This window comes from Aethalodelphis obliquidens, unplaced genomic scaffold, assembly GCF_003676395.1.
Source record: "Aethalodelphis obliquidens isolate GAN/ISIS:26980383/991018 unplaced genomic scaffold, ASM367639v1 scaffold23, whole genome shotgun sequence".
NCBI classification, from domain to species: domain Eukaryota; kingdom Metazoa; phylum Chordata; class Mammalia; order Artiodactyla; family Delphinidae; genus Aethalodelphis; species Aethalodelphis obliquidens.
Window position 1 is genome coordinate 20,109,285 of NW_020837967.1, and position 144,179 is coordinate 20,253,463.

General features: G+C 44.4%; 4 protein-coding genes and 1 long non-coding RNA gene across 10 annotated transcripts in view; 1 reads left to right on the top strand and 4 right to left on the bottom strand.

Moving 5' to 3' along the window:
• Positions 1–11,739: 11,739 nt before the first annotated feature.
• On the bottom strand, positions 11,740–14,721 carry ACBD7 (acyl-CoA binding domain containing 7). The gene is made up of 4 exons (XM_027121496.1): positions 14,698–14,721; positions 12,069–12,186; positions 11,901–11,961; positions 11,740–11,815 (listed from the first exon to the last, which is right to left on the bottom strand). The coding sequence occupies exons 1-4, from the start codon at positions 14,719–14,721 to the stop codon at positions 11,740–11,742; spliced, it is 279 nt and encodes a 92-aa protein (XP_026977297.1).
• An 8,676-nt stretch (positions 14,722–23,397) lies between these two features.
• Positions 23,398–30,409, bottom strand: LOC113628374 (uncharacterized). The gene is made up of 3 exons (XR_003436030.1): positions 30,170–30,409; positions 28,900–29,227; positions 23,398–25,736 (listed from the first exon to the last, which is right to left on the bottom strand). It is a non-coding gene; the product is annotated as an uncharacterized LOC113628374 (long non-coding RNA).
• On the top strand, positions 29,525–33,991 carry RPP38 (ribonuclease P/MRP subunit p38). 5 transcript variants are annotated; one of them, XM_027121950.1, is made up of 3 exons: positions 29,525–29,725; positions 31,040–31,083; positions 33,043–33,991. In XM_027121950.1, exon 3 carries the CDS (start codon positions 33,053–33,055, stop codon positions 33,899–33,901), a length of 849 nt encoding a protein of 282 aa, XP_026977751.1. In that variant the 5' UTR covers positions 29,525–29,725; positions 31,040–31,083; positions 33,043–33,052; the 3' UTR covers positions 33,902–33,991. The 5 variants fall into 5 exon arrangements, with proteins under 5 accessions (XP_026977751.1, XP_026977749.1, XP_026977747.1 ...); XM_027121948.1 differs by having other exon boundaries at positions 29,525–29,651; XM_027121946.1 differs by having other exon boundaries at positions 29,658–29,860; positions 30,954–31,083.
• Positions 33,992–35,695: 1,704 nt separating this feature from the next.
• Positions 35,696–91,787, bottom strand: NMT2 (N-myristoyltransferase 2). Of its 2 annotated transcripts, XM_027121941.1 has the most exons (12): positions 91,612–91,748; positions 64,019–64,154; positions 58,703–58,847; positions 55,850–55,968; positions 55,662–55,753; positions 55,422–55,538; positions 54,011–54,181; positions 52,774–52,882; positions 44,876–45,046; positions 39,651–39,818; positions 37,347–37,484; positions 35,696–37,161 (listed from the first exon to the last, which is right to left on the bottom strand). In XM_027121941.1, exons 1-12 carry the CDS (start codon positions 91,719–91,721, stop codon positions 37,141–37,143), a joined length of 1,497 nt encoding a protein of 498 aa, XP_026977742.1. In that variant the 5' UTR covers positions 91,722–91,748; the 3' UTR covers positions 35,696–37,140. The 2 variants fall into 2 exon arrangements, with proteins under 2 accessions (XP_026977742.1, XP_026977743.1); XM_027121942.1 differs by lacking the exon at positions 35,696–37,161 and having other exon boundaries at positions 37,372–37,484; positions 39,651–39,763; positions 91,612–91,787.
• A 34,637-nt stretch (positions 91,788–126,424) lies between these two features.
• FAM171A1 (family with sequence similarity 171 member A1) overlaps positions 126,425–144,179 on the bottom strand; it is a 124,699-nt gene continuing 106,944 nt past the window's right edge. The window contains exons 6-8 of the mRNA XM_027121952.1: positions 133,141–133,257; positions 129,935–130,049; positions 126,425–129,396 (exon numbers count right to left, since the gene is read on the bottom strand). Coding sequence (XP_026977753.1) covers positions 127,689–129,396; positions 129,935–130,049; positions 133,141–133,257 — 1,940 coding nt within the window. The 3' untranslated portion in view covers positions 126,425–127,688. The remainder of the gene's footprint in view (positions 129,397–129,934; positions 130,050–133,140; positions 133,258–144,179) is intronic.

The window sequence follows — 144,179 nt, forward strand, 5'->3', positions numbered from 1 at the left end:
CACTCCTGTGGATTTTGTTGATGACAAGGCATTTTTACAACCATTTCCCAAACTGGTGACAGATAGTCCCATTGTTAGTAATTCCATGTAAGTAATCGAGACAAGTATTTTTCTGATATATAATTATCTATGGAAGAGGCAGGTTGGCGGTTCTCTGGGGCTGCTTATCCAGGAAGGCAGTTTGACTTCCTTCCCTTTGAGGCCCACCTGTAATATTTTTGCTGCCTTAGAATGGAGCTGGGCCTGGAAATTACATCAATCAAGGATGAATAGAGCATCTTTTTCTTCAAAAAAAATATGGTTCAATATGTATGTTTTATCACATAAATATTTGCTGAATAAATTACTAATGCCAAAGGATTCTCATCTTAGGGGGTCAGCAAAAGGGGATCCCCACTAATTAAGTGTGGAGGTGACCCAGGACCGGGGAGTGGTTTGCTTTTCTGGGAATTTTGTTCCAGAGCTCAATTGGCTCCATGGTACATGACCATTCCTCTGTCTCCTGAGATGTCTCATTGACACTTGACTCTTCTAACAGGACTGACATCCTAACATTCCAGATGCTGGCCCCAATAATCGGAACCTACAAACGGTTCTTCCTACTCTAACTTCCCCACGGCAGGCCCTATGGGGCTAGCATGCGGCCCTTGGTCACCATTATCTACCGTCATGCATTTCTTCTAGTTTGTCTGGGCTTTGTCTCCTCTGTGGAGGAGGTAGATGCTTGGGCCTGTGTTTATTTCCACCAAAAAAGCCTGGAACTGGGCCTAGCGCCACCTTGGGCACTGCCTGTGACTAGAAGTTTACACAAATAGCTTTAAAAAAAAAAAAAAGTGGAGCAGATTTGAAGCACCTTGAGAACAGAGACAATCGCGTTCATCACATCCCGCATTCACCCTAATGCCCACCTCTACTCTATCACTAGGTCCGCCATCTGTCTCCCAGCTGCCCCAAGTCTGACCATCGCTCTCCATTTCTACCCCATCTAAGCAAACGTGGTCCTCACAGGGCTGAGCTGTCTGTGTTCCTGGCTTAGCACAGAGTCAGAATCCAAGAAACACCCGTCCGGCCACGGACCTGTGACCGTGGCAGAAGCCCAGAAATCAGAAGGGGCGGGCCAGGGTCTTGCTGGATCCTCTTGTTAAGATGCTACTGAGCATTTTTATCCAAGGATGGTCTCCCAACAACTGCGTCCCTCACAGCAGCCCGAGTGGAATTACCAGTGTGAGAAGTGGCCTGCTCTAACGCATACGCTGTACCAGAATCAATAGCACCGCCCAGCTCACGATACTGACCAGAGTACCTGATGTATCCCGGGTGAGAAGTGCTCTTAACAGCAGTCCAACCGTACAGCTGAACAGCTAAGCCACCACCTAAAGACCAATAAAGCCAGTGAGGCCTGAGGCTATGTACAAAGCCACAGTGCCTGTGAAGGGCACTGCATTTGGAAGGTGCTGAAGCCATCCTTGCTACCCTTGTGCTTTGCAGAAGTTCTCAGAGTTCCTTGATCTCCTCCTCCAGCTCCCGCTGGTAACGAAGGCAAAATCCAAACCCCCGTGGGCATTCACTGAAGTGATACCGTAGGCAAAGCTGCTTTTTAATAATTAAGCCTCGCACAAGCATGCCGTCTGTAGAGTCTGCTTCCCAGGATCCACACCCTTGGCTTAGTAGCTGTGAGATTCACAGCAAGGGCCTCATCTGATGAGAGTAACTCTCTCCAGGTGTGGTGGTGGGGATTCAAGGGGACCGTGTTTAGGACACAGCACGGCACCTAACAAACCTCATGCAATTTTAAAAACCAAACACAACAAAACAATTCACTACCAAAGGCTCTTGTGACTTTGTTGAATTAACATTTGTTAAGAAGAACCCTGGGTGTTGGAAAGGGAGCAGAAGTTCAATAACAGACCCCAAGAGAAAGTGAAATAGAGAAGCTCACAACTCAGGTCCTGGAGGATGTCCACGGCACAACGGGAGGGGCCACACAGGGAGGTCAAGGCGGGCTGCAGGCAGAGAGGTGGCAGGACCTGAAGGACATGCCCTTATTAGGGGGTGCTTTATGCATGGGTGGAGGGCTTTGGGGTTCCCGGGCTATAGGCCAAACTGGTCAATTCAAACCCCAAAGAGCAGGTTTTGGTAAACTTCACGGGAGAGTTTTCTAAAAGGCACACGAGGGAAGGCTCTGGGAAGCCAGAAGAAACCTATCACAAAAGCTGTTGGGAGGGTCCTACGAGGAACTCACTTTTTTTTTGCCAAGCTGCACGGCTTGTGGGATCTCAGTTCCCCAACCAGAGATCGAACTCGGACCCTCGGCACCGAGAGCGCAGAGTCCTAGTCACTGGACCGCCAGGCAATTCCCAGGAACTGACCCTTATTTGTGACGCTACGTGTGCCCACAGGAAGGGCTAGTGTCGTGCAAAGCTCCCACAGGCCACTTGGCCACGCAGCGTGGATGCCGAGGCAGCAGTATTATAAAGTACTTCTGCTAAATTCCCAAGAGCTCTCAAAAGAAACCTCCTCCAAACCAAAAATAAGACAGATCACTCACAGGGATATTCCACTCAGAGAACAAAAAAAACCAACAAAAACTCTGCAACATTCTCCCCCTCTCCCCAGAGAATCAAATCACAGTAGCTACTCACAACGCTTCGCGTCCTCTCCCCAAATCCCAAACGTTCTCCCCAGGCCTGCTCATTGCAGTCTTCTCTTTTCACTCCTGCCCCTTCCCCTTGCTCAGTCTGTTCTGTTCTCTCTGCCTCGCTGTAGCTCTCAGGTTTTTCCAATAGAAATGAAATCAGAATGTCTCTCAGCTCTTTCCCATCACCCAACCCCAAGGCTCAGAGCCTGGTGGCCAAAATGCAAATCTGTGACAGGTGGGAAAGCTTTGTCAGCTCCCACCTCACTTAAGCCGTCCTCCTGCCCTACCTGGCCTAAGGTGCTGCTCTCTTCTCCGTCTGGGACCCTGACGACACCACATGTCAGGCTGTCTGATATTGTCCCAGGGCTCTCAGATGTTCTCTTTTTTTAACTCTTTTCTCCTGTATGTTTCAGTTTGGGTAATTGCTATTAACCATCTTCAGGTTCACTGATTCTTTCCTCAGCTGTGTCAGGTCTCCTGATGAGCTTCACAAAGGAATGCCTCCTTGCTGTGGCTGCTTCTTTCTAGAATTTCTTTGGGGCTCTCACAGCCTTCATCTCTCTAATGAACTTCCCCGTTTGTTCATGCATGCCTACCTTTTCCATGAAATGCTTTGACATCTGAACCATAGGTCGTGTAAAGCCTGTGTCTGATAGTTCTGACATCTGGGTCGTATCTGAGTCTGATTCCTTGGATTGCTTTGGCCCTTGACAATGGAATTATTTTTTGCCTTCTTTTGTGTCTGATCAATTTTTTGGATTGAAAGCTAGATATCATGCACGAAACTGACATAAGTATTTTTTACACTTGGATTTGAGCACATCCCCTCTTCTGTCAGGCCATTAATGTGGGGAGTTGGGTCAATCCAGACTGGAGATGAGCTGTGTTTGGATTTTGTTGTTACTATGGTTACTCCAGGACAACACTGCTCCCAAGTTACTGTGTGCGTACTGTGGAGTCTGGGCTGCTGGAGAATTTTTCTCAATTTTCCCGTCTTCTCTATGCCTCATAGCACAGTCTCTCCCCAGGCTCGCGCCACTGACAGACAGCTGTTGCTTGGTACCCTATGTGAGGTGCTAGCCTCTGGGGTAACATGGGGAGTTCTTGGACATCCTAGCCAGTTTTCTTGGTTTTTGTATACAACTGTGGCCCCGGGGACTTCCTGGCAGTCCAGTGGTTAAGACTCTGTGCTTTCAATGCAAGGGGCACAGGTTCGATCCCTGGTCGGCGAACTAAGATCCCACGTGCCACATGGCATGCCTGAAAAAAAAAAAGAGAGCAAAAAGAAAAAAAAGAAAATGGAGCAAGAGAGAACTTCTATGGGAAACTGGTATTTAAAGGGAATTAGATGTGTAGTTGTGTTTCTCAAGCATATCCAATAAAAATGACTCATGATCTGTCACCTTTATTTAAACAAAGAAAAAGAACTGTAGCCCCAAGACCCTTTCCCACTCCTTCCCCAAGGGTAGAGGGTTAATGCTTCCATCCCCTACATCTATGGGTCTCCTCCTGCGCCTGGGGGTGGAAGTGTTTGATGCCCCGCCTCCAGCAGCTGAGGCCTGCTTAGTAGGAGGGGAAGACTTGGGCAGGGGGCAGGGTTAGTGCCCAGTTCATGGTCACATCCACTTTCCTGCTGCCCACCTGCCCCGCAGAGAAGGCTCTTTCTGGCCTCTCGCCTTGTTCCCAGTCTTTCTCGTGACACCCCTAGTGGGGGCCCATGGACGGGAGCCTGTGAGTCAGTGTGAACTGCATCTGACACACCACCCCACGCTTGGTCTCCAGCACTTGCACATTTTAGCGGATTTCTTCTTACCCACATGGACAGCAGGCACCCCTTCCTCCATGCTTTGCCCATGTGAGCCAGTCCACATGTACCACCTCTGCTTAGAGGGGCCTGACCTTCCCTGGAGTTCGGTTTCTAGTTTGCCTTGCAAACGCAGCTCTCTGATGGGCTCGAGAGAAGTTACGATGTTGCAGTCTGTTGGGCTTTTGTTCCTCCTTAGGCTACGAGTCATGTTCCTAGTTTTCTACATTCTGAGCAGAAGTGGGAATTCTTGCCTGGACGATTGAAACAACCCTTTGCCCCTTTCAGTCCCACATTACAATGTGTCCCTCACATTATACCCAGAGGGATAACAGTCAAGTTTGGTCATGATTTGCCTCCCTTAAATCCTCTTGGGGGCTTCCTGGCTGTCTTATGACCGAAGTCCTTCATGAGGCCTACACTTGGCCCTTGCTTGCTTTTTCTACCTCAGTTTGTCCCAATTCCCCATTCGCTCTTGGAACAATAGCCATTGGTTTGTGCTCATCTGTTCCCTCTTCCCCTGCTGCCTCTCTCCCCTTTGCCAAGTTTTTCCTATTTATTCAGATCTCAGGTCCATTTCCCAGGGAGTCCCTGCTTGATGACACCCTACCCCCACCTGTCAAGAGCTCACAGATGACCCTGAACTTGGTGACACATTTCTCCAGTCGTCCGATGATTTAATTAATGTCTGTCTCCCCAGCCAGTCTCTAAACTGCAGGAGGAAAGGGACTGTGCTTATTTATTCGAGTGTCCCTAGGGGCTAACACAGCACCCAGCACCGAGCTCAGTCAATATTTCCTGCTGTTGTGATTAAACTGAGAATTGGTAGAACCAACTCAGGGGCCCTGCTTCCATAAACCTGCTTCTCTTCTGTACACAGCAACCCTCTGCCGGACAACGGAGGGCTGGGGAATAGAGAGGTGGTCATTTGGGGGGAATGACGCTTAAAGATACTATATAACCAGCCTCACCCTGAGCTGGACTGGGTGCCCAGGTGCCATCCTGCTGCCACTGGCATTGTTCTAGAAGCCAGATGATCTTGGAAAATAGCCTGGACCACAGTGACTCTCAGACAGGTGCTGACAGGTAAGAACCATGGATAAAAAAATGTTTGTATTGCTGTAAATAGCAAAAGGGAAAGAAGTGAGGACACGCCATGTTTGATTTAAATGAAGTTATTAGGGCTTCCCTGGTGGCGCAGTGGTTGAGAGTCCGCCTGCCGATGCAGGGGACACGGGTTTGAGCCCTGGTCCGGGAAGATCCCACATGCCACGGAACAACTAAGCCAGGGTGCCACAACTACTGAGCTCTCATTCCACAACTACTGAAGACCGTGTGTCTAGAGCCCGTGCTCCGCAACAAGAGAAGTCACCGCAGTGAGAAGCCCGTGCACCGCCACTAAGACCCAACGCAGCCAAAAATATAAATAAATAAATTTTTTAATAAATAAATGAAGTTATTAATAGGAAAAGGTTCTGGGCATGTCTATTGTGAAAAGTTCCCACCCAGCTCTTCTATGTTTGCAGCTTTGATACACCCTCTGAGGCTGTTCTTTCTTGTGAGTTAACATGGCTCAACATGCATTACTGTATCTGAAGATACACCAGCGGATTTGGAAGGTGAAATTATTTTGATGGTTTGAGGTATTTTATTGAGATATCTGATGATTTTTCAGCTAATGTCAACTAGCGTTTACATGGAGTAGAAAATTGGCCCAAGTTTTATTTAGTGTAAATGGAGAGATGTTGGTTGTGTATGAAATGAGAGAAGGCAGGTAATACTGCTGTATACTGATAGGTCTCTGAGAAATTAAAAATACAGGATAGGGCTTCCCTGGTGGTGCAGTGGTTGAGAGTCCGCCTGCCGATGCAGGGGACACGGGTTCGTGCCCCGGTCCGGGAAGATTCCACATGCTGCGGAGTGGCTGGGCCCATGAGCCATGGCCACTGAGCCTGTGCGTCCAGAGCCTGTGCTCCGCAACGTGAGAGGCCACAATAGTGAGAGGCCCGCCTACCACAAAAAAAAAAAAAAAAATACAGGATATATGGAACCTGAGACCTTGGAAGTAACTCTATCACTGGTGGCAGCTCTTAGAAATGTAACATCTGGAAGTAAATCTTCTGTTGTTGGTGGTGCCATTTGTTGTTGAATATAATTCTGTTTCTTTTTAGCCTGGGAAGATGTAACCAGTGGAAGTTTTGATATTCGTGCGCTTCCAGGACGCCACTTTTACCTTTTGGAACCTTCCAACGAGATCTTCATCAAGAATTACATAACCAAGTCTCTAGAAGTATCAATGCTTCACTGTTGTTGGATATTTTCCCTCTAGGTCTTAAAATAGTCCAAATGATTATCCGATACTCCTCTTCAGTTTTCAGAGTAGCTTATGAGTTTGATTCAGAGATTGGAAAAAGATACATTTGCTACTGTCAGGGTGATTTGTTACCTACAAATGTATTTCCCCACAGAGCATTTAAGTATCTGGGGGATGAAAGACAAACCAGTCGAGAATACTTCTGGGAGGGTCTTTCTTCTTCATATTAGAATCTCATTTGAGTCTCATCTGTGGAAGCTCTGTCAATGAAGTTCCTGCTTGGTCAGTGATCCATTTCTTCCCTTCAGTTATTTTGACAGTGAAAATGATAGACAGGGGAAGTGCTTGAAATGAAATGATTGTTTCATAAACACACTGTGGCTCAAAGCCTGATCTCATCTTTTGAAATATAGGGTCATCCCATTCAATGAGGAAAAGCAGCCTACTGCTTTGTTAAAATAAGACAGTCCCGGGCTTCCCTGGTGGCACAGTGGTTTAGAGTCCACCTGCCGATGCAGGGGATACGGTTCGTGCACCGGTCCGGGAGGATCCCACATGCCACGGAGCGGCTGGGCCCGTGAGCCATGGCCGCTGAGCCTGTGCGTCCGGAGCCTGTGCTCCGCAACGGGAGAGGCCACAACAGTGAGAGGCCCGCGTACCACACACAAAAAAATTTTTTTAAAAATAAGACAGTCCCGACTAATCATTGCTGCCTGTCCTGGCAAGTCCTCGGAATGCCCATAGCCCTGGTTCTCCTCTAAGGGGTTCCTCCGATCTGGACTGCCCGTTGTCTCTGTGTGGTCCTGCTGTTGCTCTGGCAGTGACAGACGGGGACCCAGGGCGAGCCTACCATGGACAGCCCTTGGCGTACAGAGGGTCAAGCACACCCAACAGGCTGCCTCAGATGTAGGGAGAAAGCGCAACAGTTGGAAACAGGCAAGAATAAAAAGGGAAATACGGAAAATTATCTGAGACGGAGCAATGGCAGAACACTACAGACAGAATTCACAGGGAATGAAGAGGCGCCATATACCCAGAGCTGCGTGCATCCTGCGATCTCCAGCAATTCCCAAACCGTGTTCGTCTCTTGGAATCCCGGCTGTCCAATCGGTATCTTGATTTGTTATCTCCCACTGATCTTCGCAATAAACCCCCCTACTTCATGCAACCGATGTCTCTTCCTTATGGCTTAAACTGCTTGACACAGCATTATACACTAAAATGTCACCTTTTAAAGCATGGATATATTTAGGATCACATAATATGGGTTCATGTTTTTGTTATGATTTAAAAATAGTATATAGAGAGTCTTAGTACATAAGATTAAAGTGCACACAGGAGGTATTTTTTAGAATGTATCATTCCTTTTTAACCAAGTGCAAATAATATACATTTCATTATGGGGGCAGTTTTGGGTTTTGAGTTAGAATTCATGTAATAAAGTTGAGCTAAAAATAACCTCAAGTGAGATTACTACAAGCAACTATATGCCAATAAAATGGACAAACTAGAAGAAATGGCCAAATTCTTAGAAATGCACAACCTTCTGAGACTGAACCAGGAAGAAATAGAAAATACGAACAGACCAATCACAAGCACTGAAATTGAAACTGTGATTTAAAGTCTCCCAACAAACAAAAGCCCAGGACCAGATGGCTTCACAGGCGAATTCCATCAAACATTTAGAGAAGAGCTAACACCTATCCTTCTCAAACTCTTCCAAAATATAGCAGAGCGAGGAACACTCCCAAACTCATTCTATGAGGCCACCATCATCCTGATACCAAAACCAGACAAAGATGTCACAAAGAAAGAAAACTACAAGCCAATATCTCTGATGAACATAGATGCAAAAATCCTCAACAAAATACTAGCAAACAGAATCCAACAGCACATTAAAAGGATTATACACCATGACCAAGTGGGGTTTATTCCAGGAATGCAAGGATTCTTCAATATATGCAAAACAATCAATGTGATACACCATATTAACAACCTGAAGAATAAAAACCATATGATCATCTCAACAGATGCAGAAAAAGCTTTTGACAACATTCAACACCCATTTATGATAAAAGCTCTCCAGAGAGTAGGCATAGAGGGAACTTACCGCAACAGAATAAAGGCCATATATGACAAACACGGCCAACATCGTCCGCAATGGTGAAAAACTGAAACCATTTCCACTAAGATCAGGAACAAGACAAGGTTGCCCACTCTCACCACTCTTATTCAACATAGTTTTGGAAGTTTTAGCTACAGCAATCAGAGAAGAAAAAGAAATAAAAGGAATCCAAATCAGAAAAGAAGAAGTAAAGCTGTCACTGTTTGCAGATGACATGACACTATACTATAGAGAATCCTAAAGATGCTACCAGAAAACTACTAGAGTTAATCAATGAATTTGGGAAAGTAGCAGGATACAAAGTTAATGCACAGAAATCTCTTGCGTTCCTATACACTAATGATGAAGAATCTGCAAGTGAAATTAATAAAACACTCCCATTTACCATTGCAACAAAAAGAATAAAATATCTAGGAATAAACCTACCTAAGGAGACAAAAGACCTGTATGCAGAAAACTATAAGACACCGATGAAAGAAATTAAAGATGATACAAACAAATGGAGAGATATACCATGTTCTTGGATTGGAAGAATCAACATTGTGAAAATGACTCTACTACCCAAAGCAATCTACAGATTCAATGCAATCCCTATCAAACTACCACTGTCATTTTTCACAGAACTAGAACAAAAAATTTCACAATTTGTATGGAAACACAAAAGACCCCGAATAGGCAAAGCAATGTTGAGAAAGAAAAATGGAGCTGGAGGAATCAGGCTCCCTGACTTCAGACTATACTACAAAGCTACAGTAATCAAGACAGTATGGTACCAGCACAAAAACAGAAAGAGAGATCAATGGAACAGGATAGAAAGCCCAGAGATAAACCCACACACATGTGGTCACCTTATCTTTGATAAAGGAGGCAAGAATATACAGTGGAGAAAAGAGAGCCTCTTGAATAAGTGGTGCTAGGAAAACTGGACAGCTACATGTAAAAGAATGAAATTAGAACACTCCCCAACAGCATACACAAAAATAAACTCAAAATGGATTAAAGACCTAAATGTAAGGCCAGAGACTATCAAACTCTTAGAGGAAAACACAGGTAGAACACTCTATGATGTAAATCACAGCAAGATCCTTTTTGACCCACCGCCTAGAGAAATAGAAATAAAAACAAAAATAAACAAATGGGACCTAATGAAACTCAAAAGCTTTTGCGCAGCAAAGGAAACCATAAACAAGACGAAAAGACAACCCTCAGAATGGGAGAAAATATTTGCAAATGAAGCAACTGACAAAGGATTAACCTCCAAAATTTACAAGCAGCTCATGAAGCTCAATATCAAAAAAACAAACAACCCAATCCAAAAATGGGCAGAAGACCTAAATAGACCTAAATTTCTCCAAAGAAGATACACAGATTGCCAACAAACACATGAAAGCATGCTCAACATCATTAATCATTAGTGAAATGCAAATCAAAACTACAATGAGGTACCACCACACACTGGTCAGAATGGCCATCATTAAAAAATCTAGAAACAATAAATGCTGGAGAGGGTGCGGAGAAAAGGAAACACTCTTGTACTGTTGGTGGGAATGTAAATTGATACAGCCACTATGGAGAACAGTATGGAGGTTCCTCAAAAAAACTAAAAATAGAACTATCATACGACCCAGCAATCCCACTACTGTGCATATACCCTGAGAAAACCATAATTCAAAAAGAGTCATGTACCACAATGTTCATTGCAGCTCTATTTACAATAGCCAGGACATGGAAGCAACCTAAGTGTCCAACGACAGATGAATGGATAAAGAAGATGTGGCACATATATACAATGGAATATTACTCAGCCATGAAAAGAAACGAAATTGAGTTATTTGTAGTGAGGTGAATGGACCTAGAGTCTGTTATACAGAGTGAAGTAAGTCAGAAAGAGAAAAACAAATACCGTATGCTAACACATATATATGGAATCTAAAAAACAAAACAAAAAAAATTGTCATGAAGACCATTACTGTCAGCTTTTATACAGTATATGCTTTAAAATGGACGTAGGGTAACTACAGTTACCTCATTCAGTTCTTACACCCCTGTGAGACTGACATTTTCCCCCTACTCCACAGATGAGCTTAGCAAGCTTCGGTAACTTGCCTCAGGTTACCTAGTAAATAAGTCACCGAACGGGGACTGGAACCAGGTGTGCCTGTGACTGCCAAAGCCCTGTGTAAGTGTGAACCCCAGAGCTACACAGTGAAACAAAGAGTCTTGTGATTAGTTCTTAATAAACTGTTCTGATTATACCAGTAAGACCACCTCACTGCAGAAAAAAACAGAAGCCAAAAGAACAGCTGTTAATGTCTTTAGGCAAAACTTAGTAAGTTAAGTCCCCCACATACGAACGAGTTCCATTCTGACAGTGCGTCCGTAAGTCCAATTTGGTCATAAGTCCAACAACGTACCACCAGAACAACACTTTTTTAAGAAGAACTTTTAAAAATCACCTGAAAGGGCTTCCCTGGTGGCGCAGTGGTTGAGAGTCCGCCTGCCGATGCAGGGGACACGGGTTTGTGCCCTGGTCCGGGAAGATCCCACATGCTGCGGAGCGGCTGGGCCCGTGAGCCATAGCCGCTGAGCCTGCGCGTCTGGAGCCTGTGCTCGGCAACGGGAGAGGCCACAGTAGTGAGAGGCCCGCGTACCGTAAAAAAAAAAAAAAATCACCTGAAAATTAAAAAATTTCATTAAATATGTAGTTTCAGCATACCTCTAAATAAGAATTACAATTCATGTTACTAGCAAAAATATGGATGATACATAAAGAGTTAACCGTGCATTTCTCCCCAAAATATTAGGTCATGGTACCATTATGAAGTCTTCAAAAGGAAAATTTTCTCACATACTGAATTCTATATTCCATATTTTTCTATTAGCTCTTTTGCTTTAGAAATACAGGCACTCATGGCATCTGCCTTTGATAATCCTAGAAAGATACAAACAGATTGACTCACTGACCGATGTTATTGGGAAATTAAGAAGGTTTGTTTCACTTATTTAAAAATTAACCACCTTGTTGAGGTTCCAAGCTTCCCACTTAGCCTTGCCTTTTAGATTTAACAGTCCTGGACACTCTGCCAAAAGGAGGACAGATATATTTTCAGGGTTACTTTTTACTCTATGCTTCTAGAAATACTGTTCAGTGAAACGTATTGTTATTTTTTTAATGACAACCCAGTACCAGTATCTACATCTCCAATTACAGATTGTTTGTAGAGCCCATAGGGTTCTTTTAGTTCCTCACCATCTGGCCTGGTTTTCAGCTTCCTCATGTCTTTGGCCGCCTTTTCAAAATCAGCCTAAAGCAAAAAGGCACAAAGTGTGCATTTGCTAACTTTCGGCAGGTCCATTTGCTTTGGGGAAACGTAAAGAGGAGGAGGGAGCTTTCAAACAGAAATGAACTATTACTGCTCTGGTTCCACCAGAATTATCCTAACCTATTTTAATTCGTGGACACTTCCCCTGGTCCTTACCTGCTACATAGACAATGTACCCACGTATTAGATACGGAGAAATAAATAAAATTCTTAACACATTACTGACCACAGACGTATTAACACATCTTTTGTTACCCGAATGTTATTGACCAGAGACATTTCAATATTCATTTACATAACAAATCGCTGGCCACAGGCGTTAGTTTCTGCAAAAATCTCCTGGTCAGCAATGAGTTAATATTTAAAATGTTTAATTTATCTATGTTTAAAAACTGAAGAAGACATGAATAAATGGAAAGATATTCCATGTGCATGGATAGGAAGAAATAATAGTAGTAAAATGTTCATCCTACCCAAAGTCATCTATCAATACAAATTCAACTCAATCCCTATCAAAATTCCAATGGCATTTTTCACAGAAATAGAAAAAGCAATCCTAAAATGTGTATGGAGTCATAAAAGCCAAAGCAATCTTGAGAAAGAAGAACAAAGTTGGAGGCATCATAATTCCTGATTTCAAACAATATTACAAGCTATAGTAAGCAAAACAGTATGGTATTGGCATTAAAAACAGACACATAGATCAATGAAACAGAATCAAGAGCCCAGAAATAAACCCTTTGTAATTTATGACAAAGGAGCCAAGAATATACAATGGGGAAAGGACAGTGTCTTCAATTAACGGTGCTGAGAAAACTGAAGAGAACATGCAAAAAAAATGAAACTGGACCCACCCCAACTTACACCATATACAAAAAACAACTCAAAACGAATTAAAAATTTGAATGTAAGGCTTAAAACTGTAAAACAACTAGAAAAAGACAGAGAATAAGCTCCTTGACATCAATCTTAATGCTTTATTTTGGATTTGACACCAAGAGTAAAACTAGCTAAAGCAAAAATAAACAAAAGGGACTACATCGAACAAAAAAAGCTTCTGCACAGCAAAGGAAACCATAAACAAAATGAAAAGGCTGAGTGGGACAAAATATTTGCAAATCATATGTCTAAGGGGCCTTTGAATATATATATTCAAAATATATAAAGAACTCATATGACTCAAAAGCAAAAAAAAAAAGCAAAAGAAAACAATTTGATTTAAAAATAGCCAGGAGATTTTTCCACAGAAGACATACAGGTGGCCACATCATTAACCAACAGGGAAATGTAAAGCAAAACAACAGTGAGAGGGCTTCCCTGGTGGCGCAGTGGTTGGGAGTCCGCCTGCCGTTGCGGGGGACGCGCGTTCGTGCCCCGGTCCGGGGGGATCCCGCGTGCCGCGGAGCGGGTGGGCCCGTGGGCCATGGCCGCTGGGCCTGCGCGTCCGGGGCCTGTGCTCCGCGGCGGGAGAGGCCACAGCAGTGAGAGGCCCGCGTAACGCAAAAAAAAAAAAAAACAACAGTGAGATATCACGTCATACCTGTCAGAATGGCTATCATCTAAGAGACAAGAAATAACAAACGTTGAGGAGGGTGTGGAGAAAAGGAAACCCTATACGCTGTTGGTGGGACTGTAAATTGGTGCAGGCACTGTGGAAAACAGTATGAAGTTTCCTCAAAAAATTTAAAAAATAACTACCATACGATCCAGCAATCCCACTTCTGGGTATTTATCTAAAGGAAATGAAATCACTATCTCAAAGGGATATCTGCACCCACTGTGTACACTGCAGCTGTATTTACAATAGCCAAGACGTGGAAGCAACCTAAGTATCCATTGATGGATGAATGGATAAAGAATGTGTTATATATATATATACATATATACATATATACATATATATATATATACATATGTATATATATAATATTCCATTATATAGATATAACAGAATATTAATCAACCATGAAAAAGAAGGAGATATCGGGCTTCCCTGATGGTGCAGTGGTTGGGAGTCCACCTGCCGATGCAGGGGACGTGGATTAGTGCCCCGGCCCGGGAAGATCCCACATGCCGCGGAGCGGCTGGGCCCATGAGCCATGGCCACTGAGCCTGTGCTCCGCAACGGGAGAGGCCCCAACAGTGAGAGGCCCATGTACCACAAAAAAAAAAAAAAAAAAGAAGGAGCTATCGACATTTGCAACAATATGGATGGACTTGGAGGACATTATGCTAAGTGAAATAAGTCAGACGCAGAAAGATAAATACTGTATGATCTCACTTATATGTGGAATCTAAAAATAAAAAGAAATTAATAGAAACAGAGAGCAAATCGGTAGTTGCCAGAGGTGGGGGGAAGAATGGTTGAAGATGGTGAAAAGGTAAAAGAAAAACATGCAAAAAAATTATATGAGAAATTCCAACGCAAAGTTTTTCTCATAAGTTAGAAGTATATAAATACAAGTTTCTATTAATTTTTTTAGATGGCATTACCTTCACTTTCTCGATCACCCTCATGAGCACGTCCTCCTCTTCTTCCAAAATCTACACTTTGCTGTATGCAATAGCTTTGCTGCCAATGAATATCTTTGTCCAGGGCATTCATCTCCCAGTGCCTCTCTGCCCACATGCTTCAACAGCAGTTTTATTTATACCTATTGAGTGGGCTAGCTAGTTTCTGAGGGCAGTACTTCTGATTGCGCTGAGTTGCCTGTATAGATTCCTTTAAAAATTGAGACCAAAACTTCTAAGACTTATTTCAATTGATTTCCAGAAAAGAGAAGTTGTTCAGTCAACTTAGCTGATTAGTAAAAAGAAACTGACTTCCCGGAAATTCTGTATATAAATATACTGAATAATAAACCTGTCCTCCCCATTCATGACTTACCTCTGAAAACCCTGACCTGCCTAGTTCCCAAGGCGCTAGGATTGGCCCAGCGTTCTCAGCCCGGGGCTCGGCCAGCAGTCATCCCCTTCCCCTGTACTGTTCCACATAGGGATAAGGTGCTCCTAGCAGATTTATTCCTTTCTCCTTTTAACCTCTTAGTTTATATACAAAGGCTTTGCTGATTACTTTGAACAATGGAATTGTTCCATTCTTTTTTTTCTCCATTTTTTCCCATTCTTTTCTTTTTTCCATTCTTGTGTTATTTGTTTGAAATCAGGAGTAAGCGGGAATTGTCAGCAGCCTGGGTATGAAACAAGAGAGGTTCAAAGAAGCATTCTACCCCTACCCACTACTTTCCTTCTCTGAAGCCAGAGCCCCCTTTTGATCCAAAGACCTGGTAGAGAAAGTGGAGAGACCACTGTGACATCAGAATCCCTGTGATCTCAGCAGAGTTGCTGGGTAAAACTTCCATCAAGCCCCAAAGACAGGACAGTAGCACAACTAGAATAGTTGTATTGCGATGAACAAAAATCACTTGTAAGCCAGAGACCAGGGTCTCTACCCTAAATATCCTTGAAAATAGCCCAGCCACCTAATCAATCCTTATGGGGATCTGAGAAGTGTGGGTACATGTGACTAGGATGAAGCACAGACCCCCTGCCTCATCTGAGTTTTTTTCTAGGAAATTGTCAGCTGCTTTATAGATAATATCATGGTTAAGAACACAAGCCCTGGACCTAGACTGCCTTGGTTTGACTCTCAGCTTCAGCACTTAAGAGCTGGGTGGGTGGTGGTCTTGGGCAGGTTACTTAACCTCTGTGTGTCTGTTTCTTCATCTGAAATATGGGACAATATGCTACAATACCACCACCCACCCACTTGTAAAACTTATTTATGAGGATATAAGTTGACAACAACACACGCAAAATATTTTAAATAGTGCCTGGCACATAATGAGTGTTCAATAAAGTACAGCTGCTACAATTTTTATTATAAGGCTTTTTGAAAAAAAAAGTTCTAGAATAAAATGCAAAAAGTACTTGCAATGAAACAAGATGTGAAAAGTGCTTTTTATGATTTAACAAAGGATACAGCATTGTTAGTATACACTCAGCTTTTAGAAAACAATGAATAGAAAATATATACTAAAACGTGTCAATACTAATTGCCTCTGATTATTGGTAAGTTTCCTGTTTGTTTGTTTACTGTCTGTACTCTCTAAATTTCCTATAATGTGCACATATCATGTCTATAACAAGGACAAAGTTAAAATGCTACATTACTGCCCTCAGCTTCCTAAGGGCAGAGCAGGGCTAGGCTGTCCAGAGGCATAGGGATCCTCCCCTGCAGGGTTGGCAGGCATCTCAGGTGTTGTTTGCTGTCAAGTCTCATGCCATTTTCCAATGACAGCAACTCAGTTCCTTTTGGCAAGCTAAGACTCGATTAGAATTCTAAGGCTTCTTAAAAACCATGCTAAGTCCCTGCCTTCCAGGAAGGAGTTTCTGGAAAATTGTGCTTCACGTTTTGAGGGTAGGGAACCATTTGGTGATCCCATGAATGTCTCGGACCCGCTCCACACAAGAATGCAGCCCCTGACAGTTTCCCAGGCAATTTCAGGGGTCCCCTCCCTCCTCCCTCCCCAGGTAGAGAGAAGCCCATTCCAGAGCAGGGCCCAGGACCGCTCTTCCTCTCCAGCATGCCCTTCCCTAGCGTCCCGACTTGATACACTCCTGCTGTACGTGGTAGTTCCAATGTACAGCTCCCCCAGTCCAACCACGACGAGCTGCCGTGGGAAAAACATCGGCCTTGCGTCAGGAACCTGGATTTGAATCTAGCTTTGAGACACACTGCCACGGGACTCTGCACAAGCAATGAAGTTCCTCTGAGATTCAGCTTCGGCCAAAAAAAGGATAATATCAACCTCAGCAGGGAAGTGTGAGGATTAAACAAGATTAATAACGTAGATAGTCTTGATTTCATTCTGTTAACTCTGCCCACCCAGAGCTCATCACTTGTATCGTACTATTCGCCACGCATCGAACACCCCTGATGGGCCAGGCCTTGGTGGAGCACACAGGGGTGAGCAAGGCAGCCGGCTCTCACAGATCTAGGCATCTAGCGGGAGATGAGCAGGTCACAGTGACCTGGGATACCTGCTCTAACGGAGGAGCAGTGGGTGTTCTGGGACCACAGAGGAAGGAGCAGCAGCGGGTGTGGAAGAAGCTTCGCAGAGTAGATGGTGCTTAGCTGAGCCTGGGGGGGTCAGCGCCTGGGGGATGGACAGAGGCAGGGAAGGGTTCCAGGCAGCCCCGGACAGCATTTATTAGGACCTGGCACAAAGTCTGCTGGAAACGTATTTATTTGTTCCCCCACGCAACCATGCTAGAGGACAGGCACAAACATTCATCTTGGTAGCAAGAGCCTTGGCAGGTGGTAGGAACCCATCTGAGCCCTGTGCCTCCTTGTTGAAGGAATGCATGATACGTGAGTGGATATTAGGAGGGCCTGAGAGTTACCATAGGTGAGCAACAGCTTTAGAGGTACAGCTGTTTACATTCGATTCCAAGCATTCTGGGCCAAAGGGAAAGTTTCATGTTCCCGCGCTGCTGTAGAGCTGGGCTCAATGCTTTTGGTGAGCAATTTCAGCCTCCGCTGAGCTGACTCTCCTGGAGCTGGGTCCTCAGCATCCCGGCTGAATGTGCGTGCACTTCATTTCCCCCGCATCTGTACTCGAGGCTCTTCAAAACAACTGCCTGAAGGCCTCTCCTCAGACCTTCTGTTCATGTTTTCAGGTTTCACAAGGCCCCCTGACCCCGCCCCTAATGTAGCAGTGACCCCCGTGTCACCACCGACACTCGCATCGGGTGCATCCTGCCATGCACCCAATGCAGACATTTAAAACATTTTAAAGAATATTTAGTTTTGACAAAACGCTCATAATACAAAAAAAAAAGAGCAAAACTATATAAATAGCAAAATCGGTATGTGTATAAACACGCACATATATATGCACATGCGCACATAGACAGTTAACGTGGTTATCACTTGGGTGAAGGAATACCTGATGGTTTTACCTTATATTTGTGCTTTCCTGAAAATTTCCACACTGAACATTTTTTTCCCAAAGATCATAAAAACAGTATTTTTAGATCGTGGATTTCCAGACTGCACTTGCCTGGGAGAGCCCCTGGACACACCAAGGAACAAGGGGCGCGGGTGAGACCGCAGGCGCCTACACCTTCTTCTCCAGGATGGGAAGAGCCGGAGGATCTTCCCGGAGCAACTCGGCGCCCGCCCTCCCCCTCGGCCCATGCCTATTTTGCGTCTAACCAATCCCCGGGGTTCACAAGAGTTGCCATAGGGAGCTAGGTTCGCCGTCAACAGCTGGCACCGCCGCTGGCTACCGGCAACCACGGGGCGGTCGCGATGGGGTGGGCGTGTCTCGGGGTCCCCGCAGACGGCTTGCGGGGGCGAGAACCCTGGGCGGCCCGAAGCGCCGTGCCATCCGGGGGGTATCACGCCGGCCCCACGCCCCACTCGAGCGCTTCCCTGCAGGAAGCACGCCTCTCCCCACCCCCCGCGGCCGGCGCACCCCCAGCTCACCTGCGGGGATACGGTTGCGCGACGCCCGAACGCTGCGCCACCCCAGGCGCTGGGCTCCCCCGACGCCGTGCCCCGCCGCTCCTTAAACGGCAGCGCGCCTCCGCCCGCCGGTTCCCATTGGCCGTGCTCTCGGGCCCGGCCGTCTCCCATTGGTCGCTGCCCTTGGAGGGCGGGGCTGGGCGGTGAGCGGCGCCCGCCCTGCCCGCGGCGCCTGGCTGGGCAAAGCTAAGGGACAGGAATTCAAATGAGTTCTACTCCGCCTCTGACTCGCTGCCCTGTTCTTTCTCAAGAAGTTGTTTGCAGGAAATCCAGAGAGGTCTGTCTCCCCGGGGCACGGACCTCACTTGGGATTTCTTTTGATATGTATCTCTGTCCTCTGCATGATTCCTAAAAACCTGGAAGGCAGGCGGGTGTTTCTTCAGACCTCTCTGGTCTCCCCACCGGTCTCTACGCACAGCCCATCAGGAATGAAAAAGGCTGGTGGTAGTTTGTCTCTTTTCTCCTCGTTAGGCCACTTAGATTCTGAATACGCGCTGCAAACACCCCGAATTAGGGTAAAAGCACAGGACTCTTCAAGTTGACCCCATTCTCCAGGGGAACAAACCCAGTGTCACTCCAAGTCTGCAGACACAGAATGGGGTTTTGATTCACATTTGATTAAATTTTCAAAGAACTGGAACTGCATTTTGTGGTCTTCCGAGGAGTTCATTTCGGACTCTATATTTACATAGAAGCCTTAGTGGGGCAAAGTGACTGGAAGAAACGGCAAACTTAGTTTTAAGAAAGTTACTGATTTGAAATGTCTAACAATGCAACAACGTATAGCAATTCGAGGCCCCGAAACACCGTAGCTTGTTTTTGCATAAAATTACATTTAAAAATTCTTTGCTATTTTTTCATGTAAATCCCTTGATTTTTTATTTTCTCCTCGAAAATATTTTCATGGTGAAATCAATGAGTTTCCAAATAAAGAACAAAAACAAATTTTAGAAAAATATACTGGGGGGAATTCCCTGGCAGTCCAGTGGTTAGGACTCTGCACTTTCACTGCTGAGGGCCCCATTCGATCCCTGGTGATCCCTGGTTGGGGAACTAAGATCCCACAAGCCTTGTGGCGTGGCCAAAAAAAAAAAAAGAAAAGAAAGAAAAGAAGAGAAAGAAAAATGTACTGGGCAGGATTTTTTTTTTCTTTCTAATTTCCCGACTATGAGAAACACAAAGGCGCAAAGGAAACAGCAGCTTAAGAACAGCGAGCGCTCTTGTCTGCTGGGGAGAGCCCTGTTTATCAGTGTGTCAGCAGGGAAATACTGCAGTGAGGTCCAATATCGGTGTGCATTTGCAGCCGAGATAATTTGGCATTATAGTCATTATAAGAAATCAGAAGAAGAGGAGAGAAAAGATATACTGTGCTCCATTTTATCCTCTAAGTCTAGAAGGTTCTTTTAAGAACTCTTTTCAAAACATGTTCTTCTCTTGAGTTACCATCCTCCGACTGGATGCCAGAGCCATTGATGGCCTGTCTCAAGGAGCAAAAAGAAAGAGACAATGGAAACACTGGTGTCCTCTATTCAGCGATAATAACATACTAGGTATAGTGAAAACTCAGCTTTGTGGAACCCTTAGGGAGTCAGTCAAGTTGGACAATCAAGTTCTTTTTTTTTTTTTTACTATGTAATTAAATATTGATTATAAACCAGTATGCATACATACATAAGTAAAATTTTAAAAATAAAGGGCACATGTATGAACATACCGCCAGTTTAAGAAACAGAACATTCCCTTTACCTTTGTGACTCTCCTCTTTCCAATCCATCCTATCTGCCTTATTCATTCATTCATTCATTCAAATAGTTACTGAGTGCCAACATGAGCCAGGCACCATTCTAGGTTTCTGAGAATCATCAGTCAGCAAAACAAACAAGGATCCCTATCCCTGTGTCACATCCTGGTAGGGGATGACAGATAATAAACACATATAATAAGCAAATTATATAGTCTATTAAAAGATGTTAGGTGATAGGTGTTATTTTTAAAAAGAGCAGAGAAAAGGGATGGAGTATCTTGTGTATGTGGAGTGAGGAGATGACTTGCAACTGTAAATACAGTAATCAGGGTATGCCTCTTGGGAAGATGACATTTGAGTAAAAACTGAAGGAGATGAGGGAGCTGACCTGGAAGATCCCTGGGGAAGTGTTTCCCTTGCAAAAGCAGCGTCCAGTACAAAGTCCCTAAGGAATGAGCTTCCTGGCAGATGTGAGGAACAGCGAGGGGCCGGCGTGGCCAGAGCAGAGGAGCAAGAGAGGAGGTGAGAGCGAAAGAGACGGAGACCAGATCATATGAGACCTTGCACAAAGGCATCTGGCTTCAAGCGGGAGTGAAACAGAACCACTGAATGGTTTTGAGTGAGGACTGACATGATCTGACTTACTTTTTTAAAGGATCACTCCTGTTGCTATGACTACAAAGAACACGGTTGGAAGCAAGATTCTTACTGTAATAATAATCCAGGGGAGAACTTATGGGGGTCTCCAACTCAGGTCGTAGCAGCAGAGGTAGTGAGAAGTCGTTCAGATTCTGGATGTATTTTGAAGGTAGAGTCAACAGGAGTCCCTGAGAGATTCTACGTGCAATGTGAGAAAGAGAGGCGTCAGGATAACTCCAAGATGCTTGCCCTGAGTAACCGGAAGGACCATAGGTGGAGTAGGCTTGGTGGGGTGGCAAAGATCAGAAGTGGAGTTTTGGACATGCTGCGTTTGAGATATCAGACATCCAAGTGGAGACGCCGAATAGGCAGGTAGATATTCAAGTCTCGACTGGGCTGGGTATGTAAATCTGGGACTCATGGTCATAGAGATGGTGTTTAGAACCTGGAGACAGGATGGCCCTAGAAAAGAAATGTGTATAGAGGAGAAAAGGAGAGAGAACTGAGGAGTGAGCCATGGGAAATCCCAACACCAAATGTTTGGGGAGAAGAGGAAGAAGGAGCAAAGGAGGCAGAGAAGTGATCACTCAAGTAAGAGAAAAACCAACAGAATGCGGTGCTGAGAAAGCTTAAGGAGTGAGAAAGTGTGTTAGGCTAGATGAGGACTGAGAATTAACAACGGGATTTAGGTCATTGTCAAGATCACTGATGACCTAAAGGGACGTTGTGATGCAGTCATCGCGGGAGGGGGGCAAGCCTGATTAGAGTGGGTTTAGGAGCAAACATGAGGTGCAACATAGAATAGTTAGAATCGTTTTTTGGCCTCTGCATTTGTTTATCCCTCCACCTACACCACACTGTCTTCTTTTTGGGGGGGTGGGGGGTGCGTTGTGTCTTTGTTTCTGCCACACGGGCTTTCTCTAGTTGCGGCGAGCGGGGGCTACTCTTCCTTGCGGTGCACGGGCTTCTCATTGCAGTGGCTTCTCTTGTTGCGGAGCACAGGCTCTAGGTGAGCGGGCTTCAGTAGTTGTGGTGCACGTGGGATCTTCCCAGACCAGGGACTGAACCTGTGTCCCCTGAATTGGCAGGCGGATTCCTTTTTTTTTTTTTTTTTTAAACACCTTTATTGGAGTATAATTGCTTTACAATGGTGTGTTAGTTTCTGCTGTATAACAAAGCGAATCAGCTATACATATACATACATCCCCATATCCCCTCCCTCTTACGTCTCCCTCCCACCCTCCCTATCCCACCCCTCTAGGTAGTCACAAAGCACTGAGCTGATCTCCCTGTGCTATGCTGCTGCTTCCCACTAGCTAGCTATTTTACGTTTGGTAGTGTGTATATGTCCATGCCTCTCTCTCACTTCGTCTCAGCTTACTCTTCCCCCTCCCTGTGTCCTCAAGTCCATTCTCTACGTCTGCATCTTTATTCCTGTCCTGCCCCTAGGTTCTTCAGAACCCTTTTTTTTTTTTAGATTCCATATATATGTGTTCGCATATGGTATTTGTTTTTCTCTTTCTGACTTACTTCACTCTGTATGACAGACTCTAGGTCCATCCACCTCACTACAAATAACTCAATTTCGTTTCCTTTTATGGCTGAGTAATGTTCCATTGTACATATGTGCCACATCTTCTTTATCCATTCATCTGTCGATGGACACTTAGGTTGCTTCCATGTCCTGGCTATTGTAAATAGAGCTGCAATGAACATTGTGGTACATGACTCTTTTTGAATTATGGTTTTCTCAGGGTATATGCACAGTAGTGGGATTGCTGGGTCGTATGGTAGTTCTATTTTTAGTTTTTTTGAGGAACCTCCATACTGTTCTCCATAGTGGCTGTTATCAATTTACATTCCCATCAACAGTGCAAGAGGGTTCCCTTTTCTCCACACCTTCTCCAGCATTTATTCTTTGTAGATTTTTTGATGACGGCCATTCTGACCAGTGTGAGGTGATACCTCATTGTAGTTTTGATTTGCATTTCACTAATGATTAATGATGTTGAGCATCCTTTCATGTGTTTGTTGGCAATCTGTATGTCTTCTTTGAAGAAATATCTATTTAAGTCTTCTGCCCATTTTTGGATTGGGTTGTTTGTTTTTTTGATATTGAGCTTCATGAGCTGCTTGTAAATTTTGGCGATTAATCCTTTGTCAGTTGCTTCATTTGCAAATATTTTCTCCCATTCTGAGGGTTGTTTATGGTTTCCTTTGCTGCGCAAAAGCTTTTGAGTTTCATTAGGTCCCCTTTGTTTATTTTTGGTTTTATTTCCATTTCTCTAGGAGGGGGGTCAGAAAGGATCTTGCTGTGATTTTGTCATAGAGTGTTCTGGTAGGCAGATTCTTAACCACTGCGCCACCAGGGAAGCCCCCATCACACTGTCTTAATCATTAAAGCCTCTCAATTTTGTTCTTCAGGAAGGATTGTCTTTGGCACTTTGCTCTTCTATAGAAATTTTAACATCCATGAGTCAGGTTCCATAGAAGAAAGTTCTGGAATTTTTCTCGGCATTGCACTGAAACTCTAGCACAGAAAACAACTTGGCAAAGCGTGTTCCCATTTTTGTATTCTGGAATTAATCACGTAGAATGCAAAAAATTACGAAGGAGAGGTCACCGAGCAGCCAGTGACATTTGAGCTGACTTTTTTCTTGCTGTCTCCCTCACTTCCAATCCCTGGGGTAAAAGCCCACTTTCGAAACACAAGGAAACTTGGCCGCTTATTCCGTGGCTTCTCCACCCTGCAGCCAGAGTTAGTGTCCTGTCATCCAAAGGGCATCCTGCACCCCTGCTGCCTGCATGTTTCAGGGACCTCCCAGCTCTCTTATGATAAACCCCAAACTCTTTTTGTCATACAGGTGGCTCTAATGCTCGTCAGGCCCTCGGTAAAGCTCACCTATGAGATTTTCCCGGGAAGAACCCCTTCAGGGCTCTGATACAGTGCCACACTGCCATCTCGCCGTACTGGCTCCCTCACCCACAAGCACGGGAGAAGAGCAGGCGAAGGACGAGCAGCAGAGGGAGGCGGCCCCGACGCAAACGGGGCTCCTGGAGCTCGCGTCTCCCTGGAGCCTCCCGGCCACCTTTTGAAGGTGAAGCTGCAGTGAGTTTTGGAGGGAGTGCTTTCCAAGCCCGCGGACGTGTGGCTGTCCACTGAAACGGGACTGCGCTGAGCGATGGCGGTGACCGGCTGGACCCCTGCGCCAGGTCCTCTCGGCCGGGCTGCCCTGCATCCGGAGTAGCGCAGGTTTCCTGTTCAGCCCTCACTGGCCGCTGTTTCCTTCCAGCACCTGGTCGATCTTCTGCACCTTCTCCCTGGGCTCCGTGACGCTCATGATCTTCAAGTGTAGTGAGCGCGGCCTGGTCTCCCCACGTGTTTTCTTTTTCCCTGCCCCTGTTCTCGCTCCACGAGGTGTGAGTGCCTGCCATCGGCCTCTGCTTCAGGTTCCTTCTGACAAACCTGAAAGACGGCTGTTTCAGGACGAACTTGAACTTGAAGCTGGTGAAGAAGCCCCCTGCTGGTCCTTCGGAGGAAAGGCTGGGCTGGCTTATCCTTCGGAGGTTGCCCAGTGGATGGAGTTTCCTTTGGACACAGCCTGGGGCAAATTGGTTCTTTCTGTGGCTCTGCCACTACTTCTGATGTGTGGGTGGAAGAAGTGGCCAAAGGGACACACTTGGGAGTCTGTGCTGGGCTGGGGACACATCCCAGCTTCCCTCTGTGGGGCACAGCCCTGAGGCCTCGGTGAGCTGCACTGCTTGGATCCCCATGCAGGCGTGGATTTGTCAGGGAGACTGGGGTGTGGAGGGGTGCAGAGGCCGTGGAGCCCTTGACCTTGGCACAGTTAGGCCACCACTAAACCGTGAGCTTGAGAGGACAAGCTTGAGGGCCAGTGCCAGAATTCAGAGGATGGCAAAGGGCAAGTACAGAAAGCCCTTGGGATTTTGCTGAATGCTGTATAGGCAAATGAGCCAATCATGGAAAAGATCCAGACTTCAACGACAGATAGTAACTATTGAATAACAACTTTCAGGAGGATGCTTTGTTACCTGCAGACTGAAAAGGTCATTGATTTTGCAGCTCATCACTAAAGTTCTTCTAGTCACTGATTTTAAAATAACTGATTATTGTTTGTATAACAATTGTTATGTATGATATAGTAACCATCACACTGCGATGGTTAATTTTATGTGTCAACTTGACTGGCCCGATTAAACATTATTTCATTATTTCTTTGTGTGTCTCTGGGGGTGTTTCTGGATGTGATTAGCAGTTGAATCAGTGGACTCAGTAAAGTAGATTCCCCCTCCCCAATGCAGGTGGGCATCATCCTATCCACTGAGGGCCTGAATAGAACAAAAGTCAGAGGAAGGAGGAATTTCCCCCCTTGTTTCTTGCTTCCCTGATTGAGCTGGGACATCCCATCTCACCTTCTCCTGCCCTTGGACTGGGATTCACACCATCAGCTCCCCTGATTGTCAGGCCATTGGGTTTAAACTGGAACGACATCACCAGCTTTCCTGGGTTCCCAGCTGGCAGACAGCAGATTGTGGCACATCTCAGGCTCCATAATTCACGTCTGTTATCTCATACTGGTTCTGCTTCTCTGGAGAACTCTAATACACACACACAGAGCAAAGATTAGGATGCCACAGAGGGAAAGAAGAATCTGGTGCTCAATTCTCTTATATTCTTCTATTGACAAACTTTCTTGTTGCTAACTTTCTTTCATCAAAACATTGTGGCTAATGACATAACTTATCACCAAGTTTCTTAAATCATTCTTACATCATGGCAAGCATATAAATCTAACCACAGTCCAATTCTAGAATGAATATAAAAATAACGTTTTATATTCAAAGATCAAGTTGAGGTTCTACACGGTAAAATAATGGTAACAGCTACTATTAAAAAGTAAACTGATTAGAATAGGATACCAAATATGAGTTAAAGTGATAACTTGAAGACTATGCTTGGGAAATATGGGAAAAAATGTTATATGGAAAGAAAATGAGAACACAAAATTTAATCTATATTATTTAACAATGTACGTGCACATTTAAATGTGAAACAAATTATAAGGAAACACTGAAAGGAAATGTGTTTTGAAGTAATTGGGTCATGGGACAATTATTTTTCTTTTTGCTTTTTTGTTGCAATGTTTGTGTGATACAAACGGGAGAGAAATCACCTTTGAAATGTAGTCATTCATTTTAGCAAAATTTTTGTGGAAATTATATTGATTAGTCTTAAAATAGAACAGAAGCACTAAAATCATAGAGGCTCAATTTTTTTTTTTTTTTTTCGGTACGCGGCCCTCTCACTGTCGTGGCCTCTCCCGTTGCGGAGCACAGGCTCCGGACGCACAGGCTCAGCAGCCATGGCTCACGGGCCCAGCCGCTCTGCGGCATATGGGATCTTTCCGGACCGGGGAACGAACCCACGTACCCTGCATCGACAGGCGGACGCTCAACCACTGCGCCACCAGGGAAGCCCGAGGCTTAATTTTTATTAACCTAATTCCTAATTCAGATTGTCACTAGATTAATCAATTCCATTTACTAAGCAGTTTGTATGTGCCAGGCACTGTACTAAGCATTTTGAGTAGATTATTTCTTCTAATCCTCACAACAGGTACTATTTTTATCACTTCATAGACAGGGTTAATTAGTTTGCTTTAGGGTCATGTGACTAGTTAGTGATGAACTTAAGACCTCGACCTTAGCTGGTCTTGCTCCAGAGCCATGGGTGTAGTGGCTGCGAATTTTCATAGAGCAAATATAAGCAGAGAAGATGCTCAGGCTACAAGTCTGAAACCTTAGGGGTACAAAAACGTAGACATATTTTTTTCCCATTACTCTAGCATTTCAATCAGATACGTGTTTCTATTTGTCTTACAGCTTAAAAGCTAGATCTGAGAAGACTTTATTATTATTTGTTTAGATTTTAAAATACTTATCAGATTATTTTTAAAACATAAGATTCACAAATAGTTCATTCTTTTAAAATTATAACTACCTTCCACTTTGATTGAATAATTTCTCATCTTTTTATCCAAAAATTTCTACTGAGCTTTAAAACCTTATATTTGGTGGCATTACTTAAAATGTGATTTACGTTCATTATTTATCTTTGAAATGATACTTTATCATTTCTTAAATCAGCATGGGTTCATTGAATGTTTGAGAGGCACTCTGTAGGACTAAGTCATTAGCCTATAATTTTACAGTAGATGAAGTACTATGTTTTCATTACTTTGAAAAAAAAATAATGACTTTGCAGTAGACTCTTACATTTAACATTTTAATCTCAGCTTTGCCACCATTAAGTATAACTGTTTGCACTGACCACATAAGAAACCAAAAAATTACTGGGTCCAAGGTTAATCTAATTCAATTTAAATCTAACAAAGATAACCATAATTATCAATTTACCACAACAAAAGCCAGAGTTATTACTTTCAAAACTGTATCGATTTGGGAGTAATTAGCCTTAAAATTTAAAACATTATTCTGGGGGTGCTGAAGCTCTTTCAAGAGTTTAATAGTTTCAAGGGTTGAGTGATTTATGAAGTCTAAGCTATTACCTAACACAGGTAACACTGTGGTTGGACCTACTGTCTGAATCTTTATAAATAGACATTTTTTTCACTTGATCTGCCTTAGGATCTAGGGTCACAGCCTTTATCAGTGGTAGTATAAAGGCTAGTCCCCACCAAAAATTTTAAGTATTTTTTAAAATAAATTTATTTTATTTATTTTTATTTTTTGGCTGTGTTGGGTCTTCGTTGCTGCACGTGGGCTTTCTCTAATTGCAATGAGTGGGGACTACTCTTTGTTGCGGTGCGCGGGCTTCTCACTGCGGTAGCTTCTCTTGTTGCAGACTACGGGCCCTAGCCATGCAAGCTTCAGTAGTTGCAGCATGCGGGCTCAGTAGTTGTGGCTCGCGGGCTCTAGAGTGCAGGCTCAGTAGTTGTGGCACACGGGCTTAGTTGCTCCATGGCACGTGGGATATTCCCAGACCAGGGCTCGAACCCATGTCCCTTGCATTGGCAGGCAGATTCTTAACCACTGTGCCACAAAGGAAGCCAAAATTTTAAGTATTTATTAAAAAATCACAAGACACGAGTTTCTTGCCTTCCAATGCCCAAAACGCCCATCTTGTTTCTAATGAATAAGGCGACAGGCATGATAGAAACAGGGCAGAGATGAATCAGGACAGTCAGTGACATTTCAAGAACAGAGGAATTCTGTTGGGCAACGAGGTCGGGATGCCCAAAACTGTTTGTGATCTGAGACTAGTTTAGAACTGCATGTTTGCAACTCATCATGACGATTTCTCACTATTCATTTTATGAAACAAAAGCCTGTTGGTACACTCAAACTCGTAAATTCATTCTTTTTAATTTTTCTAATGGTGATTTAAAAAAAAAAATGCTCTTTACCCCGTCTAACCTGTAATACTCTGACCACACGCATAGCTTTCCGTTTTGTTTACGGCCAGTCGGGTACTATGTCGGTGATGAAAACTGAAAACACAGAAACTAGACCAAAGAATGGGAAACAAAACGAGCAGTGAAGAAGAGATTGAGAAAAGGAGGAAGATATTTAGAAGAGGAATAAAAGTGCTAAGTTAGACTGGAAAGGGAAAAGAAAGGGGGTAGGGAGGGAGGAAGCTCACTGGGTCAGAAGCAACCTAAGGTTTCGGTCTTGGTTCTCGACAAGGGTAAATCAACAGATTCAGACCCCTGACCTTGAAAGTGTTCTTCAGCTGACTTACAATTGCCCATGACTTCCCAGCGACTCCATTCGTAACCATTAAAGTCTCCATTGGCTGGAGTAGCCACAGCAGACATCTGGTGGAGTTTTCTGAACCGCTGTCGCAACTCAAGATAACCTTTATTCTCCTCTTTCCGGGGCTCAAGATCTCCTACATTGGTGCCTGTAAACACGTGGTTTCCTCAATCCACCTCCCCATCCCCCATTTATCTTGATTTCCACGGTGCCGGGGATTCGGCAGAGGCTCGGTGATGGGGGAACTGGGTCAGAATTTTGCGTCCCTTAGGCAAGCCAAAAGCAGAAAAGTGAGGGGCTCAGACTGCCAGGCACTGAAAGGTAGAAATTGGGTTAGAAGAGAGCGGCGTCAGGCGGCACCGCCAGGTTCCGGAGTCTAACCGCGGTACAATGCTCCGCAGACAGGGCAACCGGGAGAGCAGGTGGCCGGTTACCAGGCAACGTGAAGTCTCGCGAGACACACAATGCGCCTGCGCACTGCCGCTGGAGGGCCTTATTCAGAGCCTCCGACCCGCTCCTAAACTCAGGGTTTTTAGAGAAACCTTCCGTCGCTCTGTCGCGACGCCCTGGGCCGACTTTCCCGTTTGGAAATGGCCCGATGCAGAAGAATGAAACGTGTTCTCTGAGCCGTTCCTCCTCCCCTTCCCCCGCCCCACCGCGTCGGAAGGCGGGGCCCGGGAAGGCGTGGGCTCTGCGTACGCGCAGCGCGGCCCACGTGGAACCGGAGCAGGGACGACCGTGAGTGGGGGTCTGCGCTGGGGTCTGAGATCCGGAGGGGCCGCTGGTGGGGATCGAGCCTGGGACTGGGCCGGGTGCGCGCAAGGTCTCCCAGGCTCCCCGTCCCTGGGGCCGCCCCCGCCCGTACCGGCGTGTTTTCCTGCGTCCCGGCCTCGGCTCACGCTCCGCTCTCTGCCTGGAGTTGAGCGTCTGTCGGGTACGAGAAATAGGTAAAGCCCCACCCTGGCCCTTCTGTACTCCGCGGTCTAGAAGTGGAGGGGGACCAGAAAATGACTCCAGTCGCGTGTGTTAAGTAGTGCAGTAAGTAGGCACTCGATAGAGAGGTGGCAGGCCATAGGAAGAGAGTAACTCGGGGGTCGGCTACCAGATCCAGAAACTCGGAGTCCTCCCTGAGTCCTTCTGCTTTACCCCGAGTTCATCACTGAGTCGGGCGGATTGCACCTCTTAACTGTTTCAAGTAGCATGCATTTCCGTCCATCCCCTCTGCGGTGACTCTAGCTAAGGCCACCGTCACTTACCAGGACTACTCTGGAGCCTCTTTGCTGCTTCCGGTCGTGGCAAAGGACTCCTCCTGGGCCGAATCCCCAAAGATCTTTCTGTGCCGCCTTTCCAGCCACGCCACTCCTCTGCTTTGAACGTTACAACCGCTTCCCACTGTAGGGTTTGCAAGTGTATTCACCGTCTGGTCCTTCCTCGCCTTTCCCGCTCTCTCCGCTCTCTCTAGCATCTCTGCCCCGGCGACACTGACATCATTTCCTTTAATGCAGTTCCCTGGGCTGCTCTTCCGAATAGGTACTCCCTTTGGTGTCACATGTGGGTTAAAAGGGTCACTTCCTCCGGGAGGCCCTTCCTGACCCCCTCAACTGAGTCAGGCCTCTGCTCAGGATCCTGTAGGACCCTGACCTTAATGTGCATCACATCTTATATTTTACTTGTGGGTAAGTCTCCTACATAGATTCTAAGCCCAATGAGCTCAGTGGCTGTTTTTGCTTTAATTCATCATCTTTCTGGCTTGGTGCATTGTGGATAATCCACAAATACTTGTTCAAGTAAGAAAGGTGGTGGTAGGGCTGAGGGTGGGAATAGTTCCCCAGGCAGAGGGAATGTGCGTAAAGCCATGGAGGGGAGGAACTGGTGACCTCATTAAACAGTATGTGGTTCCATGGTGGGGTGTAAGGAGGTAGGCTGTTGGTGACATGGGGGCCCTTGGATGTCACTCCAGTGAGCGTGCACTTGACCTCATGGGCAGCAGCGGCCTCCAAAGGCACCTCAGCAAGGCCTTCCCCATTTTCTCCTCCAAAGCTGTTACTTGTTCCACTTCGGTTTTGGATTATGTCCCATGAGACTCTACTTATCTGAACCACTTGGCTCTTGTCTCCCTCGCCTAGATTCTGAAGACAGGAGGAGCTGATGCCCAGAGCAGCACGTGACTGTAAGTACTTACTGCCTGTTTGAATGCTGAGGCACATGAACTGCAGTTTGTGGTCTGGCAGAGCTCCGATAGAGCCTCATATTTGCTCCTTGGTCGTTTATTTCCCTTTTCCTGACCATCTTCAACCTGGTGCCAGCCTCTGCCAGTCACTTCCTTGGATTTGGATGAGCTGCCTCCTGCTTCGCACGGGGATGATGGGGATCGGGGGGGGGGGGCTGCACCGGAAGGAAGCAGCTTAGGGGGCAGACGCCGAGTCTCTAGCAGTGGGCAACGCTGACACGAACGAGGTCTGAGCTCACACCCCAGGGAGCTGAGTTTTGGTTTTCCGTAAGAAGGTGATGTAGGAGGAACGTCTGAGGCCGGTGGAGGTCAGGAGACCCTGTCTCAGGCCTTTCTACTGTGGAAAGGGCCCCTGTCCTACACCAATGGTGTCCAATTCCGGTTCTGTATCACATTAAGCTGGGCAGCCTTTTGACAAGTACAGGTGCCCTGCTGTATTCCCCAGGATTCCGATTCAGCAGACCTGGGGTACGGACCAACCATCTCTGTCTTTTGTAAAGTCACAGATTATTTTTTAGGTGCAGCCAGGATTGAAAGAGCATAAAATTTGGATTTGGGAAACCAGCTGTGACTCTGGCATGGTACTTAACCTGAGTCTGTTTCCTCCTCCACACACAGGGCCATCACGCAGGAATCGGGTGAGAACCAAGTAATTCTTGGAGAACGTGCCTTATGACACACTCCACGGGACACCCGCTCCTCAGCAGCAGCAGCCGGGCTCTTAGGAGGGTGTTTGACTGGAGGAGATTTCATTTTTTTTCATCCTGCCAGGGGTGCTTGGGGGAGCAGGGAGCAGGTGTGCGTGGGATGAATGACCTGGAATGAGAAAATCTGGTTACCTGAAAACAGGAACAGTTCCAAAACCAGACTTCTCCAGAGCTGGCTTGTTTAACTTCCTTCAATTCTGCACCTTGGGTCCCTGTGGTTCCCGGCTGAGCCCAGGAAGAAAACTGAGGGAAGAAAGAGGAATATGCAGTTGCCTCTGGGCAGGACAAACAGGACATGCTCCTCTGAACAGTGGTTTATAACATTTCCCCAGCAAGGATCCCTGTTACTATTTTGCCTTAATGGATTAATATCTTTAAATTTCATTACGATATTTCCCTAGATTTCATCACATTGTCAGCCAGAGGAACGGCCAGCTTGGACTTATCAGGGGAAGGGGGAATCTGTGTATCGTGTTTTAGGAAAGACAGACAAGAAACTTAGGGTCCAGGGAGGGAAGGAGACTTACCAAAGGGCACAGAATGAAAGTATCATTTGGATTTTTAGTCATGTGCATACATTATGGTCCCAGTTCTTAAAAACAACCACAGCTGGTTAATTATGAATGGCAGAGGCTTCCAGGGCCCTTAGAGACTGTGTGCTGAGGCAGGCGGACTTGGGGACTCACAGAGGTGGTGGTGGGAACTTGCTCAAGGCTGAAACCCGGTACCTGTGACTCAAGAGTTGGAGGTGCTCAGTGAATATTTGCTGAATGGATGGACGGAAGCCTAAGTAGAGGGCAATACAGAAAATGGTAACAAATCTATCAGACTAATACCAGAGGTCCTGAAGAGGATAAATAATTATGAACAAGTAGCAACATGGAACATTTTAAAGGAAATAAATAGATTTCAGTATGATCACAGTAACGCAAAACATTCATAAATTGCGTGTATATGAATGAAGACCGAATCACAGGAAAAAATGGGGAAAACTTAAGAGAAGTTAGATGTATGGTCACATACGTATATGTACGTGTATATATGTACGTGTATATATGTACGTGTATATATGTCGTATATAAGCAGGCTTGCTTTAGCCTTTCCAAAATCAGAAAGGGCACAGCCAAGATATCCTTAAGGCGTGCATGTCTAGTTAACACGTGTTTTCCTTTGTCGTTTTGCTCCTGTGAAGGGTCTTCAGAATGGCCGCAGCCCCCCAGGCACCAGGGAGGGGCTCTGTGCGGAAGACCAGACCTTTACCTGTGAAGACATCATTGAACAACCCGTATACCATCCGCTGGGGTGCCCTGGACAGGGAGGATATGCACTTCATACTACAGACCCTGGAGGACAGGATTAAATCTCTTGGGCTTCAGAAGACTGAGAACAGGAAGAGAAAGAGAAAGCAGCCCGCTTTGAAAACACAAAGCGGAGACACGTGCAGCATGGATGTGGACACTGGTGAGGGTCTGAAGGAGGAAAAGCCAGAAGGTGAGCCCCAGGCATCAGGGTGGACCCCTGCCGACGTCAGAAAGCAGCTTGCCATCGGCATCAACGAGGTCACCAGAGCCTTGGAGAGGAACGAGCTGCTCTTGGTCTTGGCGTGCAAGTCGGCCAAGCCGGCCATCGTCACGGCGCACCTGGTGCCGCTGAGCGCCAGCAGAGGTGTCCCTGCCTGCCAGGTGCCCCGGCTCAGTGAGAAGCTCGCACCCGCCATGGGCTTGACGTGCGTCCTGGCCTTGGGGTTCAAAAGAAACACCGCTGCCTTTGCGGAGGAAGTGAGGGCCATCATCCCCAGAGTCCCCCGTCTGGACGTGCCGTGGCTCCGAGACACACTTGAAGACCCCGGGGAGAACCCGGAGATGGAGTCTTTGGAAAGCCAAGACGAAGAGATTTTAGACACTTCCTTCGAAGACCTCCCTAAATCCAAGAGAAAGCTTGCTGAGGGTCAGCAGGCTGCAGTGTTACAACCCCTGAAAATAAAGAAACTGATTCCAAACCCCAATAAGATAAGGAAGCCACCCAAAAGTAAAAAAACGGCTTCAAAGTAACCTTGTATAAACCTGTCACTTCATACAGTTGTAAAACGCCACCTCGTAGAGAAGCCGCGAATAAAATGACTTTTACATATATTCTTGGGACACTGTTTAGTATCATTCCTTTCAAATGTGTAAGATTCTCTGACTGTAGAACACAGATAGGCTGAAGCTTAGGGACACTAAGTGCAGAGAATGTTCAGCAGTATGAGTATCAAAACAAAAGTTTATTGAAACTAATGTCCATGCTTGTATAAATTCCCTTTTTAAAAGGCTGGCACGATGCTTGTGAGCAAGGACATCTGTATCCTGCAACACTGGACATCTTTCTGTCCGAACTTGGCAAATAGGCCACACAGCCACGGTTCTAGTTGGCGGGGGAGATGAAGCTGGATGGCAGGTGCACCATCAGTTGTAAAGGAAAGATGGTAAATGCCAAGCAATACACTGTCCTCAGAAACAATACATTATTATTTTTTACTGTCAGTTTGCCTTTCTTTGTAGGCAGGCCTAAGCGTGGGCTTGGGAGAAAGGCTAAACATCTATCAAAATTGCCAGATAAGCTATTCTGACTAGGTAAGAATTCACTCCTTTACACGGTTAACTTACCTCCTTGGGACTTTAGCATGTATCCAAAGTATGATGGTAATTAGGTGAAATAAAGCAGGAAGAGAATAAAAAAATAAGTGGAGGAGCTTGGATGCTCAGAGGTGGGTCTGCCATGACCGGGGTCGCTCGTGTTAGTATATGGAACAGGACCGGTGCTCTATGTTAAAGCATCTGCTGTTTCCAGCATGTGTTTGGAAAAGGTGCTTTCTGTAATTTACGGGAAAGGTACTTGGCTTGCCAAGGTTTATTTTCAGCCTAAATTCTGGTTGATCTGTGGATTATGCCACCTCCGTTTAAATTTACTGAATGCCATCTTGACCAAAAAATGGTGGGGTGTGTGGGCAAGGGTACGTCATGGACCAGAGCATTTCCATTACTGACAAAGGACACGGGGTGGTGTGGGTTTTTTGAATCTGTAAGACACTGTGTATTGCACTGAAATTTAGTTCTAACGGCTACTTTATAAACACAAGCAGCTGTACTGATTTTCTACTTTAAAATGCTCATTGGTAACATGCGTAAATTATAAAGAGGCATTATAAAGCGGCAAATGTGCTAATAATTTATAAATTACTGTATTTAAAAATTACTGAGTAAAAGAACATGAACTCTATTAACTGCAATTATGTAAGTGAACAGAGGAACAATGCCACAGTTTTGTCATGGGGTGAGCCCGTGACACAATTTCTGAGGGACAATCCTGCAATTATTCGAAAACCTACTTCATGTTAAGATTGCCATAAAAATGAGTGGAACGTAATTCCCAACTGGAGCCTCGACTCTGGATTATGTTAAAAATCTTGTTTACTTAATTCTGGTGTTTCAGTGAATTGGTTCACTTTTGCTTCTGCAGGCATCCTCCTCACGTTAGGAAAAGAAAGGTAACGCAATTGGGTTTGAATCATCCTATAGGAGAAGTCTTCTCTCGCGTCTTCGAGAAGGAAAACTGTGGTGTCCTAAATTAAGGACGACTTCGGAGCCCACGCATGCCCCCTAGTGGAGGTCCCAGGGTGCCACAGCTGTGGGGTGGCCTTCAGGATGACGGGAAGCTGCAGAAAGAGGCTTTCTGATTTTTAGAGGAAATCAGAGGCAACAGAACTTTTTCCCTAAATGGCCAGGTTTAGGCCTTTGGGTCCACAGTCTCTGTCGGAACAACTGAACCCTGCCTGCCACGTACAGGCAACACATGAATGAATGAGGCCTTGTTCCCATAAAACTTTATTTATGGATGCTGAAATCTGAATTTCCTGTAATTTTTATGTCACAAAACTTTTTTTTTTTTCCTCCTCAACCATTCAAAAATGTAAACACCATTCTTAGCTCGTGGGCTGTACAAAAACAGGCGCTGTGCTGAGTTTAGCTCATGGGCCACAGTGTGCTAGCTCCTGCCTGTTTTTATAAGGTATGATTGTGTCCTTTGACTACTTGTAACATGAAGGAAGGGCATCCTGTTGTCGAAGGTAATTAGATTTTTCTGGACTGAACGGCCTAGGCACTGGTACATGAAGGCAGGAAGAAGTATCTACTTTGTGGTATTTGAGTTGAGGCCATTTTAGGTGGCCTTGTCCAGCATCTTTTTCCCCTTGGGCTATTGGTGATATATACATTATCTATGTACACCGAGAAACTTGGATTTTCAAATCCTAGATAAAAACACCATCAGTAACAAAACCACAAGACTTATTTACAATTAAGACATCTTCCTAGAGCACGACAGCTTTCATGATAAATTAGAGTCAGGATAAAGAAATATGTGCAATTCTGCATAAGTAATAAAAAACATTCAAATTATCAGTGTCCTGATGGCACTCATGAACGCCACTGGGCATGTCTTCTGACTTGAGGGCTTTGATTCTTCTTTTCCTCACGTATCCTGGCTGTTGCTGAGAAGAAGAGAGTCTCTGCAGGAGCAGAACAGTCTAGTTTGTCAGGGTTGTGTGCTCTTCAGAGAACACAATGTTTGCCCCAAACCTTGCTTTGGAACCAAGCCACGAACCTGCTGAAGATCAAAGTACCCATTTGTGTGTTTATTGATTTGGCAACTTTGCTTCTAGAGAAATAGTCAACCAGTACATTTTTATCTCACTCTTCACTTTAACACCTACCGCTCATCACTGCGTTACAGAAATGCTGGCTCCATAGGTGTCCCCGATGAGATCATGTGCAGTGACATAAGTAAACCCTTTCCAAATGGCTCCCTCATTCTGCTACATGGACCCACAGACCCTCACTTAATAAACAGAAAGGCAGCAGTTTATCTCCACACAATGGCAAAGATTTTCCTACACGATTCTGTGATTTCTGTTCAATCCATAGAAAAGCCGTCCATTTTTCTAGAGAGGGACAAATACCTTCTCTTCATTGAGAGACAGTCAGAAGGTTGAAAATTAGAGGAATGTGCTCTTTGTATCCTCCCTCCATCCCTCCTACAAATGGGTCAACAGCGAAAAAAAGGATGAATGTTAACATTCTAGCTAGAAATGTGTTCTATTGGTCACCAATCGATGTTTTTCCATCTTTTCTGTTACTGACACTTCGATGTCACTTAGGTTGTGCTTTTATTCTTTGGAATGGCAGTTCCAGGAATCATTAACTAGGATATTAACAAATGATGACATCAGAGTTCTAGAAATAGAAATATCCATCTACTGTAATACGAGTCCAACCTAAAGGGAGGGAAGAAACGGAATAGCAAAAACAAGTGAGCAAGAAAAATTATAATGTAGTACAATAGAGCTATATTTTTAAAAAGCTACTAAAGAAAAAACCTCTCAACAATCCGAAGAGAAGCAAATATGGGATTTTCTAGGTAAATTTATCAAGTTTACAAAGGTTTATCAACTTCACTTACCTTTTCGGACTCTGTCCCTGGACACCTCCAGTTGTACAAGTAATACTGTAAATTGCCATCGCCTATGCCAAACTTGAGTTTTTCCAAGAATGTCTTATTTTCCATCAAATCTAGTGCATTGAATACATCAAATCCTTTCTGTCAATGTAAAAAAAATTTAATTTTAAAGTTTCAAAGGATTAGAGTGTTTTGTATATTATGTATTTCAGTATAACATTTCATTCCCCTACTAATAGCTTGAAATGATAATGCATTTATAAGGTTTAATGTCTGCAATATATAGTATGGGTTAGGAATTCAGTTCAAAACTGTCTTATTAAACTAGCAAGCAGTGAATCTGATGGAGTTAGCAAGATTATCCAGAAATGCTGAATCGAAAAGTGCAGTCTGATGGCTGACAAAAAAGAATCTATTAAAATTTCAGGAAATATTTTGTCCCTGTTTTTTTTTTAAATTTATTTTATTTATTTTATTTTTGGCTGCGTTGGGTCTTCATTGCTGTGTGCAGGCTTTGCTCTAGTTGGGTCAAGTGGGGGCTACTCTTTTTTTTTTTTTTTTGTGGTGTGTGGGCCTCTCAGTGTTGTGGCCTCTCCCATTGCGGAGCACAGGCTCTGGACGCGCAGGCTCAGCGGCCATGGCTCACGGGCCCAGCCGCTCCGCGGCATGTGGGATCTTCCCGGACCCGGGCACGAACCCGTGTCCCCTGCATCGGCAGGCGGACTCTCAACCACTGCACCACCAGGGAAGCCCTTGTCCCTGTTTTTGAAGCAAACAGCTGCCTAGATGGCTCTATCACCAGAACTGTTAGTTACTGGCCTTTCTACGTTCTGACTTACCTGAACCTACGCCAAGAAATCAAAGCTGTAAAGACTTTAAATCGTGTATCTGTCTTGGGCTGATAATGGGAAATAAATTTAGTAACATTTCAATAGTAAAAACAGAATTTAAAAAAAAGCTTAGATAATACTATGCAAAATGTGATACAGATGAAGCACCTACATTTCTATTTCTCAGGGGTTTTACCTTAAATAACTTATTACTGGCCTTTTTGGGGAGGTAGTTGAAAATGAGCTACAAGATCAAAGAAGCAAAGAAGAATGCTGATTTGGGGATCCACTTATAATAGATTAAAAAAAATGTTTCCAATGATCAAATACTAGAAGACTACAAGGAAGACACTTTTGAAGGGTTGCTCCCAATTTCTCGTGAACAATATTTATCTTCTCACTCAGCAATTACATCAAAATGTCCCCATCAGCTGATTTCAATTTCTTTTTAAAGAAAAATGTTTATTTGTAGCAACAATTTAACAATTATCCTTACTACCACACTGAGGAAATAGAAAAATAATGCAAATACAGTAAGGAACATTTTGAATTTAATTCTTTTCATTTCAAATCCTTTTAATAATAATAATTCCAATAGTTAAAATTAAATTTCTTTAATTCTAAAATTCACAGACTATTTATTTGAATCAGAAAACCTACTGTTGCCAATTATTCACTGCAATACACTCATATTTTCCCCATACAGACAGACCTTGTTTTATTGAGTTTCACAGATTCTGGGTTTTTTACAAATTGAAGGTCTATGGCAACCTTGCATCGAGCAAGTCTATCAGAGTCGTTTTTCCAATAGCATTTGCTCACTTCGTGTCTCTGTGTTCCACTTTGGTAATTCTTGTAATATTTCAAACTTTTTCATTATTACATTTGTTATGGTGATCTGTGATCTCTGATATGACTACAACTCGCTGAAGGCTCAGATGATGGTTAGCATTTTTTTTTTAGCAATGAAGTATTTTAAATTAAGGTCTGTACATTGTTTAAATATGCTAGTGCACACTTAACAGACTACACTATAGTGTAAAGATAACTTCTATACGCACTGGGAGCCAAAACACTCGTGTGGCTCGCGCTTTATTGTGACGCTTGCTTTACTGCAGTGATCTGGAACCATCTGGAACCAAACCCACAATATCTCCAAGGTATGCCTGTATCATGGGATCACGTTAGTTTTCTTATATTCCTTATATTATGAATTTCGTGTATCTTTATATAAGGGTTACAAGTTTCTAATTTGTACAAAATGTCTTTTTGGTTAAGTTACAACAGAATTAATGATGAAAATAGCCGTTAAATTAAAAAAAAAAACCTCTTATCAAAATTCTTCCTTTGACTGTCAACAGTAAGAAGTATCTCAAACAAATCCCCCCACCGTGTGGAAGAAAATACAAGATGTTTTATATATTCCAATATACGTATTTGGAGACACACACGGGATGACAAGGAGTGAGTTGCATACCAGCTTGGCGATGATGAGCGCATCGTTCATGAGGTCCAGCAGCGGTGTCTCTGTGTGGATATTGTAGAAGGAGTAGGCGGCTTTGAGGCTCTTGTGGGCGGGGTGATGCATGACTGTGGAGGGGAGCGTGTAGAAGCTCAGGAAGTCAGTTAGTTTACCACTGGAGTTCTAAAGAACAAAGGCAATGTCAGGTAAACATCTCCTTGAACAAGTTTCATCCAGGCATCTCAGCTCACGTCTTGATCTCTGACTTGCACCACAGCTTTCCGTTAGAATGAAAAGCAACAGCTCATGCTCCGCTCTCCAGGTCTGATGTGGAGCCCCTTACCATATGCTGGGCAGAGGCCAAGGAAGAGCGTGGAGCTGTGCCTCAGCCTAAGTGCTCGTCAGCAACTGGCATCAAGTTCTTAAGAAGCAGAATGTTCTAAAAGGAACGCTCTCTGGTTGACTAATGAGTCTCTCTAGACTTACGGGACAGTGATAAAAGTAAATTCATTGTTTTTGCAGGAATAAGAGCACCAAGGATTAGAAGGCTACCTTTTCCAACTAAAGGATACTGTATAATAATCTTCTTGGCACAAGGCAGGAATTGTATCAGCTTAAAGTGAAGTTGGATAGGATTTGGAAGCTAGTTTTTTAGAAGCTTGTAAAAAGGCACTGGTACTGCACCAAAATATATGTGTGTGAATAACTGAGAAAATCTGAAGCTATCAAAAATCAAAAGGGATGCAAAAGATGGTGTTTGTTTTGTCATCACTGGTACACTTTCAATACAAGAAATTAGCCAATATTGTTTGCATTGTTTCTATTACCTGCAGTGACCTATGCAAGTCTGCATATAATTCAAACCATGATATATTTGAAGTATACAGCTGCGGAGGCTAGACCACGTATGCCATTGCTAATATCTGTTTTAGCAGAAAATTCCAGAGGATGTATTATCTGGTTTTTGAGTGCTTCTGATTCATTAAACCTTTTTTTCAGACATTATGAAATTAAAGATGTTAAGCAAAAGTGAGAGATGACTTAAAGACCTAAATTTTCAGCTTTATTAAGGATTTTCAACTTGAAAAACACCACAGCAGAAATTAGAGGGAAAAAAAAAATCACTGGATGGGCTCAACAGTAGAGTGGAGATGACAGAGGATAGAATCACTGAACTTGAATTTACCCAATCTGAAACAAGAGAAAAAACAGAATGAAAAAAAAAAAAAGAATTAAGCCTCAGGGATCTGTGGGGCAGTAACAAAAGATTCACCATTCATATCATTGGAGTCCCAGAGGGAAAGAAGAAAATGTGGGGCTGAAAGAGACAATGGCTGAAAACTTCCCAAATTTGGCAAAACGGACATAGTAGATTCAAGAAGCCATGTGAATTCTAACAGGATAAACCCAAAGAAATCCACACCAAGACACATCATAATGAAATTTCCAAAAACTAAAGACAGAGAGAGATCTTGAAAGTAGCCACAGAGAAACAACACATTACCTATGGGGAAATACTAATTCAAATGACAGCAGACTGCTCACCTGAAACCACAGAGGCCAGAAGCAAGTGGCACAAGAGCTGAAAGAAAAGAACCATCCACCATGAATTCTGTATCTGGCAAAACTTTCTTCAGGAAAGAAGGGGAAATAAGGACATTCTCAGACAAATGAAAACTAAAAGAATTTGCTGCTAGCAGACATACCTTTAAGACTGGATGAAGTACATTCTTCAAATAGAAAGGAAATCATAAAAGAAAGCATCATGGAGCATCAGGAAGGAAGGAAGGAAGAAGGAACAGAAATCTGGGTACATACTTTGAGCTATGCTTCTTCTCATGAGTTTTATAAATGACAGGATGATTGAAACAAAAATTATGACACCATCTGATACTCAAGACAGTGATATTTAAACAATGAGACTGTACAGCAGAAACTAACACAACATTGTAAAGCAATTTTACTCTAATAAAGATGTGAAAAAAAATGATGAAAAAGTAAAGAGAAGTAAAGTCACTTGAAGTGGTACAACATGGATACCAGAAGACTGTGATAAGTCACATCTGTATGCTGTAATACCCAGAGCAACCATCATGAGACCTACACAGATATACTCAAATGCACTATAAATAAATCAAGACATCCAAAAATGTTCAAGGAACAGGAAGGCAAGGAAACAGAAACAGAGGGACAGAAACCAGAAGAAACAAACAGAAAACATGTATTATAATATAGAAGACTTAAGCTCTAACATATCAATAATCATCAAATGTCAATGGCCAAAAAACACCAATCAAAAGATTCTGGCAGAGTGGATAAGGAAAAATGGCCCAAATATATACTGTTTACAAGAAATTCACTTCAAATTCAATGACACAGATGGGTTGAAAGTAAAAGGACTGAAACAGATATACCATGCAAACATGAATTTTAAAAAAGTAGGAGTGGCTATACACATATACCTCAGAGATACTGTGGGTTTGGTTCCAGACCCCTCAATAAAGCGAATATTGCAATAAAGTGAGTCACATGAATTTTTTTGTTTTCCCAGTTTATATGAAACTTTTGTTCACACTATACTGTAGTCTGTTAAGTATGCAATAGCATTATGCCTAGAAAACAATGTACATACCTTAATTTAAAAACACTTTATTGCTAAAAAATGCTAACCGTCATTTGAACTTTCAGCGACTAGAAGTAGTAACATCAAAGATCACCATAACAAATCTAACCATAATGAAAAAGTTTGAAATATTGCAAGAATTACCAAAATGTGACACAGAGAAACAAAGTGAGCAAACGCTGTTGGAAAAAATGGCACCAACAGACTTGCTGGACACAGGGTTACCACAAACTTTCGATTTGTAAAAAATGCAGTATCTGCTTAGTACAATAAAGCGACGTGCAATAAAACGAGGTCTGCCTGTATTAATATACAAGGAAGTAGACTTCAGAGCAAAGAGAACTACTGAAGACAAAGAGGGGTATTACATGATGATAAAATGATCAATCCACTAGAAACTCATGCAGGTCCAACATGTATAAGCACCAAACAAGACCCTCCAGAGACATCAAGAAAAACTGACAGAACTGAAGGGGAAAAAGAGAAATCCAGAGTTATAGTTGGGGACTTCCACACCCCTCTCATTAACTGACAGAACTACCAGAATTAAATAAGGGCTATGACTACAGATTCTGTAGCCATTAAAAGGGAATACTATGAACAACTTTATTCTTACAAATTTGACAATTTAGAAGAAGCAGACCAATTCTTCTAAACTGTATTAAAACTCAAACAAGATGAACAGTCCTATAATCATAAAAGAAAGTGAATTCATTATTTCAACACAAAAGAATTCTCTAAGGTCAGATGGTTTCAACTGGAGAATTCTAGCAAACATTTAAGGAATTAACACCAATTCTATATAATTTCTTCTAGAAAACAGAAGAGGAGGTCATACTTCCCAACTCATCTTATGAGGCCAGTAGTATCTTGATACCAAAACCAAACAAAGACAGTACAAAAAAAGAAACTGCAGACCAATATCTCTCATGAACTCAGCAAATACTCAACGAAATATCAGCACTCCAAATCCAACAATGTATAAAAATTATATACCATAACCAAGTGGATAATTTTTCTAGGTATGCAAGGGTGGTCAAACATTTGAAAATCAATAAATGAAAATCAATAAATGAAGAAGAAAAATCATGATTGTATGAATTGAAGCAGAAAAGGCACTGGACAAAATCCAACACTCATTTATAATAAGAACTCTCAACAAGTTGGGAATTTTCTCAAATCAGTAAGGAGCTTCCATGAAAAACCTACAGCTAACATCATGGAATAAGATTCATGGGGTAAGACTGAATGCTTTTCCCCTAATAACAGGAACAAGGCAAGGATGTTGATCTTTACCACTCTTATTCAATAAAGTACTGGAATATCTAGCCCCTGCAATAAGGCAAGAGAAAGGAAGAAAAGGCATACACATGAGAAGGGAAGAAATAAAACTGACCCTATTTGTAGATGACACAATTGTCTATGTGGAAATCCCAAGAAATCTCCAAGTAAATTCCTGGAACTAATAAGTGATTTCAGCAAGCCTGCAGGATACAAGAGCAACAAAGAAAAACCAATTACATTTCTACATACTAAAAATAAACATGTGGAAACCAAAATTAAAAACATAATACCATTTATAATCACTCCAAGGAAATGAAGTATTTAGGTAAACACTTTAAAAAATATATACAGGATCTGGATGCTGAAAATTACAGAATGCTGACAAAATAAATTTTAGAAGACCTAAATAAATGGAGACATACCATGTTCATGGATTGGAAGACTTGTTAATTCTCCCTAAATTAATCTACAGAGTTAATGTAATTCTTATCAAAATCCCAGCAAGGTCTTTTGTAGATAACGACAAGCTTATTCTAAAATTTATATGCAAAGGCAAAGGAACTAGATTAGCTAAAATAATCTTGACAAAGAAGAATAAAGTGGGAGGAATCACTCTACCTGGTATCAAGGCTTACTATACAATTACAGTAATTAAGACAATGTGGTATTGGTGAGGAAACAAGACACAGAGATCAATGGAACAGAATAGAGAACCCAGAAATGGACCACAATACAAAGTATCAGTATTCAGGCTATATAAAACTTTGACAGGGAATTCCCTGGTGGTCCAGTGTTTAAGACCTGGTGCTCTCACTTCCAGGGACCCAGGTTCTAGCCCTGGTTGGGGAACTAAGATCCTGCAAGCTGCACAGCATGGCCAAAAAACAAACAAAAAACCAAAAAAAACCTTTTACAAATCAAGAAGACAAGGGTTGAGTGAAGTGGTTGAATTATGCCATCTTGAACAAAGGCAGTTCAGTTCCAACCAGTTTTGCAAAAGCAAAACAATATTAAACTTTGGGACACATCCTTCTCAGATGAGATCATCCAAACTGGCCTTTTCAAAACTAAGAAAAGCAATTAGTCACACAGACAACAACAGAGCAGATCAGAACCCTGATTCCCCACGATTAAGTAGTAAAAGTGTGCTCTTCTGCCAGGAATGGAAGCTGTAAGAACAGCTGGTTCTGAAAGGGTGAGCAGGAAGCTGGTTCAGAAGCACTGAGTCATGTGGGCAGGAAGGGAATGGACACTCTATGATCCTTCTGGAAAATGGACTCAGTTGCACAGTGTTCTCATACTTCTCCGTACTATCTTATCACCTTCTCTTTACCTCCACTACAAAAGTGTCAATGATGTGCTCCTGGGGGAGGAACCAGTGGGCTACTTCCTCTTCATCCATCACCGGGGCTAGATGAAACTGCTTCAGGTAACTGTTGGTTAGTTCTTGAACAGCTTTGATATCTCTTGGTTCCATTGGCCTCAAGCCTGAAGTTTTTGTAACCTGTTGGAGTGAAAACAAAACCAGTTGGGATGGGCTTCCCTGGTGGCACAGTGGTTAAGAATCCGCCTGCCAATGCAGGGGACACGGGTTCGAGCCCTGGTCCAGGAATATCCCACATGCTGCAGAGCAACTAAGCCCGTACGTCACAACTACTGAGCCTGCGCTCTAGAGCCCGTGAGACACAACTACTGAGCCTGTGCGCCGCAACTACTGAAGTCCACGTGCCTACAGCCTGTGCTCCGCAACAAGAGAAGCCACCACAATGAGAAGCCCGCGCACGGCAACGAAGAGTAGCCCTTGCTCGCCGCCACTAGAGAAAGCCCACTTGCAGCAATGAAGACCCAACACAGCCAAAAAAATAAAATAAAATAAAATAAATAAATTAACACCAAAAAAGTTGGGAGGTTTAAATAAGAGGAGTAAACAAACTTGGCGCCAAAGCATGATCCCCAGACCAGCAATATTAGCATCCCATGGGAGCTTGTCAGAACTGCAGAATCTTGGGCCCACCGCAGACCTACCAAGCCAGGATGTGCAGTTTCACAAGATCCCCTGGTGATTTGTATACACATAAAGCTTGAGAACCACTAGTTTAGAACATAACCTACACGACATGTTCTATCCTATCTTTGTGTGCCAGGTCTTTGGTCAGTATTGTCCATGACCCAGACAAAACCAACGGGAACACTACAAGTTCATCTATATCCCCATGCCAAGAACTTTAACAGCCTACACGATAGGGCAGAACAATCTCAGCATGTGTTCTGGAGGATCACACTTTTAAGACTGCCACGTCTGATATTTTGAAAACACAGTTGAAAATGGCTGAGAAACTTTTTGTCCAATAGCCCATGGAAAAAATGTAGCTCTTCTGTTCTCGTGAGCAATAAAAATGAAAGAAAAGTAAAAATCATATCGGTCAGTATGGGAAGGGAAGCATTTTAATTGCCAAGAATGAATGGCTGGTTGCCAAGTAGTGGCCCTGGTCTCTCATGCCATCTTTTGATTAAAAGGTGATCAGAATAGGCATCTGAATCCATCATTCCAGAACATCAAAATTTTTACATTAGGCCATGGGAATAACAAACCCTCAAGGTCAGGACAAGTCCCCATTTGGATTTGTTCAAGTCTTATCCTTAAAAGAGCTCCAGACAGCAACTATAGGAAGTGTACAGACACCAGGATACTTGACAACAGAAGTGAGAAAGGTCACTACATTTGCTTGTTTGTACAAAGAAAAAACTTAATACAAATACAACTGCATTTTCCCAGTTAACTCGATATTTTTTTTTCTTGAAGAAATATTGGATAAATTTTAAGTGACAAATAACTTGTATATAAATAGTGCTATTCTATCTTTTCTGTCCTAAATTACCACTAAGTACTTTTAGAATTTTTTTTAATTGAAGTATAGTTGATTTATAATGTGCCAATCTCTGTTGTACAGCAAAGTGACTCAGTTATACATACATATACATTCTTTTTTTATATTCTTTTCCATTATGGTTTATCACAGGATATTGAATATAGTTCCCTGTGCTGTACATGAGGACCTTGTTGTTTATCTAAGTACTTTAAAATTAAAAACTGCCTTTAAAATTAGATCATCACAATTCCTGCATGCCCCCAGACTACTGGTAGGGGAGAAGACCAAGGTGGAAAATGGGTTTTCATTTTGAGTGTCAGCTCTGATGGATGTTAGTAGTTGTGCTGAGGTTTCTAACGTTCTGTGACAAGAACCGCTGATTGATTACTGATTCACTTTGGGAGGAGATGGGCTTTGTGTTTACAGACCCAGCAGTCCTTAGCTGAGTATTTACTATGTGCCACTCAGTTATGATTTATGGAATCTACAAAGATGCAGTAATGCAGCTAAAATAGTTTAATATTCTAAACTGAGAGAATTTTAAGTCCTTGACATTTAATAGAGAACTCATACTTTTAGTATTTCTGTGGATCTCAAAGCCAAAGGACCCGAAATCTCCAGGTCCCAGGTTCCACCCAAGGCTTAACCCTTGGTTAATAATGGCCTGAATAGGTGTTGAATGAATGAATGAATTCCTAGGTTTTTAGCACAATCATTTACCCAATAAGGTGAGGTGAAGGCTGCAGACACGGAAAAAAGTCACTGTCAGCTCTGAAGGGATATTTCTACAGCCTGGCATTTAAGTACAAGCCAGGAGTGAAACTGTATTTTTCTTTTGTTTCCCTAAGCCAATTTTAGTTATTCGGAGCATTTCTACACTGCAATTCATGGGAAGAGGAAACCTATGTGATTGCTAAATGGTGTTACATGAAATAAATATACATTTCTAAATGCTGGTAGGAAGACCAAAGCCATACCAAATGTATACTGCAGTCATTTGAAAAGATTATTTTTTACTATGAGGATGACCTTGATACATTTTAAACAGCCTTTCTCAACATCAGATTGTTCTTTCTTTTGTTACTGGTTCAGTAAGAATCAATAATACCAAGCAATGAGATTAACTAATGAAAGCAACAGGATACATCTTCTCTGTTCATAGAGAACATTCAGAAATGAAGACTGAAGCTGGCCAACTCCTTTTTGGAGCAAAATATGCTTCTGCAGCACAGTTCTTATTCACTGAATTTTCATACTGTGTAATCACTAAAATCCACATCCTTTCTGCCCAGAAGACACCCTTAAAGCAGCAGTTCTCAAATATTTTGTTCTGGGACTTTGTTATGCTCTTAAGAATTATTCAGTACTCCCAAAGAGCTCTGCCTACGTGGGTTAGATTTATCCACATTTATCATATTAGAAACTAAATTAGAAATTTTAGAAAAAAGAATATATAAGCTCACATTCCATATAGCCTCTGGAAGACTGCACAGTGCACTTGTAAGACAATGAAATGAAAGATGCAAATTATACTTTTGTATTTTATAAAAAACTGACTTCACAGGCCCCCCAGAGGTTTCTGGGAACTTCAAGGGATCCCTGGACCACACTTTGAGAACTGCTACCTCAGGTCTCTGAAGGTCAGAAAAATGGGTAATAGAATTTAGATAAGGAAGACTCAGTGAAAACAGTATTGTTTGGCAAACCGGCAGGGAGAAAACACATAAACTTGGTAATTTCCAAGCACTTCAAACAAGTTTTTACAGGAGCATTAAAGCAGGAGAGAACATCAGACTATATCCAGCTATAAAAACATATAAGGTCCTAGAAACAGGGGAAGAATATTTACTTTTGTTGATTAACAATGGCTTATGTGTCTCAGAGCCTAAACTTGTTTCTTTCTAACATCAGAAAGTCACATCCTCTCCAAGAAATCTACAGAAACACGAAATAAATTTTAAAATATAAAATTATATTTTAGGGAGTTCCCTGGTGGCCTAGTGGTTAGGATTCCAGGCTTTCACTACTGTGGCCCAGGTTCGATCCCTGGTCAGGGAATTGAGATCCTGAAAGCTGCACAGTGCCGCCAAAAAAAAAAAAGAATCATATTTTATATAATAGCTGTTGTCTTCAGGAAGAGGTGGGGGAAATGCTATACCTAGACAAAAATCTCAGCTTTGGCATAATCTGAAAGAATCAAGTGGCAATGTTTTCTGAGACTTCAATAAAAAGCAGAAAAAACTTCCAGTAACTGAGAAAATCTTAACTTACATAAACAAACTCTATTTCTGAATCAGATACTTTCCCACCATCCAACTAATATGCATTACTTGTTGGACTCTATATGCACTGAAATCTGCGTCAAATCTGCTTGTAAGTACATAAGGAAACAAAGCTCAGAGCCCTATTGAAAAACAGAAGCAGTGCCGTTCTCTGTCAAACTATGTGGTGTGAACTGATTTGGAGCTAAGATTCCACAGTAGAGATGTCGGCAATGATTATGATTATTTATTTGATTTAAGAAGGAGCAGTAGGACGTTAAACACTAAAAAAACATCGACAGTTACTAAATCGAGAACACCTGAGTCTTAGCATGTCTTCCCAGGCGTAAAGTTCTTGCAACACAATGTAAAGACACTGGGAGATTAACCTGACTCCCGCTTTTTATCTGCTTCAAATTCCTTCACCTTGAAGAGCACCGACTAAAAAAAAAAAAAAAAAAACCCAACGTGGTTTGGAAATTCTCAACACCAAATTAAAAACAAACCAACACTGAAAGGGTAGGAAACTGTGTTCCTCTTGGGAAAACCTTAGTCTCGCAGGTAACAGTAGCTAATGGTATGGGCCCCGGGGATGGTTCTGTCCTGATTGGAAGACTCTGGGCAAATCAATCTGGTGTCTCAATGTCCTCTTCTGTGATTGGGGACAGTCACCCGCCCTCTCTGATTGGTGTAGATAATAAATGAGATAATGGATGTTAACTGTCTGGCATAATGCTGGCTGCAATCAATGTTGACTTTTATAGTCAGATGTCCACAGCAAAGATGTAAAGCTGGCACGGTAAGCAGAAACGGGCCTGGCAAATCAGAAAACGAGACAGAATCAAAGAGCAAAAGCTGTATTCAGTAAGGTTCTTGTCTTTACGCTTCACGGTACAAAAATGTTCTTAAATGATGCAGTTGCCAGAGGGGGCATCATCCACCTGGGCCCTCGGGAGAGAAGGAGATGGTCTGGTGTATGCTGCCTCGTCCAGCTTCTAACTCAGGAGCTGACACCATGGTGGCTGCTGGAAGCACCTTCCAATTTTCCAGTGTCTCTACTTGCATCTCTTCTATCTTCTCTCTCTCTCTTTTTTTTTTAATTTACTCTTTAGTTTTCTTTCCTTCCCTATGACTTAAAAGGAGGAAGGGAGGCTGGAACACACCAATGAGAGGTGTTTGGACCTTGACACTCATCCCTTCCTGCCTCAACCTGGTCTCTAATGACGGCACAGTGAGACGTCTGGTTGGACTGGGCCTTGGTGCCCCCAAGGCAGTTGTGTTAGAGGTGAGGGTGGAGGCAAAGGGACCTCACAGGAGAAACACGGACGTCTAGGGCCTGCCTTCCAAGTCCTCCACTTATTAGTGACAGGCCCTGGTCTAAGCATCAACCTTCACAAGCCTCGGTCTTCGCATCTGTACGATGGGGATAAGAATACTGACTTCAAAAGGTGGTTGGAAGAATATACTGAACAATATACGTGACAGCACTTTATAAACTTCAACTTATTAGGGAAGAAAAAAGGCAATCACCATAGCAACATGGCCAGAAGAGGACTGCTCCACCAAGGAAACTAGGTTAACCACAACCAAGATGCCAAGGTCTGGTTTCACCACCAATGCCCGCCCGACCAGCAATTTATCACCAACTTGTCAAAACTTTGTTACCTATGAGTTGATGGATGCTTGTACAAAAATATGGAGGCTGATGGAAAAAGTCAAGTCAAAACTAACTTTCAGTACCTCTGATTCTAATCATCCTGAATAAACCAACGCCAGCTACTAAAATTCCTTATTCTTCAGTCTACGTTAGGCAACTATGTGTAAGGGGGCACTTTCCTTACCCACAACTAGACAGGTTTAGGCTCAAGAAACTTAAATCCGGGGAGGCCAAAGTAGAACAGCATTCGCCCTTAGTGAAAAAAGTAGGCACGCCTCCAGTTCTTATTTCAACTCACATACGGCAAAGTATTTGACAATTTGCAAGGAGGATGCTGAGAATCAATGGTGTCCTGTCTTAGCTGTGCACTGTGCCTCCCTTGTTCCTCTTTATTTCTCATGGCCACTTGTGCCTCTACATGACTCTGTCCCGCTCAGTGGCTCTGGGTCTCGGCCACTGGCAGAAATTATTTCTAGCTGATCCGTAAATTACGATGGTCATGATCATGGTGTGACCCCTCAGAGCAGTTTCCTGCATCTCCATTTCAGTGCACATGTCTCCATACACTTACCTTCAATTCTGTCACCCCAACTTGAGGGGGCCTGGTCCTTCTTCCTCAGGACACGTGGACCCTCCTTCATTTTGTCACCTGTGCTTTTTATTTATCTCTGTTCTGATCTACGTTCCCCCCTCTGTCCTTGACCTCACAGATAGGCAGTGAGTTCATTAGTTCAAGCCCCACTGTCTGCAACTACAGCTTAGGCAGAAGGGAGACAGTGCCTTCCAGGCCCTCTACCAGGTGGCGGAGCCCCGGAATGACGACCCTGACATCTCCAACACCTGGTTTCCTTCACCTCCACTTTTCTCCTTATGAAATTCTGCCTGAGTCAGCAATTAATTGATTCTGGTCAGTCATCAGAAAAAAGACATCAATTCCTGCAGCCGCTGATCACATGCATTTGGTAAACACACAACCAGCCCAAGAAAAAAGGCGCTAGAGTTGGCTGCACCTTCCACAGGTGAAGTCCTCTCCTTCTTTGGGAGGAACATGGCTATATTGCACAAGAATCCCTCAATCGAGTTAAAATATCTACTACAACCCAAAAGAAAGAATAGCTCTGACGAAATCAAAACTTTACACAAAAGATCCCATCTTTGGCGGACAGATTCCACGATGGCCCCAGTGATGCCTGCCCTCCTGGAGTTTATGTCCCCGCCATCCACTTGTCTCGAGTGTGGGTGGGGCCTGTGACTTGCTTCTAACCAATGACATACAGCACCAGTGATTCCACTTTAATTGACTCTGCAGGGTTCGAACTTCCATCTTGCTAGCAGATGCTCTCTGTAGACTCTCCTCGCTGGGTTCGATGAAGCAAGCCGCTGTGCTGTAAGCTAAGCTACAGAGAGCCCCAGCCGACCAGGAGCTGAGGCAGCCTCAGGCCGGCGGCCAGCAAGGAACTGAGGACCCCAGGCCAACTGCCCACAGAGAACTCAAGGCTGCCAACAGCCATGTGAGCTTGGAAGTGGATCCATCCCCAGCCAAGTTTTCAGAGGAGGCCCCGACCCTGGCTGACACCTTAATGACAGCTTCATGAGAAACCCGGAAGCAAAGGCCTCAGCTAAGCAGTGCCTTGATTCCTGACCCACAGAACCCAAGAGATAGCACATGTGTTGGTCTGAACTTCTACGTTTGTGGTAATTTGTTATGAAGCGATAGAGAATTCATTCACCATCTGAGCCCTGAATAAAGCTAAGACTGATAAGCACGTTTAAATTTCCACTTATTTTTTTTTTGTTTTTTTTTTTTTTTTTTTGGTTGCGGGGCTTTTCTCTTTTTTTTTTTTTCCCTTTGCGGAGCACAGGCTCCAGACGCACAGGCTCAGCGGCCATGGCTCACGGGCTTAGCCGCTCCGTTGCATGTGGGATCTTCCCGGACCGGGGCACGAACCCATGTCCCCTGCATCGGCAGGCGGACTCTCAACCACTGCGCCACCAGGGAAGCCCTAAATTTCCACTTATTAAGAGACAATTTTTCACACTGGGAATTTACTAGTTTAAAAATATGCTAATTTAATGAGACATTATTTCCTCTCCCCGGGTTTCTTCTTAAACCTTATTCCTTAGTTCCATGTGTTAAGATATCATCAGAAACCTGAACTTTTCTTTCCTCTTCCTAAACAGAATATAAATACTCAAAATTTCAAAACTTACATGTCTGGAATTCAAGCCTTTCCAACCCCAAGCTGAAGAACTTTAAAAAGCCTTAAAAAAAAAAAACCCACCTCCTTTTTTCTGGCCCCAGAGTTCTATGCAGTCTTTTTAGCTGCATATTCACATCCTCAGACCCATGAGCCAGTTTTTAGCTTCCTGCAAATAATTCTTTTCTACATTAAAAGTTTCAGTTATTAACAGCTTTGAAAAACTGCAAATCATTCTTACTTACATCTGGAAGTCTGTACAGCTTCATTGTTCTCTGCAAAGTCATATTTCTACTCAAGTGAGAAAATTTCACTTCTACCAATTTTCTGGGGTTTAGTGATCGATGCCAGTATCTGGAATACAATACAGATTTTAAGATCTAACTGATTTCTAACTCTCCAAGTTTTTCACCTTTGTCTAAGCTCAGCTGTTATAGAAGCAGTGAATGAACACTTATGTTGGGCCCAGTGCAGTGCTGGGTGCTGGCCCTCTTCCTATGCAATTATTTTATCTGTCATTTTTGACCTCTAAATGATGTGCCAGTTATGTTCCTTTGTTGTTTGTAACCGTCCATCTCTTTCAATAAAGAGAAATCTTAGAATTGCAGAAGGAATATTGATAATGCTTAGTCTGTAAGTATTGAATGAGCATCCCAGATTCTAAGATAGCAAACCAAAAAGTTTAAAAACATGAAAAAACTCTCCTTAAGTTTAGTAGCCTTCACATTTATATAACGCACACCAAACAAGACAACTTTTTGAAAAACAAGCTTGAATTTCTTAAGTGTTTCTAGTTTAGGTACTCGGATGAATGATTATATTAAAATAACACCTGTGAAGTCTTATTTATTCTGTTTATTTATGAATAAGTTAATAGGAGAGAGTCATTTTACAGTTTTGTCTTTTATACTGTTTTCCTGAAGTTTCATCTTATTTGAGTCAATAAAAATAACAGAGGGAGATAAACTCTGAGGCTCTAGGAACAGGTTATTCAAGTGACAATCTGATAAACAATTTTCTTACTAGATTAACCTTTGAAAGCTTGATAAGAGCAGATGAAGAAATAAAAACAGCTTTAGCGGGTTTTTCAGCTGATGTTTATCAAGCTTTCGGAGTAGTTCCTGACAGCACTGGTGTGACAGTGAGTGTTAGAGAAGGAAAGAAAATCGTACTGCAGGGCATCCCGAGATAACTGATGCCCTGGGTTTCCCAAGGCAGAGACTATTCTTTCAAATGGAAGAGACACAGAATGGAGATGTAGCACCATTAGTATACACGTGACTGTGGGGTTTGCTGCGAGAGTACTGGGCTAGTGGTTCTTGGTTCTATCTCCATCTCTGCTACCCACCAACCAAATCATCACGGGTCAGCCAAAGGCCCTCTGGGTTACGCGGGTGGAGAATAATACTTGTAGCAACATGGCAGGGAGGCTCAAAGCGTTAGGTACAGGTGACGTGCAAGATAAAGGTGGGACGCTATTACCTGCATGTGGCCACTGGCTTGGGAAGAACCACTCCAGCAGTATAAACGGCCTGGAAAATCCCTTCCAGGTTCACTCTTCTGGTTATTTCTCGAATCAACACTGGGGCTACCCGTTTGGATCTCAATTTCTTATGAACACAAAGGAAGTTGATTTCGACCATCTTCTTCACGCTAAGAAATAAAGGTGTTGCAAATTAGAGCCACCGTTAAGAGGAAAACATTTTCAAAAAGCAAGACAACACCTATAACATTTCAAAGAATGAGAAACTGAAAGCCCTCCTTTAACACAATATTGAAGAAAAATATTCTATCTTTTAGATATTTCACAGATTTAGCTATTTTCCATACTCCCCCACCAAAATGATCAAAACTCCAGGCTGTGGAGAAGCAAACCCTCTTGTTCTAAATAAATTTGAGAACTTTGGTCTCTTCTGAATTTTCAGTGTAGAAACTGGATCAGCTGTGCCTCGAAGTTTCTATATCTGTTTTTCCTGTAATGTATACAGTTACGACAATAACTGGGTCACCCAGATGCAGAATCTAATAGGACGTTGCTTTGGAGCATAATGCAATACCCAGGATCCCTGGGAAGTGCCTCGATCAGGCCAGAGCTGGTGCTTTTCTGAGCGACCATAAACCTTCTAGAGCTCCAAAGCCCATCCTCTGCTCTGGTTCCAGATACGGAGGCATTTCATTTGGCACAAAATATTCTTTGAGATCAAATGCTTTTTAGCAGTAAATAAGCTCACCCAGCACATTGAAAGGTGAAGAGACCTATTACGTATTAGATCTTCGCGTTTCATAACTGTATCTTTGACTTTCTGGGCTGAAGACCCAGAGCAAAAAGGGAACAGACATATCTGTGGATAGAAAGACTTAAAAAGAATCCCTCGAGTAATTTTTTCCCCAGAAACAAATCTGAAATACCTATTTACAGTTTTGTTTTTTCTGCTACGGACATACATACATATCTGTGTGTGCATGTATGAGACTGCGAAGCAGAGACAGAAAAAGAGATAGAGAAAAATACAGCTCTTTTGTTTTTGGTCACTGTTCACAACCTGCTTTTTATGAATTATTTTTAACTTTATTTTTTAGAGCACTTTTAGGTTCCCAGCAAAACAGAGCAGCAAGTACAGTTTCCATACACCTCTGCCCTCCCCACGCACACAACCTCCCTCAACATCAGCAGCCTGCATTCAGTCATTTCAAAAAGCCTATTCTAGGGGCTTCCCTGGCGGTCCAGTGGTTAGGACTCCGCGCTTCCACTGCAGGGGCCGCGGGTTCCATCCCTGGTTGGGGAGCTAAGATCCCACATGCCGCGCGGCACGGCCAAAACCAAAAAAAAGCCTATTCTAACCACAATTCTTGGAGAAGCAATGTATCAAAACTGACAAGCTTCACTATGTACCTGTCGTAGATCCGAATGTTCGCGGGAATGGCGCTGATGAACCCCACTAGCTTTTTGTTCGAAGATACCCTGACTCCACAGTGCCACTGGAGGAGCCAGCCTGGGGGACGCAGAGCCCTGAAGTCAGTGCAGGCAAGGAAAACAGATGCGGTGAGTGTCCAGGAACACAGGGACAGACAGAGACAGGCCGACCCCCCCTCGCCCTGTCCCCAGCAAGCACACGTGACCGGCGAGACTCACCACAGCAGGAACTCGGGCGAGTAGTCAAAGCGGAACATGTTGTCGTCATCCTCCACGTAATTCTCATTCAGCAGCGTGTACAGCTCCCTGAGCTACGAGACCAAAGAAGCGTCCTGCCTGTGATGCTTGGGACCAGCGCAGAAGCAACCCACGCCAAGTCGGGGAACGAGGTCGAAGGTTTTACTCACCACTTCGGCGTTACCCAAATCTAAAGTGTCCCACATAAAACCCTGCGGCAGGGAATACGGCTCTTGACGCACGTTTTCTTTATCAGCTTCAATTGCGCCATGAGATGTTATTACTTCATCTGGGACGGGGAGGAGGGGAAAAATAAAGACAAAAAGAGAGACGATTCAATTACAGAGTGTCCTGACGATCCAAAATGGTCAGTTACAGGAAACAAAAGCGTGCTTAGGGCTCTTGAGTTCCACATAATCCTTAAAAGTACTGTATCGTTTCAGCTGCTGCCAGTGCGAAGCAGGGTGGTTACGCAAGGTGGAGGGTAACTGCTAGTGGACCAGTTACAGGAGAAATCCTCTGTCATCCACTGGCAAACTGGACATTACGAAACAATGGTGACTTCTCAGTCTGAACTTCTAGATTACAGATTAATCATTCAGCACAACTGCCGGCGACACAGGCTTGATATGACCGCCTTAGAGATGTTTTCTGTTTAACTGCTTTTTCAACCAACGGGGGGCAAGGGCTGCAGTGACCTGACCCCTCCCAGCAAAGTTCAAAATTAATTTCAGGACTGTTTACTTCTGTCTGGGCTGCTGGCAGCACAGTTCAAGCCATCAGTGTCTCCAGCGATTTCCACAAAGGCGCCCTTTCCCACTTCTTCCTCCGGAGCTTCCCAGTGAGGTTGGGATAAAATCCAAGCCCTTGACCGGGGCCACTGCTTGCCTGGCCACCGTCGACACATCTACCCAGCCCTGCCCTCAGGGCTTCGGGCCCACTGCCCTCCCTCGGACTGGGCCTCTGCCCAGAAGGCCCATCCCTGGTCTTTCACACGGCTGGCCGCTGGCATTTTTTCAGCTATAGCCTTACACATAACGTCCTCACAGCATCCTCCCCGACTAAAGCTTCTGTGGAGTATGTCCTCACCGCCCGCCCACCGTTTATCCTACTTTCCTACCACTGTTTCCCGGGTCTGCGCCCCAGTGCCTGGCATTTAGTGGGAGACACTCAATAAACATCTGCTGAATAAATGAGCTTCAGGTACAGTTATTACCATCACAGACCTTTTCACAGGGGGGGAAGTCACAGGGTTTGTACCAGCCCCAAGGGGTTTCTTCTTCTCTATTTCCTAATCCCTAACTCTGCACGTTCATCTTATCTCCACTCCACCAGCTCATCCCCAAGTGAATACCTCAGGCTCCAGGGTCAGCCCTAGAAGCCAGATTCCCAGCTGTTCCCCTGGGGTTCCTTGGGAGTTGCTCAGGGCTTGTCTGATCCACATAACAACACCAGGGGCCCACCCCACGCAAGCAGCTCCAAGCAGCTGGGTGTGTTTGACTGAACTGGGACATGGCTCTGGAGAGAAACGAAGAGGCAGAGTCTCCCTGACTTTCAAACGTTCTCCCCGACCTCAGGCTCCCTCTTCCACCATTAACCTGGTGTTGCCTTAATTGAGGTATGTAAAGAACATTCTAGGAACCCGAGAACACTGCAGGGATTTAGGGGAGGGGCCGAAACGAGGTGAGCGGCAGGGAAGTCTTCCCAAAGAGGTGCGCTGGGGTGAGGCGCCAGCTGGAAGAGAATTTTCTCCCCTGGGCACTGACCCAAAAGCCCCCAGCAAAACTTAGCCCAATCCAATACATTCAGATCAATAAATCTACACCCCTGTAGCTAATGGTCACTCAACTCAATGTCATTTAAAATCCAGCAAATTCATTCTAGAAGGTCCTCCTCCACTACCAAATAATTTCCAGAGCCTGAAAGAAAAAAAATCAAGCAAAGATAATTGCTTTCTTCTTTCTTTCATGCTCTGAAGCTCACGATTTTGAAGCTGCTTGGCGTGGGCATGGGTGGAAAACGAAAGGTCACTTTTAAAAAGTTTGAAACCCGTTATTTGAAGGCACAGAGAAGGATTGTTCCTTGCTTTATATTTGTTAAAACTGACTATGTGTACATAACTGGGCTAATAAGAGTTTGGGATGGCAATGAATACCTTCTATTATACAGATTTTGAACTGGAACTATCAAGGAAGAAAAGTATGGAAATAATATATGGAAATATGTATCTTCATATAAACGTACAACAAAGCAGCAGGTTCAGCTTGTAATACATTGAAAAACATTTTTATACATTTATATCATCTTTTTTCTGGCATAATGTGAAAGAGTAACAATGAAATTATTAAGTTTCTTTATTAATTATTAATTTAATAATTATTAAATTATTAAGTTTACAGAACCTTAAGTGGTAAAAGTTTAAGTGAAATGTGATAGAGCAAGCCGGGCACTGAGGGAAAGAGGCCTATTACAGATTTCTACACGACCCAGAGCACTTATGAAGGCCTTCACGGGGTGTCCCAATTCGCTTATTATACTGGAATGTTATCACATTGGTAATAATTAACAACATGGGTGAGTGTTCAGAATCCTATTGTTAAACAGAGCAAAATTTTCCATTTCAGTAAGATTTAATAGGGCAAATTTTCTGTGTCTTTTGGGATAACTGAGGTGTGAGATTGCTAAAAATTTATGCAGAAGAAAAACCACTCCATGAAGATCAGAACCAAAAAACTGGGGGTGGGTGAGACCCCTCTTATATACATATATTTAATACACTAAAGTTTGAAGTGTGGGGAAATTAGATTTCTTTATAGGGACAGGAGTTAGATTAAAATTGTTGTTACTGAAAGCCAATGTCGCCACCCAACACTTAAATTTTAAGAAGAAAAATATGACTTTTGTATAAATTTCGAATCTGTGGTCTAAAACAAATCATATAAGTGAAGTCAAGTCTCTTTTGTGATTTTTTCTTTGTTGTTAACCCAGCTTTGTTTTTTGGGGGAAAAGGCAGAAAAGCTTACTTAGTTTGGGTACCGGCTGTGTGTCCCAAAACTGGTATCTGTGTTTGGCAGCCTCATCAATGTTCCTGGCGGGGCCCTGGCATGCGGATAACAGCTCCATTGCCCTCTGGATATCCTGCAACTTCTGCATTGGAATGGTGGGATTCTACAACAGCAAAGACACACAGACACAGAATATGAGGAAGCTGCCGCTGCTCCCAAACCTGGGGCAGGTCCACGTGCACCTGCACTGGAGACTACACGGCGTTCGCTGGAGAAACGCACAACCCTCCTCTAAGTCTGGCCCTTGGGCTCAAGGATGCTAACGTATTAAAATATAAGCAAACGTATTAGGTTGAAGGCAACAACAGTCCTATAGCTTCAATGGGGCTCTGACAGTCTGGGAACTCTCAAGTAAACCGAACCACTCTCTGCTTCAGTTTCCCACCCATCTGCAAAGGGTCCTCGGTCCTCACCATTAATTACTCGTGTGGGCGGAGCAGCAGAGAGGAGTGCCCTGCAGTGCAAATGCTCTATCATACAGCAGCCAGTCAGACTCCAGCCTCGGCTCCACTGTTGGGGTTAATGCTCGGGAGGAGCAACGTGGGGACAAAGGAAATAACTTCTAGAACGGAAACCAGGCAGACGAGGGAAATTTTAGTTCATAAAAAGAAAGAAAGAGGGGGCTTCCCTGGTGGCGCAGTGGTTGAGAGTCCGCCTGACGATGCAGGGGACGCGGGTTCGTGCTCCGGTCCGGGAAGATCCCACGTGCCGCAGAGCGGCTGGGCCCGTGAGCCATCGCCGCTGAGCCTGCGTGTCCGGAGCCTGTGCTCCGCAACGGGAGAGGCCCACGTAACGCAAAAAAAAAAAAAAAAAGAAAGAAAGAAAGAAAGAAATCTGAACTTAGTGCCGGGCTGGGAAGGAAGTGCATCAAGAAAGGACTCTCTAAGGATGCCTCCTCCTGGACCACACCCCGCCCTCTGCCAATCCTGACGCGCCCTCCAGAGGCCACGAGGATGAGCAGTTTCCTCTATGGATTCAGATCTTGTGCAACCATAAAAGCCTTTTCCCCCCAACCCAAGTGGTGGAAACAACCTCCCTTTTAAGTAATACGTATCCTCAGTCTATAAAATTGACAATGCCTTTAAATACTAAAGTTCCTTCCTCAAAGCCAATATTCCTGTCATCTCTGAAGATCCCACAGCTCTTTTTTTTGGGGGGGGGGCCAGAAATCCCTCATGGAAAATGAGACTATAACTGAAATGAGCAAGTGGCATGTAGGACTAAATATGGAAATCGGTGAGGTTTTTTCAACATGTGAAATTATTGATTCATTTTAGAATTTTGATGCCATGCAAAGAATGCTCTTCACTGTGGGCTCAGAATTTGTTAGAAGGAGTCTCAGAGTCTTCGGTTTCCCTGTATGTCAACACCATGGGCACCAAGGAAAGGTACCATCGATCCTCAATGGTTTATTAACAGCAGCTCTGGACTTCTGTCCCGTTTTGACTCTGAAGTCTGTGGTCTGGAGCAAATCTTTGACTCTGAGAAGTCTGCTTGTTTGACCCAGTACAACAGGGTTTATTTAATACAGACCATCCTGTGGTGGCTTTACTCACTGGGTTCCCTTAAGATTCTTGCCCCTAAAATGATTCCAAGAAACAAAGTGCTGGAGTCTAACCAGAGGTAGGTTAAAGTCTTAATGTCTCCTCTTGGAAGTCTAACAGCCTCACCCAGGACTGCCACAAATTCTGTAAGCCATTCATCTTATATTTTGATTGAGGTCTGAATCATCAGGTTCATATATATCAGTTACACATACTAATTTAACAAAATAGTTTTGTTGTTCTAATTTACTGTATTTTTATATTTCTCTTGTTTGGGCCTCTTTTGAGCCTCCCACACAAAAGTAACTGATTTCTAGCAAAATGAAATTTACATTCACTTGAACTCCCAACAGTGCAATCAACTAGGAGATCTGCAACTTACAGAGGGTGAGAGCACAGCGCATTTCAGCTAGTAATGCTTGAACATGCACCCCTTTATCTTAAAATAGGCCACGTAGAACCCAGTCTTACAAAAATATACCTACAGTATCTGCACCGAATTTGCCATGGTAACCCTTCTTTCCTGCTATTTGAGTTAAATCCTCTAACAGGGCTATACCAAACTCCAACCCTTTTGTAACAAACATGCATCAGCATCTTTGTTCCAAAGGAGCCAATGATGGTACCCCATCTGCATGAAGAAGCCTTCAGAGTGGTTTCTGCCTTGGCAGGTTGACCAGCAGTCTTTACATGAAATCACCATTCATGAAATAGTCATATTCCAATGCTCACTATTAAATGCTTTCGTTTTTTACTGAAGTTAGGTTGATTCACAATATTATATTAGCTTCAGGTGTACAATATAGTGAGTCAATTTTTTTTTTTTTTTTTTTTGCCGTATGTGGGCCTCTCACTGCTGTGGCCTCTCCCGTTGCGGAGCACAGGCTCCACACGCGCAGGCTCAGCGGGGCCATGGCTCACGGGTCCAGCCGCTCCGTGGCATGTGGGATCTTCCCGGACTGGCGCACGAACCCGTGTCCCCTGCATCGGCAGGCGGACTCTCAACCACTGCACCACCAGGGAAGCCCCGTGAGTCAATATTTTTATAGATGACACTCAAAGTAGATTCAAGTAAGTACAACTTTCAAATCCATAGTGACAGAACAGTAAGGAAAACTCAGCTATGATAAATTCTTAAACCTATCCAATCACCTACCAGAGCAGCACCACACAGGGTGTTTGGAAAGGTGAGAATGTGTGCTGACCCCGCATTAGCCTCCCACTATCATATTCTGGTGTAAGAGTCAGACATGCCTCTTTTCCTCCATATCTGTTCCTTGGGAAATACTAAACACCAACTGTACTCTTTGCCCATTATTTTCCAATTTAATACCTTGGAAAAAGTGTTCAAGTCCTTCATCACTAAGAAGTGTACAAGAACCCAAATATCATTTTATTTTGGTTCTTGAGCGTAGACCGCAACATTCTCTAAACTGAAGAATCTCTAAAGGTCACTGTAAATGACGGTGTTATGTAGAGCTGACATCAGTTTCAGGGAAAGGAGCCGCAGTTTTTAAAATGCAGTGAAAAGCCCACATTAAAACAATTTTGACTTAGTCTTCATGAAAAAAGAAAAGAATTTCTCCACCATACCACGGTAGCAGTTCCTCCTGCCTTGCTTGGCTGTAGTTTCTTTTTCTTCTTCTTTTTTTTTAAATTCCAACCACCCACTCATTTTATTTTTTATTTTTTAAAAATTTATTGAAGTATAGTTGATTTACAATGCTGTGTTAATTCCTGCTGTACAGCAACATGACTCAGTTATACATATATGTATTTTTTTTCATATTCTTTTCCATTGTGGTTTGTCACAGGATATTGAATATAGTTTCCTGCGCTATACAGTAGGACTTTGTTGTTTATCCATCCTATACATACTAGTTTGCCTCTGCTAATCCCCAATTCCCATTCTGTAGTTTCTTATAAGTGACCAGAGGCAGAGGAAGGGCCCTAAATCACCAGGGGTACAGGGCTGGGCAGCAGCTGATGGTGATGACAGAAAGAATAAGGAGATGGTCACAACTGCATGTAAATAACACCACATTTGTCTGATGAAGCAACGATGAGAAATGGACAAGATATCTTGCCAGCTTACGGTGCACCTTATATGAGTTACCTTGGAACTTATGTCTGTGGATAGACTATTTATTACCAGAGAAGCAAGTTGAAAAGCTAGTGAGGGAAACTGCACTTTCTTCTCACCCCACAAAGGCAATCAGGGAAAAATTGGGGCAAGGAATTTTCCTTCCCAGTGATTCCTGGTCCTTATGTGTAAAACAGGTAACAACGACAACAAAACTACCTGCAAGACTCACTCAACATCGTAAGATGTAAAGTTTGTGCAAGAAAAAAACCTGAGACCCCACAAAACTGGCGTAACGGTAACAACTGCCATGTATACACAGTGTTCCGCATCAGAGGTCCCACCCCCCAGGCCACGGACTGGTACCGGCCCGTGGCCTGTTAGGAATCGGGCTGCACAGCAGGAGGCGAGTGGCGGGCAAGTGAGCGAAGCTTCATCTGTATTTACAGCTGCTCCCCATCGCTCGTGTTACCGCCTGAGCTCCGCCTCCCGTCAGAATTATGGTGAGTTGTATAATTATTTTATTATATATTACAATGTATTAATAATAGAAATCAAGTGCACAATAAATGTAATGCTCTTGAATCATCCCAAAACCATCCCCCCAGCCCTGGTCCGTGGAAAAACTGTCTTCCACGAAACCGGTCCCTGGTGCCGAAAAGGTTGGGGACCGCTGCTTTACATGGTATAAAAACCACATTATAAAGATGGTCTGATTGTGACCTCATTAACAGCCTATGAGCTGGGGAGGAGGCATGTCCCCAAGCTGCAGATGAAATGAGCTTAAGGAGGGGCAGAGCCTGGCAAAGGCTCACAGCTTGAGAGCTTTGGGGCAGGACCGAGCTCCTGCCATGACACCACGCGCTGCCCAACTTACTTGGAGCTACAACAATCAGATGACCTCTGCTTTGTTATGCTTCTAACTCTACCCCTTTTCGCTGTGAGTTTCTGGCATCGAGGGCTCTGTTTCCTTGGGCCCAGCACACGAGGTCTCTGTTCACAGCCAGGATGATGGGTGGCCCCAGGGAAGTGGCGCCTGGCATCGGCATCTCCAGAAGCATACAGAGATGCAGGGCCCAGCAGGACCATTTCTGGTTTGGTCCAAAATGGGTTACTTCCTACCCTTGGCAATAGAATTAAGAATGGCCACTGCAGACTGGTCCAAGGCAAAGTCAACATGAGACTTACCCATGGTTGCTCCTGCTGAAACCTGCTGCCAGATGGTGCTGTGCTATTCAGGTAATTAGACACCCAGAAAAATGAAAATGTGAATATCTTCTGAACAAAAGGGAATCAAATATTAAGCGTAACTACAAAAAAAACCCCCCAAAAACCAGAAACAAAAATCTAACAAGGTCACCGTGTGACTTTCTTCTATGACTACAACCTATGTACTAATTCACTGAGAAAGGAGGGATGTGGGCAGAATACACACACACATAGAAGCCCAGCACGGACCTCTTAGTTTTCTGGGTGCCAACATCAGTCCTGGGAAGGCTGTAAATACCCTGCTGTGACCACACAGTACACAGTCACGGCAACACCCTAACTACACCTCTGAGCCAACAGGGCACTCGCCTAAGCTGCCCGGACCCGCTTTCACACACATGGGACACCACGGAGGTTAAAAGAAAACATGGTTCTCACTTTTGAAGGCGGCTGAATTTTAATCTCCTGGGAATCAGATGCCGAGTCTGACTTGGTGCCTCCGGAATTCGGTTTCTCCTTTTTTCTCTTCTGTTTCTTCTTTTTCTTTTTGGCACCCAAATCACCTCCGGGACTCCTGTTAGGAAATTCACAGGGTTTGTAAAAACAACAACAGGTCATTATGTAAAATCTGAATTGCATGAAATTAATCATTTAGGAAAAACACATGTTATACACAGGAGGGAAAAACTATGTTAGGATGTGCAATATTCTGATTGATAAAAATATATATATATTTGCAGATGACCAAAATATATATTTTTCATCTATATTTGGTCTTGATCCATGGTTCCTGGGTCACAGCTTCCAAACCCCTTGGAGTTTCCTAAAAGATTAGAACTTTAAGGTAGGTGTCCCTTATGTCATGTTAAGAAGGTCACTTCTCGAAGCACCTAAGGATGGGGGCACGTCGCCAGGGGAGCCAACCCTGTGATTAGAGGGCTGGAATTTTCAATCCCACCTCCCTGACCTCTGGGAGGGGAGAGGGGCTGGAGGTTGAATCAAACACCAATGGCCAATGATGTAACCAATCATGCCTATGTGACGAAGCCTCCATAAAAACCCAAAAGGATGGGGATTCAGAGAGCTTCCAGGTTGGTGATTTCTCTCCAAGTGGAGGTTTGGGGACAGTGGCGCCTGGAGAGGACACGGAAGCTCTGTGTCCCTTCCCCACACCTTGCCCTGGGCACCTCTTCCATCTGACTGTTCCTGAGTTACATCCTTTTATAATAAACAGGTGATCTAGAAAGTAAATGTTTCTCTGAGTTCTGTGAGCTGCTCTAACAAATTGACCGAATCTAAGGAGGGGGGTCTTAGGAACCTCCAATCTGTAGCCTGGTCAGAAGCACATGTGACAACCTGGGTTTACACCTTGGAGGGGTCGGGGGGGATAGTCTCGTGGGACTGAGCCCCTAACCTGTGGGATCTGATGCTGTCTCTGCATAGACGGTGTCAGAACTGAGATGAATTTCAGGACACCCAGCTGGCGTCTGAGAATTGCTTGGTGCTATGTGGGAACCCTCCACCCCTACCTCCCCACTGGAACTGGGTCCAGGAACCCAGAAGAATATTAGTCTATGCTCAGTCATCCTGCAGGGTGCTTAGATGTCATTTAAGCAGGAAAACTGTAGCAATAAACTCTATTTTATCGCCAAAGTCAAATAGCTTTCACAGGTATCACTGCTCCACTAAGTTACTTTTAAATCAGCCTTTTCAGGGAGAGATACATGTCATAAGATATTCCATTATAAACATCTCTTGGGCACAACAAACCACTAATCTTGACACAAGAGAACCAAAGAAAGGGCATCTCTGCAGGGCGTGGCATTTTTCCTGATAAAGATTTTTATTAGAAGGATTAACAATAAAAAAACTCTACAGGAAAAAAAAAAGTTCACTGGCAAAACATTTCTGTTTGGAACCCTTGTCATATTAGAGCTATAATCTTCTGAAAGAGAAAAAGAGACACAAGGAGATTTAAAATTTCCCTTTCTTTGGGCCTACTCTCCCGCAGTATTCCCAGAAGGTAAATTCAAATTTTGAGTCAGACATTATTATTACATTATCCCCTGATGCAGGGAAAAGTGATGGAAATAAGCAATTCTGTTCTATTGTTCTTAATTAGCTCTATCTGTTCCTATTTTCTTTCTTGAATTTTTGCCTAATTATCAAATACATATTCATTATATAAGACACAAATGTCATTAATTAACAGCCTTATAACAGGGTCCCTCAAAGGCAGCCAATAGTTCTTCTGGTATAAATTCTTCTAAAATAGCCTTTCTTCTCTAAGCATGCCTTCGTTTTTACTACGAGTAAGTTTTCAACAAAAATTGAATCTTAAACACACTATTTTGAAACTTGGCTCCTTTTCTCCTTCCACTTAACAAATGTGTCTGGGATTTCTTTCTTTCCATGTCAGGATATATTGAGCTACCTCATTTCTTTTTAGCAACTGGGTAGCATTCCATTGTGTCAGTATATCATATTTTATGTAACCATTCCTACATAAAATATGCTGCAAAAAAAAATATTCTGGTACTTACATCTTTGTGCATTCATGCTAGTTTGTCCAAAGGTGGAAATGTGAGGTCAAAGGGCATGCACATTTTTAGTTTTAGTGGATAGTTAAGCTTGCTTTACTAAATACTCTTCCAGTTTCCACTATACCAACAGTAAATCAGTTGGTTCTGAATACAAGGAGCTTGGAAGTCACCACTCCATCCCAGCAGCCTGAAAAGTCAACAGTTCTTCTGAGATCCCTAAGGGTGGGAGGCAGGGACACAGGACAAACTGCTGCCCCCAAGATTGGAGAGACAGCTTCTGGGAGCAGAGACTCACGCGTGGAAACCTCCATGGGAGCCAGCGCTCAGGCAGGAACCCCTGGACCGCAATTCACAGAGCCCTGGAGGCTACATGTGAACAAGACCCAGAGTCAGGAGCCCAGTCACAGGGTCTCCCACGCTTTTGTGAGTTTTACCCTCAGGAGCACAGTCAGGTTCCCACAGTAGAGAGCAGAGAAAAATCCCCTCATGCTTCTGGTAGAGGGAGGGGAAAAGGAATCATTTCTGAAAAATGCCAGACGTTCTGTGCTTAACAAGGTCTGTCCTCAGCAGAAACTAGTCAACCAGAGCCTAAGCAGCTGGGCTACGGTCAGAGCCTGGGCTACGGTCAGAGCTTAACTAATCTAGGGAAAAGAAATACCTGACTCCAGCCCCCGTTAGCCATCCTGTTCACATTTGTGAGCTCACGGTCCAGAGGTGCAGGATCACTGAAAGACTGAGGCCGGATCACAGGACCCCGCAATGTCTCCCGCCCCACACGCCTCACCACCGCATGACCAAAGGCCTACTTACAGCAGTTCCTTTCACCCAGGACATCATGTCTGGCTATCAAGAAAAAACTACAAGGCATTCCAAAAGGCCAAAAACACGCCTGGGAAAGATACAGCAAGCATCAGAGCCAGACGTGGCAGGGACGGTGGAATGATCAGGCATGGGATTCGAAACAACTCTGATTAATATGCTAAGGGCTCAAATGGACAAAGCAGACAGCACGTGAGAACAGACAGGCAATGTAAGCAGAGATGGAAATCCTAAGAAAGAACCGAGAAGAATCAAAAACGCTGCAACAGAAATGAAGAATGTCTTTGATGGGCTTATTGGTACACTGGACGTGGCTGAGGAAAGAATCTCTGAGCTTGAGGATACAGCAGTGGAAACCTCAGAGACCCCCCTAAACCTGAAAAGCAAAGAGAACAAAGATGGAAAAAACAGAACAGAACATCCGAGGACTGTGGGAAAACTACAGAGAGTATAACATATGTGTAATGGGAGAACCAGAAGGAGAAGAGAGGAAGAAATGGAAGAAATACTTGAAACAATAATGACTGGGGATTTCCCCAAGTCAACAGCAGGTGCTAACCCACAGGTCCAAGAAGCTCAGAGAACACCAAACAGGATAAATGCCCCTAAAATGGCATCTTGGCAAATCATTCTCAAACTACAGAAAATCAAAGATGAAAAGAGCCGGAGAGGAAAAATTACCTTACCTGTAGAAGAACAAAGGACCAAACAGTAAATGAGAACAGCAATTTCCCTATGTCTTTGCCAGCACTGAAATATAACCATTCTTTTTCATACCTGACAATCTGATAGGTAGAAAAAATTTCACTGTAGATTTAATGTTCCTTTAGTTAACCAGGGGTGAGGCTACATATCTTTTTTTAAAAATAAATTTATTTATTTATTTTTGGCTGCGTTGGGTCTTTGTTGCTATGCGTGGGCCTTCTCTAGTTGCATGAGCCAGGGCTACTCTTCACTGCAGTGCGAGGGCTTCTCATTGCAGTGGCTTCTCTTGTTGCGGAGCACAGGCTCTAGGCGCGCGGGCTTCAGCAGTTGTGGCACGTGGGCTCAGTAGTCGTGGCTCGCGGGCTCTAGAGCGCAGGCTCAGCAGTTGCGGTGCACGGGCTTAGTTGCTCCGCGGCATGTGGGATCTTTCCGGACCAGGGATTGAACCCATGTCCCCTGCATTGGCAGGCGGATTCTCAACCACTGTGCCACCAGGGAAGCCCTACATATCTTTTTATATGTTTACAAAGCATTTATATTTTTCCACGAATAGCTCATTCATATTCTTTTTCCATTAGCCATCTTAAAAAACAATGATTTGTAGGTGTCCTTTATAAAAGCATGGATAGAACCTGTCATTTATTAAGAATTTTTACTTTGGGCACTTTAATCTCATTTAATCCTCACAACAGGCCTATGAGAGATACTACCCTCTGCTTATATTCCATTGCCTAGTTTGGTGTCCATTGTTTAGACTGTAAATACACAGTTTAGTTTTTAGCATTCCACTTAATTTATGGTATTTTTTCCTGTACAGACAATTAAAAATTTTATGGGGTCTAATACTTAAAATTTTTCCCTTGTGGTTTTTTGGCTTTCAAATCTTGCTTAGAAAGTCTTCCCAATTCCAAAATTACATAAGTATCCTTCTGTAACTTTTTCTCTTTTAGCTTTATGACTTTTGGGGGAAAATATTTAGCTTTCTAATTCATTTTGAATAAAGTGTGTAGAATGTGAAGTCCTGTATTCCTACTTTCCAAAAGTACGTTTCAAATACAAGAAAGCCCCTTTATAACACAGCTTGTTATTACAGGGGCCACACTGAGCGCCCAAAGACTAACAAGCAGATACAATAAGAGAGGCGGAAGTGCCTACTCGCTGGATACGATTGCATGGCAAGGCCTTGTTGCCAGACACTGCTCCGGGTGCAAGCGGTTTCGAAATATGTCTGCCAATTCTTTGATGCTTCTCCCATCGAGAGGTGGGGGTCTCTTTCCCTCCTCTTGAGTCTGGGCAGGCTCATCACTTGCTCGTAACGCAGTGTAAGTGACACTACATGACTTCTGAGACTAGGTCACAAAAGACCACACACTTTCCACAAGGCTCCCTTGGGATGCTCAAGTCTGGGGGCAGCCAGGAGCCACGTAAGAGGTCTGACTGCCCTGAGACCACCCGCTGAAGCCACGGGAGGGAACCCTCATGAATGCCCAGCATGGTCAAGTCTGCAGAAGACTCCAGCCCAAGGCAACATCCGTCTGTAAGCGCACAAGAGACCCTGGATGAGGAACTGCCTTTCCCAGCCTCCTCACCCACCGGATCTGCAAGCCTGATAAAGCAACGTTGTTTTGTGTCACCAGGCCTGTAACGGTGTTGCATGCAGCAATAAAAACTCAGTCAGATACGTGGGGTGTGAAAGTGGAGGGCTGCTGTAACTAAAACCCGAAACATGCGGCCCTGGCTTTCAGACCAGATGGAAAGAGCCTGCGGCGACTGTAAGCAGAAGCCTGACGGTCTCAAGGAGCCTGGTGGTGAGGGCCTGGGAAAGTAAAGGAAGTGATATGGGAAGATCGACGGAAGGGGACCCCCGTTATGTAGTAGAGGAATGTTTATAAAACTGCCGCCAGAGATAACGTGGGAAATAGAGAATGGACGTAATGAGCATGAAAATCTAAAACGATTTCTGGGCAGAAGGCTGAAATCGTGCTGGCTTCTCCCAGCTGTGAAAATGAGAGCAGAGAGACATTAACTCAAGAATGAGCTTCTCGGCAGTTGAGAGGAAGTTGGAGAATACACGAGCCCAGGCAGGGCTTGCTAGACTCAAAATTAAACTGTCCCTCATCCCCAGCAACCCCAGAAGGCAAAGGCTGTACATATTAAGAAATGGTCTCAGGACAGAAAGTCAAACCTGGAATACAGCTGTGGTTAGGACCTCAGAAAATCTTCAAGGTGGTGTTCCATAGACCATTTCAAACAGACAAAACACCCTCTCGGTTTCTGAAGGATGTGCCTCTTCTATTCCGTCTCTAAACAGTACAGCTTCTAAATCTTCTGGACATTCAGCCTCACATAAAGACCAAGGTAGAGAAAAGCTTATCTTGAAGAAGAGGTTGGCTGCAGACTGGTACCCGTCTGCAGCCTGTTGGGAACTGGGCCACACTATTAGAGGTGAACAGTGGGTGAGAGAGCGAAGCTTCATCTGCCACTCCCCATTGCTTGCATTACCGCCTGACGCATCCCCCCACCCCTCCCCGTCCATGGAAAAACTGTCTTCCATGAAACTGGTCCATGGTGCCAAAAAGGTTGGGGACAGCTGGATTATACATTGAAACAGGAAGTTCAGTACATTTTTTAAAGAATTACACCAGCTTGAAAGAGACAGAACAGGACAAAATGCAAAGAGGCCTTTGGACCCTCAGCCTTTTACAGGCAGGAAGCAGACAGAGAAGGTCACTCACTCAGATGCAAAGTCATCTTTTCTTTTGGAAGGAGGATTTAAAGGGCAGAACCCACAGCCCAAGGGACAGAGGCCAGAGCCATGGAGAGCAGCTCCTGAAGATTAGGACTGAACTCAAACCAAGGGACTGGCGACAGGTTCCTGGCTGGATTTCAGAACTGCTATGGACCACTGGCTATGCTGTGCTACTTCCCCCTTTTTGAATGGAACCACCACCGTGGCTCCCCTATACCTGTCTACCCTTCCACAATGGGCATGTGGGGAGCAGACAACATACCTGCTCATTTTAGAGGTATTGAGATGGACTCTGAGGGCCCTCATCCACCTAGACTTGGTTTAGATGATGAGATCCTGCACTTCAAGCCTGAGCCTCATATATAAGCCAAAACGCAATATGATTTGCAGGAGAGCCTCAGGGAGGGTAAATGTATTCTACTTGGGGTTGAATGTGCATACTTTTAATGGCCAGAAGATGGACTGTGGTAGTTTTCAATACATCCTCAAATTTTTTAGAGACTCCTCCCAATGAACGATGGAATCTAGCTCCCCTCCCCTTGAATGTGGATGGGCTTGTGACTCACAACCAATCATTCACAACAAATGTGTCAATATATGACTTCCCAGTCTAGGTGAGAAGCTCCCACCCACTTCTAGAGGTGTGCATGCTGGTGAGGCCACATGGGTGGGCTCTAGTCAACAGCCAGCATGGACGGACAGTCATGTGAGTGAGCCCCCCCTGGGCGTCCACTGCAGGGGAGCCTGCAGCTGACTGGAGCCTCAGCTGAAATCTGACTGTGACCCCATGCGATCCCCAGCCAGAACTCCCTCCAGCCATGCCCTTTCCAAATTCCTAACCCACAGAATCTGTGAGCCTAATAAAATGGTTGCTGGCTTATTAAACAGCAAGCTACTGGAACATCAAGATACAGCAATGAACAAAACAACGTCCTGCCCTATGGAGCATATATTCTTAAGGCAACAGACAACACACAGATGGGAGGCTTATGGGAAATTAAACGAGGCGGAGCCTGCACAGTGTGTAGCTTAGCGTCTGGCATGGAGTAAGCCAATCAATAACTGATAGGTACTGTTCTTATTACACATTTAGGCATGTTGTTTCCTCTGCCAGGACACCCTTCTCTCCTTCATTTCCTGGCAGATTGCTTTTCGTTCAAGATTTAGGCCAAGACAATAGACACATCAAAGGATGCTCCACATTGCTAATTATTAGAGAAATGCAAATCAAAACTACAATGAGGTATCACCTAACACCGGTCAGAATAGCCATCATCACAAAATCTACAAACAATAAATGCTGGAGAGGGTGTGGAGAAAAGGGAACCCTCCTACACTGTTGGTGGGAATGTAAGCTGGTGTAGCCACTGTGGAAAACAGTATGGAGGTTCCTCAGAAAAATAAAAACAGAGTTGCCATATGATCCAGCAATCCCACTCCTGGGCATATATCCAGACAAAACTATAATTCAAAAAAGATACATGCACCCCTACGTTCATAGCAGCACTATTCACAATAGCCAATATGTGGAAACAAACTAAATGTCCACTGACAGATGAATAAAGAAGATGTGGTATTCCATATATACAATGGAGTACTACTCAGCCATAAAAAGAATTAAATAAAGCCATTTGCAGCAACATGAATGGACCTAGAGATTATCATACTAAGTGCTGTAAGTCAGAAAGAGAAAGACAAATACCATATGATATCACTTATATGTGTAATCTCAAATATGACACAAATGAACCTACCTATGAAACAGAAACAGAATCATGGACATAGAGAACAGACACGTGGTTGCCAAGGGGGAGGGGGTTGGGGGAGGGCTGGGGTGGGAGATTGGGGTCAGCAGATGTAAACTGTTATATATAAAATGGATAAACAACAAGGTCCTACTGTACAGCACAGAGAACTGTATTCAATATCCTGTGATAAACTATAATGGAAAAGAAAAAAAAAGAATGTATATGTATATATGTATAACTGAATCACTTTGTTGTATAGCAGAAATTCACAAACGTTGTAAATCAACTACACTTCAAAAAAAAAAGATTTAGGCACGCTCAAAACCCAGTGCTCTTACCTCTTTCCCCACTAGAGTGTAAGCTGCCTAAGAACAGAAGGTCTCCCATTTCTTTAAAAAATGTGTGAAATAATAGAGAAAATATCTATTGGTCTTTGACCCCAGTCCCTGGCACAGAGCTCCTAAAACCCTGGGAATTTCCTGGGAGCGAGCAGTGTCTTTGGTTCCAGTGCAGTGCCTCTGCGTGGGCTCCTGGATGGTCACCACAAAGACCAAGCCATGATCAGAAGCCTGACATTTTCAGCTCCGTCCCCAGTTCTCCAGAGAGGGGAGAGGGGCTGGAAATGGAGTTAATGATCGATCGTAAGCCTTCACAGAAGTCTCCAGAAGTGCAGGGTTCAGAGAGCTTCCAGGCTGGTGATCACGTGGAGGTGTCGGGAGGGTGGTGCCCGGACAGGGCATGGACACCCGTCCCCCGCACACCTCGCCCATCTGGGTGTTCATCTCCATCCTTTACCACGTTCTTTCACAATCAACTGGTGAACAGTAGAAAGTGTTTTCCTGAGTTCTGTGGATTCAAATTAATTGAATCCGAGGAGGGGATCTTAGGAAACTCCAATTTGTAGCTGATCGGTCAGAAGCACAGGTGACAACCTGGACTTAGCATTGGCATCTGAAGTGGGGAGAGGGCAGTCTGGCAGGACTGAGCCCTCAACCTGTGGGATCTGACGCTGCCTCCAGGCAGATAGTGTCAGAATCGAGTTATATGGTAGGACCCCAGCCCACGCTAGCGCTGCAGGAATGCTCGGTGTGGGGAGGCGCCGATGCCTGGTGTCTGAAGCGCTGAGGGTGACAGCAGTGAGAGTCAGGAGAACACAGAAGGAGAACTGCGGTTTTCCTACTCAGGTGAACACTATCTGTGCTCACTGATATTTCTGAATTCCCCTCCTGTGGACATTCCAGAGGATGACGCATACACTCCGCATCCCACCCCACCCCCCAAGTGAGAAAAGTAGGCCCAAGCAGGCTGAGCCAATGGAAGTTGAGGATGGAACAGGTGCTGCTGCCAGGTGAGAGCACGTGAGGGCCGCCACACCTTCTTCTTTGCTGACTTCCCCTCCCAGCGAGCCCCAGGGCCTTGTCAAGATGACGCATCAGGAGGGGATGGGCCTCCTTCAGCTGAGGCCCGAGAGGCCTCCGAGGAGTAGAGGTCCCCACGTGCTGCGTGTAGTGCCGGGGGAGACCAAGTTTTGCTGACTTAACATGACAGAATTGTGGGCTTGGTCTTTACCACTTAGAGGATCCCAAGGGCCAGCCTCATCACCCACAATCTATGTCACAGACAGACAGGCAGTTATTCATGTGTTAAAATCAGAAAACTTTCTGAGTTAAAGTAATTCATTCCTCTGCAGAGTCAAAGCATGAAAGCCGTGTTCAACAGTGAGAAAAAGTGTTTAAAAGACAAGCGCATGAGCTATAGATTCGTGTTTCCCTCTTCTCCCTAATCCTGGAATAGAAACTAGTGTTCATTTTTAGAGATACGAGAAGACCCCGCCAAGTGGCACCCTCGTGGTCTAAAAACAGTAATGCATTCCCACCCCCAAATGAGCAGTTTGTTTCCATCAGTAGAATCAAATCTGTACTATGTATTGTGATGTTTATGTTTAAAATCATCTAGTAGTTAAGGACTTCCATAAATATCTGACTAGCAATTGGGCTTAAACAAACATATCACAGCCAGATACCAGAGCGAGAAATATGCCATGGATAGTATGGTTTTGTACATTCTCTGGTTTGGGAGTCTGACTATTTCGGGTTTTCCTCCCTCAGTGTTCCCAGGGTTGGCACCTCATAAAGTGGGGAACTTGCTGTGCTGCGCTTGTGATTTATGTGCGCATTCGTGTCAGTGTGTGCAGGGTACAGAAGAAAACTATTTCTGTGTGCATCCCTAAGGTCGCTAATGATTTAATGCCTGACACTAGTAGATTTTTATAACAAATGTTTGTTGAATGAATGAATAATCCTTGGGGTAGCTCCAATCACACACTGCCAGGAAGGAGACTATCTCTGAAAGCTACAATTCTCCCTACCTGCATGGTAAAGTTGATTGCAGCCTATTATCATGTATTTACTGAGCCATCTAGTATGTGCTCAGCACTGTGTTGGGTGCAGGGGAAGGGTGGAAGGGGTCTAGCCTCAAAGAGACTAGAATTTGGGAATCAGAGCTGACAGGCATACCACTAGTCCCTCACTACGACAACTGCAACCAAAAAAGATAATAACAAGTGTTGGCGAGGATGTGGAGAAACTGGAACCCTCACACACTGCTGGTGGGAATGGAAAATGGTGCAGGCGCTTTGGAAACAGCCTGGCAGTCCCTCAAAACGCTAAACAAAGATTTACCACATGACTTAGCAGTTCCACTCCTAGGTCTACGACTAAGAGAAATGAAAATATTTGTGCACACAGTCACTTGTATACAGATGTTCATAGCAACATTCTTCATAACTGCCAAAAAGTATAAACCACCCAAATATCCATCAACTGATAAATGAATAAAGAAAATGTGGTATATCCATATAATAAATATTAATTCAGCAATAAAAAATTGTAAATAAAAAAAAGTATTGATACATGCAACAACATAGATGAGCTGTGAAAACATTACACCAAATGAAAGAAGCCAGTCACAAAGGAGGGATGTGGAGTTTCAGTCTGGGGTGACGAAAATGTTCTATAATTGATTGCGGTGATAGTTGTACAACTCTGTGAATATACTGAAAGCCGCTGGATTGTACACTTTAAATGGGTGAATCACAGGGTATGTGGACTATATCTCATCAAAGCTGTTGAAAAAGTGGCAGATGGAAATTCCTGTCCCTGGGGGGTGATAAGATGCTGCAAAGGGCTCAGGATAATAGAGGAAAATCCCAGCTCAAGAAGATCCTTCTTCGAAATCTGATGAAGAAAAAGATTCAGACTCTTAAGTGCCTGAGGCTGATTACTGAGTCCCAGACGTTTAACCATGGAAATCATGCAGCCCTTTTACAAAGATCTCTTGCCTCTTTAAGAACAGAAGTTCCATTTCCCACCTCCCCAAGAATTCGTACAAAAAATCCATAAGGAAAAGCCTCTCCGTTTTGCTACCCCAGGAAGGAAAGATACTTCCGTCTGTGCCTAAAGAGAATCTTTGGCACGTTCAAACCCCAAGTGCAAACCAACAAACTCCTTGTCAGCCACGGAAATGTCAAACTAAGTTTAATAAGCACATCCAGGAAATCTCTTCAAAGATATATACAGGGATTCTGCAGACAGGACTTAATGGAATGAGCAAAGTAACACATTTTACAGGAAACTGTAAACGTTTTACAGTTGCCCCAGGAGAAACGAGTGAGAGAGAGACCGCCAGCTGCCCACAGAGATCCATCCCCCCTTCGTCCGGGAGCTCACAGCATGTCAGCGAGACCACACTTCCCCACCGCTGGCAGTCAGGTGCGGCCATGTGGCTGAGTCCCAGCCAGCGGGATGGGAGTGGACGCGAGCCTGCCGCTTCCTGCTGGCCCAGACAGGCTCCGGGGCTGCTCCTCCAGGCTCCCCCTCCCCTGGGCCGACTGAAGGCAGGTATAGGATGAGACAGTAGAGGACGGCAGAACCACGTGACAGGAGGAGGCAGCCTCTGATGGACAGGATAAAGGGAAGTTCCCTCGCCATCCACTTGAACACCTGTCTGGGACTGTCCCATCAATACGGAAAAAAACTGGGACTTCCCTGGTGGTCCAGTGGTTAAGACTCCGCGCTTCCACTGCAGGGGGTGTGGGTTCCATCCCTGGTCGGGGAACTAAGATCCCACGTGCCGCATGGCATGGCCAAAAAAAAAAAAAAAAAAAAGGAGAGAACTTCCATCATGTTGAGCAGTGACACCATAGGGTCCACCACAGGGTTACAGCAGCTTAGCCTGTCGTAACTAATACATTAATTTTAAGAGCTCGAGTCACGGTATGCAAACCCCAAAGATAAGAAAAAATTTAGATTTCACAGGATTCCACCAGAGAGATCACTTAGCTCCTCCCCACAAGGACCATTAGTAGTTTGATATTATAATCATTTTACAAAATTTTCCCCCTTGATTTCCAACTTGCTGCATAGAAAATGGTGGGATTATAGGTGATTTTAATCGCTGCTGTATTTTCATGCATTTTCTAAGTTGTCTATAAAAACCACAATGCCTCTGCAACTAAAACATTATCAAGATACAACAGAGCTCAAGAACAGATAAACAGATCAAAGAAATGAAGTAGACAGACCAGTTACAACTCACAGCATACAAGAACTTGATATATGATAATGATTACATCATGAATCAGTAGTGAAAGCATAAAGTTTTAAATAAATAGTATCAGAAAAACTGACTTTCTATACAGAAAAAATTAAATTAGTTTGCTACTACCCAATAATCACAAAAACAAATTCCAAATAAGTTAAATACCCAAACATGGAAAACAAAACCAAAGGCGGTGATTAAGGCAATGATTAAGACCGAAGGCAATGATTTTTATTGGTTTTGCTAACATCTAACCATGCCTAGTACAGCGTCTGGCATATATGGTCAAATAAATATCTGTTGAATGAATAAGCAGAAGAATGACAATAACTTCATAATATCAGTGAAGAAAAGAATTCCTTAAATAAGGACCCAAAAGTACAAACCGTAAGATAAAAAGGGGTAACCTGACAAAATCAAAGTTAAATATTTTGTGGCAAAGTGATTATAGACAAAATTTTAAAACTACAGAAGTAGGGGAGGTATTTATAAAGCACATGATAAAATATTAAGTCAGAACATATAAAAAGCTCTTTTCCCATTCACATTTTATCTCCAGCATAGTATAGACCGGCAACATAATATCCAGGTCAAGACTGCAGGCATTAGCTAGATTCAGACCACCTGGTTTTGAATCCTGGCTCCACTACTTCCTAGCTGTGTGACTTGGAATATTTTACTTAACCTCTCTGTGCTTCAGTTTCCATACCTGCAAAAGGATGAAGCTTTCAATGAATGGTGTTACAAAAATTGTCAGGATAAAATGAGCTAATACATTAGTATCAATAGTTGTCAAAGAGAAATCACTCAGTCAATGCTAGCTATTATTATGATTATCCTGCTTTACTTTTCTTCATATAACTTATCGCTAGCTAAAAACGTATTATTTATTTATTTGTCTTCCTCTGACTAGAACATAAGATCCATAAGACAGCCTTTTCCGTTGTATTCTTAGCACCTAAAACAGTGTCTGAGGTATAAAATAAATATTTGCTGGGTGAATGAGAAATCAATGCAAAAATCAATAGGAAGACAAAACACTGAGAGAAGAATGGGCTGAGGATACGAATAAATGATTCACAAAAGAGGAAACCCTAACAGCCAATAAACTTATGAAAGGATGCTCAACCTCACCAGCAGCAAGGAAACTGAAAATGAAACCCACTTCAGATTCTACTTTTTATCCACTGACTCGCCAAACGTTTTCAAGTCTAATAATATCAGAAGAATGTGAGGAAAGGTAATATTTATATAATGCTGGTACAAGCAATTTGGAAACAATCTGGCATCCCCACCATAACTATCATCCACATCATCACTATCATCATCACCATCACCACCACCATCAACATCACCACCATCATCACTCCCACCATCATTACCACCATCATCACCATCATCACTGTCATTGTCATCATCGTCACGGTCATCGTCAGAGCAGCTAACACTTTAGTGCACTCACCGTGTAAGCACCTTATATATATCAACCTTGTAAATTGTCACAACAACCTTGTGAGGTTAAGTCCTACAATTATAGTTAATCCCATTTTATAGAAGAGGAAACTGCAAGACATAGAGGTTAAGTAACTTGCTGAAAATCACAGCTAAATAATGGCAGAGCCAAGGACTCAAATCAGCCAATCAGGCTCCAGGATTCAGGTAATTACTACAATATATCATCTCTTGTTTATGTGTTTCCACTGGATGAATATCTGTTTAGATATTTATTGGCAATCTTGAGGTCTTCTTTGGGAAATGACCTCTTCTTTTGTGAACACTTTTTTTTTTTTGCGGTACGCGGGCCTCTCACTGTTGTGGCTTCTCCCGTTGCGGAGCAACAGGCTCCGGACGCGCAGGCTCAGCGGCCATGGCTCACGGGCCCAGCCTCTCCGCGGCATGTGGGATCTTCCCGGACCAGGGCACGAACCCGTGTCCCCTGCATCGGCAGGCGGACTCTCAACCACTGCGCCACCAGGGAAGCCCCTGTGAACACTTTTTATTAGCCTAGTTGTCTTTTATTGAATGGTAACAGATCTTTAGTGTGTGTGTGTGTGTGTGTGTGTTTAGGTGTGTATGTGTGTTCTGTTTGGGATACCAAATCACTTTATTTAGAGGGAAATGCACTACCCAGGAGAGAAAATACATGAGGCAGTTTTGGCACAGTTTATGAAAAAGGTAACCCAAAGCAGCATCACAGTGCCCAGGTGATGGAAGAGAACTCACAGCCACAGCTGCGGGGCAGGTGGCTGTGGCAGACTCCAACTCTCCTGGGTACTGGCCACAGGCTGTTCTCATGCTGGACTGGGGCACCCATCTGATACAAGCTGATCACCCGGCCGCCCAACTCAAGAATGGATTTTATCTATAGTTCAGGTTCTTGAAGGCCCACGAGTGAGTCTGTTTTGTCAGTGGCTCATGTGTGCGACTCCAGTCACGACTTCTTCACCCGCTTCCTGCACAAGCGTGATGCACAGTTCAGAGCAAGAAGCTAACCAGGCCGCTGGCTTTGTCATGGCCTGACCTCCAGCAGGATTTCAGCCACCTCTTCAACGCGGGAGCTTCATCCCTTGCTCTGTACCTTCCTTCCCCTCCTGGGGCTGATGGAGGAAACACCTGTCAGAAGTTCTTTAAAGCCACATCATCTCTGGTCAAAGCAGTATGTCACGGAGAAGCCCTTGGAGGGTTCCGAGCTCAAAGCTGCCCTAGAAGTTTATGATCAGTGAGGGGTGGAAACCTGACAATGATCCTTATCATTATAAAGGTCAGCCAAGGAGGCAGGCAGCGGTAGCTACTGAGGCTGGAGCATTGGGTAGAGGTCACGGTAGGACCAGCCAACAATTCCAATATTTCCATGGGTGTCAGCAGCAGAGGGTGGCTGGCTCCCGGCAGTGGCTGACCAATAAGCCCTGAGCAATCCGGGCCCAGCTGGAGTAGGACCTAGATGATTCCCTTTGCTAGCTTCTGGTCTAGAGTTTGCTAACCAATTCCCCTTTTTTAGAGACTGGGCTGTTTCCAACGTTTTAGTTCTTTTCCCTCTTACTATAATCTAAATGTGGGAAAATACGTTCTCTCTCATTAGCCTTCTCTTTCCACAAGTATTTCATTATTATTCAACACATTTAGGGCCTACTTCCCATAAAAACCCAATTCTAATAAGAGTTAATGTTAACTCATCATAAAATTTTATCAATACTCATTGGCCAGAAACCAGTCTACTGTGAAATTTAGTTTGTGAAGTAAGACCTGTCTTTGCAGATTATCCAAGATCAGAATAAAGGAAGAAATATGTAAAATGCTCCTAAAAATTGTTTGGATATCTTTAAGATCACTACATGTAACTGAAAAACTACATTCAAATTGCCCAGCTATTCCACAAGCAAATTTCTTAAAGGCTTACTTCCTTGCATCTTAGGTAAAACTGTTCCAAAAGATAAAATGGTGAACAAAACAAGCAGAAAAATCAAGTTTTCTAAAAAGGTTAAGCTTGTTGGCAGAGTGTAACCTTCGAGACAGTCTAGATTAGTGAAAAACTACCCTATTTCCTACAGCCTTTTCTTACTCATGCTCACAAATGTTTTTCTGATAGAAGAATAGCCCATTCACACTAGCTCCTACTTCTATGACTTTTCTCATTTCTGGGCCTTCCAGAGTTTACTGAAGGAAGACGATTAACAAGTCAAAAAAAAATGTTTTTTTCTGGCTGAGATTCATTTCAATATTGTATTAGCGCTGTTACAGATAATAAGATTAATGTGTCAGCAAAGTTCACAATTCAGTGCTTTTCAAATGATATTCCTATTTGTGAATTCCCTTGCTAAATCCAATACTCATTTTTTACTCTCTCTTTTGTATATTCCGATGCTGCCCATGGACCTACTCAATTCTTTCCTTAAATGAACGTTCCAAATGAACGCAGCAAAATATTAGGCTTCCCCTCTCCCCTAGAAAAATCTGGTGAAGAAGTAAGGGGCAAGACATGCCCGGCGGGAAGGGCAAATCACTGTCTCAGGCCGTTAAATCTGCAAGGAGGGGCCAGGAGGCGCCAAGAGCAAGAAGGTGATGGTCAAATCCCATCTAGCCTGGAGGGGTTCCAGGGACTGATGGCTCCGAAGGGGTAGAAACACCGGAACAGAGAAAACACCAGCTCGACCTCGAGTGGAAGGGCTGAGCGATGAGTCTGGGATATGAGACCAAGTACAAAGGCCAGAAATGGGATGCAGAGAAAACATGATTTCAGTGGACAGTCAAGGGTCAGAGGCCAAGCAGAGGTCGCACAGGTGTCTCTCTTCTCCAGGAATCACAAAGGTGGACTTGGAGTTCTCAAACACAAAGGACAGGACCTCCCAGATCCAGAAGGGAGCCAGAGGTCACGGTCCACTTTGCAGTGGCAGAGGAAAGAGACAAGGACATTTTTTAAAAGCACAAGCATATGCAAACTATTATATACAGAATGGATATAAAACAACGTTCTACTGTAGAGCACAGGGAACTATATTCAATATCCTGTGACAAACCACAATGGAAAAGAATATGAAAAAGAATATGTATATGTATAACTTTGCTGTACAGCAGAAATTAAAACAACGCTGTAAATCAACTATACTTCATTAAGATAAATTAAGAAAATAAAGTAAAATAAATGTAAAAAGCACAGAAACACCCCAGGGCTCAGAGAAACTGTCTAATAGAGAAAGAACAGCTGGCAGTGCCTAGAAGTACAGCTAAAAAGTGGGACAAGCCAGGAGATGGGCAGGACAGGGATCTCTCTTCTGCCTACGTTTATCATGCCCCCTGACCTTTGGGCTATGGAGCAGAAAGTCAATCCAAGGAGCTCTGGGGGCCTGACAGCACCCGTGGCACAAGGTCTGTGGTCCTTATCCCTGAGGGTAGGGACCAGGCCCAGGACCACGTGTGTACTTGTTAGATCCTAACAGTTTGAGAGCTGTTAGATCCTAACAGTTTGAGAGCCAAATGCTTCAATTTCCCGACAAGACACTCCTACCCAGAGAGATGCACTGACCAGTATTCCAACATCCAACTGAGGGTGAGTGACAGGACTTTCTTGATTCCTGGTTTAATACTCATTTCCACACACCACACCGCCTCCTTAAAACTTGTTATCTGGAAAGCTTTTTAAGATATTTATGAAGAAATATTCTGGAGAAGTGCTATACATCCTAGGATACTCATTTCAGTGCTGTCTGTTAGCACAAAAGATTGGAAACAATCTCATGATCTATGAACAGGGGACAGATTAAATGAGAAATGGGACATCCATTCAACAATGGCATGCAGCCTTTTAAAAAATGAGGTTGGGGGAATTCCCGGTGGTCCAGTGGTTAGGACTCCACACCTTCACTGCCGAGGGCCTGGGTTCAATCCCTGGTCAGGGAACTAAGATCCCACAAGCTGTGCAGCACGGCCCAAAAAATAAATAAAAAATGAGGGTGGTCTATGGGTTTTGATATATAATATATATGCAAGGATTTCCAAGATACACTGTTAGGTGAAAAATCAAGGTGCAGCAATGGAAGGTCACATTCCCACTGCTGGTGAATGTCCGTGCACACGTAAGCACGCCCATGCACGCATGCACCTGCCCCGCATCCTTGTATGTGTACAGAATGCCACCAGGAGGGCGTGCCAAGAACTGGCATCAGGAGCTGCTCACAGGGAGGGAAGCTCAGGGCTGGCAGAATGAGACTTCCTTTTCACTGGATAGCCTTTTTGTGCCTTTTGAAGTTTGTACCATATGCTCATACTACCTATTTGAAAAATAATAATTAAAAACGAAGGTGTCTACAAAATCAAAGGTAATATACAGATGTTCTATTAGTTAGTGTACAGGTCGAGCTGTGCGGGTCGAGTCCCAAAATAACAGCAGCATGGGACACAGAAGCCCACGTCGCGCTCACAGGGAAGTCTCGCTTCCCTCAGTGGGGAAGTTCTGCCGGAAGAAGATCCTTCACCTGCTCTCGGCCATCCCCAGGATCCCTGGGATGTGTGCCGAGCTCACCTGGTCCACGGAGACTTACCATCTCAAACAAGCACACCCTGGCCCTGCTCCTTTGGAAGAAGGGGCCACTAACGGCCTCAGCCACTGGGACCCAACAACAGGAGACTGAACAGACGAGGATATTCTATTATCTCCACAGAGTCATATGATGGACTAGCCAGCCAGTTCCCGTGACTCCGGAGAAGGCTCTGTAACACCCTGGAAAGATGGTCCTGGCACATCAAGTGACAAACAGGAATTTCCAGTACCAGAGAAGCAGTATATTTGCATTTTTGTAAACATATATGAATTGGAAAATGTGTAAATGAATATGCCAAGTCATTGTCTTTTTGCTTGGTGATACATTCTAATGTTCCATTTCAGAAATGATGCATTTTTGCAAAAAGGTTTTTTTAAAAAACTTCAACTGGAAAAATAAAAAAGGAACTCTGCTTTCAGGGGCTCTTTCTTCGGTTTCTTTAAAATGTTAATAAAACCCACGGGCAGTAAAGAGCAAGTATCTACCCCACCGCCAAATACTAAATGAAGAAATTGTGGGAAAGTATCATAGTAACTGAGTTGCCATCTTTCTCTGGGAAAGCAGTACATGAACTTGACCATGGAGTGAACACAGAATAGAGGAGCCCACATTCCCCTGGCGTGTGTGTTCAAGCCAGCAATAGAAGTGCAATGTGCTTACAAAACAGAATTTGCAAAGGTAAACCCCAGCTCAGCTTGGGGCCCGCACCGGGTGACCGTGTGCTGGGTTCTCTCCCATGACGGGCCACCAACTGAGAGGAACTCAAAGCGTCGCCCAGAAGCGCTACCCGTGGCGGGCGCTCCACAGGCCGGGCCGTGGAGCTGGGGTACCGGGTACTGAGGGGCTGACGCGGCTTCCTCCGGCAGTGCTACCACCCAGAGATGTTCAGTAACCAGATTCCTAAGCCCACGTTGCTTCTTACAAAAATCTGACTTGGTGGAGGCGTGAACAACGGCAGTGCGGGAGGGAAAGGATGCTGGCATGTGACAGGCTACTGTGGGCTACACGGAACTTGAACCAGAAAGGAGAAGAGACAGCCAGAAAAGCAGCATAGAAGAAAAAGGATCTTATTGCAACTACTGATGCTATCATTAAACGCAGTCCTTTGACGAGACCAAAAGACAAACTCCGAAAGGGTCTTCTATAATCGAGGTGCAATGTCTTTTAAAACAAAGAAATGTATGCATTTATTTCCTTTTAAATTCACTGACATTTATTAGGTTGGCCCAAAAGTTCATGTGGGTTTTTCCATCACATCTAACGGAAAACCCAAACGAACTTTTTGGCCAACCCAATAGTATGCCCATTACGCTGGTGAATCTTGGCTCCAGAGGCACTGAAGCTGGTAATCTACAACATATGGGGACATGAACTTGAAACATTATCAAACAAACTGCTCTGTATTGAGAGTCCACTAGACCATGCAGTTTGTGAACAGGCAGGAGTCGGACAGTCAGACAGCAAGAGGCCCCAAGACCTAAGTCTGAATCCAAGATGTGGCCTGGGCAAGTTATTTAAACCTGGAGAGGGCTTAGTCTCCTCACCTGTTATTATAATGATTCAGTGAGAAAAAAAAAAAGTATATACAAGGAAAGAAGCCCATAGCAGGAGGAGTTCAAAAGATGAGCTATCATTTTCCCATGCTGGGTCCTATACAGCAAAGAGCACAACTAAGAATGCCACAGTCCACATCCTTCAAAAGCAGAATTAGGAAAAGGAAATCCTTCACGTCTTCATAATGCACACAGGGGAACATCTTTTAAGTTAGAAGTTAGCCTGTCAGTGAAGATGGGGAACCACTGGAATCCACTCAAGTGACCTTTATGAAGCTACCTATGTGTGCAATTCCCAGATATTACAAGGACTGGGGTGAGCAGACAGGTAGACACATGTCTCGTGTTCTGTAGGCATGTTTTGAGGTGCCAGCCTTGCTTATTATCTCCTTCTCTGAAAATTACTTTGATTCCAGACCTCCCTGAAGACCTGGCCCTAAATGGCCATGTTGTACCATGTGACAACCCCCTCCGGCTGCCGGCTCACCCTCTGCCACCCCTGCCTGGACCCAGCCTGCTGGTAGCGGACTGATGGAGGGAAGGCTAGACAGACAGACAGACCCGCCTTCCTGACCTGCTGGTCCTCAATTCTAATAAATTTCAGCCATGCTTTATTTCAAGACAACCTACTGTACGTGTAAAATAAAATCTTTTATGTGAGCCAGTGTGCAGATGTTACACATACATGTTAAACAAGAGACACCAGGAGTTCCTTGGAGGTCCAGTGGTTAGGACTCAGCGCTTTCACTGCTGAGGGCGTGGGCTCAATCCCTGGTTGGGGAACTAAGATCCCACAAGCTGCGTGGTAAGGCCAAAGGAAAAAAAAAAAAAAAAAAAGAAGAGAGAGACACCAAAAACTCTGTTCCCACCTACAACACACCATGTGACCCTGGAGAAGTCACTTACCTAGGAGCCAGAGCTTCCTTCCTGTAAAACAAGGGTTTGCCTGAGAAGATGGCTGGGAGACAGAGCGACTGGTGGAAAGGCACGCGTGAAGGATACACTCAGTAAGGGTCCCAGGGCCTTCGCCAGGGGTTGTCACCCTCAGTTCTAATGACCAGAGAAGATGTCATGAAAGAAAGCACACCGGAGCTGGACCTTGAACTTGGAGAAGAGGCAGAGGTCAGAGGATTAAGAGACCACTCTCAGAGGGACACTGAGGGAGGCCGTGGCTTATGGGGGGAGCGGAGGATGGACGCCAGTAAATCCCTTTGGTGAACAATGATGTCTGACATTGAGCTGGAAGTTGTTTTCTGCCCTAGGCTATAATCAAATATCTGCACTCTTGATTCACTAAAGCTTCAGCAAATGCTGTGCAGGACAGCCCTGTATTAGTGGTTCCTGCCGGGGGAGGGGGATGAAAGAGAGCTCACTGGATTCCACCAGGGTCAAAGGTCTGGGGAGAAATGCTATAGGACCCAAAGCATTAGGAGCTAGTGATGGGGCAGCTGGGGCCACATGGACGTGCTGGAGGACCACGAAAACCTCGGTCCCCACGAGACCGCCACAAATACGTATGAGCTTGAGCCATTTTGTTAGATATTAAAGAAAAAAGTGATCCTGGAAGGTTAAAGGATGTGGAAACACTTGAGTTTTAGGAAAATTGGAAGAAAAATCCTACCAGCTTCTAGACTAAAAACAAGTCAAAACAAAGAAAAAGAATACGGCTACCTATAAAAGAAAGAGAAGAGACTGGCAGAGAAACATCTGTTCCACTAAATGCTAGAAGATAATAAAACAATGTTTCTGGAGTTTGAAGGAAATCGATTATCACAGAATTACACTTACACCCAGACTCTGGTTCATGCGTAAGAGCAAAAAGAGGCATCTTCAGACATATAAGAAGTTAGAAAATATATCATCCACCTACTCTAATAAAAAAATTAAGGGAGAAAATAATCAAAGAAGAAAAGGAGGGGGTGTAGTTTATAAGAAATAGTGGTAAGCAATGAAAACAGTAATGCAGTCAGGAAAGTTTAAGAAGTTTTTGATACTATGGATGTGACTGTAATGTTAATAGTTAAGAAAAAGCTTTAATATGACATAAGGGCAAAAATAAAAGAAGGCACAAGGAATTGAAATTTCAGATTATTTCAACAAAATCTAGGACATGTAAAGGAAGGAGAAATCCAAACATCCTACATGGTTTGTCTTGTTTGGTAGTACACAGAATATTTTGGACATTGGTTAATTTTTGACATTGATAGAGAAATACAGAAAAAAAGCAAGCTTGCTTGAACTTTAATGATAATTCCTAGAAGAAGAAAAATAGGATATAGAGCTCCCAAACCACTAGAAGGAGAAAAAAAAAAAAAAAAAGGAAGAATGGAAACTTGACATATTCTGCAAAACAGAAGAAAAGAATAAGGAAATATTTTGAGTACCGAGAAGGCTTAAAAAATTCAAGGCAGGATATGATCTGAGCTGTCCAACACAATGGCCATGACCCACATGGCGCTATTAAATTTAAATGAATTAAAAATGAATAAAATTTAAAAGTCGTCTCCTAAGTCACACTGGTCACAAGTGGCCAGTGACCTCTGTATTGGACATTTCCAACACCGCAGAAAGGTCTAGCAGACAACACTCACAGTCAGTGCAAAATACAACGTAGTATGAGTCTATGTAAAGTATGATCCTATTTATGCTAAATATACATTTATATATACATATAAACAGATACATATAAATGCAAATTGTCAGTGGAAAGTAATAGATAACAAAAGCGTCTGTGTATAAAGTATAAAGTACGACCTTATTTATGTAAATATGTGTGTAGGTGTATATATATGTATATAAATAAGTCTGACTTGATTACACTGTCAATAGTGGTAGCTCTTAGAAATGAGACGATGGGGGCTTTTACTCTCCATATACTTTACTGTTTGCATTTTTTTTTTTTTTTTTTCCAGTATGTGGGCCTCTCACTGTTGTGGCCTCTCCCGTTGCGGAGCACAGGCTCCGGACGCGCAGGCTCAGCGGCCATGGCTCACGGTCCCAGCCGCTCCGCGGCATGTGGGATCTTCCCGGACCGGGGCACGAACCCGTGTCCCCTGCATCTGCAGGCGGACTCTCAACCACTGCGCCACCAGGGGAGCCCTGTTTGCATTTTTAATAAGCATATTTTACAGGACAATGAGTAAAAGTCATTTACATATTTTCAATGGGAGTAACCGCAAACCAACCAACCAACCTCTTTCTTGAACTTGGTACAGAACCTGGTTCCAACCCCAGGGTTAACCCAGTAACAACTCGAACTCGTAAATATCTACTGTGTACACTCAGGTTAATAAACAATTTCAAGATGGCACAGTAGGTGGCCTATACTTGGAGACTTTCTAGAGTTTAGCCAAGCTCTGCAAGAAGTTTGTTCCGGGCCTCAGGGTGATGTCACCCTTTCAAATGTTAAGCCTGAACCGACATTTAATACTTTTAAATGTCATTCCCTAAATTGGGAGGTTGCTTGGGCAAAGGCTGTTAGCTCACCCTTCCATTTAGATTTTTATACTATTGATAACAGATCACGTTTCAGAGAAGCAGCTCTGAATTAGCCCTAAAGTTTTCCAGGACAAGAAAAATCTCTGGAGAGTTACAGTAATTTTTTGCATCTTCCCGCCGGCTCTACAGTTGACTAAGGAGAAGTTCCCACCGCCCATCTCAACAACAGATAAAATCAGAACTAACAACACAGTGCACACAGAATAACTTCCATTTTTCCTCTTTAAATTGGGGGTAAGAAAAGAGAGGTTAGGGTCTCTGTTCAAAGGATTCCAAAGTTTTAATTTTAATCTTTCCCAAATACCAGATCTTTAATTTTTCTAAGAAAAATAACTTATTTAAAATGTCTGGGAATACCCCTCAAATACCAAAACTATTTCAGATCTACCCCAGGGAATAATTTGGTCATCTATCTGCCAACATAGGCACCTTCATATATGCTTATTTTATTCCCTATGTAAATATTCTTGGTAGCTGTCTCTATTCACCTCAGTGAATAATGAGGGCAAGGCTCTCTGCGTGAAAAGGAGATGAAACACATCAGTTCATCCAGGAACTATGCATTCTGCAAGCCAGTGTTGGTAAAGCAAGGAGAGAGATTTGCCAACTTGAATGCTAATTTCACGTAGGGCCAACTGTGTGCTCCCGTTTCCGGCACGGGGCAGTAACGATGCTTAACGCGGGGTAGGCAGGCTAAGAGATAAAGACCAGGACCCACTCTATTTTACAAACAGAGAAGACGCAGATCAACGGGGCAAGGAGAAGAAGACAGGTGAAGGTAATTCTTACCTATGTAGACAGATTACCTTAGAACATTTTGGAGTGGGGGGGCACGCTGCGCAGCAGTCAGGACCTTAGTTTCCTGACTAGGGATCGAACCCGTGTCTCCTGCAGTAGAAGTGCAGAATTCTAACCACTGGACCGCCAGTCCTACCTTAGAACTTTTAATATGCTTTAAAGTTTTCAAGTTCCCTCAAACGCTTTACAAAGACACACTTCCCCTAACTGTAAATCATGTGCTCAAGCAATATTTAAAGCATGTTTCTCGGTAATCCTCTGTTGGTCTACTTCTAATTGCTGCATATTGTTTGAAGATAATAAAGCTACACTTTTTTGAATTCAGTCTTGCTAATTAAAATGGACAATCCCTGCCCTCCCCCATGATTTTTGGAATTCATGAAATCTGGGTAGTGGTGTGCCACTTTCATACTTGGGTGGACCAAAAAGTTAAACGAAGAGCACATTTTCCACAAAAAATAAGATACAGAGATAGTGAGATGCAAGTATTTTATAATATGTCAGCCATTGCTTTTAACTGAACAAAAGTCATATTTCATTTATGGACTTCTGGCATTATCCACAAAATGAAATACCTGTTTTAATTCATAAAATAAAATTCTACAAAAATGGAAGAAAAGCATACACAGTAGTATTTACATTGTGCGGACAAAAGAGTCTAATTTGGTAATTTCCTTTTCCCTGAGGCTCCAGTTTTAATATGTCTAAGACAGCCAGTAAATACATTATACTCAATAGCGTGGGTGAATTAATTCTTATAGGCCACAAGGGTACTATTTAGTAAATGACTGCTTTGTGCATTGACCCATACCTAGTGGCCTCAAAGTGATAACTCACCTTTAAAAGGTAAAGTGTGTACATACCCATTCCTCCAAAGTCTCATTATTTGTCACCTGATTAAACTGGTGGAATGAAGAGGCCAGGTGTCAAAAAGAAGAGTCTTTCAAATTTTAACATTTACAAACTTGAGCTACTTAAGAAAAAACTCTAGGTTTCCACTGAGCCATATCATCAGTACCCGAGCCAAATAAAACACAATTACTCCCCCAAATTTGGCCACAGCATCTGAATTCAAATCCAGAAAAGCAGTTCAACTAGCACAGCAACTTGGATTTTCACTAATCTCCTTACATTTTAATAGACTACAATAAACCCATTACAACCATTTCTTTCTTCTAGAACCTGAAATCATGTTATCTGTTCTTGGTGGAAACCTTTCAGTCCACTGAGCAGCTCTAATTTTGAGTAACTGTGCTAACATATAATTAACGTGCCCGTGTACAAAACTGAAAATGTCTGAAGAAGGCATGGAGATGCTTCTGGGTGCTAATCTGGGAACTTCGCACAGCCTCCTGCAAGGTTCCCGGGGGCAGGTCCTGATCAATGGGTACACAGATGAGTAATTCTCTGTACCATGGACATTCTTGACTGTATAAGCAAAGAAGTACATAATCAAACCTTCCGAAGGATGAAGAACAACAAATAGACATTACAGTGGAGAAGGCAGACGTCCAGGGCCTTTGCCAGAAAGACAGGAGCTAAAAAGTTTTTTGGGTAATGCAACATACTTGCATCTGGGCCCACTGCTGGCACCAGGGCCACTGTTTCAATAACATATCTATATTTAGCTAGCTATCACAGACAAATTTCTATCACTGCACAAACAGAAGTCGAGCTCAGATGTCTGCAGAATTTCCTTTCCTCTCTTAAAAAAAAAAACATTCTAGACCAGACTGATAACATTCTGTACTTGCAGCTGCCACTGAAAAATATTCATGCCAATGAAAGATACATTTAGTCAGCTTTTCTTTTTCTTGATCTTTTAATATTTTATAACACATTAAAGCTCAAAGTTCCTTTCTTAAACAAATCTTCAAGCAGACGTTAAACAGAATGCAAATACTTTACACTTTAAATCATCAATCATTTAAAGAATCCTCTCCATGAACTGAATAAATAAGCCATCTGTGACTACGGCCTCCCTATCATGTTTTTAAGCTGACCCACTTCTTCCCCGGTCACCATGGTTTGTAAAATCTCACTTCTAAGGGGATGAGTGCTCGGTGCCAGCTCATAGTTCGCATTCAACTGGGTAAAAGGGTAACGTAAACCCCAGGCAGCATTTAAAATGACCTCCTCTACCTACAAAAACAGAACTTCAATACCCTCCCCCCCCCCCACCGGAAGCAATCTTTTCTCCAACCGGAGAGCAAATCAAGTCTGCGAGGGAGAAAATGAGCCAGTTAAAGGAGGAAGAAACCTGATCAGGTGTTAAAACGCATGGCTCTGGACATCAACCAGCAAGCAGGATCGGGTCCGGTCGGCGGGAGCTGCTCCCCAAGACTGAGCTGAAATCAAGGTCGGACCCGCTTCTAGAGATGCTGACCCACTTCTAGAGATGGGACCCGCTCGGCGACGGCGAACCTGCGCGTCCCCAGGAGCCTGGCCGGGACCCCCGGCGCCCCCGGCCCGGCCCGGCGCGGGGCGGGGCGGCCGGGGAGGCACAACTTTCCGCAGCTCCCCGCCAGCGGCGCCGAAACGGGCAGGGGCGAATCTCAAGCCGCTCCCCGCCATCAGCGACTCTTTTCTCCCGGTGGTGGTGGCGGCTGGGGGAGGGGTGGGAGGACTTCAGGAGAGGATGACAAGGAGCGGAGAGAGGAGGACCACTTCCCACCGGCCAGGCCGCCACAAAGGGAAGGGCGCCGCGCCCCCCTCGGTGTCACCGAGTCTCACGCCTGCCGGGATGGGAACGCGCGAGGGCCGGCGGGCCGCGCGGCAGGTGACAGCGGCGTGGCGGGTCCCCGCGCCTCCCCGCCCACCCGGGGCCTCGCCTCCGCCGCGCGGCTCCGCGAGCCAGACGCGCCCCCCGGACCTCCCGCCGCCCGTGAGCCCCGCGAAAGCCACGCGGGGGGCCGCCCGCCGCTCAGCGGTGCGGCCGCCGCGCCCCGGAGCCGGCGCCCGCGAGGAGCCCCGGGCGCGCCTACCCCTTGGCGTGCTCCGTCTCCTCCTCATTGTCCCCGTCGATCCCGCACGTGTCCTGGTCGTCCAGCTCCAGGCTCTGCTGGCTGGCCGCGGACTCGCTGTCCTCCGCCATCGCGGCGGCGCGGGCTGGGGCGGCGCTCCGGGCAGCTGGCGCTGAGGGCCGGCGCGGCGGAGGCGGCGCAGCGAGCAGCTCCCTCTAGCGTCGCCCGCCGTCTCCTCAGAGCCGGAGCCGCAGGCGTGCCAGCCCCTCCTCGCCCCGCCCCTCCTCGCATGGCTCCGCCCCGCCCCCGGGCCCGCCCCCTGCGGCCCGGGTTGGGTGGCGGGCGGTCCGCGCGCCCCCGCAACCCGGGGTAGGGAGCGGGCAGGGCGGAGGGTAGTAGAGGTGGTCGCGACCCGCTGCGCGCAGGAGCGTGGTCCTGGGTCCCGGCCGGTGCCTGAACCCTGCGCTCGCCTCTGAATGGCGCAACCTGAAGACCCCGAATCCTGAGTCTTCGTTTTGGGAGCACAGGCAACGCGATTTTACATCTCTTCGTAGTAGGAAGACTTTTAACTCTTTGCAGGAAATTCTTAGTCAGGGGTAGGCGTGCCAAGACCACTGATTTCCAGAACCCTCACCCCCGCCCTTCACCTCATCCCCAACCACGTACGCTTTGTAAAAGTTACATTTCATATGTCTCTGTCTTTCCAGTATACTATAAAGTCAAAGCCAGAGTCAAAACAGAGTGCTTCCAGCCTTCCCGCCTCTCCGTTCCAACGAGACTCGCAGCCCTAAAACTCTTGACAGAGAAAAATGTAGAACTGCCCCTGTTTTTGCTGGACGGCTTAGACCACAACCATCTTTGGGGAAATGGGACTTGTCCATGATGCTGGGGCCTTGGACAGTGTCAGTGAGTGAGGCCACTCTGGCGTCCTCAAGTGAAGGTTATGACCTAGACCTCCGAGCAAAAGTGGGTGGCCTTCTAGGCTCAGATGGTCCCGTTTCTCTCCCCGTGAACGCAGGAGGGGAAGGAGGCACCCCGCGGATTGCCAAATAAAACGCGGGTGAAGTCCAAACTCTTATTTGCTGTTGCAGTCTGTACACCCCGGTCCCTTCCTTTGTTCTCCTTCCATGAGCAGAGTTCAAGGTCCCACTGGGTCATGGGAAGCCTACATGGCTTTACAAAGGCAGTGGAAAGATAGTTATCAGAAATGCTCAGAGAGGAAAAAAGAGGCTTTTAAAAGCCACCTGAAATTTTTGGTGCGGGTCCTTTTTTTTGCAAAAGGCATTGGGAGTATTTTGGGGCTCCTTTTTTTCCCCACAAGCCAGACCGTGCCCTTAAAATACGGTAAGATAGAAGTATCTAGAGACAAAAATTGCAGAGCTATTTCAAAGTTCACCAGACTTTTATGACTGACTGAGGATGAGCCAGCAAAGGTTCTGTAAGAAGTGCAAAATGGGGCCAAACCACGAAGGAAATACAATGCTTTCTTTCACAATTGCAATGATTTCTGAGGCAGAAAGTCACATGTGGCCCTCTAGCTTCAAACTTTAGGCAAATATAGATCAGTGAATTTCCCGCTGCTCATCCCTGTGAACGGGAAGAGTTGGCTAACGGTAACCTGGTTGGGTAGTCAGCAGGACGCTGCAAATCCATCCCATCAGTTGCTATAGCCTATTGGAAGGGTTCTCTAAAATGTTTTAAAAATACAAAGCCGAGTCAGCAGACACGTATTATTTATATGAATTCTCAAGAAATTTTGACTGAGAACCTCTCAAAAAGAGTAAGAAAACAAATAATCCTGGAGAAATATTAAAATGAGGGTATCAAAAACCAGTTAAGGGCTTCCCTGGTGGCGCAGTGGTTGAGAGTCCACCTGCCGATGCAGGGGACACGGGTTCATGCCCCGGTCCGGGAGGATCCCACATGCCGCGGAGCGGCTGGGCCCGTGAGCCATGGCCGCTGAGCCTGCGCGTCCGGAGCCTGTGCTCCGCAGCGGGAGAGGCCACAACAGTGAGAGGCCCGCGTACCGCAAACAAAACAAAACAAAACAAAAACCAGTTAAACACTGGAAAGCAATGATAAATAGGGAACATCTGTTCCCCAGAATGCAAAGAAGTTGGCCCAGATGACTCTTTGGTACTGGATGGAGGTATTACATAATACAAACGTGTGTCATCATTAATCATTTGAAGGAGGACAGAGTTTGCCGACAACCCTGGAAAATTCTTAAATCCTATTGTTATGCATAGAAACTCACTATGTTTCTAAAAAATTTTGCTTCTTCCTCTGGTTTAATCCCAGAGTTTGGAGGACTGGAAGCAGGTGGTATCTTCTAGAATCTCAGATCCAACATTTATTTGGGGGAAGAGAGTACTGTACAGTGATTACTAGTGTGTTAAAAGAAGCTCTTGGAAATTTCCTATCCTACTTGACTCATCTCTTATTATAGATGTAAGATCATAGTTGTATAATTAGTCTTGTTTTATTTAAACTATGGTAACTTTTTGCTTTTAAAAAAATTGTGCTAAATTACACGTACCATAAAATTTACCATCTTAACCATTTCTAAGTGTACAGTTCAGTAGTGTTAAGTACATTCACATTGTTGTGCAAGCCCACCTCCAGAGCTTTTTCATCTTGCAAAACTGCAACTAGAACCATTAAACAACTCCCCATTTACCCCTCTCTCCAGCCCCTGGCAACCACCTATGGATCTGACTACTTTCTATCCCTCTGAATTTGACTCCTCTAGGTACCTTGTATAAGTGGAATCTTACAGTCTTTTTGTGACTAGCTTATTTCCCTTAGCAAAATGTCCTCAAGGTTCATCTGTGTTGTACCATGTATCAGAATTTTCTTCCTTTCTAAGACTGAATAATATTCTGTTGTATGAATAACATTCTGTTGTATGAATAACATTGTATTATTGTAAATCATAAGATCCTAAACTTTGAGGCTGATGCTGTGATTTGGGTGAGATGTTGGGGAGTCTTGTGGGCGAGAGGAAAATGTGAACATAAGATGGATGTGATGTAAGAAGTATGTGAATAACTGTCCAGAGGTAGATTGATAGATTCATTGCAAAACTATGGCCTCAAATCTCTACTCCTGTCGTTGGCAGCTCCTCCCATCAAGAGATGGAACCAACGTCCCCACCACTTGATTCTGGGATGACCAACAAAATTTGGCAGAAGTGACGGTGTGGCAGTTTTGGCACATAGAGTATACCCTTTTGCTTCCTCTATCCCTTTACTTCTAGCAAAAAGAAATTCTGATGATACAGGGTGTGTATCTAGGATACATCATATTTATTAATATGAGAACTAATGAACTCTGGCCAAAGGGAGGCTTGCACGCTCTACTCTACCCAGTGGAATGCTTCCCCTCCACAGGCACAAGCCTAGGTTAGCCTGTGGGCTGGACCTGGAGTGAGCTCAGACCTCCTGGGCTCTCCAGTTCTTGGTCAGTCTGCCAACTGACCACGGACACGTGAGCGAGCCCCACTGAGTTTAGCATAACTGCCCAGCTGACCCATAGATGTGTGAGAAATAATCCATGGTCATTGTTTAAAGCCATTAAGTTGTGGAGTGTTTTTTGTTTTTGTTTTGTTTAATGAAGCAATAACTAAATGCTATACTACAGAAAAGCAAAGACCAAAAGAAAATCTTAAAGATTGACACATCCTTTATCATCAACTTGATAACTGTCTATGTATCAGGGTACGTCTGAAAAAGACTCCTGCCAAGTCGAAAGTTTGCACGTGCCGCTCTGTACTCACAAAAACAATGCCCATTACTTTTGCATTGTGTTAACTCTTCCTGATAGCCGGTCTGCTTCACACTCAGGTTGACTTGATTGTAATTAAAAAAAAAAAAAAAAGTGACTCCATTTCTAATTGTGGAGGAAACTATGACTACGCTGTACCTTTTGCAATTGTGTGTTTGAAAAGCACTTCTTAGGGTCAGTGTGAGCGCAATTTTCACCTCCCATTGCTTATGATCCTGCTGAAAAGTTTTCCTACTTGTCCAAACTAGCAGGGTGGTACCAGCAGGCCAGATGCATTATGCAGCTTCACTGTTGGTGCAACCGTCTTGCACCCCGTAGGACAAAGCAGAGTGTGAGGGGGACGCCAAGGAAACTGCCAGAGGATGTAGAGATGATGCCATAGCATGAGCTAGAAGGTGCCTTAAGTCTGTAAACAAGGTCATTTCACGACCACACCCTGTTGCCACCTGTGAATATAGCCAGGCTTTGTTCACCAACACATCACTGGATGGTGTAGTGCCAAAGTTTATCAGTTCTTTCATGAATAAAAACTGTCTATTCCAGAAGCACATTCTCATCAGAAAGTTTTACTTGAAGTATTAAGTACGAAAGGAGGCAAAAGGATCTATTCTAGCCTGTCCAGGATTAGGGTTTCCCAGTCCTCTCAGGAAGAAAGGGTGGAGGAGAAAGGAAAAGAGTAAAGGAAGTAGGGAGAATAGGTAAGGGAGTGGAAGGGGGGAGGGGCAGATCAAGAAAGGGACGCTAGTGGGGTACAGGGAAGCAAAGAAAGGCGTAGGGAATCAGCTGCCAGCAACCCAAAGGCCACAAGGGCCTCCCAGATGAGAGGACTCCCTGCCTCCAGCCTCTACCTCCCTTTAGATCCTTTTCAACAGTGCTACTCAAATGATCCTTCTATAGCAATCTGATCAGTCCCCTGACTTAGAACTTCTGCAAGTCCCAATTGCTTTCTGCACTGAGTCAAAGCTCCTTAGGTGAGCATTCAAGGCCACCCACAAACTAACCTCACCTTGCCTCTGGTCTCACACTCCTCAAGCCTCCCCATGACCAGCATACTGTTTCCACTAGGATACTCCATCCAGTCTCTAAACGCACCAGGTCTTTACTTAGATTTCACTTGTCTCTTCCCCCTCGTCTCATCCATCACTGATGACAGGTCAAATGTTGCTTCCCTGTCAAGCTTCCCAGACGCCAGAGAGTTGCCCAGTGTCCTCTGCTCCCAAGGCCGTCTGCTCATGCCTCTGTTACCAATGCAGTAATTAATCTTTTTCTATGCCTGCAACCATCCCATCATGTGACTGTCAGCTCTGAAGAGTCCTGCTCCTTTTACTGGTCTCAGTAGCCCTATTACCCAACAGTGCCTGGCCCAGAATGAACGAATGAATGAATGCCTCTTCCACCTCATTTCTCCCTATATGCAAACCCATCCCCTTTTGATGGTTTACTTGCAGAGGCATTCAGGCAAAATTTCTTACCATGGAAATCCCTGGTAAAATCCCTACCATGGATTTTCATGAAAACTTAAAGATGGGAAGTAGAGACACACTTTAACTTGTTTCTTCTAAGGACAGAGATTTCTTCCAGGAATCATATGTGAGCACAGGATTCTTGTTCCCACTTTTTCAAAAGTAAAACATGTGAGGGAAGAAGAGGAAGGGAATCTATTTGAACAGTAAAAGAGGAAAAAATACTTTCTTATTGCTAGGACCTTTCGTCTTTATACAAGCTAATACCATCACTGGTACATCAGCCCCTGAAGCCAAGTCTCCCCGGGAGCCTCCCATGCACACTCAGTGGATCTGCCAGAAAGGAAGATGTACATCTCGCCCAAGCTTGCTAAGATGCAGACACTCACGGGCTCACACTGGCACTCCTGTGTCAGAGCTTGGTGAGAAAGTTCCTGGGAAAGCCAGCTATATTTCCTCGGAAGTTTGGGAACACACATGAAGATTGGATACTGGCCACCCAGTGGGTGTTGATATCCGAGAGGAGCTTATAGCTGCACCAATTAGGTAAAACAGGTTACACCATTTTTCTCTAATCCCTCTTCCCTACCACCTGGGCTCTGGAGGCCCCGCAGCCCGGCATGTGGAGAGATCCTGTGAACCACGGGGAAATGCCAGAACCAAGGGTGGGGTGGACTTGGCATTGGACAGAAAAAAGATAAAAGATTCAAACAGAATGTGACTGGAGTGAACTTCTTAATACCTGCCATCACTGAAAGCTCTGGAATCTGCCCAGGATATCACTAAGGGTGGGGAAAGGGAGATTTGAAAGCATGGTTTTTTTGGTTTTTTTTTTTTTTGTTTCTGGCTGCACAGCGTGGCATGCAGGATCTTAATTCCCCTACCATGAATTGAACCCCGGCCGCCTGCAGTGGAAGCGTGGAGTCCTAACCACTGGACTGCCATGGAAGTCCCACACCCATTTTATTTTATAAAGACAAAAACAAAGCCAAAAAAACCCCACCTATGTATCATTTTATTTATTTGTAAATAGTGTCTCCGAGCAAAAATGGTACCATCCTTTTAAGAAGAAACTGTAGATAGATTCAGATCCCTGTACCTTCCTATTCCTGTTTATGGCCAAGGAAGATACATATTCACAAGATTTGCATAGCGTAAACCTCAGTGTTAAAATGTGTTGAGGGTTACAGCCTGGTTTAATTTGTAAAACTTCTGAATTGGAGAATGCTTTTACAGAAATGTGTAAAAAGTGATTTAAGTCATACTTTTTCATTAGACACAACCATTTACCCACAGAGACTTCTTAGTGTTTTCCTTCTTGTCCACTCAGGACGGGCACTTCAGTCATTTGCTCTGCGGTGGAAATGGGTTGGTGCAGATCCAACCACGTTCTCTCATCCTCACTGGCCTCAATTTCCCCCCTTTAGTGTAACCAGAATCTTGCCTACCGGCAGTACATCGTGTGACCATCAACTGAGGAAACCAATTCGACCCTTGCTAGAAGCCAATGCGTGATACTGGAGTTGTTGAATCCTCATAGCCTAACTTACAGAAGAACAGAAACAGACTCACAGATACAGAGAACAAACTAGTGGATACCAGTGGGGAGGAGGTGGGGGGAAAGGGTGAGAAAGGTGTAGGGGATTGAGAGATACAAGCTACTATGTATAAAATAAATAAGCTACAAGGATATATTGTACAGCACAGGGAATATAGCTATTATTTTGTAATAACTTTAAATGGAGTATAATCTATAAAAAATTGAATCACTATGTTGTACACCTGAAACTAATATAATATTGTAAATCAATGACTTCAATTAAAAAAAACACTAATTTGAAAAGATACATGCACCCCAATGTTCATAGTAACATTAGTTACAATTGCCACACTATGGAAGCAACCTAAGTGTCCATCAACAGATGAATGGATAAAGAAGATGTGGTATAAATTATATCTACAACAGAATACTACTCAGCCATAAAAAGGAACTAAAATTTGCCATTTGCAGCAACATGGATAGACTTGGAGGGCATTACATTAAGTGAAATAGTAGGAAGTTGTGCAAGAGAAAGTATTTCAGAGATTTTCAAGCACTACATAGATGTATAGAATTACCATGAGGCCAGGCCTCCCACAGAGCATGGCAGCACTTACAATTCCAGTGAAAAAAACTAATGATTTCTCACTGTCCATTGGTTTTTCTGCCCTGTTAAAGACCAAATGTTCAAATGGTCCTGTTTAGTGGGACAGATATGACTTCACATCATTGCTGGTATGAGTTTCCTGGAGGTTATGGGTTTGGAGATGAATTTTGCATAAAAAGAATTCTTGGATGTTGGGTAGAGAGAGCAGGATCCTTTGATGACCAATTGGAGCAGTGAGAAGAAAACCAAATGTCTTTTGCATAACTGGCAGGGAAAGAACCCGTGAGTGAAGCAGGGAGGTGATATAATTAGGCTACTTTGATAAAGACTCCTGAAATCAAATGTGAGTAAATTGAATCCACTGCAGAAGCATCCACCGATTATGTTGTCAAAGATGCAGGCGGGAGAAATGGATTTCACTAGTGTTTTGAATGCCTTGTGAGGAACAGAGTCTAGAGGCAAAACTGCCAGTTAATATGACTTATTTCAGATGAGAAATGATCACAGACTGTCCCAGAGACTCTACAGTGGAGGAAAAAAACCAGCCAAACACACATGAATTAAGAAACAACAACCAAAACCCCCCAACACTTCAGCAACGAGCCAGTTGCAGGAAGGAGCAGGACGTGATTCAGAGGCTCCACGCCTGAGGGAGGGTGACAATGGATACTCCCATGATCTAGGGGAAATGTGTTAGACACTTAAGTGTAGTTACAGAGCTTTCTTGTAAATACGATGAAGCATGATTTCATTTTAAAGTAATTCCTACCAGGCCAGCCTTTGGATTTGTTTATGTTTACTTTTATTTTGCATGTCAAGTTGATTTTTTTAAAGCAAATATCCAAAAATACCCAAGAGGATCATGTTCCAGGTGAACGCTGTTTTATTTGGTCAACAAGTATTTATTGTGTATTTGTGGTGTCAGGTATTGAAGCAGAGACTTTGTACTGTATTATTTCCTACTGATCTCTACAACAGCTCTGTGATGTAGGCATTATTCTCATTTTCCATTTAGGCATCTGAGCCTCAACGAGGTTATGTAACTTATCCAAAATAGCGTCTTAGCAAATTCTTACAGCACTTACAGCTCTGCGTGGCAAGTTCCTGTTTTCTTGTTAGAGAAGACACTTGTCTACACGATGTGTTACCCTATTCTGTCATCAGAATCCACCTGCCCCTGTAGACACTGCAAATGCCAGCTACTCACTTTGGTGGCTTCTCTCGCCGCTCAAGGTGCTGCTATGACCCCGTTTTGTCCATGAGACATAAAGACTCCTCCTGGGGGCCATCAGGGGAATTGAGCAGCTGCAACTACTGCCCAGCCGCTTGGCAGAGGGAAAGATGTGAAGAGCTTGATCCTCAGGGGGGTCACAGAGCCTCTGAGCTCTAGGACCACCACCTGCATGCCTCTTGTTAGGAGAGAAAAATAACTCCCTAGTGTCTGGGCTCCTTGTATTTGGATATTGTCTTACTTGCAGCTGAGAGCATTCCATCAATACAGGCAGGCCAGGCTTGCCTCTGTATGCCCAGATTCTCGCCACTCGCTTTGAGGGAGAGGGCCCTGCTAGCAGGTCACTGCAGGGAGACAAGGCAGCCTGCCTGGGGCCAGCAGGACCATCAAATGGCCCTGCATGAAAGCATCCTCCCCAAAAGGGTCTGAAGACCAAATTGGATTCTCTCTTTTGGGAATTTGAACTGGAGATATAGGCAGATGGCTTTTTATTTAACAGAGGAGGGAGACATAAGAACAAAAATGAAACAAGACAAAACAGAGGCTACGAGAAAAGCTGAGTCATATCAAGGCAGTGAAGTGCACTCCAGTGAATACCGTCTGTCAACTCCCGACGCCCAAAAGATGGGATGACCAGAGGTGGAGATCCTGTTGTGGACCAGTTATTCTCATCAATTCCATGTAGGCCTGAGGCCTCAGCTCCTGCCTCAGCTGAATTCTGTGATTTAATGATCCTCTTCTCAATTTCATTTTTAGTTTCTGGGGAGAAGTGGCTGAGAAGGGAGGGGGGGGCTAAGAGAACCCAGGCTGAGATTACTGTTTAGATAAGTGGCTCTGCTGTTTGCTCCTTAAGCATCTAAGAGCTTAGGAAAGCAGGCCTTGGTTTCAGGGGCTCCCAGAAGGCCATGGGTTCTAGGAAAACCCCTGAGATCTGATGGATGTGGAGGCTAGTGCACCCCCAGGACAGAATCCAGGGAGCTCCGAGCAGCCTAGGCCTTCCTCTCCACGATCAGGACCATGCCGTTTCCTTGCCAAATCCTCCAACTAGACTAGCCCATTCTTTTTTTCTTTTTTTATTGAAGTGTTGTTGCTATACAATATTATATAAGTTACAGACATACATTATAGTGATTCACAATTTGTAAAGGTTATACTCCATTTATAGTTATTATAAAATATTGGCTGTATTCCCTGTGCTGTACATTATATCCTTGTAGCTTATTTTATGCATAATAGTTTGTGCTTCTTAGTCCCCTGCCCGTATCTTTCCCCTCCCCCCTTCCCTCTCCCCACTGGTAACCACTAGTTTGTTCTCTATATCTGTATTCCAAATCAAATGCTGAACACGTGTAGAGATATATATATATATATATATATATATATATATATATATATATATAAAAAACATCTTCTTTATCCATTCATTTGTTGATGGACAATTAGGTTGCTTCCATACCTTGGCAACTGTAAATAATGCTGCTATGGGATACATGTATCTTTTCAAATTATTTGGTTTTTTTTTATATATACCCAGGAGTGGAATTGCTGGATCATACGGTAGTTATATTTTTAGTTTTTTGAGAAACCTCCACACTGTTTTCCACAGTGGCTGCACCAATTTACATTCCCACCAACAATGTACAGGGTTTCTTTTTCTCTACATCCTTGCCAACATTTGTTATTTGTGTTCTTTTTGATGATACCCATTTTGACAGATGTGAGGTGATATCTCATCGTGGTTTGATTTATATCTCCCTGATGATTAGTGACGTTGAGCATCTTTTTATGTGCCCGTTAGCCATCTGCATTTTCTCTTTGGAAAAATGTCTATTCAGTTCTTCTGCCTGTATTTTAACTGGGCTGTTTGTCTTTCTATGTTGAGTTGTATGAGCTGTTTACGTATGTTGGATATTAACCCCTTACTGGTCATATCATTTGCAAATATTTTCTCCCATTCAGTAGGTTGTCTTTTGGTTTTGTCAATGGTTTCCTTTGCTGTGCAAAAGCTTTTAAGTTTCATTAGGTTCCATTTGTTTATTTTTGCTTTTATTTCCTTTGTTTTAGGAGACGGAGCCAAAAAAATATCAGTACAATTTATTAGACCAGCACATTCTTAAGCAGCTTCAGACTTCCATGTCATTCATCGCCCCAATCGCTCCCTGTACCTGTGCCCCAGCTGCTGCCAGCCTCTGGGCCCAGAGCAGCAGCTGGTTCCCAGCTATCTCTGTGAGGCCTGGCAGAAAGGCCGCTTCTGGGTTTCTTGCTTCCTTCACCGTCACAAGTAGCTGTGTGGGAAGCTCCCACCAATCTGATGGAAGTTGATCCACGTCCTGCTAACAAGCCAGCTGCCTAACACAGCTCATCTGCCTCTTCTCCTAAATCCTCATTTCTTTACGTACTAGTCTGCGTGGGGTACTGTCACAAAACACCATAGACTACGTGGCGTCAACAACTGAAATTTATCTTCTCATCATTCTGGAGGCTGGAAGTCCAAGGGCAAGGTGCCAGCAGGGTAGGTTTCTGGTGCGAGCTCTTTTCCTGGCTTGTAGATGGTCAGCTTCTCGCGAGGACCTCACATAGCCTTTCCTTCGTGGGTGTGCAGAGAGAGAGGGCACAAGAGTAAATTCTGGGGTCTCTTCTTATAAGGACACTACCCTATCGGATCAGGGCCCCGCACTTAATGACGTCATTTAGCCTTAATTACTTCCTTAGAGCCACCATCTCCAATTACAGCCATACTGGATGTTAGGGCTACAATATCTGAGTTTTGGGGGAGACACAGTTCAGTCCATATTGCCTTGAAAGCGGTAGCCACGCCTGACTAAGCTTTTACTCCCCCATCGGAGCATAGACCGGACATACCTTGCGTCCAATGAATGCTAGTCAGGGAAGTCATGAATGAAATGACAGAGCTTGGATTTTAACACAGGTTTTCTAGCCTCCAAATCAAATGCTGAACAGCTGCTGGGAGTTAAAGGAAGAAAAAGGCATGGTTCTCCCTCTAGGAGTTTAACCTTTTTATGGAGGCAGGTCAAACCACTGAAGTAAATTATATTACGAAGCATCATGCCGTGGTGAGTGGGCCCATTGGGACACACGGAAAGCATTCTAGAAGATCCCTTAGGGACACGAGCTGACCCTAAGAGGCTGGTTTGCATCGGGACCTTGGAGGACAGATGGGGGGAGAGGGAAGGGCACCCAGCCAGGAAAACTTGGGATCTGAGATCTGAGCTGGAGGTCTGAGATTCAGCATGGTGGGGGCTGGAGCAGAAGTGCAACACGGGGTGAGAGTTCCAGAACAACCGGGGCGGGAGGGACCAGACAGCAGGACAAAGATGGGGAGAGTTCTGGAAGATGCCGAAGGAGACGGTGACAACTTCAAGTCTAAAGTAAACTTTCCACTGAGAACAAGAGCTCTGACATTTTAACCAACCATTTAAACATTACTAGAAAATGTAATCCTGTCCTCAGTAGAAGGAATTATTTCATAGTTTAAAAAGGGTTTGTTTGGGTTTTTTTTTTGTCATATGGACTGTTGATATAGTTGTGCAGAAGATGCTATCATTTTAAAGTTAGAAGTGCATCCAATATTCATGGTGAAATTTTAAGTGAGCTCTTTATACAACTAAGTATATCTTTTCACATATTTTTTTCAATCCAGGTATTGGATTGTATAATACCTGCAGTCATGCTTTATGCTTTAACTCGTACTTCGTTTTTCTAAAATTATTTGTTATTTGGGACAAGTGAACTCACAGAAGTATCTTTCTGAGACCAAGCCTGACTTCAGAATTTTCATATATATATTTCAGGAGACAGTGCTGAGAATACTGTATTTTTCGAAATAGAATAACATGAAAGAGTAACATGCCACTCCTTAGCAAAACTATTGAAAACCACACCTACTCTTGGGAAAATATTCCGATAGTGTGGTAAGATGACCTGCTCTGTAAATGTTAAGAAATTCAAGCTTGAAGAGCACCACACTCCCACCATACACTATCTACAATGTGTCATCACATCTGTCCCCCCAGCACCCTCTGAGGGTCCACCCATGGAATCAGTGATGTTTGAAAATTACTGTGAGACATTTAGAGTTTCTCAATACAAACTTAAGGAAGCCAGAAGCTTTTAAGAAGTGTGGGTATTTAAGAGCGTTCCTTCCTATTTGTGGACGTGTATGTCTGCGACTTTTTTCATAGTATAACGCTAAGAGAAGTCAGCTTTTAAATTGTCACACTACTTTACAATGATCCTTCTGAATGACGTCACACAACTTTCCATATTTAGTGGATCGATCAGTCCATTCATTCTTCTATTCATCCTTTCAACATCTACATGCGTATTATTACCCCAACTTTGGGCATATTTGGGGCGTAGAAGAACAGCTATTGAGGTGGTAAGAGTCAAGCTAAATCCCACTTCAGTGTTGAGTTTAACAGTCAGTTTTGGATAGAATGTTCTAGAGCCCCATTATTTCACACGCAACATTTTCTTTCATTCTTCTTCCTCATTCAAATCGGCATATGGTTGCCCTGGCAGTCTCTGCCCTTACCCTCCCTTCTCCCTCTTTCTTTCTCTCCCTTTGGATAAAGTAAAAAGAAATGAAGTGTCATTTTACTTTTTGGAGATTTTTCAGGAACCGGACCTCCCCGGAGGGCAGAAATACTACAATAGAAAGTAAAGGTCAAGTTGACCGCGGGGAAGCTCAGGCTTCCGTCTGGCTGTCCTATGGGCTCCTCTACTGGGGCCTAGAGCCTCTGACGGCTGTAGCTTTCGGCAAAGGAAGAACAGCCTGGTGCCCACAAATCCTGCAGCTGCTTTCATCGCAGTTAGGGACAGGAAGAGAAGGCTTTTGTGTCAGGGAAGCTGAATTTCTAGCTGCCTTTCAAACTACTGGTGAGCCATCCTTTACTCTTGGACAAGAAGGAGTAAGGATACGGAGTGGCTGAGGGTAGGCAAAGATGCTACCTCCCATTTACCTCCTGCTTCCTGCCCAAGCATCACATTTCCTAACCAGATCCCAGCTCTGACTTGACACCTTGAATCTGGACTGTTAAGTCGGGTTCATTTCACTCCTGGCTCTGAACAGCCTGCTTCTTAGCTTACCCGTGTCTGGCTTTGATCCTGGATTTCAGAACCTGATACTGCTTCTTCCCTTCTGATCATCTAGCATAGATTTATTCCCCCTGCTGCTCTGGATTCTCAACCTTGGTCTCTGATAGGGTGGGGCTGGGAAACAGAACTGGGTCCCTGGGGAGCGCTGGGTCCTCGGCTCTCTGTGCATCTGCTATTGGATGTGGCCACGCAGATGCAACTTGCCTTGCTGCCAGCATTCCTGAGCTCTCGAACTGCTATACCTTATTTTCTAATCCTCTTCCTTTTAAAAGGTAGAGTGTTCTGCACGTCTGCCTGTGAGTAGAACAAATCCTTTGTGCTGTGGGAATTAGAGACGAAGAAAGGAGTTTTGCTTTCATCACAATTTTCTAAATTACCTGTTGTACTCGTAGCTCAAATCACACCTGATTTTCTTTTTAAATAACTGACAGTGAGAGCTATCACCTAGCACAATCGCACACCTCTGTGGTGGCATTTCTCCGAATCGTAATGCGGCCAGGGGGACTTCTGTGGGCTCACACGAATAATCTACAGACGTTCAATTTCAGTTCTCACACACCGAGTGACTGAATCCCATGAAGCGTTCTTTGACACCAGGCTTTTGGAAAACAAAAAGCCTATTTATGAGGAGATGAACAAAAGGAAATGATAAAAATTGCAAGTGAAAGCACTGGCCCAACTCTAATTTCGTAACCCTGACCCTGTAGTTAGAAGGTTCTCGATGCTGGACATCTCTCCTTAGGAAATATTTGATGGGAGAAGGATGTAATAATGTTGATGACTTTCTCCAGCCAGGACGTGGTTGTCCCTGGGCTTCCACTTTTAGTGAATTCTTTTGTTCTTATGGAAGCTTGGGAAGGGCCAAATTGGCTCTTAAGATATCATCTGAATGTAGAAAACAGACTTATGGTTACCAAGGGGGAAAGCGGGGGGGAGGGATAAACTGGGAGATTGGGATTAACAAATACACACTGCTGTATATAAAACAGATAAACAACAAGGACCTACTGTATAGCACAGGGAACTCTACTCAATACTCTGTAATGACCTATATGAGAAAAGAATCTAAAAAAGACTGGATACATGTATAACTGATTCACTTTGCTGTACAGCAGAAACTAATACAACATTGTAAATCAGTTATACTCCAATACAAAGTAATAAAAAAGATATCATCTGAATAAGCAAGATATCACTGCTGCAGCCCCTGCATGGGACTCAGTACTCTTCAGAGCTCTTCTCCCAGCTTGGGTCCTTCATATCCCACTGGCCCTTGTCCCCTAAGGCCATTACAGCAGATGGGAATGGCCGATCTCTTATTGTCCCATTTATTTTTACATGCGAGTACGATACTGACCGATACCAGACCTCAGTCCACTTCTCTGTACTTCTTGTGCTGACCAGTACATTCCATGGCATGTCTTAAAGCATTTCTGAACCCTAAACATCAGCATGTCCATAATGATTTACAACAGAAGCCCTAACACACAGGAACACTGTTTCACCTTTCATGGTTCTTACAAGGTGAGATAATCACAAACAGAACTTTAAAAGTAATCAGTTATGCTGGATGCTTAACTGGTTGCATGAGTGAGCTTTGAGGGCAGAACCCTGTCGCATTTCTTTCTTTTTTTTTTTTTTTTTTTTTTTTTTTTTTTTTTTTTGCGATGCACGGGCCTCTCACTGTTGTGGCCTCTCCCGTTGCGGAGCACAGGCTCTGGGCGCGCAGGCTCAGTGGCCATGGCTCACGGGCCCAGCCGCTCTGCAGCATGTGGGATCTTCCCAGACCGGGGCACGAACCCGTGTCCCCTGCATTGGCAGGCGGACTCTCAACCACTGCGCCACCAGGGAAGCCCGCATTTCTTTCTTTTAATAAATTTTTAAAATTTTATTTATTTATTTTTATTTTTGGCTACGTTGCGTCTTTGTTGCTGTGTGCGGGCTTTCTCTAGTTGTGGCGAGCGAGGGCTACTCTTTGTTGCAGCGCGTGGGCTTCTCACTGCGGTGGCTTCTCGTTGCGGTGGCTTCTCTTTGTTGTAGAGCACGGGCTCTAGGTGCACGGGCTTCAGTAGTTGTGGCATGTGGGCTCAGTAGTTGTGGTTCGCGGGCTCTAGAGTGCAGGCTCAGTAGTTGTGGCGCATGGGCTCAGTAGTTGTGGCACACAGGCTCTAGAGCGCAGGCTCAGTAGTTGTGGCGCACGGGCTTAGTTGCTCGGCAGCATGTGGGATCTTCCCGGACCAGGGCTCGAACCCATGTACCCTGCATTGGCAGGCGGATTCTTCACCACTGCACCACCAGGGAAGCCCCTGTCACATTTATATCTGTACCCCCAGAACTTTGTTTAGTGCTTACTGCCTGGTTTACTACTTGAGAAATAACTGCTTAATACGGAATGATCCTGCATGAACTAAAACAACATGCACTATTTTCAGATAATTTATCCTCTATTACTTCAGCCTTTAAGGATCTCAGTAAATTCAAGAGGAATCACTAGAAAAACTGGAAAGATACAAATGGACTAAATCTGACTCTTATTCAAGAGGAAATTTTGCTTAGCAGAAGTCACCCACCTTCTCCGATAAAGAAGGGAACAGGGAATCGTTAATGCAAATTCAAGTTAAAAATAGCAACATGTAATTTACGCATAGATATTTTTCAGCTATCACCCCCCTGAATATCTTCAGGGTTGAATGCTTTGGGTAGATGATGTCAGGGAATCCGTATGCAGGGCAAACAGCGTGTGAAAAAATTCACCAGTTGTATCAAGTTCCTGATGTACCGTCTTTAAAGATCCTCAAATCATTCCCTTTACAAAGCAGCATGTCCATTTTTAGAGGGCTTACCTCGGGCTGCTTGGCCACTCTTGCCGTTCACAGCTGTAGGTCGCCTCTCCGTGGTCAGTGAAACCAGCCTCAATCTAACCCTTCATTAAATCTGCAAATAAGGAGACTGGACCAAGGGACCTCTGAGGGCCTTTCTGCTCCCCCTTCTGGGATGACATCATACCATCAGAGTAGATCTGGAAGCAGTGAGCTTCTCTCTCTGCATGTTTTCCCCCGGGTTCCTCTGAGTTATAGCTGTGAGGGCAGATGCGAGGTTAATTTTTAAAATCCCTTAAATGGCCCAATTTTGGCAGCTCCTGTACTCCCTAAGCCATCCCTTGAGAGCCAGCGTAAGAGGTCTCGCTGCTCCCCCAGAAGATGCCGAGTGGATTCAGGCTCCCCACTGTGTTTCTTCTTCTGGACAAGAGGCCCCGCCCCCCATGCTGTGAAGTACGCTCCTCGGTCCTCGGACTCCTGCTGCCATTCTCCACGGCCTCCTTCTACGTACTTCTCTCCTTCTGATACTTAAAACAAAAAAGCCTAACAGCAGGACTGCAAGCAAAGAACAAATCCTTGTTGCCACTGCCTAGCACAATCCTTTTCAAATGCTGTTATTTTTAAAAAAACTGAAATCATTTTAGAAAAAGTCATTACACGAGGCCTCCTAATAGATAAATCAGTAAAGACTGGAAGATTCTGTCTTGGCTTCTGACCTCAAAGAACCCCAGTACACTTCAGAATAATTTTAAAACCAATTGCTGGGTTTCCCTGTTGGCGCAGTGGTTAAGAATCCACGTGCCAATGCAGGGGACGCGGGTTCGAGCCCTGGTCTGGGAAGACCCCATATGCCGCGGGGCAACTAAACCCGTGTGCCACAACTACTGAGCCTGCGCTCTAGAGCCTGCGAGCCACAACTACTGAGCCCTCGTGCCACAACTACTGAGCCCACGTGCCACAACTACTGAAGCCCGCGTGCCTAGAGCCCGTGCTCCACAACAAGAGAAGCCACCGCAATGAGAAGCCCACGCACCACAACAAAGAGTAGCCCCCGCTCGCCACAACTAGAGAAAACCCCGCGTGCAACAAAGAAGACCCAATGCAGCCAAAAATAAATAAATAAATATATATAAAAAACCCAAAAAACAAACCAATTGCTTAGGATACTGAAGAAAGAGAAATTATTGGGGGGAAAAATAAGTATCAGTAAAAACACTCTACCTGCTCCCTTAGCTGTTACAAATGTTTGGTAAAAGGAAATAAGACCAACTTAAGCTCACTTTTAAGAGAGCTTTCCTTGGGTTCTTTCATTTTCCCATTCATATTGATGGAGGCATTATGACCTGGGTCAACCAAATAAAGAAAAAACAAACTGGAGTAGGAAGTCAGAGATTGTGAGTCATAGAGAACTATCTCTTTACCAGGACCAGCTCCAACGAAAAGAATGATGAACAGGAAATGTCCAACATCATAGCATGAGGTTGGAGTTAAAGGAACAAGTTCTACTTAAGTATAACAAGAATAGAGTCAACTTCATGGGCTTGAAACCAAAGCCAGATAGCGTGGCTAGCGTACTCCTTCAATCTCTTAGCTGTACTTTGTCCATGCCTGGCCCTTAGTTTAACGGCCATGTGTCTGTCTGGGCTTCTGCCCTGGAGAAATTCAAAATAATGATTTAGTATGGGGAGCTCGGTTCCTCTGTTGCCTGTTTCTACACTGCGTTCCAGCATCCGTGCTGGCAGGGTTAGCGTCTCTGTGTTTAGCGGGAGAATCGTGACTCCCTCCAGCCCTGCTCAGCTCTCCTGCAAGCTTTTCCTCTGTTGATCTGAAGCAAAGAGTTCGGCTTTTTCGACCACATCAGACTCAAGTCTGTCCATCCATTAAAACTGTCAGATTGATGACATTTCTGGTCACTCTCAAGGAACAACAGTCTTACGGACCATTCAGTGAAAAAAATGAGTTTCGATTTCTTAATCAGAAGGCTCAGTCCTGCGAACAATCAAAACTTCTGCCGGTTTTGGCATTGGACTTTGCTTCCCAGGTGGGGCCGCCATGATGGAGAACACGCGGTCAGACAGGAGGGCTGTGGTCTACGCCCCTCCTGCCACTCCAGCCTTTTCCCTCTCACAGGTTTTGCCCCCTCCCCAGGGTCTGGCCCTGGGCTTGGGGGCAGGTGGCTGGAGTTCACAGCACCGTTCTGTTTAAAGAAATCCTTCAAGATGCTCCCACTCTCATGACCTTTTTATAAGTGGGCTGAGAGGGTGAGATAGTTTGCAGACATTTCCTTTGTAAGTTCTGCACACCCACTCTCTGCTGCACTCACTTCAAATTCTGGGAGAGTCCTTTCCCTTTCTGAGTCATTCGAGGTATTCTTTGCAAGACTAACTCTTTTTTTAAAAAATTGATGTATAGTTGATTTACAACATTGTGTTAGTTTCAGATGTGCAGCAAAGTGATTTAGTTTATATATATATATATATATATATATATTTTTTTTTAGATTATTTTCCATTAGCGATTGTTTGAAGATCTTGAGTATAGTTCCCTGGGTTATACAGTAAATCCTTGTTGCTTATCTATTTATGTATGTATTTATTTATTTGTTTATTGATTTATTAGCCATGCCGCGCAGCATGCGGGATCTTAGTTCCTCGACCAGGGATCAAACCCATGCCCCCTGAAGTGCAAGCTCGGAGTCTCAACCAGTGGACTGCCAGGGAAGTCCCTATCTATTTTATGTATAGTAATTTGTATCTCTTAATCCCATAATTCTAACTTATCTCTCCCCCGCCTCCCTTTCCCGTTTGTTTTCTATAATACTAACTCATTCTTAAGAGAGTGAAGGCTGAAGTTTATAGATGAATCTGCTCCTGGCCTCCCCGAGGTCTCTGAACTCTGTGCCACGTGTGGCTGCAACATTATTTAGCATGAGGCATCCCTCCTCTGTGCTTCCACACAGAAGCAGCTGATGTGCCACTCTCAGTAATTCCATGGCATGGTTTTCTCCAGCGGTCGGAATTTGTCTTTCAAAGACGCTTGCTCTGATCACAACTTTACGATCTCGGACAGGGGCATGCTGACTGTTCCCCTTAATCCATTAACTTCTTCATGATCTTCTGGGGGCTCCAGGGCTTCAATCCTTCATGAAACCTATACTGCTCTTTCCATTTAGTTTTTCTGTGTGAATTAACCTAAACTCAACCTTCCTTCGGAATGGGAGAGTTTCATATATAGACGCAGAGTCTTATATCCCGTCTACTTGCATGGTTAATGGCTCAAGTATGTATATTTGTTTCCTCAGCAAAATTGTAAGTGTATCAGGAGAACCAAGGGTGACAGCCCGGCACTCCAGGGGCAGGAGCCCACTCCTCTTGGATGACAGCAGTTTTACAGGTAAAGAAGTTGGAGTATCTTCCACAGAAGCAAATGCTGTGGCTACAGGGCTTGGGGCTCTGTAGACTGGTTAGGAGTTCCACAACCTGAAGCGAGAATGTGAATTTTCTATTCACGACCATTTTAAACATCTCACAACCTTTTTATATTGGGGCTGATGACACTTGGAAGGAGGGAATCAGATAGAGCCATCACCCTGTTACTGTCTCAGTCATAAGCACAGGGTATGAATAGATACGTAACAGAAGGGCAACGATATGATTTTATCGGTAGATCCACACATTGAAACATCAGGAGTGACTTTATCAAAGGAAGCAGATAGCGGTTAAGCATCCTGGTGAGTAATCTCATTGAGAATGTGGTGACTTAACCCACCAAGAGTTTCTGGAATCCTGAATTCCTAGGGCGGCGTCCCTGTTACAAGCCTCAGAGGACAGAGGGAGAAAAAATTTTGAGTCATACTATGACATTTTTCTAATTATTCCAAAAGTTATTCTCAGATGAAAAAAGAAGTCATTGTTACTATGGTATTCCTGAAAACGGAGAAATTCTGATTCACAAGAGATGCCATCATCTGACACCTAATGTCTCCAAGGATAAAGTTAAAGACACTTTTTTTGTGTGTGAAAGGATCCCGACCTTTTAATGAACACATGCGTCACCTCACATATTTATCTTTCTTTTTCTTTGGTGAGAATGCTTACATTTTGCTCTCTTAGCAAATTCCAATTACTATACAATACAGTGTTATCAACTATAGTCACCGGGTTTTTCATCTTAAGAAAATGTGTACCCTTTTACCAAACTCTCCCTGTTTCTTCCGCCTCCCAAGCCCTGGCAACTACTCTTCTACCTTCTGTTTCTATGAGTTTGATTTTTTTTAGATCCCACCTATAAGCGATACCATGCAGCATTTTCCTGTGTCTGTCTTGCTGACTTAGCATGACGTCCAGGTCCATCTGTGTCGTTGCAAGTGGCAGGATTAATTTTTTTTATTCAATTAAAATAAATAATTAAGGTACAGCTGAGAAAGTCAAGATGTTAACACGGTAGTAAGTTCACCTTTATATCTTCTAGGTACATCTCTCTAGAGTCTTAGGCACAAAGAATAAGCATCCAAAGAAATGCAACTTGGGAATCAGAGAACCGACCACATCCTACCCTTGGTTTCTGTTGCCTCCCCATCCACCTCTTTTCTCAAAAGAACTTCCTCCCTTGACGTTCTAAACTGAGCGTAAGTCTCACCTCCTTCTTGGACCCTCCCAGGCCCTCCTTCTCATCTTAGCCCTTATCTATTTTACCTGTGAATTGTGGTTAAGACATTCCGGGCTTTGTCTCAGCAGAAACGGCACCTGTTCCTAAACTGACAGCTGTGATTCACATTGACAGTTAGCACTTTGATTGGTCAAGTGAGTTGGTTAGCTGTTCACTTCCTGTGCTTTAGGCTTCTCATAGGGTTGCGTGTTAAGGCAACATATCACCATAAAGTCAGCCACAAGCACATCTGTCCTTATGCAAATTCACAGGTGTACCTGTCAAGGCGTACAGAAGGTTGAATGTAGGCCTTAAGAGAAACAAAGAAGCTTAGTTAAGAAAAAAATGGAAGAAGATTTTTTGAAATTAATTAAAAGCAAATCAACACAGGAGAAAAAGGAACTCTCCTACACTGTTGGTGGGAATGTAAATTGGTGCAGCAGCTATGGAGAACAGTAGGGAGGTTCCTTAAAAAATGAAACATAGAGCTACCATATGATCCTACAATCCCACTCCTGGGCATATATCCAGAGAAAACCATAATTTGAAAAGATACGTGCACCCCAATGTTCACTGCAGCACTATTCACAACAGCCAAAACATGGAAACAACTTAAATGTTCATCAAAAGAGGAATGGATAGAGAAGATGTGGTACATGTATACAATGGAATGCTACTCAGCCATTAAAAAGAATGAAATAACGACATTTGCAGCAATATGGAGGGACCTAGAGATTATCATACTAAGTGAAGTAAGCCAGACAAAGACAAATATCATATGACATCACTTATATGTGGAATCTAAACTATGATACAAATGAACTTATTTACGAAACAGAAATAGACCCACAGACATAGAAACCCAAACTTATGGTTACCAAAGGGGAAAGGGCAGGGAGGGATAAATTAGGAGTATAGAATTAACATATACACACGACTATATATAAAATAGATAACCAACATGGACCTACTGTATAACACAGGGAACTGTACTCAACAGTTTGTAATAACCTATAAGGGAAAAGAATCTGAAGAAGAATATATGTGTGTGTGTGTGTGTGTGTGTGTATATATATATATATATATATCTGCATCAATTTGCTGTATATCTGAAACTAACACAACATTGTAAATCAACTATACTTCAATAAAAAAAATCAACACAATCACGGGGTTTAAGAGACAAGTAAATTAATTTAAAAACTCTGTTAATCAGACAGTTTCTGCATCTTAACTTTGATGAGTCTTTGTTCTCACTCCTTAATATCAAGGGCAGAGACTGTTTTGTGAACCAAGTTAGAAAATGATTTTGATTATCATTCAAACAATTCATGATTATGTACCTTCTCTCTATCTATCATGGGAAAATAGTATAATTCGAAAGTAGCGTAAGTTAGGAATGCTCTTTCATTCTTATCTGTAGAATGGAGAGCATCTAAAGTGCAGCAAAATGAGAGTTTATTGCTTTGTCATGGTGACTTGTGGTCGCTACCGTGGTGACTTACGCAGGTAATGACTGGGTAGCATGAACAATCTAGGACTTTGTGATGCAAATGTTCATATCTTTCCACAGAAGTCAGGTTAAAAACTTCTAGAAGTGTATATTCCAGTTGATTTAGCCTTCCAAATCACAAGCATGTCTTCAAGTGTCTAAGTTGTGGTTGCATCATGTAATGCAAATAGATACCCCACCTTCACTGATGAGTTTATTTCACGAGCGGAGTTGCCAGGTGTTGAGATGCTCAGTTAAGACAACACGCCAAAAGGAAAGTCAAGTCTTTAATCACTGCTCTAGGATAAGCCAAGAGGCCAAACAGGAACACGCACCAGCCCCCGAAATGTTCCATCTTCCCCACGGAATGGATATGTGTGTGTACACATTGTCTGGTGTGGGAGAGCAGCTTCCCTACCCAGCAAATCTTTGCAGTTGCCTATGGTTGGACCTGAAAAATCCCACGTAGGTTTTTAACCAGGTGCTACATCTGGCCAGTAGGATGCTTTATTTCTGGGCTCTGTGAGACACTAGTGACAAACAAACTAGAACTATCTGGCAATAAAGGGGAATTTACTGGAAGGGTATTGCAACATTTTAAATAATGGAAGGGAGCGGATGAATAATAAAATTACGGGAAGGACAGTGATCCAGGTGAGCATTGGCAGCCGGGATTCTCCTCTCACTCACCTCTTCTCTGTGTGAGTCAAGTTCACTCTCTCTTATTGTGGCCTGGATGCCTTAGGCAAAACAAGAACTTTACTGGAAAGTTAGTGGAGTGGCTTGGATAATCCAAGGCATACGCCTATTAGCAGCTTTAGAGTTTCATATATGCAGTTCCACCACTAGCCCTACCTCTCGCAGCTCTAGTTAAAAAAATAAAAAAGCCAGAGAAGAACTCTGATTGGCTCCTGCCTAGATCAATCACTGTGAATGTGACTAATCACTCTACTCCCATCATGGAGACATGACCACTGGGCTCCACCCTATTGGGCGTTCCAGAGACGGAATTCTCAGTCAGAAAGAGGCACAGAAGATACCTCTTTAAACACATGAGAAGAAATGTCATTTTGGTACCATGTCTAAGGATGGAAAGGAAAAAAGGTTATTGAGAAAACTGAGCTAACACCTTTTCATCTGCCAGATAACTTGTTTTATAAGTAGAGGTAACACCAAAAATCACTACATCGTTCAGTAACTTTGTTTCTCTAATTTTAAAGTTAATTCCTTTGTGAGCCAGTGTTTCTTTGAGCTTATATACACTGTCCCTCTTCTCCTTTACACACACACACCCCCAAGTGTGCAAGTCTGAGGATACAAAATGGATGAGAGACGAGGTTTCTGTTCTTAAAGGGAATTATATTTCCTCTGTCTCTCTTGATTGTCACCTTCAGTGTGCTAAACTTTTAGTGCACTAGCCTATATAATTAATGCAGTACATGTACCTCTGGACGTATACCAGCTCTCCAACCATAAGATTTTTCTGAAAGTCTACATTTTATTCTATTTGCCCAGTGAAACAGTTAAGCTCACACAGTGTGTCGTATTCTTAACAGAAGGACCAACTGTAGTTCTAGTTCATATGAAACGACAACTGATGCTCACATGAATAAGTTTCATGTGCAGTTCACAATGACTAGTTGGCCATTTATTTGTTGATACTCTGTGTCATTCCAATACCCACTGGAGACAAGCTAACTTTAGTGTTACAAGATAATAACCACTTAAAAAAACAACTCTCTTTCACATGAGACTCACCAAGCGCTCTCTGGCCAAGAATCACCTCTCCTCCATGAAGCTCCTTCTCTGAAGATGCCTCTTTCCAGCGTTCTTTTACCTCCCAATCTAGAAAAAGGCAAACCTCCCTGAGAAATAGTTGACATTCTTCTTCTCTCACTCAAGAGAATGAAAATCTGTCTTTCCTGGCCTCTTTGAAGGAAAAATGTAATTGATCTCCAATGCAATTTGAGCTATTCTCTATTTCCAAGTAGTTCTACTGATATATTCATCACCATGATTCCCCTTTTGTGTGTCTCCTTATATCAAACATGAATTTTTTGGCTGCTGTGCATTTGATCTCACTTTAACCTACTTTCCTACCTTGTCTGGCCTTTAAGGGGTGACTGATATCACAGGACTCCACAATTTCCCCCCTTGAGGAATAAGTATCAAGTTATCTTCCTAAGGCTCACAGGATCCCTTAGGACCTCAGTGACCACTGCTATGTTTCTCGAAGGAGTTTATAATTGTTATACTCTTTATCAAATTGTTGGCATTCTGGAAAACAACACTTTTAGCTTCCCATAAGACAGTTAACACTATTTCATAAGCATTGCAGAAAGGTAGAGAGCATACGTCGCCTGCCACATCCGTAAACAAAGGATCAAGCCATAGCCACTGCAGCCTCCCCTGAATGTGCACCCTGAGGGGATTCACCCTGAGGAGAAAAGCGGGATATTGGCCCTAGATAGTTAAGGTGCCTATCAAAGGAATGATTTCAATGAACCCATATTCTTGCATCTTCCCACACATAGAAAAGTGCTAAATTCACTAACTTGAGATGTATGTTTTTCTTTAATGAACAGTCATCTTCTGATGGTCTGTCTACCTGGTTTTTGTTTGTTTGTTTTGCAAAAACTCCTATATATCCTGGCTCTTCCCTTACTTCTTTGGAGGGGTCTCTCAGAGCCATCTGAGTTGCTGCCTCCTGGGCTTAAGTCCTCAGCAAGTCTGCCAAATAAAACGTAATTCTCAGCTTTTAAGTTGTGGATTTTTTTCAGTCGACAGGTCCATAAGGTAAGTTTCTCTGCTTCTCTAGTTTCCTCATCTGTGAAATGACAGAGTACTGACCTCACAGATTCTGGTGAGGGTTCAATGAGCTGATCCACAGGAAGTGCTTAGAACCTTACCTGAACACAGCAGGCACTCAGTGTTAGTTCTGTGACTGTCCCTGGAATTCGTCTCTGTGAGGCAGCCAGGTGCTTCTGGGAGAATATGTACTGTACTTCCGGGAGAAGTGTCTGGGTTTCTGCTCAAATCCTGGGTCTTTACCACTGTTTGGGCAAAACAGTTCTTTTCTGTATCTTTGGATGCCAAAGTAGATTCACATCACCTGCTTTAGCTAGATGACAGGGATGTCATGATCAAACAAGATCATGCATGATGAAAGCAGTCTATAAACAAAACCCCTTCACAGGGCTATGACTGCAGGCAGATAGGGTAGTGGGTCCCAGGAGAAAGGGAAACGGACACGACGTTTTGACATAAGAGAAGCCATTTTAGGCCTAACCCATTCTGTGATCTAAACCTGGCCACAGCGCTTGCCCTTGCAGAACAGGTCTCAGTAGTTAATGATTTTAAAGGAACAAAAGAATGTAAGAACAAATAGCTATGACCAGCCCAGGGAGATATAACCATACTGGGGACAATACATCAGTTGTAAAGACTCCCAGTTCTGTTTCAAAGGTAAAGATTAGCCTGAAGCACATTCATGAGCTGTTTTGCAGGATCAACCCCCCTTGAGCACTCAACCACCAGACTAACTAGAGCCTAAGTACTGACGATGCTGACCTTTGCCGACCCTCTGACTTCAATCCACTAGAGCCTGGACGCTGTCAACAAACATTTGCCCCAGTTCTATGCTGAATTCTCCCCTGCCCAAGCCCCTTCATGAATATGCATGTACCCTGCAAACTTCCCCAATTTTGCCGCTCGGGGAGACACTGCTTTAGGAAATATCCCTGGTGTTCCCCTTACTTTTGCAAATAATAAATCCTTTCTTTTCCTGCTCTTTGGCTTGGTTGTATCTTTTGGCTTGACACTCACCAAGAGGTGAACCCAGTTTTGGGGTATCATTATTATACTCTGCCTTTTGTGGTTTGGTTCCATTGCACAGTTTGGATACCAACTCTGATATGTGGGTGTCAACACCACCGAGCAATTCTCCAACACCAGCTGGGTGTCCAACAGTTCAACTCCATTCCAACACTACCCACCTGGAGATAGCATCCGATCTCCCGAGTTAAGGGCTCGGTCCCACAAGACTGCTCCCGCTTCAGATGTCAGTCTCAGTCCAGACTGTCACCTGTACTTCTGACCACATGGCGATACATCAGGGGGTCCCACCACCCCCGCCTTGGGTTTCATTCATTTGCTAGAGTGGCTCACGGAACTCAGAGAAATATTTTACTTCCTAGATTACTGGTTTGTTATAAAAGGATATAACTCAGGGACAGCCAGATGGAAGAGGTAAAGCTATGGGGAAGGGGGGGAGGAGTTTCCATGCCCTCTGGGTGCAGCACTCTCCCCAAATCTCCACGCATTCACCAACCTAGAAACTCTCTGACCCCCATCCTTGTGGGTTGCTATGGAGCCGTCATGGCGTAGGCACGGTTGATTACACCATTGGCTGTTGGCAATCAGTTCAACCTCCAGCCCTGCTCCCCTCTCCCAAGGTTAGGGGTGGGACTGGAAGTTCCAACCCTCTAATCACAGGGTTGGCTCCCCTGGTGACCAACCCCCATCCTTAGCGGTGGCCCCAAAGTCACTTCATTAACATAACCTCAGGTGTGATTGAAAGGGGTTTGTTATGAATAACAAGACACCTTTATCACGCTCATCATTTAAGAAATTCCAAGGGTTTTAGGAGCTCTGTGCCAGGAACAGGGATGAAGACCAAATATAGATTCCTTTTTATACATCACACTATCACAACCTTATTTCACCCACCTCCCAAATCCCCCTTTAATGATGACGGAGTCCCTCATTTAATTGATGCTAGTTTGAGTTTGGCTTCTGTCATCTGCAACACTATTACATATAAGTGACATGACTGTATTGTACATCACACTTGTGGCAGTGTGGGCGTAGATGGTGAGGGGTGGGGTGGGAGACAGGGGGGCTGTGACAGCCCCGCCGCTTAGAAATGGTGATGGGGGGACAGGAGGGACTGTCTGGGAGATACTTAGCATATGATAAGTCTTTATGTATTTTATCCTGACAGCAAAAACAAGGTTTTGGATCAGAGGCTGACCTATTATTTACTTTAAAAATACCTTTACATTATGCTTCATTTTACCCCTTGGGGGATGCGATGAGGGCAGATATCACATCACATATATAAAGGGGGGGTCTATATCACATCCCATATATAAAGGAGGGTCTGTACTACAGGCGAGGAACCCCTGAATTATTAATTTTGGAGCTTTTATTTATTTTATTTTTGGCTGCGCTGGGTCTTCGTTGCTGCGCATGGGCTTTCTCTAGTTGCAGCGAGCGGGGGCTACTCCTCGTTGTGGTGTGTGGGCTTCTCATTGCGGTGGCTTCTCTTGTTGAGGCGCACGGGCCCTAGGCACACGGGCTTCAGTAGTTGTGGCATATGGGCTCAGTAGTTGTGGCGCACGGGCTTAGTTGCTCCGTGGCACGTGGGATCTTCCCGGACCAGGGCTCGAACCTGTGTCCCTTGCATTGGCAGGCGGATTCTTAACCACTGTACCACCAGGGAAGCCCAGTTCTGGAGCTTTTAAAACAATCCTCTCTGGGAAGAGAAGGAAAGGTCCTTCTCTGTTATAATGAATGTAAATGAAGATCAGTGAATGAATGGCTCCAGGGGAGATAAATCTGTATATCTCTCTGGAGTAATTCACTCTCTTTGTCTTCCAAGGAATGGTTATATTCATGCATCCTTAGACCTAGGATGCCAGTAAATCTTGCTCAGAAAGCCCTGGCCAGCCAGAAGCATGAAATTTTCATACTGTTTCTTGACAGCAGGTGAAATTGATAGGACGTGATGCCTGAACCCAGGTGGTAAGGTTGACAGAGGTTTGGAGGGTGACCCTGAGGTTTCCGGCTGGGGAAGTTGTGTATGGTGAGGCTCTTCACTGGGGTGGCAGATGTGGGAGGAAAGTAGGAGAATTGGGCTTTTTTTTTTTTGGTGGGGGGCAGGCAGGGAGGTTCATGGGATGACACATGATGAATCCATCTTGGGACAAGTTGGTTTAGGTGTTTGAGGGTCATCTGGATGGAGATGCACAGTCAGCAGGTGGAAACTGAATCTGAATTTCAACAGCAGATTTGGCTGCCGATATAGCCATGGGAATCCTTCACAGGCAGTGCTCTGAAATAGCCATGGTTGTGATAACAATGGGTATGTGTAGTACCCCTGAGCAGGATAGATGACAGAGCCCAGGGGGTGTCAACATCCAGATTTTTGACAGTGTGAACAAAGCAGAGAAGAGCCCTGGTCACATCTCTTAGGCATGTGCCGCTCAGCTGGGGGCACTGTTACTGACTGCGTTTGCCCTTCCCAGCTGCAAATCTAGGACAGGGCTGCTGACCTACCCTAGAAACAAAGGGGAAATCCATCACTCTCAGAGCTGCCCAACAGAAGGCGCTACGAAACTGTGATGTATCTTCAGAACTTCTAAGGAGTGGTTTACAAGCCTGACTGTATCAGAATCAGTTGCGGAATTGTTGTTTTTGTTTTTCTCTTTTCATATCAGTGCCGGGTTTCCCCTGCAGAGATTCTGATTCTGATTGGTCTGTGGTGAGGCCAAAATACTTGAGTACGTTTTCCAGCTCCCAGGTGATGCTACTGTGCTTCTGGGTTTGAGCACCACTGTTCTCAGGTAACAAGCACAGGAGCAACTAAATTAAGGGATGAAGAGGCTGCTGCTGTGTTTTGCAAAGGTATTTATCTTTGTGGCCAGTAGCAAGTAACTTATGGTTATTGGGCACCTACCCCAATGTCATTGCCTTGTAAGCATGTCTTCATACATGTTTCGAGACCACCGTGTAAGGAGGCTGCATCTTCATTGAGCTCCCTGGTTTATGTCAAATACCTGGCAAATCATCTTACTTGTGCAGAGATAGGGATCAGTCCACTGAAGGTTGTGGGAAGCAGTAAGCACGGGAAAGAAGAAGATCCTGTTGTTCTGTCTACCATTTTCCTAAAAACCAGCAGAGAAGCTGCTGGTGTAACAAAAAAAGATCATTGTTACATGGTAGCAGCAGGATTAGGGAACTACAAGATTCAAAGAATAATTAGGAAGAGCCACAATTTATATTTGTACTGTAACTTACATTTTACAACAAACTTTAATTATTCATTGTCTCATTTGAACTCAACTCCCACCCGTCCTCCTCTCGAGAGGTTGGCAGCCAAGGTACCACCATCCCTCTTCTGCAGTCCTTGAAGTTAATCACCTGTCTCATTCATACAGTCAGGTCTGATGCCCAGGTGTTCTGTGTCCAAATCCAGGGTTCTTCTCACAGCCCTGAAATTTTAATAATTGGCATGGCTTACAATGCCTTACATTCTGGATACTGAGTATCTATTGTACATGGAATGTGAACAGATGGCAGAAGGTACAGAAGAGCTGCCAGGAAGAGCAGTGGATGGGGAAGCCATCTGAGGAGGTGGACACACACAGAGCCAGGTGTTGGGGCCCTGTCTCATGCTATGGCCTGAATGTTTGTGTCCTCCCCAAATTCATATGTTGGAATCCTAAAGCCCAAGGTGATGATGGTATTAGGAGGTGGGACCTTTGGGGGTGATTAGGTCATGAGGGTGGAGCCCTCATGAACGGGATTAGTGCCCTCGTAAAGGAGGCCCCACAGAGCTGCCTACCCTCTTCCACATTGTGAGGTGGCAACAAGGTGAATAAGGAAAAGGGTCCTCACCCAACCACGCTGGTGCCCTGATCTTGGACTTGTGGCCTCTAGAACTGCGAGAAATAAATGTTTGTTGTTTATAAGCCACCCAGTCTATGGTATTTTGTAGCAGCCAGAACAGACCAAGACACCCCCTGTGGTCTCTCACTGCCTGCGTGGGAGAAGTCATCCCAACACTCTTGGCTCTGTTTCCTCTGGTGTGAGATTATCGAGGCTCTTTCATGTTCCGCATTCTCAGGGACTCTAATGCCTGTTCATTCTGCTGAGGTGAAACAGCCTTACAGGAATTATTAGTCACTTTTCGGGTACCAGAATACCAGCATTAAACAAGTCACAATCTCTGTAAAGAATGATAAAAGCATTTATCAGGGATATTGGTGTGTATTTATAGCCACAGCTTTGAAAATACAGTTTGCAGGGGTTGAAATTTCCATTTCACCTAAAGAAACTGCAAACTTCTAGTTATAAGATAAATAAGTCAGGTTCCTTTTTTAAAATATAAATTTATTTATTTATTTATTTTTGGCTGCGTTGGGTCTGTTGCTGTGCGCGGGCTTTCTCTAGTTGCCGCGAGCGGGGACTACTCTTCATTGTGCTGCCCGGGCTTTTCACTGCGGTGGCTTCTCTTGTTGCGGAGCACGGGCTCTCAGTGCACAGGCTTCAGTAGTTGTGGCTCGCGGGCTCTAGAGCGCAGGCTCAGTAGTTGTGGCTCGCGGGCTTAGTTGCTCCGCGGCATGTGGGAATCTTCCCAGACCAGGGATTAAACCTGTGTCCCCTGCGCTGGCAGGCAGATTCTTAACCACTGTGCCACCAGGGAAGTCCCAAAAGTTCTTTTCACAAGAAAAAAATTCTGTAACTACGTACGGTGACAGATGTTAACTACACTTAATTTGTGATCATTTCACAATATATATGAATATGGAATCATTATGTTGTACAACTGAAAATAATATAATGTTGTATGTCAATTATACCTCAATTAAAAAAAACTCTAAAGACAAAAAACACCCAACAACTGTGGAACTATGAAATAGTTGAAAAATCACCACACATTTCTACGTTTAACTGTACTCATTTTTATCCCCTTGTCCTCCAAATACAGAGGGTCTGAAAAAGTAAAAGTTTAAGAGGATGAACACAAGAAATCATAGAGTTTATCATACTTGTGGCTGGATTATTTTTAGGTGTTATGGTCTATTTCCTTTTTGGTTCCAGTCTCATTTTCTTGGGCACTTTGCCCCACTGTTTTAGCATTATCTGTGTTAGTTTATACTAAATAAAGTTCCCGAAAGCACAGGGTCTCTGTCATTTAAATGATGTTGCATATCTCCCAGCATGGTTTAGGGCACATACATTCATTTCTTTCACAAATTCCTCCAAGTCCCGCGGCCAGACCCAAACCACAAGAAGATACGTGGTTCTTTTCCCAGTGAACACTGCCCAGCTTTAACTCGGAGTTACACTACAGCTTGGAAAACGACTGCATCTCGCATTTTCCGTTCTAACTAGGGGTTTCAACGTGAAGCTTCATAAAGCAGGCTCTGGAGTCAAGCAGACCTTGTTCCCAGGCTCCTACCTTCTTGCTAGTGGCCCGTGGAGTGTTCTGACTCACGCCCCGAACAAAGCTTAGCTAACACACGTCCTCTCTGCACCAGGCACATCACAGCCTTCTTGCACTTAGGAAAGCTAAACAGCGCTTCGGCACTACGCTTGGGGGCCGTCTTCAGCAGCAAAATCACCAACAAAAAGATAGAACTGCAGAAAATGTGGCAATAAGCGGACTGTAAACTAGGGACACTTATTTACAGTCTGAGAGCTGAAACAAGAAGGCAAAGCGTCGCCCAGTTCAGCCTGGGCTGGGAACATGCGTGTGGGGCAACTCAGAGTTTTCATTGCTCCGTGCTTGTCTGTGAATGACCTCGAAAGCCCAGTGAGGGGTGATTTGGGGGTTACAAATAAATTTTAGCAAACAGGCAGATTCGTCAATATGGAATCCTCAAATGATGAGGATTAACTTATATTTGACTATGCTCTGAGGTTATTTATCTCTAGTGTATCTGTTTGCTGCAAATATAACTACGTGCTACTGTGCCTCTCTCCTAACTTTTGTGTGTGGTGATGTCACTTTAGTGGCTTGAAACTGGCCACGTGGGAATATTTACACCGTGGATATGGACAAATGCTACAAATCAGAGCTTGCTTTGTTGATTGTACAGATTTAAGAAAGCGATGGAGAAAAGTTAATAGTGCAGATAAACTTAGAACTGTATCATGTCTGGAGCCATTACTGACAGTAACACACACACAAAATCGAGGAATTATTCTTACAGGGTTCAAAAACTATTATGATCCAGCAAAGAAGTCACTCCATGATTGATCAGTGAGTGAAGTTCTGACATGTATCTTCGTTGTTTCAGTTACATTAATTAATCATTAATGTAAAAAAAAATCAACAAGTGTTTATGTCACAACTACATCCTTCTGTCAATAGCAACAGGTTGGCTCTGACTGACATCAACGAAAGCATTCTGTGAGAACGAATTATCAAATGGAATTGACAATTATGCATTTTATTATGATTTGTAATAGTTTTAACTTAAATGCATTCATTTCCAGAGAGCTGGCCGTGTAAGTGACACACCACTGATTCTAGCTGAGTGACCTCAATTACTTAACCCCCAGCCTCCATGGAGTTAGGTGTAAAAAAAATAAAATAAACCTCACAAGATTTTGAGAATTGAATGCATTATTGTTTCCAACATAATGTTTCCGGGTAGAGACTCAACAAACGTCAGCCCCATCTCCTCACTCATCTCACCAAGGGTTCGGAAGCAGCATCTGAGGCATCCCTGTACACACTCACCTGTCTTCCCAGACCTGGCCGCAGAGAGCTGTTTGACTAAAGTCTCCTTAAGAGGCAGGTGAAAACTCACCACTAGGTGGCGTAAGCAAGGTGCTTTTGAAGGCTTTAGTTCTTCACACAATATAATTGATTCGGAACACGGAACACTGCGATAAAAAGATAAATACAACGTTTAAAGTCCACACAGTTAGGGTGCCCTTTCCAGACAGCTCTAGTCTGGTGACCAATCTTGGCTCCCCGAGCAAAAACATTAGCCTCTGAACCTCCTTTTGGACAAGCGTAAAACGAGTGAGCTTCATCTTCGGCAGAACCAATTTCCCTTTGGCAAACCCACTGTCTTGTCTTTCTAGGGACATAGCGTCTCGTGACCACTGCTGGCTGCTCTACACCTTCCATAATCCTGGTCGACCCAGGTATGTCCCACCTAATGAGAAGGAATCAGAAAAGCACCCCCCCACCCCCGTCTTCCTGCTCAATCTCCCATCATCAGTACTGCCAGGTAACAGGTCACCTACAAGTCACACGTAACATGCATTGTAAACGAGGCTCTTCTGGAAACTAATGCTTTAAGGAGATTATAGCATTAGCAGCGCGGCAAAGTCAAAGGGGACCTTCTGGCATTCCCCCATCACCCAGGTCTGACCTGGGTATGCTGGGAGAGGCCGCCTACTTCTCCTTTGGAGAGTGACAAATGGTTCTTACCTGGAATTTTAGTGGCATCCGCCAGGGTTCACCTGCCACCTATTGGTGAGAATGTTCACTCCCAGTCACTCACTTGCTAAACCCCAGACTCCCCTCCATTCATATGCTTCCACACTGTCAGGGACTCTCTCAACCATTTTAAAAGCAAAACACTAGACATCGGCACTTGAAAATTAAAATCGTAAAAATCAGCTTGACTCATTTTTCTGCCTGTGTGAAATTCATGAATAAGACTTTATAACGAAGCTAGCTAGCTTAATTTATTTCCACCAATCTGTGCTATAAGCTGATGGCTCCAGTAACGACTTTGATTAATAGTTTCACACATCTGGGATGGTTCTGGTCATTTGAATGACATCTTTTTGAAGCTGGATCGACTGAACATAAAAGAAAACATTCGTTTTTTGTAAAGTGCGGAAACACAATAAAATGTTACCTTGTATTCTTGAATGAAATTAAACAGCAAGGTGGATTTTTAGGATTTAACCATCATGTCAACTCTGAGGCACCTACGTGTTAGTCTTTTTTGTTTGTTTGTTTTTTATCGGAGTTGATTTACAACGTTGTGTTAGTTCTCCTGTACAGCAAAGTGAATCGGTTATACGTACACATATATCCACTCTTTTTTAGATTCTTTTCCCATATAGGCCGTTACAGAGTATTGAGAAGAGTTCCCTGTGCTATACAGAAGGGCATTATTAGTTACCTATTTTATCTATAGCAGTGTGTATATGTCAATCCCAATCTCCCAATGTATCCCTCCCCCCACCACGTGTTAGCCTTCGAATATAAATCCAACAACTGGCCTTCCAGACTGCCAAGGGATGAAGAGAGCATTCTTAATGGCAACTCTAAAACCAATTATGGCTCAGAATGAATGAAAAGGACCACAAGACAGGTTTCTGTTTAAGAGTTTATTCTGAGTTTTCATTTTTGGATAACCAAGCAGCTCTTTAAGGAGAATGCACAGAAGAATCATTCTGGCACTTTTGGATAGTACATAAGATTTGTTTAATAGTCACATTCAGTCTTCTTGCTCAGCCCATACTCTGTGTTTGGTAAGCAAGCTCAGCCCATAGGATTCCAGAGTTAATACGTAACCATATATACAAACAGCCAATAAAACCATAATGGTGCCTAGCGGCCAAAAGGATGGCGGAGGGAAGGGGATCGCTAAAGTGTCCTCTAGGCTAGCTTAGCTAAACAGAATCCACGTCACACGTGAGAACGACAGAATACACTGAGCTGAAATGAGAATTCGGAGCACGAATGGGCACTTGGCGGCATGCAGTTGAAAGAAAAGGGGGATCGTTTCATAACTTTATAAAATCCAGGCAGTTCAATGAAAGAAGTTAAGAAAAAACAACGAAAAAAAAAGCCAAGTAAGGGACTGTCTGTTGTCACTGTAAAAAAGGCACTTGGAGTTAATGGGACCAGAAGTGAAGGACTGGCAGCTGATAAAAACTTCAGTACGATTTCATTAAGAGGCTTGGATGTTCAGAGGTGACACTCAGAAGTTCCTGAAAGGAGATACCGAAATAAACCACAGGCGAAAACGAAGGAATAGATTCCTTACAACCAAATTGTGTGTGTGTGTGTCTGTGTGTGTGTGTGTGTGTGTGTTTAACAAAAGCAAATCGGAAACGAAACCTAGCCAAAGCAACAATCTAAGCAAAGTAAGACCACGAAGCAGCGATGCATAGTTTTCCTTTGAGATAATGCATACCTCCAGACACTAAGTGCCAAGCTAATTTCTCAATGATAACTTCACAGGAGCATTATTGTGATAGAATTGATTCAAGCAATGCAAAAAGAGTTTCATCTGTTCCCAGAATCTGCGGGAGCACTGAGGTTATCATCAGAACTCAGCGACATCACGTGTGGTTTTTTGGTGTCCTCGGGGGTGGACACATCAAGTACGGGGAACGACGCGGACATTCTGACACTCCGTTCGGCCATCTCCCTGGAGGCGACGCATTCTTTCTTCTGAGTAAGAACTTTACTTGCAAACACTTTGACAGCAAACGGTAATTGCAGAAAAAAGTCCACTTCCCACTGTGGACGTGGTTCCACTTCCTCCGCAAACAGGTCAGCGCTTCCGTAAGAAAGAATTTTTGGCAACTGGATTCTAGTCCCCCTGTTGGGCGGCTCGGGGCCGCTCATTTGATGTTGAACGCCATCAGGGGTCGCTCCTCCCGTTTCTGCCACGGGCTCTTCTTGCCTTCGCCCTGGTCGTCGTCGTCGTCTTCGTCGTCCTCGTCCTCCTGAGCGGATCGCCTCTTGTCGGGACTGGCCGATGGCGCCGGGGGGACGTCCGAGGTTCGTTTCGTCGTCTCCTCCTGCAGGCTGGGCAGCTGGCCGCCGCTTCTCCGGCTGGAGCCGTCCAGCAGGCACCGCAGGGCACTGTCCTCGGGCGTCCCGACCGCGGTGCCGCCCTCGCTGCCGCTCTGGTCCATGTCGTCCAGGTACACGAGCTGCGTGTAGGCCGAGCTGTCCGCGGCCCGCGGCTCTTTCTGCGCATGCTCCTGGACCGGTGGGCGGTTCTGCGGCAGAGACAAGGGGTCTCCTCTTCCCTTTCGGGCAGATTTGGGTTCATTCATATCCACGCCAGAATCCAAACTGGCATCATTGCTTCCGTTCCTCCCAGCTCTTTGGAGATCAATGTAGGAATGTCTGACGTGTGCATTGGACCGGCCGTCCAGGGACACGAACCAGGCCCGAGGGTGGGGAAGGGGCTTCCCACCCCCAAGTTCCAGCAGCGCCTTTTCGGTCAGTAGCTGGACCTCGCTGTTCATCTGAGCCAAGGCTGCGTCGTTCAGGGACGCCGGGATGGAGAGGGACTCGGACATGGATGCATTCTGTGGGGTCCACTCCCGGGTGCCCGCGTCCTGTAGGTGCTGCTGCGAGATAGCCTGGCAAGATAAGGGCTGGGCCTGGATCTGTGAGGAGGCGTGTGGGAAGATCCCCGCGTGAGGGCTGGCGAGCTCGGCCTGCAGTCTTTCGATCTCGAGCTGCTGGTCGGCTGGGACGACCAGGGGCTGGCCCACATACGAATGGTCCCCTGGGAGTTTCATGTAATGAGCCGGGATGACCAAGGCGGGTAATACCTTCCTGTAAACGCTGTCATTGACCTGGTCCACGGAACTACAGCAGATCAGCTGGCCGGGCCGCGGGAAAGAGGTAGGTCTCTCCAGGTGGTCTACTGATCGCGACATCATACATTCAGTAGGTCTGCGTTCCATCAGCTGGTCTTTCTCCGGAGATGAAGGCGCGGGGTACATGTGTTCCTGAATGGTGAGCTTACTTCCTGTGGAAATGTGGGTCACGGAGGCCTGCCCGTCTCTGTCTTGCTTTTCAAATAAAGGCTGCGAGAGCATGGCATTGTAATTCCTCCTGTAGTCACTGTTGCCGGGGGACTCATAGCCTTCCCTTTCCACAGACTTCCTGGCCTTTAAGGGGAACATCTCCACCGACTTACAGTAGTCTTTTCCCAACGTCCCACTCGGTGTCAGGTTGTCAAAGGAGATTTGGCTTTTATCCTCCTCCTTGTGAGACAGGAGTTCCTCCCGAGAGCTGAACTCCTGCGAGGTGCTGTAGGAGAGCTTCAGCATGGGCGTGTGCATGTCCACCTCCCCGCTGGAAGACATCATCTCTAAATGGACTCCGCTCATCAGCTCCTTTGAGCCCGGGGCCTCGGGGGGGCGGCCCTGGCTGGTGACGGAGAGTGGGCCAGGGAATTCTGATTCCCGCCGAGAAAACAGCAGGTTGATGTGTGACATGGAAGTTGACTGATCCCTTTTGGTACTCTCCAGGGTGGCAGGAAGTTGCAGTTTTCTATGGTGCTGGCGGGGTTTCAAGCACTTCCGCCTGCGATCAAAGATACAAACCCCAAGATTAAAGATTCTCAGAACAGTGAAGGTTCAAGTCGAAACCTAATTCTCAATTCCCACAGGAAGAAACAAGACAACACAATGAATTGGCAGCCAGAAGCCTTCTCACCCCGCACCCTCAGCCCTAGTTTGATTCTGAGGGTCGCAGATTTTACCCCAAGTACATCCAAGTTATCCATTCAAAAGCAGAGTCGACGATAAACCTTCTTGCAAGTCGATCAGATGAGGCATCAAAATAAGAACAGTTCTGCTGTGTCCTTGAGAATATCATCTCTTCATTACCATGTAGGACTATTCTGAACGAATCATGACAACTTATTTTTTTGTGACCGCCCTTCTAAGAAACATTTTACAGTGTGCCTCCCACTGTTTGCAACTTACGTGACAGATGTTCAGTTCTTAGGTACTTTTTCATGAGAAAAAAAGGACCTCGACTCAGAAAAGGACCTCGATATCAATGCTTGCGCAAGAAATTCCAAATTAAAAAAGACAGTGCCTCAATGGTAAAACTTTACCTGCAATAATATAAAAGGAGACACAGCAAAACCAAAAGAATGAAAGCCATTCCTCCCAAGATGGCCAAAAGAAACACCGTGTGATACGTGGCGATGTCCTGTGTGACAACGGGACCTAAAAAGTCAGAAAAGGGCATTTGAGATTTGTGAAAACCTTTCAATAAAAAGAGGGGAGATGAACTGAGAGCATGATGTTTTCCTTGCTCTTACTGGCTGGGGTGTGGAGCGGCGGCCGGATGCAGACACCCTTTAGATGGTGTGCCTGCAGCATCACCGTCACTTCCCTCAGTGAAAAGGGATTAACCCAACCATCACTAGAGCACTCTGAGTACTCAAATTCTGTGTGCAGTGTCCAGGGTCCTTCCTTAGCATTGGGTACCATTTCCATCATTCTAAATATGTGATCTTTTAATAAAAGAAAACTAGATGCATGATCATATAATGAGGGGGACTCATCCATTCACAGACATGGCCTGAAGACCTGGGGATTTTATGATACTGCAGAAGAAAAAAAAAAAAAGTCATGAAATTTGATTCTCACTTTCCCTGGGCAATGATTACTGTGTAATCATTGGCCTAAACCCTTGGCCTAAATGAATCAGTTGAAATGTATGAAATAAATTTCTATGACTTAAAAAAAATAATCCACAGCTTATTACAGGGGTATCAAGGGTTTCTAAAATGCCTCCTGTTTTTAAAAAATAACCTCTTTCTCTCTAGTATCTGTTCAAAATGGCTAACCTGATGTGGCAACAGACCTTTCCAGAACTTACAGACAAGGTGATCAGAGGTAAACATATTTTCTTTTTAATCTACATTAAAATCCATTAGAATCCATTAAATTAAATTGGGATTTAATTTACATTAGAATCCCAAGAGGTAGTTTAACTTACTCCTTATGTTCAATAGTAGTAAGAATCTATCTTAATGTTGCTAACAATGGATTGACAGCAATAACGAAAACCTCCCCAAATTACAATATTGGGGCACCTATTGGTGTCCAGGTATCTTGGCAGTGCTCCAAAAGATGGGAAGGAAGGAATGTGGTTATATCGTACATTATATCAGAGGAGCACGGTTATGATTACTAAACACCATAAACACCCATTTTTTAATTGATTTTTTATATTCGAAGGGACAGATTTCTTCAAAAATCTCTTAAAAGCTAGATAAATCCAAGGAGACTTGTGGATTTTTGAAAATAGTGACATTACTTAAGTTCAAAAGATGACATCATTCTCTCCCAATTACAAATCATCTCAACGGGGTGAGGGTGAATATTTACAAAAGTTGGAAAAATTACTGACAACTATCTACCGCCTTAATTGTTCAGAGAAACTTTTTTTTTTTGGAAAAATTACTGACAACTACCTACCGCCTTAATTGTTCAGAGAAACTTCTTTTTTTTGGAAAAATTACTGACAACTACCTACCGCCTTAATTGTTCAGAGAAACTTTTTTTTTTCTTTTTTTTGACACAGAGACAACCCCACAGACATACGTAATGCCTTGGCAGGGGTCACCAAGAAATCTGGGGTACACATAAAAATCATTTCCAAATAACTGAAGCTTGGTCCTTTTAAGTACTTAAAATGCTATTATTTTAACTTCTGCCAGTGGAAATCTTGACAAACTTCACAGTCACACTTCATTTCCTTCTTAACCAGAGAATGAAAGAGAAAACTCTATTTTCTTGTTGGTTTTGGGCTCACGAAAGCACAGCATCACTGTAATTTGTTTTAATATAAGTGACGGCTGTGTGGTTACCAATATACACATTTCTACGTTAAATGCCGTCAGGGCTGTACTATGTGTGCTTTTTATGGCTTTTTGTCTCTTCCTTCACTGCTCTCAGGAAGCTTGGGTCGACCTACATCTAGCAGTTCTTCTTCCCCTCTTTACAAAAGTATCTATTAATCTGTCGCATGATAGGAACACCGATCGCCAGGGTTCTTTGAAATAGATCTAAAATAAAAGTTAACTTTAATGCATGGGCTTTGTGGTCTCTACTTTGGTACTTAAGGACTTTTTTTTCTTTCTTACCTTACTCATAATCATATTCTAGATATTTCAGATTTGGAGACTGAGGCATTCCTGTAGCTGGTTCATGCCTACGTGGCTACAAGAACCATACGGTAAAGGGAAACGCATAGTCTTATAACCCAGATGTGAAGTGTACATTTTCCCAGGATTGGACTATCAAGTAAATGTAACTGACTTTTCAACACCCATCTAGGGTTGGCCTCCATCAAATTAGTTACTTTGGGAGTCTAAGTGTTCATCCCAGTGATGATTCCATTGGTAAAGTATTTTGGACTCCCATTTTGAAACTGCCTTCATGGTTAATTGACGAGACAACTTTTAATCACAGCACATGTTGACCTAGCTCAAACCGACTTTATTCACCAGCCTTGGAGGTGGGTGACTTTTAGATGTGTCTAAGAAAAATCAAAGGGACCCTCTGGGCAAAAAGACTGGCCACCTATGAAGAGTTTCTCTAATGATGACAGTCCAGGGGGAAAAGGTTCTAAAGGCATTTTGAGTACTGGAAGCCATCCACTGGAAAGACTTCTCCTAAGGTGACTATTTTGAAAAAAGCAATTCTAGAATACTCCTAGGGATACATCAGCATGGTTCGGTTAAAAAAAACTCAAACTTTTAGTCAAAATATTTGTGAAATTAAACTTCAGTGAAAAACATGAGTTAATTCACGTATCCTAAGTGGAGATGAGTATTCTTTTAGATATAAAACAACAGGCTTCCTTTGAAGCCTTTCAGAAATGCCCGATCAAGGTTTTTGCCCCAAGAAGCCTCCTATGGTGACTTTCTGCTGGTCCCTCTAGTGATTGCCTTATACTACGTGTTCTCTTGCACCAGGCCACAGCTGTTTCAGAAATTAGGGAGGAGGTCTGACCCGCCTCTGTGGGCTTTAGATTAAGAATTCCCTACGGCAGCTGTCTGAGCAAAACAGAGATTCGAGACAAGGCTATTTTCTATGCATGATTCTTATCCTGGATGGGAGAGTTCCAACCAGAACTCCCCCAACCCCCAGGAAAAACCTTTGACTCCTCATTCGCTTTTTCACACTTTCAACCATATTTAAGGAAGATCTGATCTCCCTGCTGACATCGCTTTCAAAAGCACACTTAGCCTGAACCCTCAAAGGAATCGGTTCCCATCACTGCAGATTTCGGGGGTCCTGTTACCTGGGTTGGGAGGAGACATGGCTGCCACCCAGTACCCCAACTGAGGGGCGATGTATGTCCACGTCAGCTGGCTGCCTTCCTGGTGCACGAGGCCGAGACCACTCTTCAGCCACGTTCCTGTGGGAGGCAGAAAAAAACTTCAGCCACATGCACGCTCAACTCCTATTTAAGGCTTGAGCTCACTGTACAAGTCACCTTCGGTGTCGTGTTTAGAACCCATCAGAGAGCCAAAAGGGTCCAGCTCTCACGGAGGGACCGCATTTCGCTTTCAGGAAAGAGTCGCACTTGTTTTTCTTCCTGATTAAATGACTTTCAGCCACTTTATCACACGTCCCTGCTTCCAAACTCAGATACTTTTAGCAGAAGCTTTTGGAGTTTACTCCTCCACCATCATGTCCCATCTCCTCCGGAAGCCTTAGGGGTTTAGAAGCAGAATAAAGGTAGCATGAAAAGGGCTGGTGGGACGGGAAAGAAGAGGGGAAACTCCAGCTCTGTTTATAGTTTTCATCCTCAAGCAAATAAACGGATTTCCTCTCTGGAATCGCAGACCTGTGACATCAGAGTTGCTTGGGGAAGTTTTTTTTTTTTTTTTTTAACATCTTTATTGGAGTATAATTGCTTTACAATGGTGTGTTAGTTTCTGCCTTATAACAAAGTGAATCAGCTGTACATATACATATATTCCCATATCCCTCCCTCTTGCGTCTCCCTCCCACCCTCCTTATCCCACCCCTCTAGGTGGACACAAAGCACCGAGCTGATCTCCCTGTGCTATGCGGCTGCTTCCCACTACCTATTTTACGTTTGGTAGTGTATATATGTCCATGCCACTCTCTCACTTCGTCCCAGCTTACCCTTCCCCTTCCCCGTGGCCTCAAGTCCATTCTCTACGTCTGCGTCTTTATTCCTGTCCTGCCCCTAGGTACTTCAGAACCTTTTTTAGATTCCATATATGCTTCGGGAAGTTTAAAAAAAGTATATCGATTCCTTGGTCCTATCTTTGCAAATTCCAACCCATAAGACTGGCTTAGGCGAGTATTTTAAGAAGCTTCTAGTTGGTTCTGATGCTGGGAGACATGGAGTACGTCCGGTCAGGGCTGTCTTCAGTCACTACTGTGAGATACTAGTTAGGGCTGTCTTCAGTCACTACTGTAACTAGTATCTCACAGTAGTGAGCACCTCTGTGTGCTGGCCCGTCGCAGCAATGTGCTTCCTATACAAGCTATCTACGGTTCTCACAGCGACCCTACAGAGGAGGACTTATTTTCCCCTTTTAGACACTGGACACTGGTGAGACACGGAACTCTTCCGAGGCCTCCCAGGGGTAGAGGGCAGAGCAGGGGCAGACTAGGTCTCTCTGTGTGTCTGGCCTCAAGGCCGGTGCTATTTCTTCCACTCTGCCCTGCCGCATCTCCTACGAAACCTGCCAGCGTTTGAGAACTTTTTTACTTTGTAAGGTTTCCAGGAGCCGGTCGCCCAAGGCTGCCTGGCTGTCACCTGTCTCACCTGCAGAGAACCTTGCTTTGAGAGCCGGGGAGCAAGGGAGATTGCTGGCTAGGTCCCCACCAGCCCGGAGACACGGGTCTCTCACACGGGGTTCCTCCTATGATCACCCACCCCCTGAAATGGCTGCATGTGGAATCCTGTCCCCTCCGGGACTAAATGCGCCAGCTGTGCACCAAATATTCCACCTTCCAGTCTCCAAATCCCTGCCTTTCCTAGGTATACACATCACCGACGTGGCAAGAGCAGTTTTCTTTCCCTCCTGAGAAAAGAAGCAACACCTGGCAGACTTCCTAGGGCCTATCAGTTGCCATAGCAACATTCAGATGTAGGGGGTGGAAAGGTGCCCCAGCAACGCCTCCCACAGCCCTCCTCCCCTCCCCCTCCATCTCCTCCCCCTCTTCCTCCTCCATCTCCTCCCCTCCCCCTCCTCCCCCTCCTCATCCTCGAAGACAGAAGGTGAACAAAGAAGGAAGATGGGAAGAGGCCAGGCGTCAGCGGGTGCCCTGCGTAGTCTGACTGCCCCCTGCAACAGGCTGAATCATGGCCCCAGAGGATTTCAAGTCAAGTGAGACGAGAATATACGCTGGAAGGTTTCCAAAGTGAGGATGAGGATGCTCACTTCAGATTCACGTGCTGAAGAGCATCAACCCAGAGGTGGTCCAGCCACTCCGAGCATCACTCACTCCACAGGGCTGCTGAGAACATGGAAACAGGGAGCATGTGACACAGGCGGCTAATGTGGTTCTGCGTCGGGTCAGAAAGCTCGCCTGAAGGCAGCGAACGGATGATTTGCCACCACTTCCGGTTTTCCCCTCGGGGACCCCATGCTGTTTAGCTCATGACTTACACACCCGACCCCACTCCCACACGCGCTCCCACAGGAGTGGCCCTGCCAGGATCTCCTATCAGCCAGGAAGCCGCCTGCACTTTGGTTTGCAGTTTCCTTCTTGAGTCACTGCTCTTCAAGTGGAGCGGATTAGGTTAGGCTAAAGGCGACCAGAGGAAAACAGCTGGAAGCTCAGAGCCCTGAGCGCTCACTCAAGGGCGAGCCACCTACCTGGATGGCTAAGTCGCCTTGGCTTTCTACGACACAGCCAACTGGAAACGGGCTTTTTTTTTTTTTTTTAACCTGTACGCGGGCCTCTCACTTTTGTGGCCTCTCCCGTTGCGGAACACAGGCTCCGGACGCGCAGGCTCAGCGGCCATGGCTCACGGGCCCAGCCGCTCTGCGGCACGTGGGATCTTCCCGGACCGGGGCACGAACCCGGGTCCCCTGCATCGGCAGGCGGACTCTCAACCACTGCGCCACCAGGGAAGCCCTGGAAAGGGGCTTTTAAAACACCTCCCAGTTACACTGGGAACAAGCCTAAAGGGTGGACGGACACACACACCCCGCCCCCAGCTAACAGGCCCGCAAGTCCAGCCTGTGATGCTTGTGGGAGCCAGAAGAGCCAGGGAAAGGCGCAGTACAAGCTGCTTTGGGAGCTCAGTAAGAACGAGTGCCTCTTGCGGTGGGCAGAGAAGGCTGGGACGAGCTGGGCTCCGGTGAACAGGCAGGACTGTCACCGGGGTGGAGGGTGGCCAGGAGCAGAGAGAAAAAAGAGGGAATAGCATGCACAGAGGCATGGTAAGTTACTGGCCCGGGGAACGGGAGGGACAGAGACTGGGGATGGCTGGGCAGGGCTTCCGGCGCCATTAGCAATGGAAGGCCACCCGCCCCCACCCCCAGTTCTTCCCAGGTTGGTCCTCACAACACACACTTTTACCAGAGGCTGTGACTTTGCCCTCAACTGTTATTCCAACCTCACATGCTTTTCCTCTCTTCCAAAAATCTACCCACCCTTCAAGATTCAAGTCACATCCTGTGTCCATCCTGAGTCCCTCCTGCGCGCAGGGACCTTCCAGGTCTCGGCGACCCCAGGGCACATGTCACTACATCACCCGTTTTCCAAAGCATACCTCGCCGAAGTTGCTAACCCTCATCCTATGTTCCCTTTGTCTTCTCAACACCCAGACACATCCGTGGCGTGGGAACGTGACAGTACTTGAGGGTGAAAGCCAGACGTGCAAACTCCCCATTTCCCCTCGAATAATATCAGATGACCTCCTGTGCAAAGGTGGGTGTGGCTGGCAGGAAATGCAGTTAAGCTTGGGATTCTACTCTTTCAGACCAGAGGGAACAAAGCCAGCTGGGAAAGAGGCATCTATTTCAGCCTAAGTTTTCTGTGAAACATACATGTGTACAATGAATAAAGGGCAGCGCTGTCTTGGGATTCGGCAATCACGTTGTTATTGGCAAAAGCCATTTCCAAGCTTTCTGTGTAGGAAATTAGCTACAGGGAACACAAGAATTAATGAATTGTGTACTAGAAACATATGCTTCTCATTACTGAAATCCTGATGCTGTGGTGTGAGGCTGTTTTCCCACCTGAGGAACCTCCGCACTCGTAAGAGATTCTTGTGCTCATGGCTGGGAGAGCCAGCGCCGGGAATGGTCACTGGTGACCGGACAGCCGGACAAACAGACCTCTGGAGAGTCTCTTTTGTTGAGCAGGTTATATGACCGCCAGACCCGCGGACAGGGTACCAGGAGCGGGTCCCTTCCATCTCTGTGGGAAGACCCGGGTTGCTCCTGCTTAGAAAATTCCAAGTGCAAGGCCACTGGCTTGTTCCCCTCCCTCCCGGGTGGGGCCAGCCTCTGAACACCCCTTGGTCATCACAGCTGCTGGTAGGGCTGCCAGGGTCAATAAGCTTGTCTCCCCTGTGGTCCGGACATTAGGGCAGCTGCTGAGGTCATAACAGCATAACGGGGCTTCCTTCCGACTCCCCCGGGCTCTTCGCAAGCGGGCCGTCCAGGCAGGTCTCAAGGTGGGTCACCTGGTGAAGGTGTGCAGGTAGGAGGAGGGTGCCATGCTTCCTTGTGCTCCACAACGCCAGCCCAGCCAGGCTGCCACCTTCATTAACGGCGGCCACTGCCCAGGGAGGGTGGCTGGCTGTAAAGCGGGTGTGCCAGGAGCAGGCGGGCTGGCGGCCGTGTGCGTCTCTGTGCTGATGGAGCCCCGTGCTGCGTCCATTACTGGGACTCTTATGTGTGTGAAGGTGGGAGAGCGATCCCTCTAGCATCACCGAGGGATGAAATTCCGCAGTACTGAAATTTCTAGATCATCAGATTTCAAAGCATTTGAACTCTTTCTCTTTAATGGTACCTTTGTATTAAGAAAATTAAGAAATTAATATATAAAACGGATAAAAGACAAGCTTCTCGGGACTTCCCAGGTGGTGCAGTGGTTGGGAATCCACCTGCCAATGCAGGGGACATGGGTTCGAGCCCTGGTCCAGGAAGATCCCACATGCCACGGAGCAACTAAGCCCGTGAGCCACAACTACTGAGCCTGCGCTCTAGAGCCCATGCTCCGCAACAAGAGAAGCCACCGCAATGAGAAGCCCGCGCACCGCAACGAGGAGTCCCCTGCTGGCTGCAACTAGAGAAAGCCCGCACGCGGCAATGAAGACCCAATACAGCCAAAAATAAACAAATAAATTTATTTTTAAAAAAATTAAAAAAAAAAAGACAAGCTTCTCTGCAAACAAGTGACGAGAACCGCCCACCAAAACACGCCACACACCCCCCCCCCCCCCCCCCCCCCCGGCACAACCCCCAAGACATCTCCTGAACACGGTTTGGAAGCTATTCTTCTACAGAACTTGGGTCTTATTTGCCAAAGTTTGAAAAGGCAATTTTCTGTAATTCTAAAAAGTATCATTTACTCCTGCCTTATAAAGTTGAATATAATTTTGATGTTTTTCATGATAATACAGGGTCATGATTATGATCAACTGATGCTGGTCCTAAAATACTGATGTGCTTAGGTCCCTACTGAGGAACGAAGTTGTTTGCTCTTATGCTAAATACTCCCACCCACAAATGTGTTTTCCTCGCTCCTCCCCCCTCCCCTCCCCTCCCCCACCCTTCCTACACACTGTTATCAGCGGTTCTGTTATCAGCTCTGCTTCCTCACCACCAATGACCCCCAACTCCCCACCAGGGGCACCTACTACTGGGGACTAGATAACCCACCTGCAAAGACTGCATCTAGAATAAACTCCACAGGCAGCCACATGAGAGACAAATCCAGACGTGGAACAGAGATATGCTAAATCCAAGTTTCTTCAACACACATCCTCAGATAGGTTTTATTTTTTTCTTTTCTTTTTTTTTTTTTTTTTGCGGTACGCGGGCCTCTCTTGTGGCCTCTTCCGTTGCGGAGCACAGGCTCAGCGGCCATGGCTCACGGGCCCAGCCGCTCCACGGCATGTGGGATCCTCCCGGACCGGGGCACGAACCTGTGTCCCCTGCATCGGCAGGCGGACTCTCAACCACTGCGCCACCAGAGAAGCCCTCCTCAGATAGGTTTTTGTCTGAATTCTTATTCTCTAGAGTGAAACCCTGCACAATGGAAAGATTTTTCAAGGAGAAATACTTTGTTGAAAAACCGTCCTCATCTTTTTTTTTTTAATTATTATTTTTTTAAAGATTTGTTTATTACTCATTTATTTTATTTTTGGCTGTCTTGGGTCTTAGTTGCAGCACGCGAGATCTTTGTTGAGGCATGCAGGATCTTTTGCTGCGGCGCAGGATTCTCTGTAGTTGTGGCGTACAGGTTTTCTCTTCTCTAGCTGTGGTGCGCAGGCTCCAAGGCGCCCTGTAGTTTGCGGCACGTAGGCTCTCTAGTTGAGGCTCTTGAGCTTAGTAGTTGTGGCACGTGGGCTTAGTTGCCGCACAGCATGTGGGATCTTAGTTCCCTAACCAGGGATCGAACCCACGTCCCCTGCATTGTAAGGCGGATTCTCTACCACTGGACCACCAGGGAAGCCCCTGCCCTCATCTTTTGAAAGCGTGTTAGTTATGTATTCTGCTGGCAAGGTTCGTTGTGTGTATAAAGCACCACAAGATTTTAACTTGGAAGCTACATTTAACTGCAATGAGTATTACACACAATAATTGACAGGCTGAAAAAGACACGCCTTATGCTCGTCTGTAAGATCTGATGGAGTCTCTTAGCGATCACCAAGGGTGCCGTTTTCTTGCTTGGTTACCAAGCAGGAATGAAAGCAGCTTTTATTTGCAAAATATAAAGAACACTGAGTTCAAAATTTAAACAAATGTCTATTGAAAGGGAAAAGAACTCTAAAATATGAAAAAGGGCCAAAAATATAATGTCTAATTAGAATACAACTGATACGGATCAGATTTGCCTTGCTTTTTCTGCCTGGCTCACTTATTCTGCCCAGAAGCCCCTATTTTATCAGCTGCACGAGCTCATCTCAGCATTTGGTAACAAGCAGAAAAACCCTGTTAGGATGAGCACTACTGATTTTGAAAAGGAAACTATAAGTGAAAACCTGCCCTTTTACACATTGAAGCTGGCATCTTGCACCTTCGCCAATATACAGAGAAAGAAGTCATTGCTCTTATACCGGGACTTGTGACCATGCCACACCTCAGGACACCGGGCAGATAAAAGTCCAGTATGATCAAGGGCCGAATGAGTGCATAGACGACTTGCCTGGCCTAAGATAACCCCGCATGTGAATCCCAGCTTTGCCACTTTCCAGCTGTGTGACCCAAGGACACGCAGAGGATGGCCCAGCTGGGGGATGGCTGCTTCACACTTCCTTTGTCACATAAATAAATGGTCTCATAATTTAAGCACTTGTAGTTGGGGATTCTGCTACCCTGTGCAGCTAACATATCCTAACTGATGTATTTTTCCTGAAAGAGGCTGCAGTGAGTTCTACTAGGCCTGTACGCTGGGACATGAAGAAATGCCACAGCCACGCAGAAAACCGATCTCAAAAAAGTTCTATCAATTAAAAGGTGAATATTCACTCTGTGAAATAGAGCCATGTCTCTTCCTACGACTTAATGGTTCACTGTGAACTACTTGGGAACGTTCATGGCGAGAGGTGAGACATATATGCATGACACACGTGTGAATTTGGACAGTAGGAACCTCTGCTGTCCTGCCCTTCAGCTGTTGGTTTTGGCCAATGACTGTCTCCTCGCTTGGGCTGTGGTGACTTTGCTGAATGATCAGGATGGCGGGGGCATTAGTTCATTTGAGGGCAGTCCTCTTAAGGGGTATGTACCGCTCAGATCCACAGCGAACAGTTATTACTATTATTGCTACTTATAATCATAGGGGTTCCCCAGCTTCCGGAATATGCTGGATTTCTCTAGAAACCAGCACAGACTTATTTCCCAGGATTACCATCTGCATTATCTTAAGCTATAACCTCTACTATATTTTTCTACCAGATGTACGATTAGCAGTGTCAAGGTCTGAGCCTCTTTTATCACATGCTTTAACAAAACTTTAGTGGGACGAGATCACCCAGAAAAGTCCATCCGCCCTTAAGTCACATTAATCAGTAGAGCAGAAACAGCGACAGTGTCAATTTTTATGACATTGTGGAGTAGCCTTCTTTTTTTCCCAAATTAAAGTCTATGCCTTTGAATAGTTATGTTCCCTTTTTTGGAATTATTTTTTCATGAAGTCTGTGAGGAGGATACATTCCTTGTTAATTACACTGCTAAGTGTTTACCTGGTGGTCAATTACCTAACCATGCTTGTTAAAAGCAATGGAACTGAAGAGTGAAAGTCCTGTACAGATGGTTGCATTCCTGTAGCTTCCGGCAAGTACATTTCAGGACCCGTTTAAACAAGAATAAAATTAAGGGCAACACACTACAACCAATGACCTTCTGTTCAAAGCATAAAATCACAGATATAATCAATTATTAGAAATTAAAACAAGAAATGCATCTGTATTCAGCTACAACATGTTCCCTGGGTATTTTTAGGGTAAATTTTGAGGAATGGATTCTTAAAAATAAATTTAATCTAAGTGACTGATTTTTTTTTTTTCCCTTTCAGCTTTAGCTGAGCGATCACAAGACTTACTGAAACAAATTTTAGGAGAGAGCAGTAATGGGAAACCATAACGCTTCTGGCAGAGCTAGAGAAAGCGTATGCCTTAAATAGGTGGCCAAAAGTATCAGCATGCATAATAGCATTAATAAAATTTAATGAGAGAATTTTGAATTTACGATAGGTATGTATAAATTTCCAGAAAGCAGCATCGGAGAACTGGCTAATTAAGCCCATATGGAGAGAAATTTTGTTCATTACCCACTAAATCCAACATCCATCCTGCAATTACATGTCAGATGGGACTGGGTGGGGGACCCAGACCAGGACTCTGGGAGGCACAGCCACAAATCCCCAGCATTTAGAAAACCTGCTCAAAACGAAGGGTGGTGGAACAGAGAAGGCGACAAACATCTGGACAGATGCGGTCAGATGCTCTCAACCAGTGCTTGTTCAAGAGCTTGTGGCAGTGGAGATCTTGTTAAAATGCACATTCTGATCCAGTGGGTCTGGAGCAAAGCATGAGATCCTGCGGTTGGAACAATCTCCCCGTCCACAGACCACTCTTTGAGTAGCAAAGCTCTACATGGTTTGCACTTTTGTGGCGTGTGGCGACCCTTTCAGAAAACCCTAAGACCATTTCCCACAATGTTTCCGGGGTACACCAACTGGGTGGCCAGTACTCGAAGCAACTTCAGAAATATTTCTAATATATTCCAGAAATAATCTAGTCACTTGTCAGATTACCGACGGGGAGCTGACAAACACTTACTTATCTGAGTTTGTTCCAGATGCTTGAAGGGGCAGTGCCTCTCAGTGAACTGGCTGCTGTGGTTGTGGACAAATTGGTTCCAATCTTAAGACCTTTGCGTTGACCATTTTTTTTCTGCCCAGAATGTGCTGCCCCCCAAGACATTCCCATGTTAGACTCAGAGGTATCTCTGGGATCTCAGCTCAAGTATCACTCCTCCATAGGCTCTGACCAGCCAACCATTCTCCCCGACATCACCCTGCTTACCTGTCTTATAGCACTCATGCCAATGAAGTAATAAACTGGTGCATTGTCTGTCTCCTCCATTTGGAACAAAGACTTCATAATTACAGGGACCTTCCCTGGCTTGTTTTGTAATTGCTTTATCCCAAGAGCCTAGGACAGAGTAGAATCTGGCACAAAGAAGATGTTTACTATCTATCTGCTGTAATGAACGAATTGTTCAACTTTTAAAAAGAGAAGCCAATCCCTGGTGGCGCAGTGGTTGAGAGTCCGCCTGCCGATGCAGGGGACACGGGTTCGTGCCCCGGTCCAGGAAGATCCCACATGCCGCGGAGCGGCTGGGCCCGTGAGCCATGGCCGCTGAGCCTGTGCGTCCGGAGCCTGTGCTCCACAACGGGAGAGGCCACAACAGTGAGAGGCCCACGTACCGCAAAAAAAAAAAACAACAAAAAAGAGAAGCCAAGAACAGAATTCCTCAGGAAATCTTTCAATATTTAAATGTTGACAGTAAATTAAAACACAACAAACAAATAAATGCCCCTAAATCGACTGTATGGGCCAAACAAAACATCTGGGAATGGATTGTTGTTTTGTAAACCCAGATCCAGTCCATCATTCTATTAAGCCACATTAAGTCTTGGCACAGAAGCAGGAATGCACCAAAATCGGAGATTCTAGAACAGGAAGAGGATTTGAAGTCTGAAGGAAACCATGTTTTGTGTCTCCCCTTCTCCCTTCCCAGCATACTGTACATGTGTGCCAGGTACTTCCCTGTGCTGAATTTCGGCTTCTTTCTGATTAAGAAAGAATGTAGTCCCCCAACCTCTAGGGCTGCTTTGAGCACAGTGATGAAAAATGTTGGTTTATGGTCACACCTGTTTTGCTAATGAATAAGCTCAGCTGAGAATGGGTAGACAAAAAAAGGCTTTCCCCAAACGCTCCTATTTTTCTTCCCCTTCAATATAGGCGTATTTCAAACTGCCCACCATGTGAAATGGCGGGGCTGCCATGTACAACTCCACTGCGGGTCATAATGAGAGCCAGCAAGCACGCTTCTGCAGAAACCTCTAACGCAGCACATTCTATGTGGGCTGGGTTGGTTCGATGTGTGTGTTCTGTGTATGCATGTGCATGTGTGTTTATGCAAATAATTTTAAAGGGGTGATTCAAGAGAAGGGGTAAAAAGAACCACGATATTAAGAACTTAATACGTGCCTGGCAACGCGCTAGGTGCTTTATGTACATTATCTCAAGTCAAATTAAAAGGCAACACCTATTCTGAACTTTGAGTCATTTAGAAACAGGGAGACAGCAATGACATTCAAAATATGGGACAACTAGTAGAACAAGAGTACCAACCAATTAGACTGGATGTCCAGGCATACCAGCTACAAAGCAGCCTTCGCTGAGACTGGAAATTCCATTTAAAGACACTAAGACTTCACTGTACTTGTCTGTCTTGCTTATAACACGCTTTACCCAAAATGCACAAACTACATATGGGCTGTATAAGGGCAGTGATGATTATAATAAGGGCTAACATTTAGAGAGCACTTTCCCCAGTGCCAGGCACCACTGTAAGGGCTCTCCAGTCTCGACAGTTCTAT

Excerpts from the sequence above, each read along its gene's own strand:
- ACBD7 (XM_027121496.1), bottom strand. The coding sequence starts at position 14,721 with ATGAGGGTGATCGAGAAAGTGAAG. Across the intron at positions 12,187-14,697 it reads GGGTGATCGAGAAAGTGAAG|GCTGATTTTGAAAAGGCGGC; the intron begins GTAATGCCATCT and ends TTTTTGCTTTAG. Across the intron at positions 11,816-11,900 it reads GAAGCTTGGAACCTCAACAA|AGGATTATCAAAGGCAGATG; the intron begins GGTGGTTAATTT and ends TTGTATCTTTCT.
- NMT2 (XM_027121941.1), bottom strand. The coding sequence starts at position 91,721 with ATGGCGGAGGACAGCGAGTCCGCGGCCAGCCAGCAGAGCCTGGAGCTG. Across the intron at positions 58,848-64,018 it reads AAATTCAGCCGCCTTCAAAA|AATCCCACCATTCCAATGCA; the intron begins GTGAGAACCATG and ends TTGCTGTTGTAG. Across the intron at positions 39,819-44,875 it reads TTGACACTTTTGTAGTGGAG|AACTCCAGTGGTAAACTAAC; the intron begins GTAAAGAGAAGG and ends TTTGTTCTTTAG.
- RPP38 (XM_027121950.1), top strand. The coding sequence starts at position 33,053 with ATGGCCGCAGCCCCCCAGGCACCAGGGAGGGGCTCTGTGCGGAAGACC.